At 44.0% G+C, this 144,179-nt stretch overlaps 3 protein-coding genes and 1 non-coding gene across 8 annotated transcripts; all 4 read right to left on the bottom strand.

Moving 5' to 3' along the window:
• Positions 1 to 32,816: 32,816 nt before the first annotated feature.
• On the bottom strand, positions 32,817 to 55,867 carry PPP1R8 (protein phosphatase 1 regulatory subunit 8). Of its 3 annotated transcripts, XM_056122591.1 has the most exons (7): positions 55,776 to 55,867; positions 54,113 to 54,173; positions 46,532 to 46,685; positions 44,990 to 45,210; positions 42,615 to 42,759; positions 36,994 to 37,058; positions 32,817 to 34,237 (listed from the first exon to the last, which is right to left on the bottom strand). In XM_056122591.1, exons 1-7 carry the CDS (start codon positions 55,829 to 55,831, stop codon positions 33,884 to 33,886), a joined length of 1,056 nt encoding a protein of 351 aa, XP_055978566.1. In that variant the 5' UTR covers positions 55,832 to 55,867; the 3' UTR covers positions 32,817 to 33,883. The 3 variants fall into 3 exon arrangements, with proteins under 3 accessions (XP_055978566.1, XP_055978568.1, XP_055978567.1); XM_056122593.1 differs by lacking the exon at positions 46,532 to 46,685 and having other exon boundaries at positions 55,776 to 55,845; XM_056122592.1 differs by lacking the exons at positions 44,990 to 45,210; positions 46,532 to 46,685.
• LOC130032245 (small Cajal body-specific RNA 1) lies at positions 52,206 to 52,370 on the bottom strand. The gene has a single exon (XR_008793794.1). It is a non-coding gene; the product is annotated as a small Cajal body-specific RNA 1 (non-coding RNA).
• A 4,970-nt stretch (positions 55,868 to 60,837) lies between the features above and the next one.
• Positions 60,838 to 103,086, bottom strand: STX12 (syntaxin 12). Its single transcript, XM_056122594.1, has 9 exons — positions 102,840 to 103,086; positions 87,581 to 87,650; positions 84,634 to 84,733; positions 77,529 to 77,666; positions 74,421 to 74,464; positions 72,067 to 72,172; positions 66,314 to 66,386; positions 63,741 to 63,823; positions 60,838 to 62,339 (listed from the first exon to the last, which is right to left on the bottom strand). The coding sequence occupies exons 1-9, from the start codon at positions 103,084 to 103,086 to the stop codon at positions 62,247 to 62,249; spliced, it is 954 nt and encodes a 317-aa protein (XP_055978569.1). The 3' UTR covers positions 60,838 to 62,246.
• A 5,485-nt stretch (positions 103,087 to 108,571) lies between these two features.
• On the bottom strand, positions 108,572 to 143,168 carry FAM76A (family with sequence similarity 76 member A). Of its 3 annotated transcripts, none has more exons than XM_056122587.1 (10): positions 142,911 to 143,168; positions 141,689 to 141,753; positions 137,132 to 137,186; positions 135,787 to 135,939; positions 130,592 to 130,749; positions 128,002 to 128,088; positions 127,309 to 127,440; positions 120,107 to 120,242; positions 111,439 to 111,540; positions 108,572 to 110,769 (listed from the first exon to the last, which is right to left on the bottom strand). In XM_056122587.1, the coding sequence occupies exons 1-10, from the start codon at positions 142,989 to 142,991 to the stop codon at positions 110,683 to 110,685; spliced, it is 1,056 nt and encodes a 351-aa protein (XP_055978562.1). In that variant the 5' UTR covers positions 142,992 to 143,168; the 3' UTR covers positions 108,572 to 110,682. The 3 variants fall into 3 exon arrangements, with proteins under 3 accessions (XP_055978562.1, XP_055978564.1, XP_055978565.1); XM_056122589.1 differs by lacking the exon at positions 127,309 to 127,440 and adding an exon at positions 121,018 to 121,113; XM_056122590.1 differs by lacking the exon at positions 127,309 to 127,440.
• Between the last annotated feature and the right edge of the window lie 1,011 nt (positions 143,169 to 144,179).

Here is a 144,179-nt window from a genome sequence, read left to right as displayed (position 1 = left end):
TGCTGGGACACTAGTTGGAACCCCAATACCACAGGGTCCCCCCAGGCACCACTGATCAAATGCCATACACTGTGACAAGGAATCATCTGGGAGTGGTCCTGGGCCCTGTGGGAACTCCTTGGAAGGACCCTGCCCCATCCTCACCACCCCAGAAAAGAGGGCATCTGGTGCAAAGGTGCAGCCTGGCAGGGGTGTGGGTGTGCACAAAAAGGAGGCTCCAGGCACCCCCGCATTCCCCATTCCCCTGAGAGGTTGGGGGGACTCAATAGCCTCTCTGTGGGGACACAGATAAGAAGGAGGCGGGGGGGGGCAGGAGGGATCAAGGGTAGAGAGAAGGAGGGACTAAGGTAGGCTGTGGCAGGAAGAGGATGGAAGAAGCATTTGGGGAGGCCTCAGGTTATCCCAGAAGCTCCCCCAGTCACAGGGTTCCTGGGAGGTTCCTGGGTGCTAGTTGGGGTTTGGGCGTTTTCTGAGTCTTCTGCAAAAGCAGGATGTATTTGGATGACAGTTGCAACCAACAGCCATTAAGTTTGCAAATAGGTCTGGGCTGGGGCTGGGATGGGAGGCCAAATAAACCCCAAAAGTGAAACTGCTGACCTGGACCCTGGGGAAGTGGGTTCAGGTCCAGAGGCTCCATCCAACCAGGGAGCGAGAGGAGCTGAATAGCCTCTGGGGCAGAGGCTTCTGTCTGAGGCTGCATGGTGGTAGTGACCACAGGGAAGGAAGTGGGAGCAGGGTCAGGCTGGAGCCACAAACTCTAGCAACAGTCACAAGCAGTGCTGTGGGCCAGGCCGATGGCGAGTAGGGGTCTTGCACATGGCCAATTCAGGTTCGGTCCCAGGCACCCCTCATAGTCCCTTGTACCCCTCCAGAGGTGATCCTTGAGCACAGAGCCAGGGGTAAGCCCTGAATGTTGCTGGATGTAGCCCCAGAATAAATTCCACAAATAAATGAACACACATATATAAAGTGGTAAGGGAGTGGACCATGGCAAATGACTCTTGGACTCTAACAGCAAAACTGAGGTTACCAAGGAAAGGGGTAATGGGGCCTGGGGAGGAATGGGCCAGTCCCGGAAGTGACACAAGGACAGTAGGGGAGGGATTTCAGCACATTGATGGTAGCACTGTAGCACTGTCTTCCCATTGTTCATCAATTTGCTCGAGTGAGCACAAGTAACGTCTCACAACAAATTGTGAAACTTGTTGTTACTCTTTTTGGCGTACTGAATAATTCACGGGGAGCTTGCCAGGGTTTGCCGTGACAATGATGGTAGAAGTGAGTAATTTTAAACAACAAGAGCATTAAACTTTAATATCATCGTAAAAAACATTAAAAGTAGCACTACCGCCAAGTCCCATCTCTGGGATGCACACACCCGTGCACAGTACCTAGAGGTAGGAACAGCCTCTGCCTGGGGGACAGATAGTTAGATACAGAACCCAGTCGGTACGGAAGACGACTATTATTCAGCCTTTACAAGGGAGGATAGCGAGGCCGGAGCCAAAGTACAGTGGGCAGGGTGCTCGCTTTGCACGCGGCTAACCCAGGATTAAACCCTGGTATGCCATATGTGCCTCTGAGCACTGCCAGAAGGAATTCCTGAGTGCAGAGCCAGGAGCAACCCTGAACATCACCAGGTGTGGCTCCCAAGACAAAAAAATAAGTAAATGTTTAAAAAAGGAGAAGGTCTGAGCACTTCTGGGTGAAACCAAAGGACATTATACTCCAGGAAATGATCCTGCCCATGAGATAGTACAGGGATGAACGTGCTTTCTTTGCATGCAGCCAAACGGAAACAGTTTGATCCCCAGCACGGTGTATGGTCCCTTGGAGTACCACCACCGAGAGTGATCCCTGAACACGGTCAGGAATAAGCCCTCAGCCACACATATTGTGGCCCCAAAACAAACAAGCAAAAATCCTGTCCCAAAAAGACAAATACTGTATACTCCACTTAGGGACAGTATCTAAATGGTCAAAATCACAGAGACAGAGTAAAATGGAGTGTTACGGGTGATGAAGGAGGAGGAGGAGGAAACAGAAGTTATCCTGTGGGGACTAAATTTAGTTTTACAAGATGAAAATTCGGGCAGCTGGTTGTCCAGCAGCATGGCTTACCAAGCCCTTCTAAACGGTACACTTCAACAGTGCTGAGGCTGGAGAGAGTACAGGCTGAATGCACTTGCCTGCAGATTGCTGACTGGGGTTTGATCCCCGGCATCACATACCCTGAGCATACCCAAGAGAACAATAACAACAGCAAAATACTATCCAACCATGGTGCTCATGGTGGTCGCAAGAGCTCACAGTGATGCTCACCTATACACAAGGGTTTTGTTTCTTGGATTTTGGGCCACACCCAGCAGCACTCAGGGCTAACTTCTGGCTCTGAATACAGGGATCACTCCTGGCAGGCTTAGGGGGACCGTATTTGGTGCTAGGAATCAAACCTGGGTCGACTGTGTGCAAGGTAAGAGCCTTAATCTACTGTTCCATCTCTCTGGTTCTAGCCATTCTTCATTTTTAATAAGTTCTGCTCCTTTTAGGGGGGCATGGGGTGAGGGCAGCTGTACCTGGAAATGCTCAGGGGTTACTCCTGGCTCTGTACTCGGGAATTACTCCTGGATGTACTTGGGGACCATATGAAAAGCCGAATTGAACCCAGATTGACTGCATGTAAGGGAAACATCCTACCCACTGTACTACCTCTCCGGACCCTAAAAAGCTCTGTTTTTATATTTTCAAAGTTTCTTTAAAACCCTACTTTTAGGGCTGGAGAGGTAGTACCACATGCTCTTGCCTTACATGTGGCCAGCCCCAGTTTAATGCCTTGCACTGCATGTTGTTCCCTGAACACCACAAGAATGATCTCTGAGCACAGAGACAGGAACAGGCCCTGAGTATCATGGGGTGTAGCTCCCAATCACCCTCCCCCCATAAAAGAATTAAAAAAGAAAACCAAAAGTCATCGAAGTTTTATTTGTGGAATTTGAAAGGGTTTCAATGCTGACGAACATCACAACTGAAAGTATGCATGAGTACCACAGCCAGGAAATGCAACTTCTTCTTTTCTGTATATAGGAAAGCAGTTTATTTCATTATAAGCAGTTGCACAGTTGTCATGGGGTGCAACTCACTTCTGGTAGAAGTTCTCACTCAGTATAGAGATGGTATCATTAGTGATCGAGAACTAACTTCTAAGAGAAAAGTAATTTTTATTTATCAAAGATTAAGTGGATTTTAAGAACAAATACAAGTTGCTTCTCCTCCTCCTCCTCCTCCTCCTCCTCCTCCTCCTCCTCATCATCATCATCATCCTATTTCTTTTTTGCTTTATTGTTTGTTTGTTTGTTTGTTTGGGGGCCATACCCTGCGATGCTCAGGGATCACTCCTGGCAGGCTTGCAGGACTATATGAGATGCCAGGGTTCAAACCTAGATTGGCTGCATGCAAAGCAATCACCCTACCCAATATACTATCTCTCCTCCTCCTCCTTCTTCTCCTCCTCTTCCTCCTCCTCCTCCTCCCCTCCTCCTCCTCCTCCTCCTCCTTCTTGTTTTTCTCCTTTTCCTTCTGTGCCCCCTGGTACTCAGGGACTATTCCTGGCCCTGTTCTCAGGGGATCATACCTGGTGCTGAGGATCAAATCCAGTTCAACAAACTCCTTTCCCCTCTGTACTATCTCAGACAAGGTTCACTTCTTAAGAAAGTTTACCTGCAAAAACTGTCATGTAAAAATATGTATCTCGGGGCTGGAGCAATAGCACAGAGGGTAGGGCGTTTGCCTTGCACGCGACCAACCCAGGTTCGATTCCCAGCATCCCATATGGTCCCCTGAGCAAGGCCAGGGGTGATTCCTGAGTGCAGAGCCAGGAGTAACCCCTGTGCATCGCCAAGTGTGACCCAAAAAGCAAAAAAAAAAAAATGTATCTGGACTGGAGTGATAGTATAGCAGTCAGGTACTGGATTTGCCTGCAGCCAATCCAGGTTTCGACCCCCAGCACCCCAGGTGGTTCCTTGAGCACCGCCAAGCAAGCCTTGAGCATTGCTGGGTATGGTTCCAAATAAAAACAATACATCTTTACAACTAGACAATCCCAAGGTTTTGTTGTTGTTGTTGTTTTTTAAAATAAAAAGCAAAGCTGAGACAATAGTACAGAGTATAAGATGCATTCCTTGCATGCAGTCAGCCTGGGCTCAGTCCCCAGTGCCCTCAGTCAACCCCAGGAGTGACCCCTGAGCACTTCCAGGTTTGGCTCAGAATGTTCCCATCCCCTAATCCCTCCCCACCCCCAAAAAAGGAAAAAAACAACCCAGGAGCTGGAGCGATAGTAAAGTGGGTAAGACATTTGCTGTGTTAGCACCCAGCTAATCTGGGTTCAATCCCTGGCATGTCATATGGTACCCTGAGCACTGTCAAGAGTGATCTCTGAACAGAGCCAGGAGTAAGCCCTGAGCATGCCAGGTATAGCCTAAAAATTAAAGAACCGGGGCTGGAGTGATAACACAGCGGGTAGGGCCAACCTGGGTTCGATTCTCAGCATCCCATATGGTCCCCCAAGCACTGCCAGGAGTAATATCTGAGTGCATGAACCAGGAGTAACCCCTGTGTATCGCTGGGTGTGACCCAAAGAGCAAAAAAATAAAATTAAAGGACCAACCCCCTCATTTATTTTTTTTTTTTTGCTTTTTGGGTCACACCCGGCGATGCTCAGGGGTTACTCCTGGCTTTGCACTCAGGAATCACTTCTGGTGGTGCTCGGGGGACCATATGGGATGCTGGGAATTGAACGCGGGTCAGCCGCGTGCAAGGCAAACGCCCTACCTGCTGTGTTATTGCTCCAGCCACCCCCCCCCCCCCAAATTTTTACACACAGTAAAGAAACAATATGAAAATAGCTCAAAACATATACTAGCAAGCAAAACTATTGGAGGGAAGACAGTGGTAGGGTTGGCATGACAGAAGAAACTAAGAGTGGCTCATACAGGTCAGCGTGTGTCTGCAGAAGTTGGTGTGAAGAATTGTGAAACAGGAATACATGAGCAGGAACCGTGGGGCCCTGCCTCTGCTCCTTTGGATTTTTTTTTCCTTTGGGGGATGTTTTCTCTCCAGTTTCACTTAAATCCCAGGCGTTCTACTGCAGTCAGACCACTAGAACTCAAAATAACCCCATTGCAAAGCAGCCTTGGACCTGGGCTACTGCTCCCTGATGTGGTTCACAGGGACACAGTTTTAGTTTCTGCTTTCCTTTCCCTTTTTTAAAAAAAATTATTATTCTTTAATTGAATCATTGTGAGATACAGTTACAAGCTTTCATATTTGAGTTTCAATCATAAATGATCAAACAGCCAACCCTCTAACCAGTGCACATTCTCCACCAACAATGTCTCCACTACCAATGTATCCCCCCCCTTACAAACCTCCCCCTGCCTCCATGGCAGACAATTTCCCTCATACTCTTTCTCTATTTTTGGGCATTATGGTTTGCAATACAGATTCTGAGAGGCTATCACATTTGGTCCTTTATCTATTTTCAGCACAGATCTCCCATCCCGAATGATTCTTCCAACCTTCATTATCTTAGTAATCTCTACTCTATTTCAGCTGCCTTCTCCCCTAGCTCATGAGGCAGGCTTCCAACTATGGAGAAATATTCCTGGCCCTTGTGTCTAAAGTCCTTGGGTGTCAGTCTCATATCATGTTATTTTATATTCCACAAATGAGTGCAGTCCTTCTATGTCTGTCCCTCTCTTTCTGACTCATTTCACTTAGCATGATACTCTCCAGGTCCATCCACTTATAAGCAAATTTCATGACTTAATTTCTCCTAACAGCTGCATAGTTTCTGCTTTTTCAGCTCCCAAAGGCAATTCTTGTCAGCTGATCCAGAGGCAAGAATGAATTCATCACCAGGATGGAAAGAGAGGCTGTTCATGTTTGCAGTGCAAGCATCAAGGGCATGTTGGAAGCATGTTTGATGAGTACCCCAGATCCAAGTTTCAGCAACAGCAGACCCAATAGAGACCCGTGGGGAGAAGCCAGGACACAGCCTTGCCTTTGGTGTGACCTGGAAAGGTGGTCTCTGCAGTCACATTTTCTGCTTTTGGAACAGCATTGCTATCCCATAAGCAGACGGTCTTCAAAGCAATAGCAGTGATAGCATAAAAGGAAGATTCTCACTTCACACACTTAGGAAAGAAACCAACCAATCTGCTCTTCCAAATTGTAAATTCCCTGCATGGTTTTTTGGAAGTGCCCCTTTGAGCCTTGGGCTCCTAAAAAAGGTCTGTGTCCTTCCTTCCGAGGCCTACAAAGATGCCAGTCCAGGTGGCTCTTCCCCAAGGGTCTAGTTTCAAAGGATCATCTTTGAAAGAGTCAAAATCAAAAACAGGGCTGGATGGCGTTTTTGTTGCAATGGCTCTGAGTGCTCTGAGGCATGGAACGGCCCTGCTGACTTCTTCGTGATTGCTCTTGATTTCTCTTCTAATTTTTCACACCCATGGGAAGTGGACTGGCACACAGACTGTCCTCTGACGCAGGTGTCTTCAGGACAAGGCAAGGAAAGCTGGAGTCTTTCCCTTCTGCCCTGGTTCTCTGGGAAGTCTCAATGTGGTCAGAGTGGCCTATCAGCAACCCGCAGAGATAACCTGTGTTCCTTCCCAGGGCTTCTTCTTCTTGTTCTTCTACTACATCACCGAAGGCTACTTCCCTTTGGGTCAGGCCACGGTCAAGCCAACAGACAAACAGTGGTGGAGCAAGGCGGGAGGAACGAGGAGACTGCAAGAAGTGAGACTTCTGGTGAACACACTGAGAGCCCTGCAGTGACCCCAGCGAGCATCACCCATGTGGGGTTTGCCTTCTGGCAGCAAATTCGTGTGCCTCAATTCAGAGTGTGACTCCAGGTGCATGCATGCAGACACAACTGTGGTGCAAACCTTAGTGTGTGTGACCCTGGTCATTGCAACAACAGCAGAACCAAGGGAAGGCATGAGGCAATTAAAAACAAACAAACCAGACTTGCAAGCACTAGGCTAGTAGAACAACTCTCAGCCCATGCATATATGGGCCCCAACTAAAACAGAAGATTTGACCAAGTTCATCTGTCCCCTGGATGGTGCTTGGGAAACCACAAGGTACAGGGGATCAAACCTGGGGCTTCCAAATGCAAAGCATCTGTCCAAGACCTTTGAGCATTCTCTGAGCCCCACACTTTTGGGGTTCTCATGGAGGATCCCTCAAATCTGCAGACCACTGTCTCAAGTCCTTCAGCTGGTTTCAGGGCAGGGCGGGGTGGACAACAAAACTTGTGTTCAGGGAGATCTACCCAGGAAGTTCCATTCTGAACCCAGGTCCAAGGAACACTTGGCCACCACTGAGCCTCAGTTTCCCTAAGCAATGAGAAGGGGGTGAAGCTAAAGTCAAAGGCTCCTCCCCCAGGCCTGTTAGAATTTCTCTATCTTGCTCAGACGGGCTCTGGCCAGTGTGCCTGCCCAGAGGCCGTGTCCACTGTGCCCTGAGCTCTGTACAGAGGCTCCCATGTGGGGAGGCCAGGGCAGGCCTGGGGGAGCGTGGTGCCCAGGCGCGGGGCTGTGCCAAGCACTTCGCATTCCTGTGACTTACCAGGCCCGAGACCAGTGGTTTCTTTCTAGTTCACAGTGGGGAACACTGGTCCCCAGGGAGACCCCAGGCCAGCTCCTTTCCTCAGGCCTCTTCTGGAGCCTCCTCAGGCCAATTCTGTTCCCGAGGCCTTTCCGAGGGCCTCTTCCTGCTGACCCTTCTAGAGGGGACCCCATTTCCTCCTCACATTGGGAATCTTGTGATGTTGCTTCAGGACTGTCACCTCCCAACTCACCTGGCGTAACTGACCGTTGGAGTGGCATCCCAGAATGACCTGGCCCCAGGCTACTCCCTGTGAACAGCATCTGAGGACCCCAGGTGGGAATGGACATGGTGGTGCTTTGAGTTCAGTGTGGACCAGATCTGATTTCCCTTTGTTCAGACTCTGGGAAGTGGATACATAGGACAGCCTGTCCGCCCCCCACTATGTCCTGCTGCCTGAACCAGGGAAGGCTGCCTGGAGGAAGTGAGGGGTGCCATGGGGAGCGATGGAGAGGAGGCAACATAGCGAGGAACTGAAAGAGGTATCCACTAGGAGTGGATCCGGGAGGCCCCAGCAAGGGAGGGTGCAGGAAGCAGGCCCTGAGGTCTGACCTTCAACCCAAAGGTCTGGGGGCTCAGTGGCTCAGGGATCTGGGGGTGGGAAGCCCTGGAGTGACCTGCAGGAGCAGACCTCTGGGGAACTGAAGGTGGGCAGGGAGGGGCTCTTGGGAGCACTGGTCTGGGGAGGAGCCATGTCCAGTGGGAGGGGAGGCCCAAGGGTCTGGGTTCAGGGCAGCCTCCGTGCTGGGGGGAGTCCAGGGTAGGGGGTGAAATCACTGGGATAAGGAGGAGCCAGCCTGGCGCGGGCTGCCCCCAGGCCTGCTGTCTCTGAGCTTCGTGCTGGTGACACGATGTCTGGGCAGGAAGGATGAGGCTTCTCTCCGAGGAAAATGTTCCCTGGTAGAGTCCCCTCCGAGCTGAACAAGGCAACAGCCTGTTCCTCCCATGAGTGAATGTCTCGGTTTCTCCTATAAGTAAATACAAGGAGCAGGACTTGGAGTCATTGTTTTTTGTTCTGCATTATTTTCTTGGGCTTGGCATCCCACCCGGTGGTGCACAGGGGCCACTTCCCGCACAATGTTTGGAAGATTGCTCCTGCTAGCGTTTTGGGGGGCGTGTAATCATCAAATGACTAGGGAATCCCGCAGCTCTCTCTCGCCACCTGCGTTTGGTGGTCTCGGGCCACTTCCCCACCCATGGGCAGATGATGGAGGAAACTGAGGACCAGGTTGGTTGGTGATCAGTTGCCGTTTATTCTGCTTTTCCCACGTGCCTGTTCAGTCTTCACTAAGCCCCTCATTCCCGTCTCCTCCTGTCTCCTTTGCTCATCTTTCCGCTCCCTCTCCCTCTTCCTCTTCCTGCCTTGGTCTCTCGTCTCTCCCCAACACCCAGCATTGGGGGTAGCACAATCGACATATCAAAGCCCTTCCTGATCACGGATCAGGCTCAAGGGCAAAATGCCATTTTGGGGTTTTTCTCCTTTTCTTAGTCCAATAACTTAATTAACATCTTAATCAACATCCTAATTCTACTTTTTTTAAAAAAATTTTTATTAGCAAAACACCATGAGGTACAGTTGTGGACTTATAAATTTTTGTGCTGGGGTTTCAGTTATACAATGATCCAGTACCCGTCCCTCCACCAGTGACCATTCTCCATCATTTACATTTTTTTAAAAATTTTTGTTAGTGAAACACCATGAGGTACAGTTGTAGATTTACAAATTTTTGTGCTTGGGCTAATTCTACGTCTTAATATTAGTTATTTTGTATGGACACAATAAGAGATACATTAAGCTTGTAGGGTGGCTCTCCTGGAGACATCTCACTATAGATCTCAGACTACAGTGCTCAGGCCAGATTAATCTTTCCTAACCCTAGCAGGGTCCTAATCTAGATGTTGCTTTTTGCATCATGACAGAATTTGTCCATAGCCATGCTGTTAACTTACAGTTAAAGTATTATGGTGCTTTGGCCTGGCCCATTTCGATGCCAGGGTAGTTCACAGCTTGCCCTGGATCCATCCAGTCCCTCATTGGGACGTTGCTTTTGGGGTGCTAGGAACTAAGGGCACCTGAGGCTTAGGTCTAGAGAAAAGATGTCTGGGAATGAATATCATTTGGATTCAATTAACTCCCAAGTTACAAAAGCATAGCATTGTCTTCCTGTGTCTATACAAGAGGACATTTCACTGAATTAACTATGCTAAGGACTTAAGGAGAATGGAAAAGCAGTATTTACAAGGTAACACAGTCTGATTAGGAGATAAAGGGAATTGACTGGGGAAGCAGAGCACAAAGAAAGAGGTTACAAATAAACACAGAAGAATGGGAGCACTGTGATGGGAGTAACCCAATAAACCTAAGCTTCCTGTTGCAAGGCAGAAAGGACAAACCAATGTTATCCTATGGGGGGACCATGCAGCGTTGTCGGGGCAGCTCTTTGAACTACCTCTCCCTCTCATCTTTTTTTGTTTGTTTGTTTTGAAGCCACACCTGATAGCACTCAGGGCTTATTCCTGACTCTGTGCTCAGAGATCACTCCTGGTGGGTTCGGGGAACATATGGGGTACCCTACCTGCTGTATTATCCCTCCGGCCCTCAGTTCCCCCTTTTTTTTTAATGTAGGAGTACTGCTATTTATTCAGCCACTGATTAGGCTGATTGAATTGGGCATGAACTCCACCTTATTTTTTTTTTCATTTTTTATAATTTTATTTATTGAATCACCATGAGAGCAGTTACAAAGCATTCAGGTTTAAGTCTCAGTTATACAATGAAACACCTGTACCTTCACCAGTGCCCATTCTCCACCACCAAAAATCCCAGTATACCCCCGTCCCACACCCTCCCCCTACCTGTGGGGCAGATGATTTCCACATTACTCTCTCTTACTTGGATTACATTCAATATTTTGACACCAGACTCACCATTATTATTTGGGATTTTACCCCAACACTCAGATTTGCCAAAAAGGCAAGGTAGACAATTTATTTTCTATTGCTGGTTATGAATAACAAATGATGTCACATGGCTGCAGTAGTGGCTGCATGATTTTGAAATTCCAAAATTTTAACAATTAAGTCTGGAGGGATTTCTGCCAAAACCTGCTGGGTTCCAAGATTTGTTTCTGAGTCTCTGGGATCATGGCCATTAAGCAGCTTGATCAGGAGCCAGAGAGGCCGTTCAAAGGCAGTGACTGGGGGTCTTGTTGGGACGGGGAAGAAAGGACCGGCTCCACCCCAATCCCATGAGGCCCCACGTGTCTTGTCACTGTGGGCCCAAACCTGACTGTCCAGTGGCCTCTGGAGGATGACAGCCACCGGGCTGCCAGGGGGAACAGGCCAAGGGACAAAACCTATTCCCACCTGGGGTGGCTTGGCTCTGGTAACCTACTGCAGGGACCGGACGCATTTCTGCCAAAAGTCATTCACTTATCACTTAATCACTTAACTTCCCGTTAGTCGTCGATTTGCTCGAGCGGGCGCCAGTAACGTCTCCATTTGTCCCTGTCGCGTGCTAGTGTAGCCCAATGGCATCTCTTCGCTCTGGGAACATGGAGGGCCTCAAACCGATCGTTCATGATCTTGACAAAGAAGTCTGACCATCTGGTAGGTGGGCGGCCACGCGGTCTCTTGACATCCCGTGGAATCCAATCAGTAACAGCTCTAGTCCAGCGGTCGTCTTTAAATCTCATTACGTGACCAGCCCATCTGATTTTCGACACCTTGGCAAATGAGACAGCGTCCCTGATCCAAAAGTCATTAAGTTTTGAGATTTGTTTCTGAGTCTCTGGGATCATGGCCGTTAAACAGTCTGACCAGGAACCAGAGAGGCCATGCCTCCAATTCTATAGCTGAGCCGGAGGTGGTTTGTGGGTGTGTTTCCCACATACCTAACTTTTGGCCGTTTACTTTCTTGGTAAACTTTGCCCCAAGTTGTTGGGGTCTGGCCAAAGTCACAGCAGCAATTTTGGGGTATCTGGGAGTCTGAAGGCGCCATCAAGCTGCTGATGCACTCATCTCACAGGTACAGATTGATCTGCTGGCGGTACCATACCCCCTCAGTTTCCATTTTTGGTCAGAATTCTCTTTTTTTTCCTTTTTGTTGTTTTTTTTTAGGGGGGAGGGCAGTGTTTAGGGACTATTCTTGGCTCTGTACCCAGGAGTGACCCCTAATGGTACTCAGGGAGGACTGTAAGTGTGGCAGGGGTTTGAACTGGGATAGGTTTGAACAGGGATAGGTTGTGTGCACGCAGCCAACCTGGGTTTTGATTCCTCTATTCCTCTCGAAGATCCCAGCAAACTACCAAGAGTATCCCACTCACACGCTGAGCCTGGAAAACTCCCCATGACATATTCGATATGCCAAAAACAGTAACAACAAATCTCACAATGGAGACGTTACTGGTGCCCACTCTAGCAAATTGTTGAACAGGAAGACAGTGCTACAGTGCAGGTTGTGTGCTAGGCAAGAGGGTTTTTTTTATTTGTTTGTTTTGTTCTTCTTATTTTTTTAATTAAAATTTTTTTATTGAGTCACCATGACAAAGCTATTCATGATCAGGTTTCAGTCATACAATGATCCAACATCCATCCCTCCACCAGTATCCATTTCCCACCACCAAAGTTTCGTTTCCCTCCCACACCCCCCTCTATGGCTCCATGTCAGGTACTTTCCTTCTCTCCCCCCCCCCCTTTGGGCATTATGGTTTGCAATACAGATACTGAGAAGTTATCACATTGTTTCTTTATCTACTTTCAGCATGCAGTTCTTATTTCCAACTATCTATGATCATTTCCAACTATCTTTGTCATATGATCCCTTCTCTATCCCAATTAAGGCAAGAGGTTTAACCCCTGTATTATCTCTCCTGCCCTGATCAGATTTTCCTTGCAAGTCTGGTATGTTTATGCCAATAAATTTAATGAGTTATTAATTCTGAGCACTGGAGGCTGGAGAAATAGCACAGCAGGTGTTTGCTTTACTTGTGGCCAACCTGGGTTCACTCTGACACCACATATGGTGCCCCAAGCCCTGCCAGGAATGATCCCAGGAGCAACCACTGGGTACAGCCCCACACCCAAAGCCAAAATAAACCCAAACAAATTCTGGGCACCAAATAGTGAAAAAGAAAAAAATTGAAGACCAGTTAGAACCAGATGAAAAGACCTAGTGATCGAAAGGGAGACCCAGTTCATTACCTGCTCACTGTGAGATGTTCACGTCATAAAGTCGCACTAGTGGCATCATCGTGGCAATCCCTGGAAGCAACCAAGTGTGGTAAAATCTGCGTGGTTCCTCGATCCCAAGGTATTGTCTCTCCACTTTCCTCCCTCCCCTAAGAAATCTCATACACATGCCACTTTTTATGATTTTACTCCATTCCCATACAATAAAACCTAGGAAATTGTGTAAAATGATGTTGCTCTCTACAGTACCTCACTCTGAGCCTGGAGAGTGCTCTGACTTTTAGTAAAGTTTCTGCCTGCCTTAGAAGCAATGCTACTCTCCAAAGACTAAGTACCTGCATGCTGTTTGGGTGGTGGTGGTGCTCAGGACTTACTCCCAGCTCTGTGTTCAGGGATCACTCATGGTGGGACTTGGGACTCTGATTCTTGAGTGTACACTTGTTTTCAGAAGCCATTTTCTGTCCTTTCTCTGACTTATTCTTGAATTCCTCCTTGCTTGTTGTAAAGTCAAGAATACAGACTCGTAAGCATAACTGAAAACTATGGTCCCCATTAAACTTTTCGTACAACCCCTCCTTAGCCTCAAGTCTGAGCTCCCCCAGAAAAACAGGGCTTGAGGTGTGTATGTGGGGGGGTGGAAGGGGCTGGCATCTCCACCCCCTGTGAGGGTTTAGTTCCAGGGTGACCACGACTGCAGCTGCGCTGTCTGAGCTGAGGAGAGCCAGGGCCTTCCCTGCTTTCTAAGAAGCAGAGAGAGAGACTGAAGACTATGAGCAACTGAAGCAGGGACACCTTGAGACCCCAGTGAGAGGAGGAGGAGGAGGAGGAAGAGGAAGAAGAGGGAGTGGGCCTCCTCCACCCTTCCTGAATCTTGCCTCCCCAGAACTTCTATTTTTATTTTTTTCAATTTTATATTTGGGGGACTGGAGAAATAACAGGGTGGGTGGGGCTCTTGCCTTGTACACAGAAGGCCTGGGCTTGATCTCCAGTATCTCATGTGGTCCCCAAGCACCACCAGGACTGATCCTCGAGAACAGAGCCAGGAGTAAGCCCTGTGCATCGTCAGGTTTAGCCCCCAAAGAAAAAAACAACCAAAAATTTATTTTTAGTCTACACCTGATGTGCTCAGGGCTTACTCATAGCTCTGTGCTCATGGAGAGACTGTTTGGGATGCTGGGGATTGAACCCTGGTTCAGCTGTGTGCAAACCAAATGCCCTACTTGTTGTTCTGTGCTATCACTCTGGCCCTGCTTTTTTCTTTTTCTTTCTTCTTCTTTGATCACACCGTGCTCAGGAATTACTCCTGGTGGTGTTTAGGGGACCATATGGGATGCTGGGGATTGAACCCTGGTCGGCCGCGTGCAAGGCAAATGCCCTCTCCCCTGTACTATCACTCCGGCCCCTCTTTTCCCTTCTTTGCTTTTTTTTTCTTCTCCTTTCTTTTCTCTTTCCTTTTCTTTCCTTTTCCTTTTTGTGAAGATCGTTTTTATTGAAACTTATGTGGGAAGATGAGAGGAGAGAGAAAGAGAGAACTGTATGTTCAGAAGAGAACACAGACTTCTCCAGAGTGGAAATAAGCAAGCGAGACAGGTGTCCAAGGGAGAACAGACCTCTAAAGAGCAAGCTTCTTTCTCACTTTAGAGTGCAGGAGCCCTGCTGACGCTGGACTAGGGGCGGGGGTTGGGGATGTGCCTCTAGGCTCAGAGACCCAGTCAGACCCAAGGACAGCTGAGTGGGGGAGGGCACGAGGGCAAGCCAGCCTTGCAGTGTGAAGACGGGCTTTTCCTCCAGAGGACATGAAGGGCTCTGGAGTGTTATGAAAACAGCAAGCATGACTAATTGGTCTTCGGTGAGCAAGGAGCTGAGGTGGGGAGATGGAATCAAGAGCCGAGTTTTCCCACCATCTCCCTGTGTTCCCGGTAGCCTGGCAGTCAGGGCTAGAAACTGCCTCTGGCGCCATATAAGTGCACCATATAAGATCATGAATGGCTATGATTCAGAGACTCAGAAGTAAATCTCTCGGAAGAGAGTAACACAGAACGATACGCCACAGAGATGCCTCTGGACCCCAAAGTCACCATCCAGTCTTAAAAAAATTAAATTAACCTTGAAGGGCTGGCGTGAGGAAGAACAAGAATCCATGACAGGTTGCACTTCAGCAAAATAAGCAGTAGGCCTAAGCTTTTGTTTCCCCAAATTTTAAGATTCTATTTCTCCCAAAGAACTGTGCTTTCCCGAAGCTTGTGGTTAGAGTACTGGAAAGACCCTTCTACTCCCACCCCCCCCACCCCCCCACCCCCGCCACCTGCTTACATAAATTAGTTAAGCCACCATCCTCTTTTGCAGCCTGGATCTGCTGGCACCTGCTAACAATGCTTACATGATTCACTTAATCACTTAACTTCCAGTTAGTCGTCGATTTGCTCGAGCGGGTGCCAGTAACGTCTCCATTTGTCCCTGTCGCGTGCTAGTGTAGCCCAATGGCATCTGTTCATTCTGGGAACATGAAGAGCCTCAAACCGATCGTTCTTGATCTTGATGAAGAAGTCTGACCATCTGGTAGGTGGGCGGCCACGTGGTCTTTTGACAACCCGTGGGATCCAGTCGGTAACAGCTCTAGTCCAGCGGTCGTCTTTAAATCTCATTACGTGACCAGCCCATCTGATTTTTGACACCTTGGCAAATGAGACAGCATCCCTGATTCTTGATCGTCGACGGATGTCAGAACTCCGGATTCTTTCTCTCATTTGAGTGAAACGTGATATTCCAAGCATAGCTCTTTCAGTTCCTCTTTGGGAGACCCGAATAACGTTCTCATCCTGTTTACGTAGGGCCCAGGTCTCTGAGGCATATGTTAATGCAGGAAGAACAGTGGAATCAAAGAGATGTGCCCGGAGCCGGAGGTTCTTCGTCCTCTTAGCTATTTCTTCGACGTTCTTGAAGGCGTTCCAAGCTGCTCTCTTCCTCCTGCGCAGCTCGGGTGCCAGGTCATTTGTCATGTTGACTTCTCGACCTAGGTACACATAGCTGTTGCATTCAGAGATGGTTGTTCCGTTGAGAGCGAATGGGGCATCAGGAACGAGGCTGTTTCTCATAAACATTGTCTTCGTAAGATTCAGCTGTAGTCCTACCTTTCCACACTCACGGTCAAAGTCGGCCAGCATTTGTGCCGCTTGGCTGATGTTTGGTGTTATTAAAACAATGTCATCAGCAAAGCGGAGGTGGTGTAGTTGCCGACCATCTATCTTCACTGCCATTCCTTCCCATTCCAGTCGTCGCATGATGTTCTCGAGGGTGGCACTGAAGAGTTTCAGTGAAATGGTATCACCCTGCCGCACCCCTCTCTTGACATCAACGATCACTTCTTTGTAGAATGGTGAGATCCTGGTAGTGAATCCACTTACATGATTAAGTATATAAAAATATGCTGTAATAGGTGTTGCATGAATATTCTTTCGGTCGGAGGCATGGAGATAGAACACGCGAGAGGAATGTACAGAGAATGGAGAGCCAAAGCTCGTTCTGGCTCAAGGCAAAGAGTAACTGCCAGAGGCTTCCTTTTATTCTATTTTTTTATCAGTTATATTCTAATGACTCCATCACAGAGAAAGACTCATTAACGAGAACACAAACAATTATAGGATGAGCATTTGTCAAAAGAACATCAGGGTGGGGCTGGAGCAGTAGCACAGTGGGTAGGGCGTTTGCCTTGCATGCGGCCAACCCGGGTTCGATTCCCAGCATCCCATATGTTCCCTGAGCACCGCCAGGGGTAATTTCTGAGTGCAGACCCAGAAGTAACCCCTGTGCATAGCCGGGTGTGACCCAAAAAGCAAAAAATAAAAAATAATAAATAAATAAATAAATAATAAAAAAAGAGCAGGGTATACATTGTCTTGTCAAAGCTATGTTGTCATGATTAAAAATGTTAGAGGAAGATATGGAGCTGGTCACATATGCTTTACAGATTACATGTCCCACATCCTTTTTTATTTTTTGGTCACACCCGGCGGTGCACAGAGGTTACTCCTGGCTCTTCACTTAGGAATTACTCCTGAAAGTGCTCGGGGGACCATATGGGATGCTGAGAATCGAACTTGGGTGGGCCGCATGCAAGGCAAACGCCTTACCCGCTATGCTATCGCTCCAGCCCCTACATCTCCCACTTTCTTGTGGTTGGTTACACATAGGGCAAAGAGAAGGCTCATACTGATACTTGAAGGTCAACCCAGATTAAGGATGTGTAAGAGAGGGGGAAACTGCTGCTGTGTACTGCCAAGATAATGTATGACTAAGCAGGTGTATGAGAGCATGCTGTACTTCTCCAGGCCATCAGATCACAAGTTTTTAGCTTGCCCACTTAGTGAGAAGTGGGGCCTCGGTTCTACTTCCTGCTTGTAGGGCAGTGTCCAGAGGCTCATCCTAATGTCCTGGCTTAGCAACAACAAATAGGAGCTCAGGGTCCTTGCCAAGACTCCACTGTGTTGGATGAAACTTGGAACCTAACTCAAGTTAGCAATAAAGATCCCTTGCTTTTGCATTCTCACGTGTGGAACTGGTCTCTCTGTGAATGGGAAACCCCAAACCCGGGTATAACAACCTCAGCTGTGTAACAATATTTAAAATTTTGGAATTCTTGGGTCTGCAGTGATATAGAACAGCAGGTAGGGTGTTAGCCTTGCACGCGGCTGACCCAGGTTCGATTCCCAGCATGCCATATGGTTCCCTGAGCACTGCCAGGTGTAATTCCTGAGTGCAGAGCCAGGAGTAACCCCTGTGCATGGACGGGTGTGACCAAAAAATGTCAAGCTCCCATTGAATACGTCATGGGGAGCTTGCCAGGCTTTGTCATGCGGGCGAGATACTCTCGGTAGCTTGCTGGGCTCTCCAAGAGGGGCGGAGGAATCGAACTCGGATCAGCCATATTGGCTGCGTGCAAGGCAAATGCCCTACCCGCTGTGCTATCACTCCAGCCCAATAACAAGCAATACAAAATAAATTATTTAGGTCCTGCTTTGGGGGCAGGATTTGGGGGTTGGGGTGGAAACATTTGAAAAATGGTGGTGGGTAGGTGTAATGGTGGTGGGATTGGTGTTGAAATATTAAATGTAAAAAATTATTTTGTATAACTATAAAAATAAAATTTAAAAAAGAAAAAAAAGAACCGAGTTTTGCTCTTTTTTCATGATGAGGGCAGTGTGGCAAGCTTGGATGCAGCTGGCAATGGTCCAGAGATGGTGGCCCTGAAGGTGTCAGGAGAGGGCATAACTGCAGGCAGGACATCCCAGAGCTCCCGTGCCCAGGGCTGACAGGGCTGACATGACTTGGTGAACAAAGACTATAGTAATGGAGCAGGGTGGGGGGTTCAAAACTTGGGGCCGGGCTTGAATTCACCACCTGTCAGTTAAGTGACCTTAGTCTTTGAACTTCAGTTCGTGGTCTGAGTTCCTCAGAGGCGAAATGGGACACTCCTAACCTCTCAGGACAGAGGCGGATCAGCACGTGCTGGGACCCGGGTCAGGATTCTTTTACTTCCTCTTGCGGTATGATGTTTGCCTTGCGCCCGGCTGGCCCAGCTGAGCTGGGTTCGATTCCTCCGACCCTCCCGGAAAGGCCAACAAGCTGCCAAGAGTACCTTGCCCGCACGGCAAAGCCTGGCAAGCTACCCGTGATATATTCGATATGCCAAACACAGTAACAACAAAGTCTCACAATGGAGACATTACTGGGCCCGCTGGAGCAAAGCGATGAACAATGGGAGGACAGTGCTACAGTGCCTCTTATTCTTATCCAAACCCGGCTCCTTATCCAGAGTAGGAGCCGGGTTTTATAGTCTCTGGGTCTTGGCTGTTGATGGGATTACACTGCGGAGGGGCGGGGCAGGTGGTGGGTATGACCCCTGCCCTACTGGAAGATGGAAGATCTGGGTGGAGGATGCTCAGCCCAGATCCGAGCAGGCTTGGAGATCTCAGCCCCGGGACCCGCATTCCACTGCCGGTACCTTCATGCGTGTGGAGAGTGGTCTCAGCATGGTTGTGGCTGGTTCTGGAGGTCTTTGGCTGCCAGGGCTCTGCTCGGGGCAGGGAGGGAAACTCAACCCACCCCCCTCCAAGGGCCCCATACAGCCAGGCGCAGGGGCAGGAGACTCTGCGCTGTTCTCTTCCGACATCTTATTATCTCATTCTTGCTTTGGACAACCTGGCAGGCTACCGAACGTAACCTGCCCACACAGCAGAGTCTGGCAAACTCCCTGTGGCGTACCCAATATGCAAAATACCAGTAACAATGATGGGTCTCATTCTCCTAACCCTGAAAGAGCCTTGAATATGGCACTTTTTAAAATCTCAGGGCTAGGACGAAGGAGACGTTACTGGTGCCTGCTGGAGGCAATCCACCAAGAACAGGATGATCCGGATCGTGTTAGTGACAGTAGGAGCAGGGCTCCACCTACTGGCCAATTCTGAAACTGCATTTCTGCCCCCAGAGGTGGACACCTGAGAAGCCCTTTGGATCCACGATTTTATTACATGGCAAGAAACCTTCGAAATTCACTAGGGAGCAGTCCAGAGACTTCCTGCCACCTCCACCACATGTCAGGGGCTGTCTTCTATCCCCATTTGCTCATCTGTCCCTGTGCTCACACCTCCTTTATTCAGAAATATCTAAGTCACCCTCAAGTTTTCCATCACCCACCCTCTGAGCCCCAGAGGCATACATAAGCTTTCTCTTTTCTGACACTCAACATTTGGACTAGATTTGAGAGGTAAACTGAGGCCCCTAAAGCACGTGTTTCCTCTGTTGTAAGGAGCGTCTCTTGAGTCATGCACCTTATTTATCTGCTTCCTAACATCTGAATCCGGCCATGGCCGACTGCTTGAAACTGTCCCAAGAAGTCTCCCCTGCTCTGTGGGAGGATAGTCAGATGTGTCACTTAATCACTTAATCACTTAACTTCCCGTTAGTCGTTGATTTGCTCGAGCGGGCGCCAGTAACGTCATTTGTCCCTGTCGCGTGCTAGTGTAGCCCAATGGCATCTGTTCGCTCTGGGAACATGAAGGGACTCAAACCGATCGTTCATGATCTTGACGAAGAAGTCTGACCATCTGGTAGGTGGGCGGCCACATAGTCTTTTGACATCCCGTGGAATCCAGTCAGTAACAGCTCTAGTCCAGCGGTCGTCTTTAAATCTCATTACGTGACCAGCCCATCTGATTTTTGACACCTTGGCAAACGAGACAGCATCCCTGATTCTTGATCGTCGATGGAGGTCGGAACTCCGGATTCTTTCTCTCATTTGAGTGAAACGTGATATTCCAAGCATAGCTCTTTCTATTCTTCTTTGGGAGACCTGAATAGCGTTCTCATCCTGTTTGCGTAGGGCCCAGGTCTCTGAGGCATATGTTAATGCAGGAAGAACAGTGGAATCAACGAGATTTGCCCGGAGCCGGAGGTTCTTCATCCTCTTAGCTATTTCTTCGACATTCTTGAAGGCGTTCCAAGTCGCTCTCTTTTTCCTGCGCAGCTTGGGTGCCAGGTCATTTGTCATGTTAACCTCTCGACCTAGGTACACATAGCTGTTGCATTTGGAGATGGTCGTTCCGTTGAGAGTGAATGGGGCGTCAGGAACGAGGCTGTTTCTCATAAACATTGTCTTCGTAAGATTCAGCTGTAGTCCTACCTTTCCACACTCACGGTCAAAGTCGGCCAGCATTTGTGCCACTTGGCTGATGTTTGGTGTTATTAAAACAATGTCATCAGCAAAGCGGAGGTGGTGTAGTTGCCGACCAACTATTTTCACTCCCATTCCTTCCCATTCCAGTTGTCGCATGATGCTCTCGAGGGTGGCACTGAAGCGTTTCAGTGAAATGGTATCACCCTGCCGAACCCCTCTCTTGACATTGACGATCACTTCCTTGTAGAATGGTGAGATCCTGGTAGTGAATCCGCAATATAGCTCACGGAGGATCTTGATGTATTGGGCTTGAATGCCCTGATTGGCTAGGGCTTCAATGACCGCTTCCGTCTCAACAGAATCAAAGGCCTTCTTTAAATCAATGAACGTTAAACAGAGCGGCATCTTGAACTCCCGAGAAACCTCAATGAGCTTGGTTATTGTGTGGATATGGTCGATGGTGCTGAATCCTTTGCGGAACCCGGCTTGCTCGCATGGCTGTCCTTCATCTAGTGTTCTGCCAATCCTATTTAGGATGACTCGAGTGAACAACTTGTAGATGACAGACAATAGGCAGATCGGGCGATAGTTGCCAATGTCATGGATGTCTCCCTTCTTGAACAGTAGTACGGTCCTGCTGGTTTTCCATTGGGACGGAATCTTGCATTCAGATGTGTAGACCTCGAAATTTCTACACGAGTATGTCTACTAATTTATAAACCATTTTTTTGTTTTGGCATATTGAATACTCTCAGTAGCTTGCTAGGCTCTGCGAGAGGGGCGGAGGAATCGAACCCGGCTCAGCTGGGCTGGCTACGCTCAAGGCAAACGCCCTACTGCTGGGCTATTACTCCAGTCAAACACAGTAACAAGAAGTCTCACAATGGAGACATTACTGGGCCCGCTCGAGCAAATCGATCAACAACGGGAGGAGAGTGTGACAGTGTTTTTTTGTTTTAGTTTTATTGGTGGACACACCCAACAGTGCTCAGAGGATCACCCACAGAGTTTGGAACATGGGGAAGGCTGCTGGTGGTGCTTAGGGGATCATGCAGTTCTGGGGAATGAGCCCAGATCTCCTGCATGCCAAGGCCCCTAAGCCTTTCAGAGAAAAATGTCAGTTGCTTTCTGGTACTTATTTTGGATTGGGGGCTACATCTGGCTGTGCTCAGGGCTTACTCCTGGCTGTGCTTAGGAGGTTGCTCCTGGTGGAGTTTAGGACCACCAGGGATAGAAACAGGGGCAGCTGCATGGAAGGCAGTGCCTTAACCCTTACATTATTCTCTGCCCCACCCCATCCCGTGGGCTGGAGCGATAGCACAGCAGTAGGGCATTTGCCTTGCACGCAGCCAACATGGCTGACCCGAGTTCGATTCCTCCGCCCCTCTCGGAGAGCCCGGCAAGCTCCCCGTGACATATTCGATATGCCAGACACAGTAACAACAAAGTCTCCAATGGAGACGTTACTGGGCCCGCTCGAGCAAATCGATGATCAACGGGAGGGCCTTTACTTTTACCCCATCCCGTACTTCTAAATTCCCCAGCAAAACTGGAGACATGTGTTCTGACTTGTCGCTATGACTCCTCCCTCCTTCACATCCCTCCCATGGTCATCCCCAAATCCTCCTCCCATCCTTCTTCACTGGTACCTCTGGCTGGGGAAGCTTACTTCACTCTTTTTTTTTTTGCATCAGATATTTTATTTCTTATTAGTGATACACCATGAGGTACAGTTGTAGACTTACAAATTTTTGTGCTTGGATTTCAATTATACAATGATCAAACACCCATCCCTCCGCCAGTGCCCATTTTCCACCACCATGGATCCCAGTATCCCTCCCACCCCCCATCCCCCTCGCCTCTGTGGCAGGGCATTCCCTTTTGTACTCTCTCTCCTTTTGGGTGCTGTGGTTTGCAAAAAAGACATTGAGTGGCAATCATGTTTGATCTATAGTCTACTTTCAGCATGCTTCTCCCATCCTGGGAGGATCCTCCCAACACCCTTTATTTGGTGCTCCCTTCTCTATCTGAGCTCCCTTTTCCCCTAGCATGTGTGGCTGGCTTCCAAGCCATGGAGCAAAACTCCTGGTACTAATCTCAGCCACTCTTGGGTGTTAGTCTCCTATTTTGCTACTTTATGTTCCCCAGATGAATGCAATCTTTCTATGTCTATCCCTCTCTTTCTGACTCATTTCACTTAACATGATACTTTCCATGTAGTACCACTGTCCTCCCATTGTTCTTTGATTTGCTCGAGCTGGCCCAATAACGTCTCCATTGTGAGACTTCTTGTTACTGTGTTTGGCATACTGAATACTCTCAGTAGCTTGCCAGGCTCTCCAAGAGGGGCGGAGGAATTGAACCCAGTTCAGCCGGGCTAGCTGCGCACAAGGCAAACCCCCTACCGCTGTGCTATCACTCCAGTAGTACATGTAGTACCACTTGTATGTAAATTTCATGACTTCATCTTTTCTAACAGCTACATAGTACTCCATTGTACCAAAGTTTCTTTAACAGGTCATCTGCTCTCGGGAACTCAGTTTTTTTCCAGATTCTGGCTATTGTAAAGAGTGCTGCAATGAACAAACAAGTGCAGATGTCACTTCGACTATACATTTTTGCCTCTCTGGGATATATTCCCAGGAGTGGTATTGCTGGGTCAAATGGGAGCTCGATTTCTAATTTTTTGAATCGTCCATACTGTATTCCAGAAGAGCTGAACCAGTCGGCATTCCCACCAGCAGCGAAGGAGGGTCCCTTTCTTGCCACATCCATGCCAGCACCGGTTGTGTTTGTTCTTGTGGATGTGGGCCAGTCTCTGTGGTGTGAGATGATATCTCATTGTTGTTTTGATCTGCATCTCCCTGATGATTAATAATGTAGAGCATTTTCTTGTGTGCCTTTTAGCCATTCGGATTTCTTCTTTGAGAAATTTTCTGTTCATTTTGTCGCCCCATTTTTTGATGGGGTTGGATGTTTTCTTCTTGTGGAGTTCAACCAGTACTTTGTATATCCTTGATATCAACCCCTTGTTGGATGTGTATTGGGCAAATATCCTTTCCCATTCTGTAGACTGTCTTTGTATTTTGGTCACTGTTTCTTTTGAGGTGCAGAAGCTTCTTAGTTTAAGATAGTCTCATGTATCTATTTCTGTTTTCACTTGCTTGGCCAGTGGCATGACATCTTTGAAGATACCATTAGCTTCAATATCATGGAAGGTTTTGCCAACTTTGTCTTCAATGTACCTTATGGATTCCGGTCTGATGTTGAGGTCTTTAATCCATTTTGATCTTACTTTTGTACATGGCTTGTACATGTACTTTTGTACAGAGATCTGAGTCCACTTTTTTGCATGTAGCCGTCCAGTTTTGCCAGCACAATTTGTTAAAGAGGCTTTCCTTGCTCCACTTCACTTTTCTTGCCCCCTTATCGAAGATTAGATGATCATATGCTTGGGGGGAGATGTCAGTATATTCAACCCTGTTCCATTGGTCTACAGCTCTGCCTTTGTTCCAGTACCATGCTGTTTTAATTATTACTGCTTTGTAGTAGAGTTTGAAGTTAGGGAGGTTGATTCCTCCCATTTCCTTTTTCCCAAGAATTGCTTTAGCTATTCGTGGGGTCCTTTTGTTCCATATAAATTTCAGGAGTGTTTGCTCCATTTCTTTGAAGAATGTCATGGGTATTGTAATAGGGATCGCATTGAATTTGTACAGCGCTTTGGGAAGTATTGTCATGTTGATAATGCTAATTCCCCCCCATCCATGAACAGGGGATATTTTTCCATTTCCTCATGTCCTCTTTTATTTCCCGAAGTAGCATTTTGTAGTTTTCTTTGTACAGGTCCTTTACTTCCTTAGTTAAGTTGATTCCTAGGTACTTGATTTTCTGGGGTACAATTGTGAACGGGATTGTTTTCTTTATGTCACTTTCTTCTCCTTCACTATTTGCGTGTAGGAAAGCCATGAACTTTTGGGTATTGATTTTATAGCCTGCAACTTTACTATACAAGTCTATTGTTTCTAGGAGTTTCTTGGTAGAGGTTTTAGGGTTCTCTAAGTATAGTATCATATCATCTGTGAATAGTGAGAGTTTGATTTCTTCCTTTCCTACCTGGATGCCCTTAATATCTTTTTCTTGTCTAATCACTATTGCAAGTACTTCCAATATTATATTGAACAGTAGTGGAGAGAGTGGGCATCCTTGTCTCGTCCCTGATCTTAGGGGGAAGGCTCTCAGTTTTTCCCCATTGAAGATGATGCTTGCTGTAGGCTTGTAGTAGATTGCTTTAACTATATTGAGGAAAGTCCCCTCTATCCCCATTTTGGCGAGGATTTTCATCATAAACAGTGCTGGATCTTGTCAAATGCTTTCTCTGCATATATTGATATGATCATATGATTTTTATCTTTTCTTTTGTTGATATGATGGATTATGTTGATTGATTTCAGAATGTTAAACCATCCTTGCATCCCCGGGATGAATCCCACTTGGTCATGATGTATGATCTTTTTGATGAGTTGTTGAATTCTATTTGCTAGTATTTTGTTGAGAATCTTTGCATCCGTGTTCATCAGGAATATCGGCCTGTAGTTTTCTTTTCTTGTGGTGTCTTTGTGTTCTTTTGGTATTAGGAAGATATGGGCTTCATAGAAACTGTTTGGGAGAGTTTCTGTTTTTTCAATTTCCTGGAAAAGCTTGAGAAGAACTGGCAATAGGTCCTCTTCAAATGTTTGAAAAAAATTCGCTAGTGAATCCATCTGGACCATTTTGTTTCTAGGAAGATTTTTGATTACAGTTTCAATTTCCTTGATGTTAATATGTCTACTCAGGTACTCTATATCTTTTTGATTCAGCTTTGGGAGATTATAGGAATTCAGGAATTTATCCATTTCTTCTAGGTTCTCTTGTTTCGTGGCATACAGACTTTCAAAGTAGTCTCTGATGATCCTTTGAATTTCTTTGGTTTCTGTTGTAATATCCCCATTCTTATTTCTGATTCGATTTATTAGGGTTCTCTCTCTCTCTCTCTCTGTTTCTTTGTGAGTGTTGCTAGTGGTTTATCTATCTTATTTATTTTCTCGAAGAACCAGCTCTTGGGTTCATTGATCTTTTGGATTGTTTCTTTAATTTCCATGTCGTTGATTTCTGCTCTAAGTCTTTTTTTAAATTTATTTTGAATACCCATCCCTCCAACAGTGCTCATTTGCCACCACCACGGATCCCAGTATCCTTCCCACCCCCCATCCCCCCATCCCCCCCTGCCTCTGTGGCAGTGCATTCCCCTCTGTTCTTTCTCTCCTTTTGGGTGTTGTGGTTTGCAAAAGAGTTAAGCCTGACTTTCAGGGAGAAACGTTGGATGATTTACTTTCCATTGATCACTTTGTATATAAGGAGATGTCCTGGTACCCGCATGCCAGAGCTATGCTTGTAGAGGCTCATGGTCACCGGGGTTCCATCTGGAGAAGGCGGGATGGCAGCACCTACCCCATCTGGGACCTCCCGGTGATATCAGCTCTGTTTGGGACCTGGAGCATTCTCTGGGAGCTGTGGGGCCCTCCAGCTGGTTTTCTTCTTTGCTGCTGTGTCTCTGCTCTAAGTTTTATGATCTCTTTCCTTCTGCCTGATTTGGGCTCCTTCTGTTGATCCTTTTCTAAGATCTTGAGCTGTGAAGTCAAGTTGTTTATGTGCATCCTTTCTTCCGTCCTGAGATATGCTTGCAGAGCTATAAATTATCCCCTTAATATGGCTTTAACTGCATCCCATAAGTTCTGGTAGCTTGTGTCTTCATTCTCATTTGTTTCCAAGTATCTTTTGATTTTGTCCTTGACTTCCTTCCTGATCCACTCATTGTTCAGCATTGAGTGTTTAATTTCCAGGTGTTTTTTGGTTCTCCGTGTCTGTGCGTGATTCAGTTCTATTCTCAGTGCATCATGGTCTGAAAAGATTGTTGATACTATTTCTATCTTCCTGATTCTGTTGAGGTATGTTTTGTGGCCTAGCACATAGTCTATTTTGGAAAATGTTCCGTGTACACTGGAGAAGAATGTGTATTCTCTCTTTTTGGCGTGTAAAGCCCTGTATAGGTCTTTCTCTTCTATTAATTCTTTCAAAGCCAATGTTTCCTTGCTGAGTTTTGTTCTTGTTTATCTATCCAGAGGTGATAAGACAATGTTGAAATCTCCAGCTACTATTGAGTTGCTAGCAATGTCCTCCTTAAAATCTGTTAGCAGTTGTTTTAAGTATTTAGCTGTTCCCTCATTAGGTATGTATACATTTGAGTGTTATTTCTTCCTGTTGTACGTATCCCTTGATGAAGAGAAAATAGCCTTCGCTGTCCCTTCTAATCTTTTTCAACGTGAAATTAATGTTGTCGGATACTAGTATGGCCACCCCAGCTTTTTTGAGGGAGCTGTTTGCTTGCAGGATTGTTTTCCAACCTTTAACTTTGAGTCTGTGTTTGCTTTGACTGTTGAGATGAGTTTCTTGTAGGCAGCAGAATGTTGGGTTCTGTCTCTGAATACATTTTGCCACTCTGTGTCTCTTAATAGGTGAATTTAGACCGTTGACGTTGAGATTATTGTTATGGGGTTTCGTGTCATCTTTCTATAAGAGTCTGTTGTGTTTGTAGGTTTTGTCTTGTCTTATAGTAGCCCCTTTAGCCCTTGTTTTAGGTTTGGTTTTGAGTCTATGAAGTTCCTGAGCTGCTGTTTATCTAGAAAAACTAGATAAAGACTAGGTGGTGGAGAAGACCAGCACAACTTGGGGGAGGAAGAGGCAGAGGCTCAGGGCTACTTTTCTCCCAGTGTCCGAGAGGATGTCTGGGGGGCTTGCAGGGAGAAATCCAAGTACCGGGTTTGAGTACTGGTGGATAAACTGACCTGGATGATGGAGATCAGCACAGCTTGGGAGACGAAGAGCTTTTTTTTTTTTTTTTTTTTTTTTTTTTAAATGTAGGAGTATTGCTATTTATTCAGCCACTGATTAGGCTGATTGAGTTTTAGTTTTTTGTTTTTGTTTGTTTGTTTTTTGAGTTACACCCAGCGATGCACAGGAGTTACTCCTGGTTCATGCACTCAGGAATTACTCCTGGCAGTGCTCGGGGGACCGTATGGGATGCTGGTAATCAAACCTAGGTCGGCTGCGTGCAAGGCAAATGCCCTACCCGCTGTGCTATTGCTCTAGCCCCTAGGCGGATTGAATTTTGCATGAACTCCACCTTACTCCCCCCCCCCATTTTTTTATAATTTTATTTATTGAATCACCGTGAGAACAGTTACAAAGCTTTCGGGTTTAAGTCTCTCACACAATGAAACTTACCTTCACCAGTGTCCATTCTCCAAAAACCCCAGTGTACTCCCATCCCACACCCTCCCCCTACCTGTGGGGCAGATGATTTCCAAATCACTCTCTCTATACTTTGATCACATTCAACATTTCGACACCACACCCACCGTTATTATTTGGGATTTTACCCCAACACTCAGATCTGCTGAAAAGGCAACAGTAGACAATTTGTTTTCTATTGCTGGTCATGAATAATATATGATGTCATGAGGTTGCAGTAGTGGCTGCGCAATTTTGAAATTCTGAAATTTTAACAATTAAATCTGGAGAGATTTCCTGCCAAAACCTGCTAGGTTCCGAGATCTGTTCCTGAGTCTCTGGAATCCTGGCCATTAAGCAGCTTGATCAGGAGCCAGAGAGGCCGTTCGTGGGCAGCCACTTGTGGTCTCATTGGGGTGGGGAGGAAAGGGTCGGCTCCACCCCCATCCCATGAGGCCCTATGTGTCTCGTCACTGCAGGCCCAAACCTGACTGTCGAATGGTCTCTGGCGGATGGCGGCCACCGAGCCGCCAAGGGGGAGCAAGCCAAGGCACAAAACCTATTTCCACCTAGGGTGGCCCAGAGCCGGTAACCTACTGCGTGGCCTACACGCATTTCTGCCAAAAGCCGTTGGGTTTCGAGATTTGTTTCTGAAACTCTGGGATCATGGCCGTTAAGCAATTCACTCAGGAACCAGAGGGGCCATGCCTCCAATTATATAGATGAGCCAGAGGTGGTCTGTGGGTGTGTCTCCCACATACCTAACTTTTGGCCATTTACTTTCTTGGTAAACTTTGCCTCAAGGTTTTGGGGTCTGGCCAAAGGCAAAGCAGCCATTTTGGGGTATCTGAAGTCTGAAGGTGCCATGAGGCTGCTGATGCACTCGCCTCACAGGTACAGATTGACCTGCTGGCAGCACCATACCCCCATGGTTCACTCTTGATGAGGCAAATTCCTGCTTGTTCTTCAATGCTCAGCTCAAAAAGCATCTTTCTAGAAGTCTGCCAGGTCTACAGAATCTTTCTTGTCTATTATTTCCTCATTTGGTCCATGCCCTACCTTTATTTTTGTTTTTGTTTTTCTGTTTGAGGGCCACACCTGGTGGTGCTCAGGGCTTTCTCCTGGCTCTGTACTCGAGGATCTCTCCTTCAGGGCTCAGGGGTCCATGTGTGGGGCTGGTATGGGACCTGGATGACCCCGCTCTCTGTACTGTCTCTCCGGCCCCAAGCTTCCCTCTTGAACACTTCTCTACCTTCCCTACCCACAGTCCCCAGTGCCATGGTTTGCAGACTGATCCAGAACAAGTCCTCCCAAGCCCTTACGACTCTAAAAATCTGTGATCTGCACCAAATGGCAAATTTTTAGGCAAGCGACTACTGAATAGTTGTTCAAACCAGGATCACCAGGGGAAAGGACAGCTCTCATCAATGAGTCTTACTCTCCCTTCCCCATCACTTCCCATCCAGTATGGGCCAGTGTCCTAGAATGGAGAGGCTGTGCCCCAGCAACACTGTCTTCATTCAAGGAGTAAAGATCAATTCTCAAGGAGGGGCTTACTACTCATGGCCATTTGCAATAGCTGACTCTGGGGGCCGGAGAAGAAAACTGAGACCCTGCCCCCCCCTTCCTTACTCCATACTTTGGGTTTTGGACCACATCCAGTGTTGCACAGGGCTTACTCCTGGCTCTGTGCTCAGGGATGGGACACACGGCAGTGCTTGGGGGACCATCGGTGGTACCATGGAGCAAGCACGGTTAGCCTAGTGCAGACTATCGCTCTGGCTCTAGTATTATTTGGAGTTACCCCAGCAGTGCTCAAGGGCTTCTCCTGGTTTGGGACTTGCTCCCTGTAGGTGCCTGAGATGGAATCCAGAGCTCCTGCACGCAAAGCAGATGCTCCAGCCCATTGCATCATCTCCTCAGCACTGCAGTGCTCATCCTTAAGGGGTTGGTTGAGTAAGTCAGGAGTATGGGCCTGGTGAGTCAGATTCACATTCTCACAAACACCCTCACATGAAACTACAACTGAACTCACTGAGTCCTGCTTCGGTTGAAGTCAGCTGGGTCTTTTTTTTTTTTAAGAAGCCAATTCATTTTTTTGGGGTCACACCCAGCGATGCCCAGGGGTTGCTCCTGGCTCTGCACTCAGCAATTACTCTTGGCTGTGCTTGGGGGAACCATATGGGATGCTGGGGATCGAACCCGGGTTGGCTGCGTGCAAGGCAAACACCCTACCCACTGTGCTATCACTCCAGCCCCCAAAGTCAGCTGGGTCTTAGATGGCTCCTTAGAGGTCTGGACATTGCTGGGTTTTCTGAGACCGTTCACTCTTGCCACTCAAATTCTGAAATCAGTAATGGCTGATAGAATCTCTCATCAGGATTTTATTATCTAGTGTAGACCTAAATCCTTTAAAATACCTACCAACGGGGCAGGGCAGTAGAGCATTTGTGAACAGCTGAATTCTATCCTTGGCATCAAGTGTGCATGTGGGGTGGGGGGAGGTGGGGAGCTGGGGAGATAGTTCAAAGGGCAGGAGTACAGGCTTGGCATGTGAAAGCCCAGGTTTAACCCCTGGTGCCACATAGTCCCCAGAACATAACTGAAAGCAACCCCTGAGCACTGACAGTGTGACCTCCAAACATGTATCTACATATCCCAATAAGTCATCCAGTTTGGGGGAAAAAGAGGCTTTTGCCCACCAAGCAGTGCTCGGGGGACCTCAGGGTTACTCCTGGTGATACTCAGCTAACCAGGGCAGGCAGATTAACTAGGGCTGGGCGATGAGGAGCTGCAGTGTTTGGGGCCCTTCTGGATCACACCTGATAGATACCATGTCATGTGGTACCAGAATTTAAACTCAGGACCCAGTGTATGCAAAACATGTACCCCTAGCCACCAAGCTGAGTCCTGGAAACATTTTGTTTTTGAGCTACACATGGCAGTGCTCAGGACCTACTCCTCATTTTGCACTCAAGAGTCACTTCTGGTGATGCTCAGGGACCATAACGGGAGTCCCAGGATTCAAACTGAAATGAACTGTGTGCCAAGTAAGCACCTTACCCACTGCCCTTTCTATCCCTTGGAAACGATTTTTAACAAAACATGTGGGTCAGTGATAATGCAGCAGGTAGGGCATCTGCCTTGCATAAAACTGACTCAGATTTGATATCCAGCCCCTCATATGGTCCCCCGATTCTACCTGGAGTGATCCCTGAGCACAGAGCCAAGAGTAATCCATGAGCACTGTTGGATGTGGCTCCCAGTGTTATGGGAGACACTCCTGGTGGTACCTGCTTGGGTCCAAAGCTGCTCAGGGAGCACCATGGCTACAAACTAGTCATGCTTAGTGGGTCTTGCAGTGCTGGGGACCGAGACAGGTCGGGACATGAAAGGCGTATACTCCACTTGAGCCACAAATCTAGTTTGGGAAATTTTCACTTCCAAATAAACACCTAGAAGGGAGGAAGGGCGTGTGCCTTGAACATGGCTGACCCAGGTTCAATCCCCAGCATTCCATATGGTCTCCCAAGCCTGGCAGGAATGATCCTTGAGCGCAGAGCAGGAATAAACCCTGAGCACCACTGGGTGTGGTCAAAAGCAAAAACAAAACAAAAAAACAAAACAACCCCAAACCCCACACCATCTAGGTTACCAATAAAACCAGCTACGGCCTGCTGGGCACAGTGGGATGCCACACAGTCAGAGCACATCCTTTACCCCAACTCATCCTAGAGATAATCAGAATTCAGGCCTTAGATTTATCCATTAACTTCGAAAGATTTTGGGGGGGGAGGGTATACCTGGTGATGATGCTTAGGGAAGCATATGGGATGCTAGGGATAGAACCTGGGTCGGCTGTATCCTAGGCAAGTGCCCTATCCTGCTGTACTCTCTCTACAATCTGTAACTTCAATTTTAATGTTGTTGTTTTTTTTTTTTTGAGCCACACTTACTGATGGCTGGGGGTTGCTCCTGGCAGTGCTTGAGAAACCCGACGCTTAAATCTTAAGCTCCTTCAAGGAATGTGCATGCTGTGAATTCAGTCATTTCAATCCTGAATTCAAGATAATAGGGAACTATCTAGAGACTTTATTCTTCTCTAAAACAAGGATAAAAAGTGACTCTCTTAGGGCTCTGGAAATGACATGCAGTAAAGGGTTGGTGTGAACTAACAGCTCAATGAGTTATCAACGCAGCAACGAGTAACCTTTGCTCAGACCACAGGATATGAGGACTCGAGCGATGGTAATGGGTGGAGCGCTCATCCTCCATGTCAGCCTGGGTTTGATTCCCGGCATCGCATACGGTCTCCCAAGAGCCCTGCCAGGAGTGATCCCAGAGTGCATTATAAGGATTAAGGCCTGAGCACCACTGGGTTTGGCTAAACAACAAGCAAACAAAGGACCAGAGGATGGTTTCCCATTCAGATAGCTGTGAGTTGCTATCTGTCCTTCAGTTGGCTCTTCCTACCCTACTTTGAACTCGAGGGATTTGGAACCCAGCTGGCATCACTGCTGTCAGAAAGCCACATCTTTACAAGTTTCGCACGAAGTGCGCCTACCTAGTGAAAGACATGGCCATTCTGTCCGAACGGGCTGCAATTCCTTCTGAATTTACTAGTTTGCTTCTAGGCCACCTGAGCTCTGAGTGCAAATGCAGGCGGCTGTAACTGGGGAACCAGACTTAACTCACATGCACCCCCAGACAAATGCTCTAAGCTAGGCTCCCTTTTTTAGGTCCACGGTTCTGTTCCTGATGAAGGGCAACTGACACCTCTTAACCCACTTCGCTTGTGAGGCGCTTTAGTCAGGGGACTGAAATCTCTAATTAGAATTTCCTCATTCATCAGGGGCATGATTATTTGTGGTAGTGAAATGGGGACAGAATTGCCTCCCAAGCCCAACAGCAGTACTGCAGTACTTGAGACAGAACACTTGGATGGAGACTGAATGAGACTCACCCAAATGACAAAAGTTACGTTTAATTTACAATGTAATAAAGGTTACAGGTAAAAAGCTACACATAAAGCTTGAAAAGGCCTATTACACAAATGTACAAATCTCTGTACAGATTTCACGATGTTTCCTACCTTGGTCTCCTGCGTTTGTTAGCCAGGTGTACTCCCAGAGCTCTGGATAGAGCTCCACGTTGAGGGGGAAAGAACCTCTACACCACATCTAAAAGCATCCTCTCAGAGACATCAGTCACTTGCAGAGTGAAAAATTTTCCCTTTTTAATTAAAATTGCTCTAACTGGTCCTATCCTTAAAATAAACTGCCTTCACAGCACACTTGAAAAGGAAAATAATGCCTTGGAGAATAGAGGACAGTACTCTGTACTCTGGAATCAAATAAGAACCTTGGCAAGTAGAGTACTTAGATTTGACAAGAAAAACAGGTAAAGTTCAAACAAGTTCAAAACCATCAACCTGTATCCAGGGCTCTGGTCACAGAAGAAGGAAAACCAAAGTGTTCTCACTCCAACAGAAAGGACAAAAGAGAACAGCCTAACTATTGGACCCCAAAACCACTGATCCAGGAAAACGCTTTTGAGTTTTAAATCTTAGCTTAACTGGAGAATTCTAAACCCACTTTTTGATCAAGTCACGGCAACCCTTCTGCTACCTGAACTTGCAGGGAGAGTAAGTATCAATTAGACCGATGATGCTCCTGTCACAGCGTGGACTTCAGCCTCAGGGCCTGGAGTCTCTCCTCAGGGTACATGACTTTAAATGATGCTAGGAAGGAGGGGAAAAAGGGGAGGTAACAGGAGGTCTGGGGAAGAGCCAGGGCAGTGGATTTCAAAGCTACAGGAAACATTTCTTGACACTGAAAGTGTTCTGAAGACAGGTCTTCACGGGATATCTCAACCCCACCCCCAGTTTTAATATTACATGGTTAGGACCCCAGGAGACATTCTGAAAGACAATACTGCACACATGGAAAGTTTTTCTCCCTAAGTTCATTAGCTCCCCCATCACCCTTCCACCCCGTTCCCACCCCACCCCACCCTTCTCCATGAACAAAAATATCAAATCAGTAAGGAAGGTGTCGGCTTCTTGCCCGGCCAAGCCTCTTTTGCATATTTCTTCTTCTTGGGTTCGTTGACAGCTTCCGGGTTGTAGACGGCGGGGTTGGGTGCAGGGTTCATGGTTACTGCTGATGGCACGACGGGAGTCAAGTCCACGTCAGGGGCAAGGTTGGGGTATGGCATGGGCAAGCCACCAATGAGCGCTGTCCCATGGATGCCGTGCGGCTGGGAGCCGGCTTCACTGTGTGTGGGAGGCAGGCCCCCGTAGAGTCCTCCACTGAATGCAAAGTTCTGCATGCGCCTGCTCCCCGTTTCTTCCAGGCCCAGGGAGCCAGGGCCGTCCACTCGCTTCTTCTGTGGTCAACAAGGAGGAGACAAGAGGTGAGGCACAAGAGTAAGCAGCACCAGCCTTTTCTATGCTAGACCTAGAAAATATCGGGGAACCTCTAGCTTGATTCACTTCCTAGACAATCTATTTTGCTGTCCTAAAATGTCAGTGGTGAAGTAACCCTCTAAGTAGCTGTCTACCATGAAGCGTGCCAAACACCGCTCCACATAACTGTTTCCCATTGCATCAAAAAAAATGAGGACAGTGCTGTGAGCTTCAGTTTTCACAAAGTAAAGCTTATTTAGTTTATTTTTATTAGGAGATAAAGATAACAACGCATGGTAGATAGTATTCACATCTCTTTTTTTTTTTTTTTGGTATTTGGGCCATATCCAGCCATGTTTGGAAATCGTTTCCAAGCACTCTAAGGGGACCTTATGAGTCTCGGGGATCTAACTGGGGTCAGTTGCATGCAAAGAAGCATTTTATCCCATTTTCTCTGTCCATCCCTGGCTCTCTTTTATTTTTGTTTTTGAGTCACACCCAGTGGAGATTAGGGCTTAACTACTGTCTTCGTGCTCAGCAGTAACACAGCCATGCTTGGGGAACCATAGAAAGTGCCAGATCAACCTGGATTGGTTACATGCAAGATAAGCACCCTAACTCCTGTGTTCGCTTTGTACGTCCCTGACCTTTGTTCGATCCCTGGCACTAAATATGGTCCCCCAAGTCCCACCAGAGTGGTCACTGAGTGTGGCACAAAAACAAAAATAAAGCCAACCACAAAAAATAAAATGAAATACTAACTAAACAAACAAAAACACTACTATTCAGAGCAAAATAAATCTACAGGAAGTAGGTGATAAGTAGTGTACTGGTGGCGCGGGGCTAGGCAAGAATATGAAGGAACCTTCTGGGGAGACAGAAACGTTGGAGCTACTCCTGGTGGTGCCTGTGGTGGTTTTGAGTCATCACTCCAGCACCCCCAGGAAAATGGCTATATTCAACCAATTAACTATAACCTTTTTATTACCACACCCAGATCTCATGGGGCTACCTGGTGCACAAAGGAAGCCTGGGTTTGCTCCTGGCAGTGCTCTGGAGGACATACCATGGCAGGAGCAAACTCAGGTTTCCTGTGTGCAAAGTAGGCACTCTAGTTGGTCCTTTTATTGGGGTTTGGTGTCAGAGACTGAACCTGAGGGCTCTCAAATATAAAGCAGATGCTCCAGCCCTTTGACCCATGTCTTTAGTGGTCACTGAACTGCACAAATCCAATAAAAGAAATTATGCATTTTGGGACAAAATAATAGTAAGTGGGTAAGATGCCTGCCTTGTTAAGCAGTTGACCTGAGATTGATCCCTAGCACTGCATATGGTCCCCCAAGCACACCAGGAGTGTGGACCCTGAGCATCACTGGGTGTGGCCCAAAAGACAAGGAGGGAGACAGGGAGGCAGGCAGCACTATCTCAAGGTTTTATTTTTTTTTGGGGGGGGGGGGGCGGCAGTTTGGGACTTACCTGGCTGTGCTCAGGGATCATTCCTGGTGATGGTCAGGGGACACATGAGGTGCTGGGGAAACCCAAACTGATCCCATGCAAGCAAGCACTTTATCTCTATACTACCTCTCTGGCCCCAGTGGTCTCTTGTATAGACCAAGCAATCAGGGAGTATGCAACATGGTGAACAATCAGAAAATACCTCTAAGATCCACTACTTGGTACTTCAACATCTGATTTCTAAACTTAATCCAAATCCAGACTGGCTTTTCTCCCTGTACCATGGCAGAAGGCAGAGGAGCTATGCCAAAATCTAACCAGCACTCCACCGCAGAGTAGCTTACTTGGAGTCACAAGGATAAGTAAGGTTATCCTGAGGTGTGAATATAGTGGTCAAGGTGTTTGCTTTGCATGTGTTCAATCCTTAGCACCACATATGTTCCCCTGAGCCCTGCCAGGAGTGCAGAGGGGAGAGAGATTAAAGAAAGGTGGGGCCTTTTTGCATTATGCTGGAAACTAACAGACATATCACGAAATAGCTTATACAAAGCATCGAATTGGGAGGTAATCTGTGGCCTTTCTATGATACCCTGAGATTCCCTAGAGGTGGGTAAAAGTATTTACAGAGGATACAAAATGAGAGAGAAGCCAATATTTTTCTTACACACTTATGACTTATACATAAAAGAGCAGGTCACTTTTTAATTAAAAACAAAACCAAAACCAATCTGTTTCGTTTTGGGGCTGCACTATTAGGGGCTACTACTGACTCTGCTCAGCAGATCCTGCAGTACTGGGGCACAAATGTGAATCTCCTTTATACAAAACCGTGTACTTCAGCCCAGTGAGTCACTGCTCCGGCCCAAGAGCAGCTTTGTTTGCTTCTTCTTTACTTTTTGGGTCACTCCTGGCAATACACAGGGGTTTACTCCTGGCTTTGCACTCAGGAATTACTCCTGGTGGTATACAGGGGACCATATGGGTATGCTGGGAATCAAACCTGGGTTGACTGCATGCCAGGCAAACGCCCTACCTGCTGTACTATCACTCCAGCCCCGCGGTTTCGTATTTTTTTTGGGGGGGGCCACACCCAGCGGCACTCAGGGCTTACTCCGGGTGGGGCTTAAAGGATCATATGGAGTGCTGGGGATCAAACCCATTACATGCAAGATGAGAGCCCTACCTTGCTGTACTATTGTTCACCTAAGAGCAATTAAAAACAACAACAAAACAACCCAGTCTTCAGTCTGTATATCAAATACGGTTACAATATCCTTCCTACCTTGACAGGGACCACTGCAGTCTGCACCATATTTCGGAAGCGACCAACTGAGGGATCCACATCCTCTGAAAAAAAAAAAAGATGATGGAAAGGTTAGGCTGGCACTCTACGGGAGAAATTACTGATCACGACTCACTGTGAACTGAGCAATTACAAGCTCACACAAAACAGTAAACTATAGGTAGCACTGTGGGGAACACTCCCAACAATCTGAAGGGGTTGGTATTACGAGAATAGACATTTAACTGTACAGGAAGCATGTCCAGAACAGTGAAGAGACTTGTCCTGTCACTTTGGAGAAGAAACAGACTTTGAGTCTGAGCACTGTGCTCTGGATTGCTGTACCACCTTCCCCAGGCTGCCCCCGCATTAGAGATTATCCATTCTACGTAGTGATAAAGCAGTGTGATATGTTGCATACCCACATACCCTACTAAATTAGCAAAGAGCAATATTAAGATTCAGACCCGGAGCTTCAAACTTAACATGATCTCTCGATCTGAACAACTGTATACAACCAAGCACACACACAGACAAAGCACTAAGACCAAGTAAGGGAAATGCTTGCAGTCATCTACAAGTGACTCATTTATCAGACATTAGACATAAATATTATAGAAATAAAGAGCAAGACACTGCCTTGTCTCTTGCCTCTAAGGAGTTGTAAAGCCAACCAGGTTATACAATGAAGGTTCTTCAGGAGAAACGAAAAGGGGCTGGAGTGACAGTACAACGGGTAGGGTGTTTGCCTTGCACGTGGCCGACCTCAGTTCGATCCAATATGGTCCCCAAGCACCTCCAGGAGTAATTCTTGAGTGCAGAGCCAGGAGTAACCCCTGGGCATTGCTGGGTGTGACCCAAAAAGAAAAACAACAACAAAAAACAAACAAAAAAAAGAAGGTGGGGGAAAAGAGAAGCACAAAAGCGTTCCTGGAGCACAACAGGCTTTAGACGGGCTGGGCATCTAAGATACGTTTTTGGTGGTGGTGTGTTGAGGGTGGGCTGGGGAATAGGCCAATCAGTGGTACTTAGGTGCTACTCATGGCTCTGTGCTTAGGGTTCACTTCATTCAATAATTTTGCTTTTGGGGGTCACACCCAGTGATGCACAGGGGTTACACCTGGCTCATGCACTCAGGAATTACTCCTGGAGGTACTCGTGGGGCCATATGGCATGCTGGGAATAGAACCCGGGTCGGCCGCATGCAAAGCAAACACCCTATCCACTGTGCTATTGCTCCAGCCTCGGGGTTCACTTCAGGTGGTGCTAGGGGAGTATGAGGGGCTGGGTATCAAACCATGGTTGGCTGAATGTAAGGCAACCTCTATACTATCTCTCTAGCCCACAAACAGTTTTCCTGAAGACTGAGTATATGAAAACAGAAAAGTCCAGATTCAGAAAAAATGACCCCTAGTATGTATCTCTTATCTTAATACAAGGATAAGTAACTGCTTCCCTAAGTGACATGATACATCTTATTTTTAATCCATAAAGGATTTAAAAAATTACTGTTATAGAGCTGGAGAGATAGTACAGCGAGTAGAGCGCTTGCCTCACAAGTGGTCAACCTGGGTGCAATCCCTATTACCACATATGGTCCTGAGAGGCTCCCAGGAGTGCCCTGAGCACAGAGCCAGGAGTAAGACCTGAGCACAGCTGGGTGTGGCCCCTAAACCAAAACAAATAAAATCATTGTTATGAACCAGGGAAGTAGCTTAAAGATCTAGTGCACAGCTCTGAATACAGAAGGCGGGGGTGGAGGGGTGAGTGTGTTTTTATCCTGAGCACTGCATGCTCCCCTGAACACCAGCAGGAGTGGCCCCCAAACCAAAACAAACATGAAAGAACCACTGCCATGAATTCTGCTGGGAAACAAAGAAATCTCTCTGTACAGTATTTGTACTTGCATTAAGTCTGGCATTCCATGGACTTAAGGATACCTCTAAGGAATATACTCTAGCATTACCAGTTCCAAATAATGTTTTTTTCAACGAATGTTCTTTCTGGATAAAAGAATGAATAAATTCTATATGAATGAAGTGAAAAAGAAATCTCTTTAGGAAGTAGAAAAGGGCTCTATAAAAGATCCCATCTTTTCTCTCATCCCCAAAGGAGCCCTATTTCAATCACACTTTCAGCAAGGAATGCTAAATAAAACACAAGAGTAATTAGAACCCAAGAGAAGTTGCACATGAGGACAAAGTACAACAGGCCTGTGGGTGGAGCGAGGCGCTGAGCCCCAGGGAATCTGTCTGATGCTGGCCAGAAGTAGACCAAACCACTCACTTCCCTCTTCATTTTCTCAAGCAATTCTCTCTCAGTGAGAGGAGATAGTCTTTCCAGGTATACTCTTTCCTGGCTTGTGTTTCAAGTTCCTTGCTAATACCACTTCTGGTGGAAGAAAGGTTGAATGGGGAAAGGGAAATTGGATGGTCAATATGATGGTGATTGAGACTGACATTTACAAGAAATTTATTGAATTTACTGTATTTCCTCACTAATCCTGAGAGGCCTGATTATCTGTTAATTACCTGGTAAAGTGATTGAACAGTCACTAAGAGAAGAGGTGGATTTCAAACCTAGGCCATCATGCTCAGCCACATGATATTCTAACTGGGGGCCAGAGGGACAGTGCAGCGGGGAGGGTGTTTGCCTTGCACACAGCTGACCTGTGTTCAATCCCCAGAATTCCATATTACTCCTCAGCATCGCCAGGAGTAACTCCTGAGTGCAGAACCAGGAGCATTGCCGGTGTGACCCAAAAATAAAAGAGAGAGAGAGAGAGAGAGAGAGAGAAAGAGAGAGAGAAAAGGAATTCTATCTAAATAGAATGCCTTAACAAAGCTCAGAACAGTAATTTTGAGGGGTGTGCATGCGTGTGTGACACCTGGCAACTCTTGGGTGCTTTTTCTGTGCTTGCTTCCAGCAGTGTTAGGGCACCAGGTGGTATTGGGGACAGCAAAGTGCAAGGGAAATGCCTTAATCCCTGGGTGATCTCTCTGGCTGCTGGGCAGTAATTTTCAATAACAGCAAATATCATAACTCCCTAATCTAGGGGTTCCCAATTTCTATTAACCAGTACAAACATGAGCTTTTTAAACACTACAAATTTCCGGACAGAGCTCCTTAAAAAAAGTGGGCCACACTCAGCTGTGCTCACTTCTGGCTTTGCGCTCAGGGATCTCTCCTGGTGGGCTTGGGAGAACCATATGGGATTCTGGGGAACGCAGGTTGGCTGTGTGTAAGGCAAGCACTCTACCTGCTGTGCCATCTCTCTGGTCCCCATTTTCTTTTTGGGGGGGGGGCACCCCACACGTGGCTGTGCTCAGGACTGACTCATGGGTCCAGGCTCAGGATCAATTCTGATGAGGCTCAGGAGATCCATTAGGGTACTGGGGATTGAATCCAGGTTGGCCATGTGCAAGGCAAGGGCCTTACCTGGCATACGCTTGTTTTGCCCCACCTCACAGAAATCCTTTAAATTCTTCTAAACAAAAGCCAGGTGTTTGTTGTTGCTTTGTAGTGTACAGGCACGGGATCAAACCCAGGGCCGCACACATGCAAGGCAAGTGCGCTGCTGCTAACCTACACCCCTGGCTTCACTGTTGCTTTTCTGCTGAACTCATACCTCCTACTCATTGGCTCTGGTTCTGCCACTCTTCTATAAGGTCAGCCTGTGGCCATACCACTTTCTCCCTTATGCACAGTTGTGAAATTCCCAGCATTCAGAGTCATTTCCCACAGCTGCAAGCCTCCTCTCTCAGGACAATGTAACACATTTGATGATTAACACTCTTGGGTGAGTTCTGCTCAGAGCACAGGCTGGTTGGGGTTACTGTCCCGCATTTTTCGGTGAATGCAATCTGAAACTGCACTTGATTAGTTTTCAAATCTCCCTGAGGACTCAGACTGCATTTCCAATTAACTAAATTCCCTCAATCTTTTTTCTCCCTTCCCCTTTCACATGAACTATTGCTAGAGCGGATCTCCATTAGAAAAACTGGTATTTTGAACCTAAAGACAGGACTGAAAACTATTCTCACTGCATTTCAATTTGGGAAATAAAAGCAACTTGTCAGTCAGGGATCTTTGTTTCTATCCATTAATTTTTTTTTTTCTTTTTGGGTCACACCCAGTCAATGCTCAGGGGTTAGTCCTGGCTCTGCATTCAGGAATCACTCCTGGCGGTGCTTGGGGGACCATATGGGATGCTGGGAATCAAACCCAGGTTGGCTGCATGCAAGGCAAACGCCCTACCCGCTGTGCTATTGCTCCAGCCCCTATCCATTTAAGTAAGATTTTTATTTATTTTTATTTTGGGGGTTGGGGGGCCCACACCAAGCAATGCTCAGGAGTTAATTCTGGCACTGTGCCCAGGCATTACTCCTGGTGGTGCTCAGGAAACCATATGGGATACTGGGGATCAAACTGGATTGACCATATGCAAGACAAGCACCCTACTTACTGTACCATCTCCCCAGACTCTCAAATAATATTTTTAAAATTCCAGTTCTACCTTGTATAAATTATACCTTCAGGCTCTATGTCAATCACCCACATATATTTTTTTTAACCTATGTATTTACCCTAAGGTAATCCCTAAAATATCAGCCCAACAGATGAAAGTCGAATGATGGAACTGGTTAACACAGTGGCCTACCCATACACTTGCTGACATTTCCATATAAACTCTAAGTTATCTTTCTACAGAGAGGCAAGTAGTCAAGGCAATTAGAAGTGGCAGAAGAGTCTCCAATCTTTTAACTGTTCTGTTTTTGTGCCACATCTGGCTATCATGAGCTTTGTGGTGGTGTTGAGGAGTGATGTGATGCTGGGGATTGAACCAAGCCCTCCTGTATGCAAATCATGCACTCCAGTCCACTGAACACTCTCTCCAGCCCCTTTCTGACCTTCAGACTTATTAATCACACTTAGACAGTAATATTCTGCTTTGAGGTAAAGAGAGAAAACACCATACTTTACTCAAATCATCCCTATGCAACAGACATGCTGGGTGAGCAGGGGAGAACTGCAGCCTTGGTCCACAGAATTAAATGGGCCCTTCCTTTATTTTTATTTTCCTTCTTCTCTGAGGACGCCATGGCATAGTGTGGTCCAAATCATCTTGCTGCATATGCAGCACTGAGGATCTGCTTGTCCTGGGTGCTTTCTAAGCTGGACCTTTTCTCCTCATGGGTCCCTGAGAGTAGGACTGTCAGGATTGCTACAGCATTTGCAGGTGCCACAAGACCGTGAACTCAGAACTCATGCTTGCCAAGCAGCATTTTAAGCCATTTACTGGGTACATTTTTTCACACTTCAACTCTACAGGCGGGTAGGGTGCATGCCCTGCACAACCCGGGTTGAAACCTTACCACCCCACATAGCCCCCCGAATCCTCCAGGAGTGATCCCTAAGTGCAGAGCCAGGAATAAGCCCTGAGCACAGCAGAGCTCCAAAACAAAAACAAGAGAGCATCTCCCCTCAATACAGTACCTATGCCATGTTAGGAAACATTACAACTGACCTACGGGCTTTATACACCACTCTGAGGCCACAGCTTTTTCATCGTAAGAAATGAAAAATGTTCTGCTTTTAGAGTCCTATGGAAACTATCTCACCTGGGTTGATGATCTCATCATCCTCACTGAAAGTCACCCTCGAGTTCTTCCTCTTCCTCTTTGGTCTCTGAATATCCAGATTCCCCTCCTCAATGGTGAGGGTGGAGATCCGCTTGTTGTGGGCAGTGTTGAACTCTGTCAGGTTCTAAGCCAGGGTTCATATAGGAAAGATGGCAATCAGTACACCAATAACTTGAAGGAGGATTTAGAATAACAAAATAATGAACGCCAAGGTATTAGGGACTAACTTTGACCTCCGAAGGCTGCATTCTCTTCTGCATTCAGAAAAGATTATTTCCCCCAGACTGCTAACACTAAGGTGTCTTATCTGAGTGACTGAGTGAACACACACAGTGACTGGTAGGGAAGTGATATTCATGAGAAGGTAAAGGGCCTTAAACTGAGGACATGTCATCACTGATGCGAATATCACTAATGTTTTCTTTCTGGGGGTGGGGGTGGGGTTTAGAAACAGTGCTTCAAACTGGTGCACCAGACCTACATCTTACAGTGCATGCGTGGACAAAATGGTTCCTAGTTTCCAACTCAGAGTCTGCTGCACACCAGGCATGTACTCTAACCCATGGAGCGATCTCCTCAGCTCCTTTGTATTTTTTGCTTTAAAAAACAAAAAACCACCATCATGTCTTCATGCTGATAACTACAGAAAATGTGACCTGGGAGGTATTATAAGAATTGTTTTTAAGTAACAAAACAGAGATGCTATGAGAAAAGTCAATGGACAGCTTCCTCCCCCCCACCTCCACCGCCAGTAGCTCTTTCCCTTAAAATTTGCTAAGACATTCCCAATACACTTAATATCTGGCATTAGTATCTTTATACTCTTTCATTCTGGTGTCTGGCCCCATTTCTATTCATAACCACCGACCCATCTCAACGATTAACTTGGACTCAGCTCTACTGCCAGCCTCTTCCAATCCTCTGAACTTATTTCAACCTGCACTGCAGCTTGAGACAGTCCAAAAGCCTAGAGAGAAGAACCTAGGGTCAGAACCTAAACAATAAGGAATCATGGAGGCTGCCTGGAAGAGAAATGAAGAAACTAGCAGTAAGGTACCTGGCTATGACAATACTGTTGTACAACAGAATAGCTTCAACTATGGGGAGGAGGTGTGGGTTTGCAGGGTGAATATGGGCCTACGGGACACACCTGGCAGTGCTCAGAGATCACTCCTGGAAGTAATCAGGGGTCAAACCAAGGTTGGCTAAATACAAGGCATGCAGCCTTGCATGCATAACCCCGTTACTATCTCTCCAGTTCCACAAAATAACTTCTAAATTTTTTTTCTTTAATTCCCCCACTGCAAGCCAATAAACCCTAAATTCTATTTTCCTAAGGGTGAAGAAACAACCTAGCTGTAAAGAATAGCAAATGTAGCCTAATAAATGTAGGCTCAGTGGCAAAGCACTTACCTTGCATATGAGGCCCTGGGTTCAGTTCTCAGCTTTCCCCCTCCCCAACCAAAAATACGGGCCAGAGAGATGCCTCAAAGGGTTGTAGCCCAAGGTTACAGTCCCCTGAGCAATGCCACGTGCAACATCCTCCTCACCCAAAGGAGATGCCTGTTGGTGATTACGGGCATGTTTGCATTTGACCCATCTAAATAAACCAGTCATACCAGTGCAGCGAGACATATGAAGGACTACAGTCAAATCACACACTACTGGGGGGTCAGCTTCTTGAAAAGTCAGATTTTAAAGGCACTTTAAAACTTTGGACAAAACTCTGGCCAGGCATATTGCTCAGTGGCAGAGCACTTGCCTCCCATGTGAGAGGCCCTGGGTTCAATTCTTAGCACTGCAAAAAAAACCCCAAAATGCCCAGTAACCTTGTGCAAATTATGGCTTTCAGAACATCTGGGCCATAAGACAAAAGCAGTCTAAGTCTATTCTGAAGATTCCTGGGCTGTTCAAATAGAACTGGAAACAGCTGTGAACCATAAACGAAAACTGCAGTCTCTCTAAGCCTGTGCACTCCACTTCAACTTTCTGGAATATGGAAGCATTCTTAGTTTGCACTATTGAACATGGTAGTTACTGGTCATGTGTGATCACCAAGAACCAGAACATGGTTAGCGGCCACTCTACTGAATAGTGCAAAGCGAGAAAAACCCAACCCCAAGACTTGGTTTCTAACACCAGTGAAGGCAGTGAAGGTGTACAAGACAATCATGAGAGCCGACTGGCAGGAGACCTGGTCACCTTGTTAGCCCGGTCATGTATAACCAAAGCACACAGTGTGACTCTCAGAGGTGCCTTATACAACTGGCCAAACCACTCTGTTCAATCAATGGCATTTCAAGCTACATACCACAAAACTAAGAGTCACAAAAGACAAAATGACATGGAATTACATCAAGCTCGGTTTCCTCCTCTGGGAGCCCCAGTAAGCCCTTGAGTTCATCATCCTCTCCACCCATCTTCTCATCTCCTTTCACAGCCGATGGCAATGTCTGAGGCTTCTCTCGCAGAGTGTATGCCCTTGTGGAGGCGCCAAACGAGACCGTGGAATCGATGGGGATTTGCTGAGGTTTGTGAGGTTCCAATCGAATGTGACCCAAGAAAGTGCCGTGTGCTGAGAATAACCAAATCAGAAATGTAAGGGAAAAAAAACCAAAACCAAAACAAAAACCACCAACCTGAGTCGTAGAAGGAAGAGCAGCTCCTCCTAGCACATCAGTTTTGCTTTTTAAAATGAAAATGGCACTGGGTCCACTTTGCATCCCTTGTCATGGGTCACAATAAAAAGGAAAACTCTTTCTCTGAGTCTTGAATCTCTTCAGTGGATTTCTTATACATCTTCAGACCTGCCGTTACCCCAAATAACAAATACCACTGCTTGTTCTCTGCTGCCAGACAGGCTTGGCTCCAATCTGGGTCCAGCAGGAATGGCTCCAATCCAGCAATAGCCACGCTCCCCAAGGCAGGAGCTAGGTATTGCTGAGGTCTGACCTCTCCAGCCCCAAGTCTAAGGAACATAGGCCTGGAGACAGTTATGCTGCACAGAAAGGAGGTTGGCCGAAACAGGTGCAATATCAATGTCAGGGCAAGCCAAAATCCTACTGGAGATTCTGAATATTTTTCCATGTCTGCATTCTGCATGTTATGAAATGGAGAAAAAAGATGAGATAAATTTGAAAGTAAGTATTTATGAGACAAAGCTCTCTGCAACCATTCTATAAGCAGATAAAGATGGTGGTGGTGGTGGTGTATATATATCTATACATACACACACATATACCTGTGTGTGTATGAGCGGCCAGAGGGGGAAGGAATATAAACATGACTAGCCCAGGTCCTTTAGATTTTTTATTTGTAAATGGGCAAAATCAACTTTAAGGACCCACGGCAGTCAAATCTTAATTGTATTTATATGGATTATCTTTGGCAAAGTTGAGCATCTTCATCAGAGTGTGTTCACAGAATTAAAATTGGTACTTAGCAGTCAAAGCAAAATGTTAGCTGGGATTATACAACCCATTCTAAGAAAACAAATTATGATCAAAACAAGTATTTAAAAGTATGTTCTGTACCACCACTCTACTATATTAATACAGCTAGTCACAGTTTTTGTTTAAATTGGGCCACAATTCATCACAGTCCTAGAAGCATTTCAATACCAGTAATTCTTAGTTACTAGATGCCGATTCTGTTATCTCTGTATACTGAGCTCTCTCTAGGAAAGTGCTCCCCCATACCTCTTCTTTCCCTAATCAATATCTTCAAATAAATAGAAGATAATTACATGAACGGAGAAAAGTTGACTTAAAAGCCGAAAGTAAGTTTCTTCCTTTGACAAGCAGTAAAACATGCTTTAAAAACTGAGGAACCCAAAAAGCATTTTCACATTGCCCGAAAGGGAATGTGTGAAACAGGATGGGATGTGAGTTACTTACTACTGTTGAGATCTATTAGGAAAACTCTCTTCAGATGCTTGTGGTAGACCAAGGCAGCGTGGACCCGAGAGCAAGACTGGTGGTCAATGGTAAAGTCACACAAATCAGGGTTTCTCCCAAATAAGTAATACTTCTTCTCATCAATAATCAGTTTCTAAATAAATATTAAATTAAATATTATTTAAGTCTTGTTTCAACAGGGTTTAGCAAAAATTCTACTAATCTAATGAGATGATCTCAAATATATAAAATTTCTTGCCAGAGTAAAAAAATAATTTTTCCATTATTCTTTTTAACATAAAGAGATCAGAATAATTTACTAAACGGGGGTGATGGTGGTAATTATCTCCCAAATATAGCAGCCAAAAGTCTAGTGATGGCACAAGACTTTTCCTAATTAGATGAAAGTAGTCTGCAAGTCTTTCTCTCCTCTGGAAATGTAAGATTTCACTGGATCTTAATATGGTTAGGAGGCAGGGGCTTGGGAAATATGCCCCACTCTGTGATTGGGGGGGGGGGGAATGTCGCTTCATATTAGGGAGAACATGTGGCACTGGGGATCAAGCTGGAGTCACCACATGTACCATGCATGGCAAAAACTTTAATCTCGGTACTATTTCTCTTGTCCCCAAATCTTAAATTTTAAGTCAAGCAGGAAATAAGATGCACAAAGCATGCTTATAAATAACACTGCTTTTGAAAAAATAAGTCAAACAAAGATTATTAATTGGCTAGGAAATGAAGGCTATATATACACACCTATCTAGCAATGCTGCCCTAGGCCCAAAGTATTTTTAGAAACATTTAGGACCTGGAATTACACTAGACACTGTATGACTCCCTTGTTGTTGTTGTTATTATTATTATTTTGGTTTGGGGATCATACCAATGCTTAACTCCTGGCTTTGTATTTGGGGCTCGCTCCCGGCAGGACTTGAGAGGAATAAAGGGTTGCTCAGAATAAACCATGGTCAGTCACGTGCAAGCCAAGCACCCTACCTGATAGAGTATCTCTTCAGCCCTGTATGAGCCTTTTTTTTTTTGCTTTTTGGGTCATACCCGGCAATGCACAGGGGTTACTCCTGGCTCTGCACTCAGGAATTACTCCTGGCCGTGCTCGGGGGACCATAAGGGATGCTGGGAATCGAACCCGGGTCAGCCGCGTGCAAGGCAAACACCCTACCCGCTGTGCTATCGCTCCAGCCCCCCTGTATGAACCTTTTAAATGTAACTTTATTGGTCCCATTTCACTTTCGTTAAAAAGCATTACTCAGTTAATTAAAAATGAGTATTTCCTGTATCCAAGGCATCTACTTCATAAGGCAAAGACAGGGCTTAACACCTATTGAAGAACCAATAATGTTAAGCATCTGAAGCATTATCTCATCTAATCTTCAAAATAACTCTATGAAACAAGTACCACCTTTATGTTAAAAGTAAGCAGATTTAAAAAGAGGAAGTCACTCATCCAAAATTGGTTAAGTGGTTAACAGATTTGAGACTTAAACTCCAGTGTGAATGACTTGTAGTGCTAATCCTAAATAATGTGCCAGCTGTGGGATAACAGAAAGTTTCTAAAATGTTTCAAGCCTCTTTTGTAGCACTTTAAAAAAAAAAATTACATAATTCCCCAGTAGCAAAAAAGAAGAGGATTTCACAGACCAGCAAATTGTTAATCAAAATTCTGTGGTGGGAGAAGGGACTGAGCATCACTAACTTTCTATTTTCCCAAAACTTTTTACTTTTTAGACAGTCACTAATTAGTATCACCATAATCATCTTCCTACGTATTTTCTGCTAAAAATAGGAAGGGGAAGGAGAATCATTCTTTGAGTCAAAGTTTACTTTATGATAACTCACTACTCACCCTGTCCCTTTTCTTATTTCTTTCTTTACTTTTGTGGTGCTGGGGTTGAACCCAAAGTCTCATACATGCAAGACATATACTCTAAATTCGAGATGCATTCCTGGTTCCTTTTTCCCCCTCCCTCCCTCTCTCATTTTGGAGTTTCACCTGGTGAGACTAAAGGCATACTCCTGGTTCTCCACTCAAAATCATTCCTTGTGGTGCTGGGGAGCAGTATGGGTGCCAAGGATCAAACCTGGGTTGGCTACCTTCAAGGCATGCACTCTACCCACTGTACTAGCATCACCCCAGTACCTTCTTTTTCTTCGATCCTAGATCATAAAGTCTTTGCTACAGACTAGTTGCAGATATGGTGGTTGTAGATGGAGGATTCCGGATGAATTTAAGTTCTAAAAGTCTATAATCTGATCACTTTCAATCACTTAAATTTTTTCTTTAAATATAAGGTTTATTAAGCCCCAAGCACATATTTTACATTATAATACTAATAATATTTCACAGATATGTGGAAAGGACAGTCAAGTTAGTATGTTAGCAAGATGGAACCAAGAGGCTTACATTGAATTTCTGGCTATACTATTGAACTAACAATGATTTACTTGTCTCCCTATGTTTTAGTATTCCTCTTACATAACCAAAAATAAGCCTCATGAACAGAAAATAATAACATACTTGAGTCACATACCAACTGTGAATTTATGCTATGCTATTTCACCCTCACAACTGCTCTGGAAGGATGTAGCTAGGCTGGTACTACCATTTCTATTTTTTATAGCTGAAAATATTGAGGTGGCATAAAGAAATTGAAGTATCCAAATTTATACAGGTAGATAAACTGAACTGGCAAGCCAGGTCTGTCTTATATCAGAGCCCTGATTGTTTAATCACTACATATCATATATTTCCTTATTCTACCTGCACCAGAAAGTATTTCATTTTTTGGGTGATATCCAGGATTAAACTGAGGGCCTCACACATGCAAGAGGAGTCTACCATTTAAGTACATCCCCAATGATTTTTATTTAAACAATCACTTCCCTTGTTATTTCATTTTTCTTTTTGGGTCACACCCAGTAATGTTCAGGGGTTACTCCTGGCTCATACACTCAGTAATTACTTCTGGTGATGCTTGGGGGACCATATGGGATGCTGAGAATCAAACCCGGGTCTGCCGCAAGCAAGGCAAAGGCCCTAGCTGCTGTACTATCACTCCAGCCCCTTCCCTTGTTCTTTTCAAGTTCCTTTCAGGCTTAGCCTTAAGGTTCAATTAAATCGATCCAGTCTATGAGATCTCGAGGTTGAAGGGAGTGGGTAATGAGCGACCTCCTCCCATCTCCCTGTGCTTCCAGAAGTCTGGTAGGCACGCCCAGGAACTGCCTCTGGCACCATATAAACTCATTAACGGCCATGATCCAGAGATTCAGAAAATCTCTCAAAAGAGAGCAATACAGAACAATATGCCACAGAGACGCCTCTGGATCCCAAAGTCATCATCCAGTTAAAAAAATAAAAATAAATTAACCTCAGCTATATAACCGTATAACCATATTTAAAATTTTAGAACCCTTGGGTTTGCAACATCTCATACTCCACACCACTGATGTACCAAGAGTAGCATAACAATCTGATGGGGTGTAAAGTAGAAGGCAACCAATCTCAGGGAGGAAAAGAAAAAAAAATTAGCAAGTACACAAGGCTCAACTTTTAACAACATGCTAGTAATCTTTTCTTATACAAGGGCTTACTGGCTCCAGGGTGAAATACAAAAATCCTCACACACTTTCCTCTAAAGAAACTTTTGTAGATCATTTTTAGTGGATTATTCATAACAAGTAATACAAAATAAATTATTTAGGTCCTGCTTCGGGGGCAGGGCTTGGGGGTTAGGATGAAAACATTTGAAACATGGTGGTGGGATTGGTGTTGGAATATTAAATATAACAAATTATTGTAAACAACTTTATAAAAATAAATTTAAAAAAAATCAATCCAGTCTAGGTATGTGGGTGGTCACCTCTGGAAAACCCTGACTATCAGTACCCACCTGTGTTGGCAGCCAAGTCCCATACTGCTATGACTCACAGTGAACCAAGTTTTCATAGCCTGATAGTTCAGTCAGACAATCTTCTCATGTCTGCTTAGACCCAAGTTTTAAATCTGGGTTAAAAGTAAGACATGCTTGGCCTGCCTGGGATATGTGTCTATGGTAGAGTATCTGCCTTGCATGTGTGACATCTTGGGTTCAACGCCCACAGACTGGGCTGTGAGAAAAAGGAGGAGACATATTTTGGAACTGAGAGAGCTCTGAAATACCAACATCTTGTCTCTCTAGGTAATAATCTATGCAAATGGACTCTCACTGTCATTTCTCATCATATTAATAGTCCACATATGATGTTCCCACCCATTGAAACTTGCTAGCCAAAGCATTCACAAATTGGTCTCAAGGAAGACAATAAGATCCTTAATGTGGAGGTTAGGGACAGTAATCTCCATAGTGCCAGCTGAAAATCTTTGTGTAACTCTGACTCCTCTCAAACTGAACAGCGTGGTTTGATGAGAAAGCTTATCAATAACATAGCTGATTAACACATATTTTTTAAAATTTTTATTAGTGAAACACCATGAGGTACAGTTGTAGACTTACAAATTTTTATAACACATAATTTTTATGCCATGTTTTTTTTTTTGCCACACCCAGCAATACTCAAGGGATACCTTTAGCTCTACACTCAGGGATCACTCCTGCAGTGGTCAGGGAACCATATGGGATGCCAGGAATCAAACTTCACTTGGTTGGGTTCAAAGCAAATGCCCTAAATGCCCTACCTGCTGTACTAACACTCCAGTCCTCTATGTGCTTTATATACTGTATTTTGTTGTTGTTGTTGTTTGTGTTATACAGGGGCCAGTCCCAATTCAGTGCTTGGGGAAATCATGTGCTACTGGGCATCAAACCCACATCTCCAACACTGTAAATCTCTGCCAGCTGAGCCTCTATATACTGTAATTTTACACTAAAGAAGAAAAAAGGGAAAATATTACTTAGAAAGCCATAAGCAAACTATTTACTGACACTAAGTCACCTTTTCAAAAGAAACCCCACATGGAGATTTGTGCATTTCAAATCCCTATTTGAAATAGGGAGCAATAGTATAATCGTACAATAGTATAGTGGGTAGGGTATTTATCTTGTACGCAGTGAACCTATTCAATCCTTGGCATCCGATATGGTTCCCTAAGCCATTCCCAGGAGTAATTCCTGAGTGCAGAGCAAGAAATAATGCCTGGACATTGCTGCTTGTGGTCCCAAAACAAACACAAAAATCAAATCCCATTGCTGTTCAAGGATCAACAGTATGTAAGTCTGCTAGGATACAACATTGGTCAAATTTCAGACTTCAAGGTGCCAAAGTCATAGATTTTTTTTTTTTTTGCTTTTTGGGTCACACCTGGCGATGCACCGGGGTTACTCCTGGCTCTGCACTCAGGAGTTACTCCTGGCGGTGCTCAGGGGACCATATGGGATGCTGGGAATCAAACCCGGGTCGGCCGTGCAAACGCCCTACCCGCTGTGCTATCTTCTCCAGCCCCCAGTCATACAGAGATTTAAATGTTTAGAAAAAAAAAATTAAGACTTCAAATTAAATATGTACATTAACTTGTAAAGGCATATTACAGAAAGATTAAGAAAAGTATATCTTATAATTGTTCAATAACGTACTTCTAAGCAATTAAATGAAATAATGAGCCTGTCTTTAGTTACTAAAAGCCACATTTGACTAGCTACAACTAGTACTACTAGCCAGTTGTACCTGTGAGTTATAACTCAGAGTGTATCTTTACACACTGGGCTTAAAAGACTCATGGCTGTTGTTTTAATATTGCACTTTTTAAACCCAGCTATCACATCATATCACAAGCCTTTCATCAAGGCTAGGACACAGATAGCTCGGCTAGTATCAAGTGCTACCCAAATCCTTAAAATAAAGCAAATCTTAGGTCTATTCATCTCAGAAATAAGACAGAGATATCTAAGGAACTTTGTAACTTTGACAACTATGGAAACTCAGGTGTCAACTTTTGACACTGTAGAACACTGAAAGACTGAAAATATTATCAGTTAGTGAAAGCCAGTAATCAGTGAGATGTCAGATGAGTTTTTTTAAATACAAATTATTCCACAATGGCATATATTATCATTAAGGCTGGATACATTTCTTCCATTGCAAGCTAAAGGTTTACCAAATTGTAGTAACAAAATTACTAATAGATGTATCATATGTATCTCAGTTTCAGACCATTTAGCAATAATGTTTTCTATCAATGAAATAGCCTACAGTAAGAAAGGTTTTACAAAGATTTTAGTTAAATCATTTCCATGAATAATCTTGTGAACTTTAAGAATGAAAAACTCATGACAAAGCTACAGTGACTAAGGAATAACTTATGCATTAATTTTTACACATTTTCAGAACATTTATTAAATCTCACAAATAGCTTTTCAACAGAGGAATGCAATGTTTTTAATTGTATCTAACAAAAAAATAAAAACTGTGCTTAATGATAATGAGGATGTTAATGCAAATTCTGAGTAAACAAGCATGAAGTTATTCTGAGACATAAAAAGATCATAGTGGTTTAATATCAATTTTGGGTAAATAAATGGTTTGTAAAAGTTAAGGAGGAAAAAACCCCCCAAGCCTAACAGCTAAATCAAAATCCACATTATATTAATTTTCTGTGACTGTTCATTCTCATATTGATTTCAATCATAACCATGTATGTTTTTGTGCCACACCCAGTAGTACTCAGGGTTTACTTCTGGCTCTGAACTCACGTATTACTCCAGGAGGTTATTGGGGGACCATACAGAATGCTGGGATTGAACCCGAGTGCAAAGCAAGCACCCTGTCCACTACACTATCCCTCAAGCCCTTAATCATGTCACTTTTTATGTGACTTTATTTCCCATCAGATGACTGCTCTCAGGACAAGAATTATGTTTGTAACAAAACCATGAACCAAGGATGCTAGTGCGGTATGGGATAGATCCTTTGAAATAATGGTGGGAGGATCTGAAAACTCTGGGTGGCAGGCATGATAGAACAGCACCGCAAATATTAGACAATACTATCCATACTCTTGCAATCTACGATACCTCAATAAAAACTGATTGGGGAAAAAAATGGATCATGTTGTTTGTTTACTATAGCAGTCCCTATGCCAAGTACAATGACTGGTAAGCATTCAGCATGTTCCAATCAAAAGCAATTTCATTATCTTTTTTGAAACAATTTCTTTGAAGGGCTTGGGCTTAAATCTCATAAATGAAACTTACAAGTTAAATTCAAACTACATTACCCACTTTCTTTTTTAAGTTATTTCGAATCTTGTATCTTTCACACACATCCGTGTCCCCTGGGAGAAGAAATTCACCAAGTTACAGGGATTTCAGCAAGATGGGAGCCAGAGGCCCACGGTCTACTAAAATCCTTCATTTGGAAGGTGAAAGAAATCACATAAAAATCTTGGATAGCAGGGAGATAAGCAGCTTGAATGTGTTATATCATCATGAGCTTTGAAAAGAAAAAAATAAAAATGAACGAAAATGGCATTGCTGGAAAACAAAGCAAGGGAGACAGGGTGGAAAAGATAGTCACTGGCAAAAACCTTTAGTGTGATGGGAAAAAGGAAGACATGAATTTCCATACCTCAATTAATTTGTCTCCTTTGACTACATCCAAATGTAAACCAGGTGGCGGTTTACCTGCCCTGAAAATTCAAAGGAAAAAAGGATTTTAAGAACAAGTTCATAAAGGCCATTTGCAATCCCTGTCCCATTCACAATTGCAAGCTCTCCTACTAGACTATAATTAGGTTCATGTTCAAGTAGAAATGTCATCTACTTTCACTGTTATTACAGCTCCTCTCTACGTTTGACACTAACTTCCCCAGTGATTCAATTGCTCTCAAACAGATCCGAGTGACTGAATTTAGAGCAGCACCAAGAAGCCTGTATTTTCGATTCTGGGGATCCATCTACCTGAGAGAGAAAGCAGCAGAGAGTGTGTGCAAGTACTACCACCTGGGGAGGCTGTCACTTGGAGACTGGACCAAGCACCTGTCACTACCACAGACACGACACAGGTAGAAGTGCACCTCTAGGTTTGTACTAGGACCCATCACCTAGTTTCATCACAGAAGCAGCAGTGCCCTGTCTTAGGTCCAATACAGATGCGCTGAACCAAGGAAGAATACAAAAAACCAGGCCCAGAACCCAGGTCCTGAATAAAACACGAGACACGAGTTCCCCTGAGCGAGTCCTTTTCACAAATGCCATGTTTCAGGGAACTTTCTCTCGGGGTCCTACCCCACTGACGCCGGACACAACAGTGACGTCGAGGCGCCTTGCACAGAAGCTGGACCACGGCAACGTGACGACAAGGCAGGGATCTCGGGCTCTTGCAACTCAAGTCCTGGGTCAACTCCTGCCCGCCACGCACGCAGCCGCGGTGCAGGGGGGTGGGGGGCACAGACTTGCAAGAACGCCCCCCAGTGCAGCCCAGAGTCCCGCGTTCCCGACGACGACTCGTGCTCGGGTCCGGTGCAGGAGCCCCAGTTCCGATGCGTGCACACCCCGAAGCCCCCCCCCCACCCCTCCACGGCCGGAAGGACGAAGTGTCGGACAAAAAGCCCCGTTTCGCCGGAGAGCAGGGCCGAGGGATGGTGCCCGCCGCCCCCAGGCCGGCGCTCGGGGCTCGCGGGGCGCGGAGGCTCATCAGCCCGCGTGCCCTTGAGGGCTCCGGGGAAGGAGAGCCAGGGGCCACATGCCGGGGCGCGCCTCCCCGCGAGGCGGACCCTGGGCTCCCCCTCGAGCCCAGGCCCCCAGGGGGGACGCGCCCGGGGTGCGGGGCGCGGCCTCACCCCTCCCGCCGGCTCGGCGACCACCCGACGCGGGGCGGCGGGCTGGGGCCGGGGGGCGCGGAAAGCGGGCTCGCGCGCTCGCGGGACGGGCATCGGGCGGGGGGGGGCAGGAGCGGGGGGCAGGGACGCTGCTGCACGCCAGCACCCCGCGCTCCGTCCAGAGTTGGGGTAAGTTCGGGGCCACCCCCCCGGACGCCCCGGACGCCGGCGGAGGGCCCGCGGGCTGCCCAGACGGGCGCCCCGGAGCCCCCCAACGCTGGCGTCCCCTCAGTTCCTGGGCCCGGGCTCCAGGCTCACGCTCCTCCGCACGCCGCCCGGCCCCACGGGCAATCCTCCCTCCATCAAACCGCGGGCTCCGCGCCCCTCGGCTCGTCGCGAGCAAACGGCCGCCCCTGCGGTCCAGGCCGGCGCAGGCCGGGCCGCTCCGGCCCCGCTTGCCCAGCCACTCACCAGGTCGGGCAGTCGAACAGCGGGAGGCTGGAGCCGGAGTTCGCGGCTGCCGCCATCTTGCGTCTCCCCCTCCCATTTGGCGGGCCCGGAGCACGCCGGGAAACTGGAAGACCGTGAGGGGAGCGGCGGCCTCCCGGCAGCCCGTGCGGCGCGCGCGCGCGCGCCTCCCCGCACACACACACGCGCGCACACGCGCGCACGCGCGCGCACCGGAGCGTCTAGCCGCCGCCGAGCCCGGCCGCCCGGCGTGTGAGTCCGGCGCGCTGGGCCGCGCTCACTTGAGAGCCGGCTTCCCCGCCACGCTCAGCCTCGGGAGGCTTACCCGGGCTCTGCGCGGCCGGAGGAAGAGGGCGTCCTCCAGCAAACACGCCCACGCCCCCCCACCCCACCCCCCGCCCCGCCGCATGGGCCCTCAGGGCTGGCGAACCGGGTCCGGGTCAGTGTGGTCCCCCGGATGGCCACAGGAGCTGGAAGGCTGGGCGCGGAGATGGGAGAGCGGCCCCCACCTGTTGCCCCTTCCTAACTCCGGACCGGGCCTCGAGGGGCTGCGGACGCTGTCTGGGAGGCGGCAGGAGGGAGCGCCGTCCGCTCGTTTTATGCGAACTTCGGGCGAGCTGGAGTTGGGGAGATGCCAATCAGCAGCGGGCAGCAGTCAGAGCGCCGTGCGCGAAGGAAACGGCTAATCGAGGTCGGGCTCCTTGGGATGTTTACATCCGGGCCACGCTGGTGTACGACCACCAGCTGGCCGAAGGAGACGGTGGGCCCACTTTCTCTCTCGTCCGCTACTTCTCGGAACCCCCCCAAAAAAACCCTCGGGGTTGGTCATTGATCCCCATGATCGGGGAAACAGAGTGGCCCGGGCCTCACCCCAGAGCGAGTGATGAGGGAGACAATTTGCTTTTTGGGTCACACCCGGCGATGCACAGGGGTTACTCCTGGCTTGGCGCTCAGGAATCACCCCTCTCTAGGACTCAAGGCTGAGCCACAGAATAGTACTTGGATTTTATTATTATTATTATTATGGCTTAATTCGGAAAATCAACTTCTAGTGAATAAACTCATCAAAAACACAGCAAATAGATCCAGCGAGGGTGTTAACTGATCAAGTAACTTATTAAATGGCTGTTAACATCCTCCTTTTCTGCCTATAATGCCAAAGAAAAATGAAACTGATGGGAAAAAAAAAAATAAGACAATTTGGCTTTAAGGAAACAGGTCAAAACAGACTATTCGCTCCCTCCTTTGAGCACAAGGACATGGTTCTTAAGAAGAAATGACACAAACGTGTTTAGGGGGCTGAGGAGGTAGTACCATGAATAGGGTGCTTGTCTTGCATGCTGCTGACCCAGTCTCAATCCCCAGAACCCCAGATAGTCCCCCCCCCAAGCTCTACCGTAATTCCTGAGTGCAGAACTGTGCTCAGGAGTAAGCCCTGAGCACAGTCATTTACAGCCCTAGAAACAAAAACTTTAGAGCCTACCAAACGAACAAGTTACTTTTATCACAGAGACTTGTGTGGACCTTTCATACCTCTTTCATGCCCGAGGTACTGAAGCCCTTTCTAGCATCCTGTGACCTGATAGCACATCAGCTTTGATTTTCAATTTCTCAGCTCTTATGTGTTCATTACTTACTCAGTTCTAGTGCTTACCAAAGAAATCTAGAACTATATTCTTACCCTGTTTCCACCACAGCTGATACTCACACTGCCTCAGATGTAGTAGCACCTATGCCTTATAAAGCAAAATGCTCTTTGTTGGGCGCCTATGATGTCAGTACAGCCCAGCAAACTGAAGGGCAGCGGTATAAGGTCTTTCATCTTTTGAAATGGGAAACTGATGGGTTAACTGCCTTTGGATTTTGATATCTTAGCAAATACTAATTTCTTAAAGACTGCCTTAGAATAGAATAGTGATGTCAGAGACTTGAAATACTTTTAACTGACTGGAGCTATAGTACACTGGGTAGGGTGTGATCCAAAAACAACCTCAAAAAACCTTTAACAAATGGAGACAACCAAAAAATTTTGTGTTTCTGTATTTATGATACAGGAGTAGTTTGAGCAGAAAATGACGTAGTTCACAAGATGCTGATAAAAAGTTGGGTAGACTCCAGAACTCAATTGCCAACATGCTCACAGCCACTCTCCACAGGCTTGGACGAGACTCAACCATGAGTGAATCTGCAGAAAATCCCAGGTGTGTGGGACCTGTGACTGAAATCTCCAAGCTCACTCGAGCTTGAGGGGAAATGGGCCTCCTCTTCCCATCTCCCTAGTTTACCAGGAGCTTGGCATTCACGCCCACAAACTGCCCCTGTTGCAATATAATCTCATCAATGGCCTCACCCACGAGTGAATCTGCTGTATTCTAAATTTTAGAATTCCTGCAGCACATGGCCACATTTGTGGCTGCATGACCTCTCATACTCTATACCACTGATGTACCAAGAGTAGCACACAACATTTGATGGGGTGGGGGTTGAATTATGGTGGGGGAAGGTGCAATGGTGGTGGGATTGTTGTCTGAAGATTAAATGTTATTGTGAACTATAAAATTAAAATTTTTTAAAAAGCTGGGGAAAAAGTTGGGTAGAAATTGCTAATATTACATATATTTAGAGAAAGCTTCATTAAAGAGGTGGGCTATATTATAGTTGAAATCTGAGTGATTAAGTCTTGGTTCCATTCATTCCTAAATTATGTGCCTATGGGCAGGTTACTATGACTCAGTTTCCTAATCCATAAAAAGGGGACAAGAAAATTCATCTGAGGATGTGTTATGCATGAAATACTACCATTAACAGTATTGTAAACCCTGGTGCCTAAAGTAAATTTTTTAAAAAAGAAAAAAGATCTCTTGGTCAGGAACATGGCTCAAGTAGTGAAACAAAAGCCTAGTATGTTCAAGGCCCTGAGTTCATGGTCTCCCTAGTACTATGAATGTAACTCCTATAAAAAATAAAATGAGGGGCTGGAGCAACAGCACAGTTGCAGGGTGCTAGCCTTGTACATGGCCAACCCCACTTTGATGTCCAGCACCCCAAATAGTCACCTGAGCCCACCAGGAGTGATCACTGAGCACAGAGCCAGGAGCAAGCCCTGAGCACAGCTGTCTATGGTCCCCCAAACCAAAAATATGCATCTAGTGTTTTGGTTATAATAAATACAAATAAAAAACATCTAGCATAGGAGCTGGAGAGATAATAAAGTGGGTAATGTGCTTGTCTTACCTGGGTTTTATTCCCTGGCATTGCATGGTCTCCCGAGCCCTGACAGGAGTGAGCTGTGAGCACAGTCAGGTGTGGTTCCCCAAATCCAGACAAAACCATAACAGCATAGTGAGGCTGGAGAGAGAGTGTAGGGCTTAAGGCACTTGCTTTGCATGTGGCAGACCCTGGGTTGATCCTGAGCACTGCATTATTCTCTAAAGTATTGCCAGTAGAGATCCCAGAACAGAGTTGGGAATAGTCCCCCAACCCTGCCAGCAAACAAAAAACTTCTAGCATAGTAAGTTGCAGAACACACAATTCCTCTGAAGACTACTAGCTCTTAAAATCTTCAGTTATTAATATTGTGTATGTGAATCTTGAAATGTACTTTTACAGAAGTTGGAAAATTGGGGCTGGAGAGATCGTACAGGAGGTAAGGTACTTGCCTTACATACAAATGACCTGGGTTTAATCTCCAGCATCCCATATGGTCCGAGCACTGCCAGGAATGATTTCTGAGTGCAGAGCCAGAAGTAACCTCTGAGCATCACCAGATGTCAACCAAAAACAAAACCCCAAAAGTTGGAAAACATCAGACCCAAAGATGGTTCTTTAAAAAAAAGGCCTCTCCATCATTTTCTCATTTCTCCATGCTTCATGCTTCAGTAAAATCTCGGGTACTGAGATACCATAGTGTGCCATTAAAACTTCTATTATTTCAACTTTTTCTTTTAAAAATTAAGTGTTACACTGTCAATCTAACTTCATTTTCGTAAAGTATTAAACTGAGCTACTCATTTGGTCTTAAAAAAAAAAACCTCAGAAATAAAAACTTTCCAGTGCACGCATATGCTGCCAGAGCCTATGTGCCGCCTGTGCCCATGTTGCCCTCGTGTCCCCTCTTGAGATGTGCACTTTTATACTTTCATTTCTAATGCTGGGATGTATACTGGGGCTCTCTCTCCACTCTGGAGAAGCTCACGTTCTCTCTTGAGCATGTTATTCGCCTCCCCACCTATTCCTCAAAACTTCCAAATAAAATGTGTTATACTAAAAAAAAATAATAGAAAAAAAAGCCAGAAAACCCCCACAATTCCACCACAGTTCTCCCAAGGACGAACCAAGCACAGATCAGGAAGATTCTGTGAACAGATTCATTAGGTCCATCTAGCAGAACCTCTTGCTAACTACCACAATTCCCAGGCCATTCGAATTCTAGTTCACATTTGCTACCCATGGCCACTATTACCACTGGATCACAAAGTATTGTAGAATAGAGTTATTATAAATTATTATTGGGTAAATTAATTAAATTAATTAAAATAATGTGAACATTATCCAAACTGGAGTCAATTCTCTCAAAGCATTTTTGTTTCAAGAGTAACACAATGATATACCCAAGTGTAGCTGTAATTTGGAGCAAAAGGGGCAGTGATCTTAGAACCAAATAATCAGCTCTGAAATGACTGTTTAGGCAAGAGTAACACCCAAAAGGATCAGAGAGAGTACAGGAGGGTGCTCGCCTTACATGTGAGCCAACCCAAACTCAATCCCTGGCACCCCATATGGCCCCTTGACCCTACCAGGAATGATACCTGAGCAAAAGACAGGAGTAGCCTTTGAGGACTTCTGGGTGTGCCCCCAAACCAAAAAATAAAAGTGACACTGGAATCACTCCAACCTGTTTTTCAAGAAAAGGTGTGCAGCAGTACCTATTCTACCCCAAACTAAACTAATCCCACCCCCACCCCCCAATCTCCAGTCCTCTTGTTGCCAATTTTTCTCAGGACATTTATTATAGTACCTAATAACTACTGCGTTTGGATGTTAACTGATGCAAACTTACTACAAATGCTTTTAAAATGTTTATTTATATTAAGTAGGTAGAATGGTGCCAGAAATTTAAGTACTGGAACCCTTCTGCCCTCTTGTTCACATTTGTTTAGTACAAGAAGATTAACATTAAAGGAAGAAGAAGTAGAAAAAAATATATCCAGGGTAGTTAAATCCTCTAATTTACTACAACTAAACTGAAAATTTTGGCCCGATTTACATTTAAGTGAGCGTCTAACAAATTTACATTCCATTTAGTTGTTCTAGACCTGCGAAAAGGGAAGTGGACAACATTTATACTGCAAGACAGCAATCTTTTATTGAAACATTTTTTTGTCTAAAACTATGCATGAAGAGTCTTGTTCATAAATTAGGAAAGGTCTAACATCACTATTCCAAACCAGTATTTACAAAAAAAGTGAACCTGCTCTCTGCTTGATCACCAGGTTCAGAAAATTAAATTTTACACCAACTTAGTGTGGTTTTTGAAATTCTTCTGCCATCAACTTCCCAGCAATCCTTACAGAGTGGGGCGCAGTTTCTGACAGCAACATTCTTCATTCACCAGGAATGTTGAACCACAAGTGAAAAACAACAAAAAAAGCAAGTCATTCCAAGCAATTTCTATTTGCTTTCCAAAAGCATGCTTCATCTAATTCTCCCTTTCTATATAGATAGGTGGGAGACGGACACCCACAGAGTATAGTAGTGTTAAGTAAATTAACTCTTCAAAAAGTGAAAAGGTGGATTAGTGTATATGGATGAACTGCTGTGGATGGCACTAGCAAAGATAAAGTAAACTTTAAACCCAGATTAACAGGTACCCCCAACAACTGGCCATTTCAAATAGATACTTCTGGAATTAATCTGGATCACATGTGCATTATTTTACTTTCCAGTCAAATACACTGCAAAATGTTTTAAAGCAGTTACAGAATAGGTTTCTTAGAAATTCAAATCCAAATGTTAAATATTAAAAACTACTGAGTTATTAAACACGTTTCTGACAGTCTCCAATACGGTTGATGCCAGTAGGTAATTCTTATTTCCGTTGCCAGTAAGAAGGTTAATCTGTGTACACATAAAGACAGTAATACAAAGACTGGAGTGTCACCTGTCAAAACAATATCTAGGATGGAATTTTTAGCAAACAGTTGGGATGACAGGCAATTAGGATACCAGAGAAGGCAAAATTCACATAAATTAATTCCTAATTTGTGAAATCAATAAAATGTATACATAAATTGATAAATACTGTCTCCATAGATCACTAATTCCAAGGACTAGTTAGTAGTTAGTTTCTAACTAAATTATTACAGGACGTTCTGGAGTATGCTCTCTTCTTGTGATCAGTTTGTTCTGGCAAGGCTCCAACCTGCACTTGCCCATAAAAACAGCTCAGCAGGAGAAGGCTCTGAGGAAATCACTTCATTTATAAACTAGCCACAAAATAAGTGCCAGGATTGCAACCGCCAATGACAGGACAAGCACCAGGATACAGATCTTCTTACGGGACTTTTTCTGAGAAGAAAAATATGTAAACAGGACACATATGAAACCAGTAAAATTTTATACCTATGACTTCAAGAGGGCTTCATATATATTCCTTCCTGCAATTCAAAATTAACTATCTATGAAGGACTTTGCAGATTCCCATCCCAAAATCTCAACAGAATCTCAACACTAGGTAGTAGTACAAACTCCAATTCCAGGTTTCTAATATTTGTACATGTATATTTAAATAAAGCTTTTATGCATATAATAAACTTATGCTTTCTGTAGAAAATACAAACAGAAAGAAAACATAGATAAAAAGGCTGACTTTTTAAATGTTATTTGATATAACTGAGTGTTCTCTTTAATTTTTTTCTCAATATTTTTTGTTTTTTGGGCCACACCTGGCAGCGCTCAGGCATTATTCCTGGCTCTGCACTCAGGAATTACTCCTGGCGGGCTCAGTGAACCATATGGGATGCTGGAATCAAACCCTGGTCAGCCAGCCACATGCAAATCACACACCTACCCTACTATAGTATGAATCTGACCCCTGTTACAAATACTTTTTTTTATAATAGTTTTCTCATAAAGCTCTTTCAATTCCTTCTAGGTGCGCATGCACACACACACACACACACACACACACACACACACACACACATACACACACCCCACTTACTCATTTACTCTTTATTGAATGACACTAAATTTATCACTCTTTTTAAAAGTAAACAGTGGTATCATGTACAAATTTTTTAAAGAACATTTCCAGTCCTTAAGAAATGACAGAAACTGGAAGATGTTTAGCATGCTATATATTCCTAAAAAGTATGAATATCACCAAGAGGTGGTAAGAATCAGCTCTTTCATAATATGTGTATGCTGAGATAAAGACCCAGATCAGAATAACAAAACTGAAGGTTCAACTAGCACTCAGAATAACAAAACTGAAGATTCAAATAACACAGAAGAGTGTCACTTTAAAGAAGTAGAACAATGAACCTCTAGTCATATATATGTAACACCAAATGATAAACCCCTATTTATTCAAAAATAGCAATTGGAATTGATTATATATCCCACTGTGTGGTAACAGTCAACATAAAGTCCTACTTTGTATGTATTATCATCCTAATTGAAACAAATTTCAACTGTTTAGGATACAGAATTAGACTTAACCAAACAAGGTATCACTACCAAACAAGGTATCAGCTTTGTAGCTAATCTTTGATGTAAACTGATTAAGATACCTTTTTGTAGATCTTGCTACAAAGGAAAATAAACATAGAACTGGGACAGCAATTATGATGATGTGCCTCCAGCTTAAACTTAAGCAAAAGTCTATAGATGTGTTCAGTGTACCAGTGTGGTCTGATGGCCCATAAAGTGCAGCACAGACTGACTTTATGTGGTAATAGCTTTTACCTGGTAGTATGCAGCTCGCTGTAACTGGTCAGTGGCTCTTTCTACATGCACTTCTGAGCTTTCAACGTTGGCTTCTATGCTATCTGCAAAAACAGGACAGTGGATGTTTTGCCACACTTAGTTCAGCACTGTTGATGGAGCTCATTTGGGAAGTTATGGGTTCTGGTTTCACCACCAGCAAGTATGAAATCCAGGTATGAAATCCAAAGTTACTAATTATTAAAGTTAGCCCTATTCTCTGGAAATAAACACTGACACTAAAATTTAAGAGTAAAAGGTTACCAAGAGTTTATGAAAGGTTATCCGGGGCTACTCCTAGATCTCTCAGTGAAGTGGAAGTGCGGGTCACTCCCGGGCCAAGCTCAGGAACTGTGTGGGGTCAAGGAAGATAGTTCAAAGGGCTGGAACACCAACTAGCTTTGCATATAGGAGACCTGGGTTTGAATACAGAATTTGCCAAGCACTGCTGGGAGTGCCTTCTCACAGTCAAAAGATTATGAAGTATGCAAAACACACAGAGCAGGAAAAAAATGGACATATATATTATATACATATATAAATTATATATTTACATATATAAAGTGAGAGCAAAAATAAGGCAAATGGAGCCAAAGAGTTAGCTCAATGGACTGAGCACATACTTTGCAAACAGGAAGCCCAGATTTGATCTTCCAAGGCTAGGAGTAACTGACACCTCCTCCACCACAGATCTGGGAGTAGCCACTGAGAACCACTTAGGTGTGGCCTCCATATATATATTTTTATATATATATATATATGTGTGTGTGTGTGTGTGTGTGCGTGTGTACACACATACACACACACACAATGAAATACTATGCAGCTCTGAGAAAGAACAAAATCAGGCAACTCTGCCACAACTTGGATAGAAATCGAGGATCTCATGCTGGGTGAAGTCATTCAGAAGGAAAGGGAAACAGAATTATCTCTCATATTAGGCCTCAAAGATACACTGTGAGGAAGCAACAAAGGGTGAAAGGCAACACAATGGGATCAACACAACTGAATTTGTGTGTGGGGGGACTGTGGCCCATAAACAAGCAAGCAACAACAAGAAAACCTGGAAAGCTGTCAGCTGGCTCTAAGTAGCCAAAAACTTACCAAGAAGCTATTTTTAATATTTTGTTTTTTTCTTTTGGGGGGTGGGGCACACCTGGCATTGGTCAGAGCTTACTTCTGGTTTGCACTCAGGAATTCCTCCTGGATTGTGGGGTGCTGAGGATTGAACCAGTTGGCTGCGTGCTATATTATACCCACTATATTATTTCTCAGGCCCATGTGTAGGGGGGCTTACAGGGAAGAGTACTGGGGTCCTGAAGGGGGGGAGGTATGTACTGGTGATGGGTATGGTGTTGGAATTATGTACACAAGAAACTATCATTAACAATATCGTAAATCACAGAACCTCAGTCAATAAAAAAAGTTTAAAATATGAACCAATGGGGCCAGAGTGATAGTAAAGTGGCTAGGGCGTTTGCCTTGTATGTGGCCATCGCATATGGGTCCCCAAGAACCACCAGTAGTAATTCCTGAGTGCAGAGCCAGGAGTAACCCCTGAGCATTGCCAGGTGTGACCCAAAAAGTCAAAAAAAAAAAGAAAACTAAAAATTATTTCCAAATAAAGTGCTTTAAGAGCCACTAATGCCATAACTGTATAAATTTCTGGAGATAAGCTGGGCCAGAGAGATAGCACAGCAGGTAGGGTACTTGCCATGCACATAGCTAACCAGGGTTTTTTTTTTTTTGGCTTTTTGGGTCACACCTGGCGATGCACAGGGGTTACTCCTGGCTCTGCACTCAGGAATTACTCCTGGCGGTAGCTCAGGGGACCATATGGGATGCTGGGAATTGAACCCAGGTCAGCCGTGTGCAAGCCAAACGCCCTACCCGCTGTACTATCACTCCACCCCCGCTAACCAGGGTTTAATCCCTGACATCTCATATCGTCAGTCCCCAGAGCACAGTCAGGAGTGAGCCCCTAAGTAAGTGCAGAACCAGGAGTAATACCTGACCACTGCCCGGTGTGGCCCCCAAATAAAACAAACAAGCAATGACAACAACAAAAAATCTGGGAAGCAGTCAGCTTGCTCTAAGTAGCCCAAAATTTACCAAGAAGTTATTGAAAAAATCTATCAGCTGAGTAGTCAGAGAGGCCTCACTTTTACTTATGCCCTTCATTTAAAAAATTAATTGTTGGGGCTGGAAAGAGAATACGGTGGATAGGGTGCTTACCCTTAGAGGCCCACTTTCCCCAGCATCATGGACCTCTGACCTCTGCCAGGAATAATCCCTGAGTGCAGGCCCAGGAATAAACCCTGAGCAATGCCAGGTGTGACCCCACAATAAAAAATAAAACAAAAAACACACGAAAGATTTTAACAAATGTAGTTTCTGACCAATTACATTGGTCATTGTAAGACAGTTGCTCAGAAAATACAACTAGTATTTTTTAAATATCATTCATTCCTAAATCCCTAAAATATATTTTACTAACATTCTGGCCTAAAAATACTATCAATTCACCTGAGGTTAAAGATATCAATAATACATACCAATCAGATCACCCTGATCATGGATCATCATGGCCAAATCTTTAAATATCTGATTGACATCCAAAATGTCAGCCTAAGGAACACAAGAAACAAGTGACATTTAGTAATAGTTCAAAGGACATTTACTTTGCTTAACAAAATTTTAGCTTATTAATGCAACCCATTTTTAAAAAAAATTTTTTATTAGTGAAACGCCATGAGGTACAGTTATAGACTTATAAATTTTTGTGCTTGGGTTTCAGTTATACAATGATCAAGTACCCATCCCTCCACCAGTGCCCATCCTCCACCACCACGGGTCCCAGCAACCCCCCCAACCCCCCTTCCCCCCCCCCCCCCCGCCCCGTCCCACCCTGCCTCTGTGGCAGGGCATTCCCCCTTGTTCTCTCTCTCTTTTGGGTACTGTGTTTTGCAAGAGAGGCATCGAGTGGCAATCATGTTTGGTCTATAGACTACTTTTAGCATGATAGCACAGCGGGTAGGGCGTTCGCCTTACAAGCGGCAAACATGGCCGACCCGAGTTTGATTCCTCCACTCCTCTCGGAGAGCCCGGCAAGCTACCGAGAGTATTTGATATGCCAAACACAGTAACAACAAAGTCTCCAATGGAGACGTTACTGGGCCCGCTCGAGCAAATCGACGATCAACGGGAGGGCCTTTACCTTTACCTTTACCTCCTACCCTAGGAGGATCCTCACAACACCCCTTATTTGGTGCTCTCTTCTCTATCTGAGCTTCCTTTTCACCTAGCACATGTGGCTGGCCTTCAAGTCATGGAGCAAAATTCCTGGTACTAATCTCAGCCATTCCTGGGTGTTAGTCTCCCTTTTTGTTGCTTTATGTTACCCAGATGAACGCAATCTTTCTGTGTCTATCCCGCTCTTTCTGACTCATTTCGCTTAACATGATACGTTCCATGTAGTACCACTTGTATGTAAATTTCATAACTTCATCTTTTCTAACAGCTACATAGTACTCCATTGTGTAAATGTACCGAAGTTTCTTTAACCAGTCATCTGTTCTTGGGCATTCAGGTTTCTTCCAGTTTCTGGCTATTGTAAAGAGTGCTGCAATGAACAAACAATTGCAGACGTCACTTCGACTATACCTTTTTGCCTCTCTGGGATATATTCCCAGGAGTGCTATAGCTGGGTCAAATGGGAGATCAAATTCTAATTTTTTGAGAATCGTCCATACTGTTTTCCAAAAGGGTTGGACCAGCCGGCATTCCCACCAGCAGTGAAGGAGGGTCCCTTTCTCGCCACATCCGCACCAGCACCGGTTGCTTTTGTTCTTGTAGATGTGGGCCAGTCTCTGTGGTGTGAAATGATATCTCATTGTTGTTTTGATCTGCATCTCTTTGATGATTAGTGATGTAGAGCATTTTCTCATGTGCCTTTTTGCCATTCGGATTTCTTCTTTGCGAAAGTTTCTGTTCATTTCCTTGCCCCATTTTTTGATGGGGTTGGGTGATTTCTTCTTGGGGAGTTCAACCAGTACCTTGTATATCCTTGATATCAACCCCTTGTCGGATGTGTATTTGGTGAATATCCTTTCCCATTCTGTAGGCTGTCTTTGTATTTTGGTCACTGTTTCTTTTGAGGTGCAGAAGCTTCTTAGTTTAAGACAGTCCCATTTGTCTATCTCTGTTTTCACTTGCTCGGCCAGTGGTGTGACATCTTTGAAGATACCATTAGCTTCAATATCATGGAGAATTTTGCCAACTTTGTCTTCAATAAAACCTCTTTAATAAACTGTGCTGGCAAAACTGGACGGCTAAATGCAAAAAAGTGGGCTCAGATCTCTGCCTAATGCCATGCACAAAAGTAAGATCGAAATGGATTTATGACCTCAATATCAGACCGGAATCCATAATGCAACCCATTTTTAAGTCTTATAAATCATGCTTTCTACAAAACAAATGATAATCAAATTTTACTGAATTCTAACCACATGCAGGATGACTCCTGGAGTTTGTCAACTACACAGGACTCTCAGTCTTGATGAGAACTTGATCCTCTTTCCCAACTCGTATCTTAAAGACTGTTTCACTAAAGTACTCTGGAGCTCATTTGCCAACGTGGCTTGGCGCAAGCCTCAGGCAACCACAAGAAAACGTCGGAGCTTGCAAAGCAGTGCAGAGAAGCAATAAAGGAAAACCTCAAAGAGCAGCAGTGCTGGCCGATGCGGCAGAAGCTGGGAAAAGCATTCGCAATGTCCGCCTGTCCTTCGCCAACTACAAGACCAAGATGACTGCCCTCCGATGTCCTGATGGATCTATCGCATCTTCTAGAACGGCAATGGAGAAGATTATTCATGACTTCTACTCAGATCTCTTCAATAGCCATGTCCACCTGCCCACATACCAAATTCCACAGGATGAATATGTCGTTCCCAACGTTCTCTCTTCTGAAATCCTACATACCATTTCGTCGGTAAAGAAGCAAACAGCACCTGGCCCAGACAAGGTCAGAACCAAAAACCTGAAGAATCTGCCATCAGTACTCATCAATACACTGTCTCGGCTCTTCACACGCTACCTGTCTGAATGGAAGGTTCCGTCCCAATGGAAAACCAGCAGGACTGTACTACTGTACAAGAAGGGAGACATCCACGACATTGGCAACTATCGCGAGATCTGCTTGTTGTCTGTCGTCTACAAGCTGTTCACTCGAGTCATCCTAAATAGGATTGGCAGAACACTAGATGAAGGACAACCATGTGAGCAAGCCGGGTTCCGCAAAGGATTCAGTACAATCAACCATATCCACACAATAACCAAGCTCATTGAGATTTCTCGGGAGTTCAAGATGCCGCTCTGTCTAACGCTCATTGATTTAAAGAAGGCCTTTGATTCTGTTGAGATGGAAGCAGTCATCAAAGCCCTACCCACACAGGGCATTCAAACTCAATACATCAGGATCCTCCATGAGCTGTATTACGAATTCACTACCGGGATCTACCATTCTACAAATAAGTGATCCTCCATGTTAAGAGAGGGGTTCAACAGGGTGATACCATTTCACTGAAACTCTTCAGGGCCACCCTCGAGACCGTCATGCGATAACTGGAATGGGAAGGAATGGGAGTGAAGATAGACGGTCGGCAACTACACCACCTCCACTTCGCTGATGACATTGTTCTAATAACACCAAACATTAGCCAAGCAGCACAAATACTGGCCGACTTCGACCGTGAATCTCACGAAGACAATGTTTATGAGAAACTGTCTCGTTCCTGACACTCGATTCACTCTCAATGGAACGACCATCTCCGAATGCAACAGTTATGTGTACCTAGGTCAAGAAGTCAACATGATGAATGACCTGGCACCTGAGTTGTGCAGGAGGAAGAGAGCGACTTGGAATGCCTTCAAGAGCGTCAAAGAAATAGCTAAGAGGACGAAGAACCTCTGGCTCCGTGCATATCTCTTTGATTCCACTGTTCTTCCTGCATTAACATATGCCTCAGAGACCTGGGCCCTACGAAAAACAGGATGAGAATGCTATTCGGGTCTCCCAAAGAGGAATCGAAAGAGCTATCCTTGGAGTATGACACTTCACTCAATGAAAGAAAGAATCCGGAGTTCCGACCTCCATCAACGATCAAGAATCAAGGACACTGTCTTGTTTGCCAAGGCGTTGAAAATCAGATGGGCTGGACATGTAATGAGATTTGGAGACAACCGCTGGACTAGAGCCATTACCGACTGGGTTCCACAGGATGTCAAAAGATCGCGTGGCTGCCTACCTATGAGATGGTCAGACTTCTTCAAGATCCTGAACAATTGGTTTAAGGCTGTTTGTGTTCCTAGAATGAGCAGATGCCATTGGGCTACACTAGCATGCAACAGGGACGGTTGGAGACGTTACTGGCGCCTGCTCAAGCAAATCGATGAGTAACGGGATGTCAAGTGATCAAATCACTAAAGTACTAGCTACAATTTGGGATTAAACTTTGGGGTACACAAAAATAAGAGAAAAGTCCTCCAGCCTGCCTTTATGCTGGGCTACTTAAGTTCATCTAACCTCAAAGTTGGCATTGAGGTTTAAAGATAAAGTTTTACATTTTTTAAAACGATGACAAAATACACATTAAAAAATCTGTCACTTTATGGAGCCAGAATGATAGGACAGCGGTTATAGCGTTTGCCTTGCAATAAGGCTGATCTGGCTGGGTTCGGTAGCTGGCACCCCATATGGCCCCAGAGCCCAGGTGGCAATGTTCTGATACTGGTGTGATGGGGTTGAGATCTGAGGTCAGGAGAACTGTACACACGGAATTTGATCATGGCTGACTATAAAGCTGGGTGCTGTGAATAACACTGTAAATTACAGTACTGCAATAAAGAAATTTTTTTGTTTTAAATCTGTCACTTTAACAGATTTTTTAAAAGATGGAATGGTGGGCCAGAGAAATCAGGGGCAGGGTGATGCTTTACATAGAGAAGGCCCAGTGTTTGTGATCCCCACACCACATGCTTTCATTTGATTCTAAGCACAGCACAGACTCCTGAGCTCTGCCAGTTGTGGCCCCACAACAAAAGAGAAAAAGAAGACAACAGGATGGCTTAATAAATTTGCATGTTTTCCTTGCAGAGTCCATTCTCCTCTGTGCCATTTCAATTTTGGTATATATGCTCTGGAGTGAAACAGTCTTGCATAATTTCACCATTCCCTGAAGCTGCCACGTATTCTATTGTGTATATATAACACAACTTGACAAACCACTCGTTTGTCATTGAATATCTAAGTTGATTCCATAGATTAGCTATTGTACTGACTGCAGCAATGAATAATAATGTGCTTATGTTCTTTGAGAGAGTTTTTTTTCTTTTTGTCTTTGCATTTTTGGACCACACCTGGTGATGTTCAAGGGTTACTCCTGGTTCTGCACTCAGGAATTACTCCTGGCAGTGCTTGGGGAACCATGTGGGATGCCAGGGACCGAACCTGGGTCAGTTGCATGCAAGGCAAATGCCCTACCCACTGTACTATTACTCCAGCCCTGAGACAGTGTTTTTATGTCTTGGGGGTAGATATCCAAAAGTGGAAATGTTGGGTCATAAAGCAGTTCAATTCTAAGTTTACTAAGCACTCTTCATACTGTTTTCCACAGGAGTTGTACCAGACAACAGTTCCACCAGCAGCAGAAGAGAGTTCCTTTTTCACCACATCTCTGCCAACAAATTGTTCCTAATATATTTCAAATGTGCCATTCTCACTGGTGTGAGATGGTATCTCACTGTCGTCTTGATTTGGATTTCTCTAATAAGTGATGCTTATTTCTCTAATAAGTGATTTTTTTCATGTGCCTACTGGCTATCCTCTGAGACAGTCTGGTTTCATAGTTTCCGTTTTTAGTCTTAAGGCAATGTCTGGTTTGATTCTCAGGGGACCATGTGGTGCGAGGGATCAAATCCAGGCCTCGCTCATGAAAGTACGTACTTCTGCCCTTCAAGTCATCTTGTAGAGTTACCTTACCTGAAGCGGTAAGACAGTCTAGTGAGTAATCTGTGTTCCCTGAATTCTCCATGAAGGCCATATAAAATATGGCAATGCAGGAAAAGATTTGGACATTATTTAACACCACAATCAATATTCTAACAGGTCAAATTCACCATGATTACACTGCGACATAATTGGCAAATTACAGGAAAGAATTATTTCATGCTTTCCCAGAATCAGTCAGAGAAAATGCAGATGAATTAGAGTGCAAATACACTGAGTCAAAAAATGTGATGTAGCTCTCACCTCCAGCTGCCGAATTGCCGTTTCCCTCTCTTTAATAAGTTCCAGATCCTGCTCAGTGATGGCCACCTCATCCTCCTGGCTCTGCATCTGGTTCCAGTCCTCATGGCTGCAGGGAGAGGAAGCACAACAGTTGATTCCTCCTCCTCTATAAGGTGTGCACAAGGCACAGCTCTACCCCTTCAGTCAGCACCCAAAGCCCCTCTCAACTCCTCTGATAACAATACAAAGTCCCTCAGGGCCACATTCTTCATACCAAGAGGCAATATTAATAAAAGCACTATCAATTAATTTCATTCTCAACAAAAGAATGTCTGCTTCCCTGGGAAAAAGGAGAGGAAGCAAGACTGTGAGGGATGAGACTCCTTGACCTTTCCTTGTAGGGGACACTCTCAGCAATCTTGCTAGCACCAGCCAGAAAAGGAAAGAGCACAGAAATCTGAAGAGGGTGAAGTACTCTGGAACTTTCTTTCAAGGTACTTGGAAGCATATGCTGTGTGGCATCTTGGGAGTTAAGTGGGTGGAAGACCAGCAGGAGAATCGGTGCTTGATCCATCAGTCCCAACAAAATTGCATGACCCGGTTTTCAAGATTAGCCCTGAGGTTATGCTTTGAGTTAAATGTCTCTTAGCAGAAAACCAAAGCAAAAGCTAATAAAGTGTTGCAACTCTTCGTTAAAGGTGCCACCTTTGGAAGAAAGGCACACCACACGTTGTACATTAATGCTTTAAAATCACAGTATTAAGCATTTGTCCAACATAAATCATACATCATCTCCACAACATTTAAAAATTTTCCTCCATGTGATAAACATACCAAATTAAATAAGCTCTGGTAGTGGGTGTGCTGTAGCAGCACTGTATTCTTAAAACATAACTAATGGAGCAATTAGACTACAGTGGCTTGCATGAGGCCAACCTGGGTTTAATTCATGCACCCCATATGAATCCCTATACCTGCGAAGAGTGATTCCTGAGCAAAGAGCCAGGAGCACTGCTGGATTTGGCCTCAAAACTAAAAAAAAAAACCCCAAAAACCCAAAACATTAACACCACTGTAAATCACTGTACCTAAATGGAAATAAATAACTGTATGGTAGAGTCTCTCAGGCCTTTGGGGTGCTCACTGTACAGTGGGGGTGTCAGGGAGTGGGGGAAATAAATACGCATCTATAATAAAACATTTGAAATTCTGAAATAATACTGTGCACACATCTTTTTCCTTTTTTTGTGGGGAGGAGTTGGGCATTCCTGGCTCTGTGCTCAGGAGGATCATGTGTGGTGCAGGGATTTGAACCAGTGGAGGTGGAAGGTAAGGCAAGAGCCCTAATTCCTGAAGTGTCTCTCAGACTTGCTTCTTTCCTTTTTCAAAATGCTCTTGAGCCACACCCAGCAGTACTGGGGGCTGCTCCCAGCTCAGTGGTCCCCAAAAGAGGTTGTTCCTGGCATGTTCAAGGAACCGTGCAGTGCTGGGTAGTATGGAACCAAAGCCTCTTGTATGCAAAACATGCACTCAGCCCTTTAGACTCCCTCTGACCTCATTACTTGACTTCCATGGGATAAGTTACTTCAGTTTGGAGAAGTTAAGAAAGGATATGTCTCTAGACATAAATTGTTTGCTTTTTTGTTTAATGTACCTAGTAAGGGCTGGAGCAATAGCACAGCGGTAGGGCGTTTGCCTTGCAAGCGGCCAACATGGCCAACCCGAGTTCGATTCCTCCGCCCCTCTCGGAGAGCCCGGCAAGCTACCGAGAGTATCTCGCCCGCACAGCAGAGCCTGGCAAGCTCCCCATGGCGTATTCGATATGCCAAACAGTAACAACAAGTCTCACGATGGAGACGTTACTGGGCCCACTCGAGCAAATCAATGAACAACGGGAGGACCGTGACCATGACCATACCTAGTAAGAATGAGCTTCATTTTAGAGATGTTTGAGCAAACTGAGATCTGAGAACTCTTAACTGATATAGAGTTTCTATTCTGTGATTTCTGGGTTTGTACTTATTCTTTCTGAGTTAATGCAACCTCAGATATCTGAGGTTTCTTGGAGCTTTTTCTCTCTCAACATTTTCCTGGGGATTGAAACCAGGGCCTCACACATGCAAGGCACATGTTCTATTGCTGAACTACATCCCTGATGTGTCTGGAATATTGATTCACCTTAAAATTATTCCTCTCATAATTCACAGATCTCAGAAGTTTTGGTTTTTAAACTTTATTTGGTGGGTTTTATTTCTGAACCTAGGCATCCCTATATTTTTCCTTTACACTTTTCAATTTTTAAAACAGAAACTTGAGTACAAAGTACAGAAATCCATTCTCAACTCTCCAGCAGATTTTCTGAGTAATTTCTTTACCTGTCAAATGAGACGAGCTGCTCCTCTCTTTGCCTCTCCTCTGCCTAGAAAACAGCCAGTATTAATGTTGCTGTTATCCAGAAATAGAACACACACAAATGCGCGCGTGCACAGAACAATAGTTTTTCTTGGCTCCCATAGGATCTGGTACAGGTATCTTGTTTTTACATTTTATTCAGTTTTTGTACTGTTGAAAAACAAACCCATGGTCTCATATATGTAAGGCATGTATTCTACCATTGAACCACACCACTGGCCTCCAACAGTAACTGGAACAAGATACAACTAGGAAATGTCTAGGAAGTACTTGAAAGCACATCTGTACTCCAGTGTGAGACTAGAGCCCAGCAGATGGAACAGAATGGAGGGCCCAGGTAGGAGAGAAGGATAAAATAACGATGATAACCTATTATTACAACACTTGAAAGGAAGGGTCAGAGAGAGAATACAGTATGGATAATACTACACTCTATACTGTATGATAGCTCTGGCCCTACTTTTTATTTTAAAAACAAACTAAGAGGGGTCAGGAAAATGGGTCAATGGTACAACTCCTGACTTGCAGGCACGAGACTGAGCGTTTGATATCCAACATTGTCCTACATTACTGAATGTAATTCCAGAGGCACTGTCATCGCAATCCCCAGACACACAACTGTGCAAATCCCTGGACATAGTAACTAAAAGAAGGGAAGAAAATAAAAACTCGAAGAAACAAAAAGAGGCCAAGGAGATAGCGCGAATGGTAGAGTACATGCCTAGCACATGTGAGGTCCTGAGTTCAATCTCTATCACATTCTTCTCCCCCACTCCTGACACCACTGGGTGTTCCCTTGGTCCACAGCACTGCTGGGGTAGAGAAGTGCTGGGAGTCACTCCTGGATAACACTCCTCAAACTGCTCTGCTGAAAGCGAGTCTTAGTTTTAAAAGTAGGGAAAGGAGAATTTTTTTAAAAAAAATCCTGTTAAAAAGAATAATCTACTGGGGCAAGAGAGATAGTACAGTGGTAAGGCATTTGCTTGCATTGTGGCTGACCTGGGTTTAATTCTCTGTGTCCCATATGGTCCCCTGAGCATGCCAGGAGTGGATCCTGAGTGCAGAGGCAGGAGTACCCCCTGACCCCAAAACAAGTAAAAAAAAAATCAAAAATCGATTTCCACTTAATTTTGATTCTTCTGAATCTGGTCCACAATCTTGGTGCTGGGGTAGGGTAATAAAGTGAGGTGACCATCTTGGGAGATAATATGCTACTGGGAGTTAAATCTGGGGCTCCCACATGGAAGGCATGTGATCCAGCCCTTTGAAACATCTCCCCAGCCCTACACCCTTTTCATGAAAATAGTAATTTGAAGGAGCAACAGAGGGCCCAAGAGAACACATAGAGAAAGCACGATCAACAGGAAAGCTCGATCCCCAGGGTACTACAGAGTTGTCCTGAGTACTGCCAGAGGTGAACCCCAAGCATACTGGAGAGGTAGATTCTAAATACCATTGTGTGTAGCATAAACCCCCACCCCCACCCCAGAAAAAAAGGAACAAAATGAAGACAAGTTCAAAATTTCATCCACTCAGAACAAGTTTTGTTTTTGTTTTTTGGCTATACTTAGCAGAGTATGGCCAAAAAGGCTACGCCTGGCTCAGTGCTCAGATGCTAGGGATTCAATCTGGGCCTCTAGCCTGCAAAACATGTGCATTGTGTCTTTTTTAACTTTTTATCCCAATAAAGAAACAAAACACTGCCAGTGTTCTAAAGCATTGCTATGTGTTTTGGTCTATACAAGCCCTTCTCCTTTACAGTAGACATTATCCTGACATTGTGAGAATTCATTTTTTGGGTTTTTTTTAATGGTTTATTTTTGTTTGGGGGCCAAACCTGGCAATTCTCAGAGGCTACTCCTAGCTCAGTGCTTGGGGGAACTCCTAGGTCATTCTTATAGTTTTATTGAGTTAATTTATTTTCGAGGTGCTGGGAATTGAACCCAGAATCCCACACCTACAATGTAAGTGCTCTTCTCAGTTACATCCCCAGCCCTTTTTTGGTACTTTTAAAATAGTATGTATAGGAGCCAGACAAATGGTTTAGTGGGTAGGGTGTTTGCTTTGCATGTGGCTAAACCTGGGTTTAATCCTTGGGATCACTTATGGTCCCCCAAGCACTGCCAGGAGTGACCCTTGGGTGCAGAGCCCGGAGTAAGACCTGAGTACCACTGAGCATGGCCCTGAACAAAACAAAATGATATATATCCTTCTAAATAAATTTTAAACTTTATTTGAATGGAATTATACTGTTATTCCTTTCGTGTTTTGATGAGACCACTTTGGATTATAAACGGTCCATGTCTGATGGCTAAATGAAATAGGTTTGTTCATTTCCTTTGCAGAATGATATTATAGTATGTAATACTTCAGTATATAAACATATTTTCTCTCTTGTTTCATTGGCAATGCTGAGGATAGAACGAAAGTCTCATGCATGTAAAAGCATGACTTTAAATTACTGAGTCATAGTATCAACGCTATCTTTTCTATCTGATGGACATTTGAACATTTCTGATTTTTGTCTACTATAAACACTTCAATAAACATTCTTGTATATGTATGTTGAGACACACATGTACAGTCTTATGTAGCATAGAAATGCTAGGTCAATGCACGTGTTCTGAAAACACAATTAAATGACCTCCCAGAGATTTTCCTAATTTTCACACTATTGTGTCAAGTAGGAAAGTTCCTGTGGCCAACCCCAGCAGCCTTTGTGAAGCCACGTAGAGCTGTGGAATAATTTGGGCCTCCAGCATGCAATGTCCTGTCATAGTCCTTTAAGACATCACCTCCTGCTCCATCCCCACACCCCCCCGCCCCAGCCTTGACCAAATCCAGAACCTCAAACCTGCAAGGCATGAGCTCTATCGCTAAGCCACATTCCAAATTCATATTTTACTTTTTTTTTACATAGTTTATACCATCCTGGCTTTTCTACAGCAGTTAATATCTATGTTTATTATTGGGGGGACAGTAAACAATGATTAATGCTCAAAGTGGGGGGGAGGGAACCTGGCAAAAAACATCCTGAAATTGCAAAGGTTTTCTTTTGGGAATAAACTTACAGAAAGGCGAGATCCAGCTCTTGCTCTGGCAATACTCTCCTTTTCCTTTTCAGATACCCTTCTCTGCACAGCCTGGAAATTGTTTAAGGCTGCAGAGAAGTCATTCATGAGACGTTCTTTCTGAAGTTTCTGCTGGCGCTAAAAAAAAAGAAATAAACAAGAACTTGACATTTCATAATAACTCAGATTTATATGGTTTTAATTACCATTAAACAAAAACTATGTCCTAAAGATTTCCAAATAGGAAAAGTACTACAAAATAAAATTATCCTCAAACTAATAAAGTTTGTTCTTTGTTAGCCCTAATCCCTGGGTTAGTACTATAGGCCAAGCCAAGAAAATTTTTTCTCATTACATTCTGACAAATCTGGGAAGTGGGTATAGTGCCGTTTACTTTGCACAATATCTCTGAATTGCAGGGACCTTCAATTCAGGGTTTTGATTCCCTTGGATGCAGATTAAATACATAGATTGTTGGCTGGGGTTGGGGGATTGGTTGTGGGTATTTCTTTTGTTTTCTTTTTTTTTTTTTGCTTTTTTGGGGTCACACCTGATGATGCACAGGGGTTACTCCTGGCTCTGCACTCAGGAGCTACTCCTGGTGGTGCTCAGGGGACCATATGGGATGCTGGGAATTGAACCCGGGTCGGTCGGCCGCGTGCAAGGCAAACGCCCTACCTGCTGTGCTATCTCTCCAGCCCCTTGTTTTTGTTTTTTAATGTTAAAACTTGATTCATCTCGGTTCAGAGCTCTCCTGAAAACCACGAGTTATTTACCTGGAAAGGTTTAAAATTTTTGAATATTTGAAAAGGGTATTTTGTATCTATCTTCACTTAGCTTACTGATTCTGCATCTCAAAAACACTTTGAGATGTGCTGTAAAAACTCCAGACTTCAAGCAAGTTAACCACGTATTTATAAAGGATATAATCATTAACCGCGGCACCATCATTATAAGCAATTGTTATAGCCAATCGGTATAGTAGGAATACAGAAGCAAGAATAAACAGACCTTAAGTGGTCATGAGAGCTCTCAAGAGGAAGTGGTGGGCACTGAAGGAACAGTAGATGGCATACTCTAGGGACTAATCAGAAAAAAGAAAAGGGAAAAAAGAAAATCCCGGCAAGAAAACAGCGTGAGTCAAGGCAGAAGGGCAGAAATTTGAAGAACATCTATTAGAAAGTTTGGTTGGACCAAAAAGAATAGAATTTTCAATTCTATCTTTTAGCTATTATCCTAAAGTTTTTGGCCCAACCAAAAGCTGGCAAGGAGCTGACAGACCATTGAAGGTTTTCAATGCCAAGCTAATGAATTTAGGATTCAACCTCTGAGGAACAAAAGACAACCATTTCTAGCAGGGAACATGATGAGTACAAAATGACAACTTGGAGAGATTAGTCTGTGATGGCACACCACATAGAATGAAATAAACAAGAAAAGCTATTGCAACAGTTTCAGGTTTAAGGTTAAGAGAACAGAGTGTGGTAATGGAAACAAATGAACTTAAAAAACATTATGACTTAGAACTGTGTATAAGAAAGGATAAAATAAATCAATAATGGGCCGGAGAAAGAAATGATATTGCAAATGAGGCACTTGCCTTGCAAATCTCAGACCAGATTCAAAACTCAGGCCCCCAAATGGTCCCCTGAGCCCCTAAATCCTGAGCAGAGGAATAGGTCCTGAGCACAGCCCAGCTATGACCCAAAATAACACCTCCCCCACACACGCAACCCAAATCGATTTTAAACCTGAGAAAATGATGGTGAGACTGAAAGCAAATTTACTTTAGATGAGAAACGTTTTTAATTCCTGGGATTTTTATATCTGTATAAGCAACATTATAGCTATTAGGAGTGAAACATTATTCCCCAAATATCATGCAAAACATCTCTTAAGGCTGTTACTATCAGGGCCAGAGAGAGAGAGAGCACAGTTGGTAGGGCAGTTTCCTTGAACACAACCAAGCCAGATTAAATCTCCAGAACCCTATATGGTCCCCTATAGTATCAAGAGTGATCCTGAGCATAAAAATGAAAGTCCTGAGCACTGCCAGATGTGGTATTCCCCCTCCCCCTAAAAAAAAATCAGTGCACCTAAAAAAGTCACCACCAAGGTGCCCAAGACTCTCCACCACTGTTGTGTTACTTCTAGTCCATCTCATCCTCCCTTCTTGACCCCCAAGCCCCCTGCTCAGTAAGCTGTTTTGTAATCCAAGATCAAGGGTTTGTCATCATTCAATACTAATTATTCCAAAAGGCAAACATTTTGTTGTTGTTTGGGGGAGACACATCTGGAGGTACTCAGGGCTTATTCCTGGCTCTTTGTTTTGGGATCACTCCAGGCAGGGTTCAAGGACCATATGGGATGCCAGAGATTGAACCTGGATTAGCTATGCGCAAGGCAAGCACTTTACCCATGGTACTATCTCCCCAGCCCCCCAAAGGCAAACTTTTTAATGAAACTTTTGCCTTTTTTGGGGTGGGGGGGCGGGGGGGTTGTTTCACATCCGACGATGCACTCAGGAATTACTCCTGGCAGTGCTTGGGGGACCAAATGGGATGCTGGGAATCGAACCTGGGTCAGCCGTGTGCAAGGCAAATGCCCTACCTGCTGTGCTATTGCTTCAGTCCCGAAACTAACATTTTGTCAATCAACTTGGTTGTGTGAAACATGAAGATTTCAGTATAGATAATAGGTTAAGTTTTAGATAAAGTAAGCATATTCAAGAGGAGATGTCAAAACAGAAACAGACAATATTATTCATGCACTTGAAAGCTTAGCAGCAGAACAGGTAAGGCATTTGTTTTGCATGTAGCTGACTTGGGTTCAAACCCTTGTCGCAGCATATTGTTCCCCAAAGCATGCCAGGAATAATATCTGAGCACAGTCTGTCAAAACAAAAAAAAAAAAACTTCCAAAAATCAAATAAAAGGTTTAAAGGCAATGGTTAGCAGCAAAAGATATAAAGAAGACAGGAGACTCATGGAAATAAGTAAGACTCCTGAGAGAAAAAGCATTAAGAATAAGGAAATGAGAGGCTCAAGGGCAGAGCTATCAGCATCATCAACTTCTATACTATCTCTTCAATGGGCTCGAAGGTAACAGCTGGTAAGGTGCTCACCTTGCATGCACCTTACTCAGGATTGATTCCCAGAATGATCTCTGAGTACAGAGCCAGGAGTAAGTCCTGAGCACAGCCTGGTATGGCCCAAAATAAAAAGAATAAAATAAAGACGATATAGGGTGGAAGAAGAGAGCTAAACCTCATCCTGGAAAAACAAACAGTAAGTCAATAGAAGATTGCCAGATCTAGTTTTAAGATTAAAAGGGGATGATGGAAAGAGGAAAGTTTCCAAGGAGACAATATGAGTTAAAAGTATCAAATGAAACAGAGGAGAAAGATGAATATAAACTTTTTTTGTTTTGTTTTGAGTCACACTTCAATGCTCAGGAGTTAGTCCTGGCTCTGCACTCAGGAATTATTCCTGGTGGTGCTCAGGGGATCATATGGGATGCCGGGGATCAAACCTAGGTCTGCCTCAAGCAAAGCAAGCTCACTACCCACTCTACTCTCTCTCCAGCCCCAGAATAAAAACTTTAAAAAGGGGGTGGGGAGATGCCTCAAAGGGCTGGGGTCCAAGTATGTGAGATCCCTATACCACACAGTCTCCTGAAAAATTTTCCAGCACCATTTATTAAATAAACTATTCTTTCTCATTACATTTTTACATATTCTTGGATCCTATGTTGCAAATTAATAGACCATACATGAAACAGTTTAAACCTGCAATCTGTGTTCATTTTAACAAAAAATATTCTTAAAGCTTAAAGTTCGTCACTGATAATAGTATATGAGGATGGAAAACTGAAAATAGGATGGTGAATATAAAAGAGAAAAATTAAATAAGAGCTAAAGAGTGAAAAGTATTCAGCACAAGAGGAAGAGAATCAAGGAATTATATTTCATACCATGTCTGTAGATCTACTCATGTTACTAATGACCCAAGATAATGGATGTTGGAATAGCATAAGCAATCTAAAACTTACTTCTATTTGATTTTGGAATACATTAGATGCATTTTTTGGTAGCTGATTTGACTTTCTATTTATATGTTACTTAGGTTACTATTTAACTCTTAAGTACCTTCAATAATGTCCAATTCACTCAAGACTCCTTTTTAATATTACTACCAGCAGTGTGCTCCTTAAAAGCACTTCTGGAAAGAGGAAAGGGTAAACCAGGAATGAGCTGCACTCCTTCTATTGTAAAGGGAGACTGGAATATAACTGAAATATCAGCATGAGAATAAATGAAACAGCACACCAATGGCAATAAATGATGATTACACTAAGATAATTTTATATCACAAGTCCTTCATAGCAGGATGACAACGCACCTCGTCTCCTGTTCTTATCCTTTGTACAAAGGGGCACCAAAACTCCAAAACACTGGGGCTGGAGCTATAGCACAGAGGGTAAGGCGTTTGCATGCTGCCTGCATGCGGCCAACCCGGGTTCGATTCCTAGCATCCCATGTCGTCCCCCAAGCACTGCCAGGAGTACTTCCTGAGTGCAGAACCAGGAGTAAACCCTGTGCATCACTGGGTGTGACCCCCCCCAAAAAAAACAACACACCTCCAAACACTGAATATACACTTCACCAAACAGCACACCAGAAATGAGTTAAAAATAGCGATTTTCACCCAGTAAGCTATCTCTCTAGCCCTTTCAGAGTTTTTGCGGGGAGGACAGAGTCTTATAATAATAAGATATATTAGCATATTTATACAGTAACATTTGCCCTTATATAGTACACAAGCTGATATTTGTAGCCTATTTCACTTTATTTTAAATGATCATGATGGGGATCACAGTGATAGTACATCAGGTGTGGCTCTTGCCTTGCACTCAGCTGACCCTGGTTCAATCTCTGTCATCCCATAATGGTCCCCCAAGCTCCACCAGGATTAATTCCTGAGCATAGAGCCAGGAGTAACCCCTGAGCACTGCCAGGTATAGTTCCAAAACAAAACAAAATGATGATCATGAAACACTGAAATTAGTTCATGTTCCAAATAATCACAACTCTCACACCTCAAAACAACACAAATAGGGTAGCTGTATATTTTACTTTAAAATTATTACAGACTGTCACTGTCACTGTCCTCCCGTTGTTCATCAATTTGCTCAAGCGGGCCCAGTAACGTCTCCATTGTGACAATTGTTACTGTGTCTGGCATATCAAATACATCACGGGTAGCTTGCCAGGCTTTGCCGTGTGGACAAGATACTCTCAGTAGCTTGCCGGGCTCTCCGAGAGGGGCGGAGGAATCGAACCTGGGTTGGCCATGTTGGCCGCTTGTAAGGCAAACGCACTACCCGCTGTGCTATTGCTCTAGCCCCATTACAGACTAAGACATTATTATTTTTAAAATTCATAATGAAAAGCAGCATGTTCAGTGCCTTCATGAACGGTATATAAACTAAAGGCAAAAGGGAATCACTATAGCTAAGGTAGATTGAGAAGATTTTTTTCTTTGAAAAGATTTAAGGGGCTAGAGCGAGAGCACAGCGGGTAGGGCATTTGCCTTGCACACAGCCGACCTGGGTTCGATTCCCAGCATCCCATATGGTCCCCCAAGCACCACCAGGAGTGATTCCTGAGTGCAGAGCCAGGAGTAACACCTGAGCATTGCTGGGTGTGACCCAAAAAACAGAAAAAAAAAAAGATTTGAGGTAGACTATAAATGACAAAGAAGTCTCAAACCACAACGAGGGGCAATCTGACTTAGGGAACTGTGTAAGAAATGATATGGCATGCCCCTTTAGCCTCCTTATGTAAGTAGGAGAAGGGTAGAGAAGGAAAGAAATCAAGGGGGGAAGAAGAGAAAGACAAGAAGCAGGGATTAAGAGGTTGAATACATCGGTGGCTTATAAAGGAGGGGTACAGCCAAATATCCAAACCACAGAGTCAACACCGAAAGTAAGAGGTTCAAGCTTCAATAACCAAAACTAAAAATGTGCTCACCATGGTGGTAAGCTGAGAACTGAGGGGATGGGGGTGGGGGGCGACACCTGGGAACTTTGTGGATGAAAGAAGACTCTAGTGGTGGAACTGGTGCTTGAACATAGTATGCCTAAAACCCAACAATGAATAACTTTGTAAATCGTAGTGTTTTAATAAAATTTTAAAAGAAATAAATTTAAAAAAATTTTTGTTGTTGTTGTTTTGGTTTTTGGATAACATCCAGGTGCCCAGGGGTTACTCCTGATTCTATACTCAGAAATTATTCCTGGTGGTGCTCAGGGAACCATATGGGATGCTGGGGTTCGAATCCTGGTTGGCTAAGTGCAAAGCAAATGACCTACCTACTGTACTATTGCTCTGGCCCCTCCCCCTAATTTTTTAAAAAAAGACATGGCATTTCAAGGAGCACTGCATAGCAGAAAAAAAATTGTTTCTTAAAGGATTTAAAGGGCCACTACATAAAATAACTTAACAAGAGAAATCCTATTTGTTTTATTTTGGAACCACATCAAGTGAAGCCCAGGGACTACTCCTGATTATTATGCTCTCAAGAATTACTCCTGGTGGGGCTTAGGGGACCATATGGCATTCCCTACCTGCTGTACTACAAGATAAATCTTTTTTTCCTGAGCATTTCTCCAAACTGATTTGTAGTAAGACATAAAAGTGATTACAAAATGTAAAAGAAAAATAATGTGAACTATACAGGTAATAAATATAAAACAAATGAGGAACAAGCATGCAAACATAAAGCTGCTAGACAAACTCTAGATATGCAAACATTGAGATTCTTCTTCAGGGAAAGCCAGCTTAGTAACATATTAATAACATTATTATAACAGCTGCAACAACCACAAACTGATTAACTACCAAATACAAGGCGCTTTTCTCGATGTGGCACATACATTTTCTTCTGTCATAACCATCACTTACCTCCACTTTCGATAAGGAAATTGAGGGGTTCAGCGAAGGTCTATCTAGCACCAAAGGCCAAAGTTATTTTGTTTCAGACACTGTCTTTCCATTAAAGGCATGTCCTTTTTCTATTTAGAAACAAACCAGAAAAATACAAACCTGTTCTGAAGTAGATAAGGGAAGGGGCAAGGAGCCTAATTCTTTAAGTAGTTCATTTGTATCCTTGGCAAGCTGATTTGTAGAATGCTGTAGCTGTTGCCTAGAAGAGAAAAGATATATTTTCAGGATAGTCTCTTTCTAAAAAAATTTTTATTAGGGAAACACCATGAGGTACATACAGTTGTAGACTTACAAATTTTTGTGCTTGGGTTTCAGTTATACAATGATCGAGTACCCGTCCCTCCACCAGTGCCCATTTTCCACCACCACTGATCCCAATATCCCTCCCACCCTCCATCCCCCTCATCCCATCCTGCCTCTGTGGCAGGGCATTCCCTTTTGTTCTCTTTCTCCTTTTAGGTGCTGTGGTTTGTAAAACAGGGATTGAGTGGCAATCATGTTCGGTTTATAGTCTACTTTCAGCATCCTTCTCCCATCCTGGGAGGATCCTCCCATCACCCGATAGTCCCTTTTTTTGAGAGTTGTTAAGAGTTACTATCATTTTGAAGACCAGGGAGATAGTACAGTGGGTAAGGCAATTTCCTTGCACTCACCCAATCTGCATTCAATCCCTGGTACTGTATGGTTGCCAGAGCCCCGCCAGATGCCCTGGGCACTGCTGGATGTAGCCCGAAAAGAAAAAGAAGTTACTATCATTTTTATGATTTTGTCTTCAATGCAAAGAATAAAAGAGCATCTCAAGTAATGTGTTCCTGGTTCCTAGGTGCCTGGTTTCACACGAAATTCTAGAAATACTTTCCTGTCAAACTGTCAAACCCACATCAATGCATATTCTTATCAGTGAGTAGAAAAAAATTGGCCCCAAGAAGCCTACTGAAGGAAGACAGATCAGGAACTAAAACTTTAGGGAGGGGAAAAAATAGTATCATCTGTTTCCTTAGAAATGTAAAAGCAATTGTCACCCATACCTAAATCTAACAGTTTGAACACAATATCCTCTTTCACGAAGCTCCAATACTGAGTTGACCCATTAAGTTCTGCGTGGATCTGCAGTTACCATCACAGCAGACTAAGTAGAGACACAATCCAAATACTAATGCTAGGTGTGTATCAAACACACTACCTCTGCCCTAGGAAACAATCTCTGAATTGTATTTCCATGTTCTTATTTAGAGCTCCTACTTTGAGGCTGAGAAGTACCTCAAAGTGCTAGAGTACCTGCTCTGCATGCAGGAAGCCTGGGTTCAATCCCTGGCACTGCATGGTCACCTGAGTACAACCCCCTAGCTCTGCTGGTCTGATCCAAGAACAGAAAAAGAAAGGAAAATGCTACATTTTCTTTCTGCATGTTTCATAATTTGCTTTCGACACTTTCCTCCAACACAAAGAAGTCCTATGCTGGGCCAAAGAGATAGTACAGGGGGAGTGAGGGCCTTGCCTTGCATGTGACTGACTCATTTGATCCCCAATACCAGCATGGCCCTGTGAGCATTTCTCACAGCACTTCTCCAACAACTACCAGGTGTGGCCCATCTCCCTCCGGTGCCCACCCCTGTGGGAAAAGAAGCCCTACGCTATGTAAAGATATATAAGAGGTAGAGAAGGAAGGAAATTAAAGAAAGAAGAGGCATCGCATAGTAAGAAAGCAGAAATACTCCTTCCAGATCCAGAAACATGGGTCAGCAGTAGAGTACAGGGCTGGTAAATGTGAGGCCCTGGGTTCACTCCCCAATGCACATATACAAACTCCTCAGTCATGGTTTCTTCTATCCTTTGTCCATTTGCACAGTGGTTTTAATGGAAAACAGAGAAACTACATTACTAATTTAACACTTGTCACTTTGAAAGAACTTCCAAGAAAGGAAAGTCAGAAAAGAGTCAAGACCAGGAATGCAGCTGAGTGCAAGCGTGCTTGCCTTGCATATGTGAGGCCCTGGGTTTGACCCCCGGCTTCACAGTAAATGAGTCCATCAGGAGCCTGAATACCCCAGATAGTAAGTACATATTTAGAACTTTTCCCCATCTCCCTAAAAAATATTCAAAGTAGTAAGCCTCACTGTACAATGTCTAGGACAGAAAACAAAAAATATTATGGAAGGTAAAGAATTAAAAAATTTGAACCAATAGTTTTATTTCACATTTATATCCAATTATCCATTGTCAGAACAAACTAAAATCTGGGGTGGGGGGGCTAAAAATTTAGTAAGGCTGTAATTAGAAATTAGTCTTTTGAAGACACAGGAATGTGAACAGAGAGATAATACAATAAAGTTTCCTAAAGGAAAAATAAAAATTTGAACAACAGGGCCAGAGTATAGTAGGTAGGGCACTTGCCTTACATTTAAGGCACTTGTCTTGCAAACAAACCTGGGTTTGAACCCTGGCATCCCATATGGTCCCCAAGACTGCCAGGAGTGAGTGCTAAGTGCAGAGCCAGGAATAATAAGCTCTTGAGCATCTCCAAAAACAAACAAACAAAAAAATCGAAATATAGAACTTCTAAAAACAGAGATGGATTCAAGAAGGATGTGATAAAAACAAGTATTAAGCTTCTCCTGCCAGCCCATTTTCTCTCCCTAACCTCCAGTGGAACATTCGCACAAATTTTTCTAATATCATATACAGTTATAAATCCAATTGGAGTAGTTGAGTACTGCAGGTTATTGGGGTCCTCTGCAAAATGGAGGTCCACTTGGGTAGAATACAGTTTTAAAACGGTGGTTTCCTCTCCCCACTTCTGTAAATTGTTCTGCTAAACTGTTCAAGGTAAGAAAGAACCAGATCTCAAGGGCTTGGTGAAGCAGCCAAGTTCACAACCTCGTCATCTGTTTTGTGGCCCTTCCTCTGCATCCACATCCAGCTATTTCCTCATAGCCTCTCATTCTGACTTTACAGACCTGAAACCTAAGGCTGCCATACAGCAAGGATGTGACATGTGTCCTCAAAGAACCCTCACAACACCGTGCTTCATTCAGAAGATACTCACAGATTCTCCTGTAGCTTGCTTGAGTCCTGTTTAGTTCCCAGTTGGCTCATCAAATTCTTTATCTGAGCAGCTGGAGAAAGAGTAGAAAAAGACAAATAAGTCTTCAAGATTAGACAAAAACAATATATTAATTATAAGCACTCCACTCTTCAAATCACTGGTCTCTGGCAAATCCTGAATAAAAATGTGCAACTAATGGAAAGTGTGCTATCATCCAAACTTTGGCATATGCATTCCCTTCTGAAACTAATTACAAAGACACCTTTCTCCAGTGGAGTATTTCACTAAACAGAGACAAGTGAACCCAAATTCAACCCCAAATTCATCAACCCCAAATATTTCCAGATTTCCCATGGTAGTGATTAAACTGTACCTTTGGAAGGGTCTTAGTACCAAATTCACAATACGACATATATACATTTCTCTATAGCAAAGATTTGTAGAAAGATAATAAGTATGCACACTACTAATAACAAGTTATAATTGATTAAACAGCTCTAAGTGTCAGGTACACTACTTGGAGTTTGTATACAGTATCTTATTACTTTTCTTAACAACAGTCTTCAGTAGGCAAAACTTCATTTTTCAAGTGAGGAAATACATTTAGAGAAGTACTTATATAATGGGCTGGAGCAATAGCACAGTGGGTAGGACATTTGCCTTGCACGCGACCAACCCGAGTTCGATTCCTCCACCCCTCTCGGAGAGCCTGGCAAGCTACTGAGTGTATCTCGCCCGCTCAGCAAAGCCTGGCAAGCTACCCATGATGTATTTGATATGCCAAACATAGTAACAAGTCTCACAATGTTACTGGGCCCATTTGAGCAAATCTATGAACAACAAGAGGAGAGTGACAGTGACTTATATAATGCTACACAATTAATAAGGGAAATAGTTTTCAATCCCAGGAACATCAGACTCAATGCCAGTGCTCTTTTCAACTATGTAGTTCAGATAGCTTGCTCTACTTTTACCTATATATATTTCTCAGATGTTTGAATCCTGGTTGCTTTAGCCGCTAGGCACAAGCTAAGAAAGTCAGAAGTCCAGAGGAACTGATTTTCTATCATTAAGGAGGAACAGCCCCACGAACCCTGCCTGCCTGGGCATCTTTAGCTACCAGTCCCTCACTAAATTCTTCAACAGAAGAGTCCTTGATTTTCTTTGTATTTTTTTTCCCAGTTGGCAGTAGGCTAAGAGGGACATCATTGATCATGTATCATTCATCTGTAGAGAATGGAATTTTTAAGTTCTATGACTTTTTAAAATTTGCTTGTTTTTTTTTAAGAGCATTTACTGTCTTCAAGTAGTTGGAATAGAGGGGCTGGAGCGATAGTACAGCAGGTAGGGCACACGCGTGACCCAGATTTAATCCCGGCACCTCGTATCTCTTGAGCACCTCTAGGAGTAATCCCTGAGTGCGGAGCCAGGAAGTTCTGAGTGCTGCTAGGTGTGGCTCCGAAACAAAAAGTAGCTGAAGTAGAGAAAATAGTAATAGATTACTATTTGTCCAGAGGACAGATTTCACTAGAACTTCAAGAGATTGTAACACAATAGTTATATGAGTCCTCCAATCAAAAGACAATTTTCTGGAGTCAGAGCACAACAGGTAAAGCACTTGCCTTGCATGCAGCCAACCTGGGTTTGATTCCTGATACTACATATAGTTCTCTGAGCACTTCTGGGAGTGACCCCTGAGCACAGAATTGGAAGTAAGCCCTGAGCACTATTAGGTGGGACTCCCAACCCCTCCAAAGAAAGGGGATAATTTTCTTTGAGTGAGGGTCTTTCCTGTCCTCTCAAGATTAATGACAGAATTTCACTTATGAAACATCACACTGCTATGTAATGTTTCATTCAAGAAGATGAGAAAAACTGCATATGTCATTTCTGTATACTAAATATGCACAGAATGCTTCCAGAGCTGATGAGAAAGAACATCACTTAATACAATTTTGAATTTTAAAAGTGGACTGTCCCTTATGATAGGGTGATTCTTTTTATTTTTTCCTAACACTCGGTATTATTTATCTTCATTTACACAGCATGATTTACAAAGCTTTTTACAATAGGGTTTCATCTACACAATGTTCTCACTTCTAATCCCACCACTTTGTGATCCCTATCTCTCCACCTATGACCCCAGCTTCCCTCCAATCCCCACTGTGACTTCTTGACAGACACATTTTAAAACTTTTTTTAATTGACTGAAGTTCTGTGATTTATAATACTGTTAATGATAGTTTTCTATGCACGTAATCCCAACCTGTATCCATCACCAGTGTAGCAACCTTCCTTCCCCAAGGACCTTAACACTCACCCTTTCAAAACCCTCCCTCACAAACTTAGTTGTGTGGATCAGTTCTCCTGTCGTGCTGCCTTTGGCCCCTTGGTGCTACCTTGCTGTGTATCTTTAAGTGATAGGGTGCTTCTTAAAATTAAAGTTGGAGGTCAGTCATAATCTTGATCATAATCCCAATTTGATCAAGTAAAAAAGGCAGACGAGAGGGCAAGAGAGATAGCTTAACAGGCTGAAGTGCATGTTTTGCATGTAGGAGAATCAGCTTCGATCCCTGGCACAGTAAAATTCCCTAAGCGCTGTCAAGAGCAACTCCTGAGCACTGAGCCAGGAGAAGCCCTAAGCACCTTGGGATGTGGTTAAACAAAAAAAAAAAGGGGGGGAAAGCCGGAATTATTAAATACCAGTTATCTTAAATAGACTCTAAATCTAGTAAGAAACAATAATCACCCCTAATTGCAAGTGAGTACTCAGAAAAAGCTGAAAGCCCTCTACAATATTGTGGTTTAGAAGGAAAGTGTATGTGATCATTCAGAGAAGTAAAACGTATTTCTCACATATTTCTGGTCTTCACTCATGGTTCCTGATCCCAACTCCCAGAAATTACCTAAGAGTAGAGAGCAACCAGAGTCCCGGGTAAGCCTGGAGGTCAGCTGTCAGGAGGCTCAACCTACATGATGGCAAAGCTGGAACTTCCGGTCACAACCCATAACCACCCCTGAACTCCCAGGGAGGATAAGTAGGCCAAGGACTCAATCAACTCCATAAACACTAAAAGTACAAGGTTCAGAGAGCTTCCAGGCTGAGCGTGACCAGGCCTTGTCCTATGCAGGCCTTTCCTCTGGCTGTTTCTAAGTACATCCTTTCGTAAGTGAAAAACAACAACAATAACAACAACGACAACCCAGCAATGTACTAATGAGAAAATGGATTTCTTGCTCTTAAAACAAATCAACAGAACCTAAAGAGAGGATCAGGGAACCTCTGATATGTAGTCACCTGGTCGGAAAACAACAGGGCTTTCCAAGTAGGGATGGGAGGAGTTTTGAAGGACCAAGCCCTTACCCTGTGGAACCTGCTGCTCTCTGGGTAAATGGGACAGAATCGGGTTGAGCTGGAGATATAGTACCGCAGGTACTTGCCTTGCACGTAGCCAAGCTAGGTTCGATCTCTGGCACCCCACAGGAGTCCTGCCAGGAGTGATACCTGAGCCTTCGAAGAGATAGGAGTAAGCCCTGGACACAGCCAGATGTGGTCTAAATAAACAAATTTGGGGCTGGAGGGATAGTATAGTGGGTAGAGATTTGCCTTCCATGGAGCCAACTCAGGTGCGATCCCATGGCATCCCATATAATCCCCCAAGCACCATCAGGAATGATTTCTTGACTGCAGAGCCAGAAGTAACTCCTGAGCATCGCCCAGTGTGAACCAAAAAGACAAAAAAAAAAAAGTGGTAGAGTATGTGACTAGCTTGTGCAAGGTCCTGAGTTCAATCCTTGGCACTGCACACACCCTACCTCTAACATCATGGATTATTCCTGAGCACCATCTGGGCCTCTGAGCACCTCTGTGTATGGCTCCTATTAAAAAAGACAAAAAAAAAAAAAAAAACAACAAACCAAGCCCACTGGGTGTGGCCCCCAAACAAACAAACAAACAAAACAAGCCAGAGAGATAGTACAAGGGTTAAGGTGTTTGCCTTGCATGGGTCCAATTCAGGTTCCACCCCAGGTACAATATGGATCCTTCAAACCTGCCAGGAAGTGATCCCTGAGCAGAACCAGAAGCAAGCCCTGAGCACACTGGGTGTGGCCCCAAAAAACAAAACAAAAATTTGGCTTTTGACAAAATTTCCTTATTCTCTATTCTGTTGAGGGTTTTCTAATGTAATGGATCCACAGAAAAATGTAAGCACCAAAATACAGTTGCTAAGACAGATTATATATGTAAAATTTTTTTCCTCACTAACTTGTAGAATTTTCTTTTTATCTAAGTCAAATGGGATTCAGGATATCACAAAACCTGTTAACTGGCTAGTGACACATATAACTTATGAATACAGGTAGACATTAGCAACTGCTCTGTTCCAGACACTGTAAGGTACCTAATGTGATATAATAATAATAATATATATGTATATATATATATGTATATATATATATATATATACGGGGGGGAACTGGAGTGATAGCTCAAAGGGCTGGAAAGTCTGGTTTGCTTGTAGGAGCTCAGGTTCCATTCTCAGTACATGATTCCTTGAGCACTGGGTGTGGTACTCCACCACCCCTCTACCCACCCCCACCAAAAAAAAGAAAAGCCGAAAAACAAAACAGTATATATTTGTTCTTTGACTGTTGCTGGCACACTGCTCCTAAAAACCCTTGGAATTTCCTGAGTGATAGGCGTGTCTTTTGTTATTCATAAACCGCCCTTTTTTGGGGGGGGAGGGGGGCAGTGGTGCCAGAAGCCTGAGCTTGGCATTTGCTCTAAAGCTAAGTCACATCTCTGCCCCAAAGGCCCCTCTTGTTTCTTTCGGGGGGTCCATACCCAGCAGTGTTCTGATGTTCCTGGGTATGCAGCATTGGAGATGTAGTTACAGGGCTAAAACCCAGGCCTCCCATATGCAGGGTGCACGTTCAAGCCCCTGAGCTATTCCCCAAGCCCTATTTTGGACACACTGAGACGAAGCTACTAAGATGCTGACTTCGAGAATATATTCTAGAGAGATTCCAGTTAAATGGGACTGGCCCCAAACGAGACCAAGTGATCAGGGAGTTGGAACTAATTTTTGGGAGATGGAGACTATGGGGCACACCTGGTAGTGGTCAGGGATCACTCATCACGTGTAAGGCAAGAGTCTCAACTCCTATACTACCTTTTTCTAGTCATATACAATTGGAACTTTAGGGTAGGAAACTGGGGGCCCACAAGGCAGTGTCCAGGAGCTACCCATGGCTCAGTGCTTGGGAGTCACCCCTGGTGGTATTTAGGGAAACATGCAGTACTGGGGACTGAACTGGGCCTCCGGCGCTTAGAACATGTACTCTAACCTTTTGAACTATTTCTCCAGCCCCTAAGATTAGAATTTTCAGCCCTAGCTACGATCTCTGTGGAGGAAAATAGGGGAGGAGGAACTGGATTTGAAGTACTTCTGGATTGGTGAACATAAATCCTAGGAGGATGCTATGCCCAGAGAACACAGAACCCTGGAGCCTCTCCATACCCTGCCCTAATCATCTCCCACTGACTGTTCTTGAATCTTATATCCTCTGTAACAACCAACTACATAGTAACAAATGGTTCTCTGAGTTCTGTGAGCGGCTCCAGCAAACTAAGCTAACCCAAAGAGAGTCATAGAAATGTCCAAATTGCATTCCATTGGTAAGAAGCACATGTGACAATCTGATTGCAACTGGCATCTGGAGGAGAGGAAAAGAAGGGCAGTTTTAGGGTCAGATTCGACCCTTCAGTTGTGGGATCGTGTACAAGTTTGAGTAGTGTCAGACTGAGTTAAATTGCAGGAAACCAGCTACTGTCTATAGAGTAAAATATTTTGCTATATGGAAAACTCAGATATCTGACATGAGAACTGTACTGTTAAGTTTTGACACTAATATCAACCAATATAAGTATTGATACTAGAGAAAACACTGGAGTGTTTTTTTTTTCTTTATATTTAATAAGCATTATTTTACTTGACCCCAACACCCCTTTCTTATTTGGGGAGGATGGTGGTTGTTGAGGGCAACATTCTGCAGTGCTTGGGACTATTCCTAGCTCTGTGTTTAAAAGTGACTCCTGGCACACTTGGGGACCATATGTGCTGCTGCACACTTGGGGACCATCTGTGGTGCCAGGGATCAAACCAGGGCCTGACATAGCACAGCAAGAACCTTACCCCTATACTATTTCTCTAAACCTTTAAGCGTTCCTATTCCAACTGTACAGATGGGCACACTGAGTCTCATCAGAATTATGCAACTTATTCATTCATATAGAGTATGCTATATCTATGTCATAGGAAACTGCTATATCTATGTCATAGGAAACAACTGTTCTCAAAAAGCATACATTTTGGGACTGGACAGAGTACAGTGAGTAGGACAATCTGCCTTGCACACAGCTGATTCGTGTTTGATACCTGGCACCTCATACGGTCCCCTGAGCCCCACCAGCAGTGATCCCTAAGTACAGAGGCAGGAGTAAGCATTGAGCACCACTGGATGTGGTCTAAAAACAAAGCAAAAATGTTATTTTTTTAATAGAATGGGAAACTACTGATTAATTTTGATCAGTACCACTGCTAAATCCAGCAGTTATATTCTTTGTGCCACATTAAGTTCTCTCAAAAGGCAGACACGGGGAAATAGAATGTAGTAACAAAGGCAGGCCTCTAGTTCCCAGTTTTTCTCCACTTTGCCCCACCCAGCTTATCTGGTACCTCCCTAACTTAATCACTGCCTGTTCCAGATAGACCAAAGTCCTTGATCCTACTTGCTCTCTATTCCACAACTCCCTTTCACTTCCAGAACAGTCTCTGTTACACTGGACTGTAACAAAATACAGGCACTCAATTGTTGCTAACTGCTTTAGTCTCCCTTTTACATCATGACATTTTCTTTAAGGCAGAAGATTTGCCAAGAATAATGAGACCTACACTGTAAGCCAGATTTGGCCACTAATTAGATAAATGGTACGCAGCAAGTTATTTCATTTGCTGTTTTATTCTTCAACTGTTTATAATAAACAATTTTTAACATCCATGTACTGCTTACTGTCATTATACTATTTGTGGGTGGCTTTTATTTTTATCATTAAGTCTAATTATGTGAAGATTAAGTGGTCTCAAAGTACTCCCATGACTACACAATTCTAAAATTCACTAATAGTGAAGATATTCTAGTCCAAGAATGATGCTGTGTAACCAAGGAGTGTATCTACAAACCAGAGTTGGGCTTAGAAAGTCTCCCCAGGTAGGGCTGGAGCAATAGTATAGTAGGTAAGATGCTTGCCTTGCATGTGGTCAACCTAGATTGAATCCCCAACACCAAGGTTCCCCAAGTCCTCCAGGAGTTATCCCTGACAGCAGAGCTGAGAGTACGCCCTGAGCACTACTGGGTGTGGCCCAAAAAAAAACAAAACCAAAAAGTATGTTTTCTGTGGTATATAAATGGGTCTAAACTGACCATATCTGAAGGGCAGAGACAGCATTGTTTTTGTATCTAAACAACCAACACACAAACACCTCTCCAGAAAATAGCTGGTTAATTATATGACAAATAAACTTCGATCTCACGAAAAGGTCAAGGAAAAAGATTCCATCTTATTGACTGTCTTTATAAGCAGAACACTTTTCTTAGGAACTCTAGAGATGTCAAACTCTAAGTTATTAATACATCACAACATAGTCAATACTTTAGAGTAAAATAAGAATTTTATAGAAAATATGAAGCAAATCAAGATCAACTGTTTTGCTGAGATTACCTGAATCTGAGTGGGATGTTGACGTGGAAGAAAGAGGATCTTCCTAAGGTAATTTTCTAGCTCGGAAATAGAATCTATCCAAGCATACATCAACTTTTTCTAAATTTGTTTTTCACACCTGGCAGTGCTCAGGGTTTACGCCTGGCTCTGTGCTCAGGTATTACTCCTGGAGGTTCTGGTGGACCATACGTGGCACTAAGGGTCTAACATGGGTGGTCTATGTGCAAGGCAAGTGTACCATCTCTACCTGCTGTGCCATCTCCAACATCTAAATTATGAATAACAATATATTTTCCTAGGCCTGAGATGCTGCTCAGTGGCAGAGTGCATGTCTCAATTAACCCTCTTTATTTAATACCTAAGAATTGTTTTTGTGGTGGCCAGAAGGATAGTACAGCAGATAGGGCGCTTGCCTTGCATGCGGCTGACCCAGTTTCGACGCCTGTCATCCCATATGCTCCCCCAAGCACTGCCAGGATGCAGTGAATGCAGAGCTGGGAGTAACACCTGAGAGTCGGTGGGCATGACCCCAAACTAAATAAGTAAAAAAAAAATTTTTTAATGTTTCTATTAAAAAAAAAAGCACTGACTGAATTAAACTGCCTATCCATCTGAAGATGCACATTCTAGATTCACAATCTAGAACCAAGGGCTCCACTCTTCTATGCTTCCATTTCCTCACGTAAAAAAATGAAATAAGAAACCCTCATAGGGGTTGCAAAGATGAAATATATAAAGCTAAATTTAGAAGACTGCCTGGCACATAAAAGCACTTACTTATGGATAGCTGTTACCAAACTGCCAGACCAAGAAAAATATACTCAGCAATGATAAAATCAATTAAGTACATACTGAATGCCAAGTGCACATCCACTGCTGTGTCAGGCACTGGAATAACGTAAAATGCATGGTATCTCTATCCTCACAAAGCTAATAGGAAGAGCTGGAGAGCAAGGTCAAGAGGTATAAATTAAATAATATGAAGTAAGTTACCAGTAAGTGTTAAGACTTTAAGAGGAAGCTGCAAATTAAAAAGGAAAAAAAATCACACAAGTATTTGCACACACACACACACACACACACACACACACACACACGTACAGCGTGTAAAGGTGCTTGCCTTGCATTTGGCCAACCTGCTTTCGATCCCTAGGATCCTGTATGGTCCCCTGAGCCTCACCAAATGTGATACCTAAGTGCAGAGCCAGGAGTAGACCTGGGTACTGCCAGATGTGACCCAAACACACACATACAAAAACAAAAACTAGACACACAACAGCTTTTGTGGGGGGAGGGATGTGGGAGGTTGAGCCACATCAGGAATATTCAGGGATTACTCCTGGCTCTAATCCTTTAAACTTCTTTTGGTGGGGGGGTTGGGGGGGGAATGGTGATGGTACTCAAGGACTATTCCTGACTTTGCAAAGAAGTGACTCCTCAAAGTGTTTAGGGGACCATATATGATAGCAGAGATTTGAACCATGGTTGGCAGGATGCAAGTCAAGCTCCATAACCACTGTAATATCTCTCTGGTCCAGCTAACATTTCTTTCTTGAGCGGCCATACCCAGCGATGCTCAGGGGTTATTCCTGGCTCTGTACTCAAGAATTACTCCAGGTGGTGTTGGGGGTACCATAAGGTATGCTAAGGATCAGACCCGGTCAGCCATGTGCAAACACCCTACCTACTAAACTATCACTCCTGCACTACACTAGAAACTTTTTATCAGTTTTTATTTATTTTTGGTTTGGAGGCCACATCAGGTGATGCTCAGGGTTGCTTCCTACAGGGCTTGGGAGTCTATACAGTGGCAAAGATCTGGGCCTCCCACATGCAAAGCATGCTTTGCATGCACTCAGCCCACTGAGCTATCTCTCTGGCCTTCAATCATCACAATTTAGTAATACCATTCTGTTTCCTAGTAAGGTAACAAGAGGGACTAACCTGTTCAAGATTATATACACATACAGAAGCAAGGACTCAGTCACAGAACTGCTGACCCCGAAGCCCATGCTCTTCTTCTGACTTCATTTTCTTTGGGCTTTTGGATAATTACTTAAGTGAGACAGAAAAGACAAAGGAGGAAATAAACAAAACCAAATCTAGGGATATAAAAAAAAAATAACCAGCCTGTCTGGGGCTGGAGCGATAATACCACAGGCAAGGCACCTGCATCCCATGAGGTCGTCCCAAGCACCACCAGGAGTAATTTCTGAGTGCAGACTCAGGTGTAACCCCTGAGCATTGCTGGGTGTGGTTCAAAACAAAGGAAAACAAAACAAAATAGCCTGCCTGTAGCTAAGGGTGAAGAAAAGTAAAAAAAATATGGCAAATTTGGGTCAAGATTACAGAGAAAATAAAAGCAAGAGAATGTTACTAAGGTATAACAAAGGCCAGAGTACAGCACAGCAGGTAGAGTGCTTGCACAGGGACAACCTGAGTTCCATCCCTGGCACCCCATATGGTCTCCCAAGCCTGCCAACAGTGATCCCTGAGATCTGAGCTGGGAATGAGCCCCGAGACTGTCAGGTGTGGTCCCAAAACAAAATCTGATAGAGCAGAAAATACAGTCATCATAGGCTCTTAAGAAGAAAGTGCTTGAAACCAGCACTTTATATTGCTGATAGTACCATCAGTATGAACAAGTATGGGGGTAACAAAAGGCATACGGAGAGTATGTTGCTAGAATACTGATACTGAGATAGTGAAGACTTACTAGGGTGGTAATAAAATTAAAAGATGTAAATCCGAAAATAACAGCACAGCCCACAGAAAGTCAGGATAATCCATTTTAAAGGTTCAATTTTTTTTTTTAGTCAACAAGGTTTTATTAATAAATTAGGGGCTCTGGAGAGAGAGTACAGAGGTTTACATGCTTGTTTGCCTTACAAGAGGGAGACCCTAGTTCAATCCCTGGTTCTGCATGGCCCCCCTGATCACCACAAGAGTGACTCCTGAGCACTACTGGGTGTGGCTCAGAAACCCAAAAATTAGTAAAAATTAAAAATAATGAACATCAAAGAACAGAAATGGTGTTAATATCTTTAAAATTAACTGGAAGCCTACTAGGTCTTCCACTATATCTGCCTCAGCAATACTTGCCCAGATCCTTTGTTCCATAATAAACAGAACCAAGTGTTTGTTCTGTACCCCACACAAACCGATAACAATCTTTTGTACTGGGCATTCAACCTTAGCTTTCTTGTAACAACCCACACAGCCTGCTGGATTTCAGTCGAATATGCCCATCAACTCTACATCTAAAGCTGAAAACTGACCCAAAAAAAAGAAGAGTTATTCTGGGCTGAGGAGACAGCCCAAAGGGCTGGAGCGCATGCTTTGCATCCCTGAGTCCCTGGTTCTGGAACTGCAAGATTCCTCCCAGCACCTCCTGAAGTAACACCCAAGCACTGAGTTAGAATAAGCCTCTGACCACTGCTGGAGGTGGTCAACAAAATAAAAAGAATATGTACTCTCTCAATCTTGCACTGGGTACAGGATCATACAAGGCTGTGTGGATATGAGTCATCCTAAGGGTATATGCTCGCCATGTCTTGAAAAGGCTTGAGAGATAAGAACTGCCTAATAACTAGTAGAAACAATGCTATCCTACCAATTTCACACTCCCAGTTCCTCACTAAACAATTACAATGGAAAAATTCTAATTCACAATGATGAGATGAGAGTCAAAGAATTTGGTAGGTACCACACAGAACAAGAACAAGGACAAAGAATAATCAAACAGAATAAGGACAGAGAGTTCCAAGATGGAAGCAAGCCTTCATTCAAATCTAAGCACTTTATTAAGCATAAGGACATGATTCTGAGCTATCTCCCTAACCTCATCTCCTTCCTACGATGCTCCTCTTTCACTGCAGTCCTGCCCCACCAGGCCTCCCTGCTATTCAGTGAACTCACCAATGTCTTTGTTCTCGCTAGACCCTCTGCCTAGGCCTTCCCCAAACTAATTCACACAGTTATCCCCTCTTCTTCCATTTGGGTACCTGCTCAAATATTACCTTCTCAGGGATTTCCATGATCAACTATAGTACAGCCACACGTTTTCTCCTTACTCTCTTTTCCATTATCCTACTTTATTTTTCTTCAGTACTTATTATTCAGTAATTTTATACATGTGCATGTATGCACCATTGCACATCTGCACATATATAACACACACAAAGGGGGCAGGTATTTTTTTTCTGTCTTGTTCACTGCTTGATTCATAGCAGATGCTCAAAGATTTTTTGAACAGTCAATAAATCCATCATGCAATTGGAACTGAGAAGTACTAGAAATATAAAGATGAAAAGTCATGCTCCATTGTTTCAAAAGAGCCAATAATCTAGAAAAGAACAGTCAATTTCAGTTTCAGAGAGTCCTAAGGGGAGTAACAGGAACAAAGAAAAGTTACTTTTAATTTAAAGTGCTGATACAAAAAAATATAATAAATGAAACTCTTTTAAAAGTTTGGGAAGGGACCTTCCGATATTGATGGAGGGACAAGGAAGCTGTGGTGTTGAAACACCGTATACATGAAACTATCAGTAACAGTACTGTAAATCATGGCGACAAAAATTGGGGGGAAGAAAGTTAAAGGTGAAACATAATAGACAATGAGTTTGGTCTTTTTGTTTGTTTGTTTTGCTTTTTGGGTCACATCCAACAATGCACAGGGGTTACTCTCCTGGTTCATGCACTCAGGTATCACTCCTGGCGGTGCTCAGGGGACCATATGGGATGCTGAGAATCGAACCCGGGTTGGCCGCGTGCAAGGCAAACACCCTACCCACTATCACTCCAGTACTATCACTCCAGCCCTAACAATGAGTTTGTTTTTTAAAAAAAATCAAAACAGCTAGGGCCTAGAGTTTTCTGCAATACAATAGGTAGGGCACTTAATTTGCATAAAACAGACCTAATTTAATCCCCGGCACCCCAAATGGTTCCCCAATCCCTGCCACGAGTGATCCATGAATGCTGAGCAGGAGTAAGCCCCGAGCACCCCCAAAAAACAAAATAAATAATAAAAATAAACAATAAAAAGGCAGTTGCTGGTCATAAGAGACAACACTGGTTTCAAATTCAGGAACTACCATTTACTAACTGGGTATTTAGGCTTTTCAGCTTTTTCCTTAATCCACAGACTGAAAACAGTATTTCTAATTATTTCACAAGGTTGTAAAATGTGTGAAATTCTTTTCGCAATGTCTGGCACACAGTACCCAAATGTTAGTAACATTATTAATAGTTGACTCTAATAATCCTTTGATCCCAATGCCTACTCAATAGCTAAATCTTAATTCTATCACCAAAGAAACTTATATCAATTCCTTCATCTTTATTTTAGTCCCTATCTAGTACTTCTATTCTATTCTCTCTTTGCCTGCCAATTCAATTTATATAGTACCAAAGAACTGGGGCTGGAGAAATGGGAAAGCAGATAGGACACTTGCCTTGCACACAGCAGACCTGGTTCACTCCCAGGCACCCCATATGGTGCCCAGAGCCCCACTAGGAGTGATCCCTGAGTGCAAAGCCAGGATTAAGTCCTGAGCACTACCAGGTGGCAACCCATAAACTGAAAACAAAAGGAAAAAAAGAATTAAATCCAAGTTCGCTTAGTTTAGTACTTAAAGCCCATTACCTCTGAGTCCCAATTTAGCTCATCTTTATTTTTCCTTTGCTCAAGAGGCCTAGGGGCCCTTCCTGTGATTCTTGGCCAAACAGGCCAATAGTTCAGTAGTGCAAGGGCCTGGGAATATAGTACTATATGCCATAGGCCAGATCAACAGTGCTTGAGGGCCGCCAAGGCTAGGCCAAGTGATATGTTAGGAACCATGTGGTACCAGGAATTGAACAGGGGTCTACCGCATGCAACACATGCACCTTAACTCCTGTATTATTTCTCTGCCCCCTCCCCAACTTAGTTTCCCAGCATTTTCCATTACTTTCCTGAGCCCACCATGCCTACCAAATTAATTTTCCTTTCCTATTTTTGTTTTTGTAACACACCCAGCTGTGCTCATGGACTGCTTTCAATGGTGTTCAGGCAACCATGCAGCGCAGAGAATGGACCCAAGCTGCACTTGAACCCTGAGTTATCTCCCTAGACCTTTTTTTTTTGAAGGGGGCACACCTGGTAGTACTCAGGGTTTTCACCTGGCTCTGCGGTCAGGGATCATTCCTAGCAATGCTCTGGGGACCATACTGGGTGCCAGGGATCAAACCTGCTGAGCCACATGCAAGGCAGGCACCCTACCCATTGTACTATCTCCCCAGCACCCCAACCACATCCACACTTTCCCATCATGAGGACTTACTTCATTCTCTCTTCCCCTCTTTACTACCAAGAAGTTCACACCTGAGCCCGACAAACAGTTCAATGTTCTAAAGACATACTTCCATGCAGGGGATTGAACCCAGGTCAGCCGTGTGCAAGGCAAGCTCCCTTCCAACTGTACCATCTCTCTGGCCCTAGCTCTGCTATTTCTGTACAACCAAGCCCACAAATAGCCCAGTAATTTAACAAGACTGACCGGTCACCATTCTTCCCACATAAAGGTGCTGCTGACCTGCTTATAAGGCTCTCAGCTGATTTTCAGGCACAAAAGAAAATGAATGTTCTTGAGTCGTTCTGCTATAGTCTCACTCAGAACCTAATGCTAGGGAGAGAGTTTTTTAAGATTAGCAATGACATTTGGAATCCCTCCACCGGCTCTTGGGAGTTTCATCTGCTCTATGATTGAGGCCAGTGAGCTTCACCAAATACGAGATTTCTTCAGCAGAGTCGCTCATATGGAGGAGAACAAAGCCTCATCAGCCTAAAATTTTTACAAATACATGTCACAAGAAAGGGGAAAAAAATGAAAACTAAAATGCGTCTGTGTCTTCTCTTCTGGTTAAACCTGTGATCTCACCCCTCAAATACCAATCATGGCATGTGGATGAAATTCATTACAGGAAGAGCTGTGTCTGGAGTCACCCAAACACCACTTCCCGTAATTGAAAGTTGCTGACTTCCAAGGGGCCAGGGACAGAGCTGAACGTTGCAAACCTCAAGTCCAAGTAAACAGGTCTCGGCACAAACTGGCCAGAGAGTAAGTGAAGCGACGTGGGTGGGAAGAAGGCGGATGACAGGAAAAACCTGGCTGACCACTGCGCCAGGTCCACTTGCTCCCGGCCCTCCACGCCCCCTTCTCCCACCTGGGGGCAGCAGGTGGGCTGGCGTGACCCCCAACACTTCCGAGAAGAAACTCTCGAGCTTCCGCGGGGGTTGCCGGAGCCTCGGGGAGCCTGGGCCTGCCGGCTTCGGGGATGACAGCCCGCCGGCCCGGGAGTGGGAAGCCCGAGTCAGCCTGCGGGGGGTGTGGGCCGCTGTCCCGCGGGGACCTCGCGCCCCGGTGGGCGCCCCGCAGGCCTGTCCCCGGGAGGGCGCCCGGCCCCCGCCCCCCCGAGCCCGCCGTCCCGACTCACTGGCTTGGCTGATCCGCTGGATGTTGCCGCTGCATGTCTGGATGATGCTGTTGAAGTCCCGGAGCGGCGGCCCCGAGGGACCCGGGTTACGATACAAGTCCAGGGGGCCGTAGGACATGGTGAAGAGCCGAGACGGACTCGCCCTGCGCTGCGACTCTGCCGGAAACAGCCACCAGACGGGAGCCGCAGGAGGACCGGGAAGCCGGGGAGAGAAAGGGCGGGGCGGAGGCTGAGGGTGCGTGCGCATTGGCCCCGCCCCCGCGCCGCGCGCACGCGCCGGCCCCACCCCGCGCCGCAGTGCGCAGGCGCCGCGGAGCTCCGCGGGAGACGGTAGCTTAGAGACTGGCCGCCCCGGGGCGCGGGCGCGGGGAAGGGGCGATGACGTCATGCCGTTGGGGCTCAGATTGGATGAGTAAGGGTGCTAGGGCGGCGGTGTTGCTGCTCGCCAGGGCGCGGCGACTGTGGGCAAGAATTTTCTATTAGCATAAAATTGTACAGGATGATCTCAGATCTGACATCCTTTTCAGTTCTGTTCTGAGAATTCAGGCCCAAATATGGGAGAATTCGACAGCCTTGAGACTTCAGATTCGTAACTGAACTCCTAAAATTCCTCTCTACTTCTATCTTCTAGGGTTTTTGGTCGTGTTTGCAGAGAACGTTTATGGTATACAGAAGCCTCCAATTTCTCCCTCCACTTCTAAACAAAATGATAATAGTGATATTTATTAAGAACTATAAACCATTAAGCGCTATAATAATTTATTAAGCATATAAATATAATAGTAATATTTGTCTCTGCAATTTGCTTGGTTTCAGGGCAAGAAATGATATTCTGCAGAACAGATAATGAAAAATCGATGTTCTTAATGTTGAAGTAAAGTACCTCGGTAAAGTAAGCATAAGTTTAAAAAGCAAACTTTAAATCTTTTACAGATGATAGGTTATAGAGGTTAATTTGTTTTTCTGATATTGGACTACAAAACCCATGCACTAAACTAATTCCATCATTTTCATATTTCCCTAAAACACAATCTTATCTTCCTTAAAGTCTCTACTTAAACCCCTTTCAAATAACCTCTTCATTTATATTCCAAATAAGAATTTCTTAGAGAACTAGAATCTCAAAATGTGAAAAATTATTTCCTTAAGTGTAAGATCTCAATGAGTTCCTGTAACAGACTTCTGTGAGTTTACGGTTAAAGCAGAGAGAGGGACAAGACTGATTTGGGAGAAGACCATTCAGTGTCTGCGATTTTCCACTCCCCCCGCAACCTACCCCCCAAGCCACCCCACCCCCACTCCACCCCCCATGGCAGCCTGTTTGAGATATCTGGGGCATAGCAAAGAGAGGAAGTTGTTGCCTGTGAGGAGAGCAGAAGACAAATATGGAGATAAGCTTTCAGCCCTAGAATTATTTCTGTCCTAGAATATTTGGGGGGGGGCGTTGTTTTGTTTGGGGGCCACATCCAACGGTTCTCAAGGCTTGTTTGTACTCCTCGCTCTGCTATTAGTTATGACTCCTGGTGGGGCTCAAGGGACCATATGGTGTGCTGGGTTTTAATCTCAGTTTATCACGTGAAAAACAAGCTCCCTATCTGCTATTCTCTCTCCAGTCCCAGTTTTGTCAATATTATAGCAAATCACGTAAATTTAACTTTGAGGGTACCAGCACAGTTGATCAAGGGTTCTGTCCAGGGGTTCTGAAGATAAAGCCTGGGCATCCCGCATGCAGAACATTCACCACAGCCCTCTAAGTTTGGTCCTATACTTCCCCCCCACTTGGTTTTTGGGCCACTGGCAATGCTCTGGAATTACTTCTGGAGGTGCTAGCGAGACCATATGGGATACCAGGTATAGAACCCAGGTTAGCCCAAATGCCCTACCCACTGCACTTTTATCTCTGACCCTGGTCCTGTATTTTCTTGTCTAATAGAGTTGAGGATGTTTTCATTTATATTTGATTCTAAAGTTCTATAAAGGTATTTTTCTTCTAGGGATTGAAGACACAAACGTTGTGCTATTTTACTTATGTATCTTATTGCTGTGCATATACTAGATGTGAAATGAACAAGTCATTATATTGATGCGTGAACAATAAAAAATAGCTACCATTTTAAAAATGCCTACCCAGGCAATATGAACACATTTTCTAGCTGTTATTGCTAATCTCCAAGGTAAAGCCTATCTGATAAAGCCCACCAGTGCCTGACAAAACAGTTGGATTCATGCCATTAGGGAGACTGGCTGCAAGCCAAAGGAATTATGGGGCATCCCACTAACCACAAAAAGAGATAGAGTTATTCTAAAATTAGGGGGAAAGAAGTGTCGGGAAATTTAAAAGAAGCTGTGTTCTGATATTTCAAAGCACACACGACTGTGTGCAAAGGGATTATTACCAGGCCTGAGTAAGAGGACTCCAGATCCTGTTTCCTTGGAAACTACAACATGAAGATAAATGTGGAATGTTGTAGAATGTTGTATCTGGAAGCCCCTTATCTGAGTTTTTGCACCTGGTTTGGAAATTGAGGCTGCTTTTCTCTGTCAGATTAATTCAGATACTCAAGGCAAGAGTGGAATGTTACGGTCCTACTAATCTTTCAAAAAGCAAATTTTCTGAAAATCTGTCATTTTAAACAATAGTTTCTCAGCATTGTATTTCTTTATTAATGACAGAACAATTGTTGTGGTTTTTACCTTGAAGGTGATTTGTTCCTTGGTAACATAAGAAAACTGGTAGTTTCAAGATGTCCAATGTCATTCAGCTACTAAGTTGCAGATTCATAAATATCCTATAATCCAGCAATTCTCCTTACTGCATACCCAACTATATGCTGAAAAGATATAAATGCATATATTACAAATACCAAGCATAGGAATGTTCATATCAGCATTTTTTAAGACTAAGCAGCATTTTTCTGTATTAATTTTACTTAATTTTGGTTTTGGGCCACTCCCAGCACTAGATGTTCAGAGTCACTCTGAGCCAGAGGTGCTCAGAGATCAAGCCGTGCAACAGATCAAACCTAGATTTTCTACATGTATTTAACCTGTTGAATTACCTCTATGACTTCTGTGTCAATCTGGGGAATGGGGGGAGGGATTGGTTTGGGGCCATATCTGGCAGTGCTCAGAGCTTACTTCTGGGTCTGCACTCAGGGATCACTCCTGGAGAGCTTGGAGGACCATAAAATAAGGGGTGCCTAGGATTGAACCTGGGTCATCCATACAAGACAAATGCCCTAACCACTGTACTATCATTCTAGCCCCTTAATTTTTATCAAATGAAACTGACATATAATAGAATATGAAGGATATTTAATTCAATTAATTTTACATGTACATTCCTATGTCACCACCAACTAAACCAAGATAAAGGAAAGCATCCTCATAGAAAATTTCCTAAAACTGTGCTCCCAGGGCCAGAGAGAGCACCGTGGTTAAAGTGTTTGTCTTGGGGCTGACTGGAGAGTTGGTACAACAGGTAAATGGGGTATCCAGCCTCCAAGATGAATACTTGACAAAACTGAATCTCCTGGTATAAAGCCATCTAGATAATACAAATTCTACATCAAGTAATGTTGTAATTTGACTCAGTAATCAGTAGGGCTGGAGTAATAGCACAGCAGGTAGGGTGTTTGCCTTGCATGTAGCTGATCCGGGTTCAATTCCTCCGCCCCTCTTGGAGAGCCCAGCAAGCTACCAAGAATATCCCACCCGCACCGCAAAGCCTGGCAAGCTACCCATGGCATATTTGATATGCCAAAAACAGTAACAAGTCTCACAATGGAGACATTACTGGTGCCTTTACTAAGCTAGGGAAACAGCAGTGTTTGTTCAAATCGTGTTTGTTCAGTGTTTGAGCAAATCGATGAACAATGGGAGGACAGTGCTACAGTGCTAATTAATAGGGTATTATAGCAATGATAATAGTGTGATGCCTAAAGGGAGGTTGTGAAAGATATTGCAGCTTCTGTCTGTTCTCTTGGATTCAGTTTGGTTCTAAAACCCATTTCCTATATGGAACATTATATATATAATTTTTGAAGATAACCACAATAGCTTTCATCCCACATGCTCTTCTACCTAGTCAAGAGAAAGGGTAGGGGCCGGAGAGATAGTACAGTGGGTAGGGCAATTGCCTTGCATGCAGCTAAATCGGGTCCAGTCCTTGGCATTCCATGTGGTTCCCCGAGTACCACCATAAGTGATTCCTGAATGCAGAGCCAGGAGCAAGTCTTGAGCATTACCAGGTGTGCCCCCACCCTGCAAAAAAAAGGAGAAAGGGTCTATGGCCTATCCCTTTACATCTGGATGGGCTTCTAATGCTTTGACTAAAGAAATGAGGTAAAAGAAGTGAGGTAAAGGGATGGTTAAGAAGATACAGAGCAGCTTTAGCTTTGTTTACTAGAAAACTCACATTTGTAGTCTTTAGCCATCACGAATTCAACCTTGAGGCCTTCATGCTGAATATGGAGGGGTTTTAGGTAGGCTCTCCAGTCAAGCGTTACTAGACTTGCCTGCCTCCTTGCCCCACTACCAGATATACAAGTGTATAGTGCCTTCAGAGAGATAATTCCAGCCCTGAAGGTGACCCTGCTCCAATTCTCATATGGTCCGCCCTGAGTACTGCCAAGGGTCACTCCTAAGCAAAGAGCCAAGAAGGGCCCCTGAACAGCACTGGGTATAGTCACAAAATAAAACAAAATGACTGTCATTCAGCTTGAGTCTTTGTAGCTGAAGGCTCAGAAGTTGTGAAATAAAGATCATTTTCTTTTTGTTTTGTTTTGGGATCACACCTAATGATGCTCAGGGCTCGCTCCTGGCTCTGAATCTAGGAACTACTCCTGTTACTCCTGTAGGTGCCCAGGAGACCATATGGAATGCTGGGGATTGAATCTGGTTTGACCACATGCAAGGCAAGAAGTGCCCTACCTGCAGTACTCTCTAGCCCCACAAAGATCATTCTTACCAAAATTTGTTATCAATAGTATTTGCAGGTATATTAAATTGTTTACTCCTCACTCTGTATTTAGGGGTCACTCTTGGCAGAGTTCAGCAGACTCTATGCTCTTTGCGGTATTGGGGATGATGTGCAAGACAAGAACCTTAACCGCTGTACTATCTTTCCAACCCCTTACAATATTTTTAATGTTTCTGGTGATAGGAGGGGGGTGTCACACACACTTGACTGTGATGGTTGCATACTTCAGGAGTGGTGCTCCCACATACTTGGTGACTGAGCACCACAGATCACCTTGTTGTGAATCCAGGCAACCAAAACGCAGAGCTGCTGCAATCACACTGCGGGGATGTGGGTGGTGCTTGCATAGCAAGCACTCAAGAGCTGAGGTATTCCCAGGCCTAAGTTATAACTAATTTTTTTTCTGGGGAGCACACTTGTATCAGTGCTCGGAAGCAACTCCTTTCTCTGTGATTGGGGGTCACTCCTATAGGTGCTCAGGAAACTGTTTGATGCCAGGAATCAACTACTGGGCTCCTACATGCACTATTGTCTGTTGTGCTATCTCCCTATGCCCTACTGTTGTAATTTTTTTATGTATGCAAGATACTTTTTCAGATAGAAGAATGGGAACATATCATTTATGAATCAGCAAGGAAGAAATAATAATTCCATCTGAGATATGGCTTAGTTGTAAAGCTTATGCCTTACATGCATGAGGCTCTGGGTTCAATCCCTAGTAACACAAAAGAAAGAAAAGCAAACCCAACAGTTATTCTTGAGTCAATATGAATTTTTATTAACACACATTTGTCAAAGTCTGTACAAACCAAAACATTCCTTGTTTTAAAATATTCATTATTACAAACATACAAATAAACAAAAGGTGTTACCAAAAGTTAGCTACTCAATTTCATGGTAAAACAGTGTCATGATTTTTAAAAACCAAAATTTCAAGACAGGCTTTATACTTCCCTTTTTGGAATTTGTGGAAAGTTAGAAAATGTGTGGATTTTCTTTATATTAAATGCCAAGACATTAAAAAAACATACAGTATAAAACTAAATGCTTTTATAGCATCACTTCATTGTAACAGATTTCTCGTCTTCAAAATTAAAAAAACATGACTGTCAATTTTTTCAGTCTTTTCCCCCCATAGTCAATGTAAATGCATCCAAAAAATAGTCTGACATTTTATCTTTACCTAAAAGTTATTCGTTCAAAAAATTACAAAACTATTTAGCACTGCTGTTTCCCTAGCTTAGAAGGGAAAATTATATACCATACTAGAGTGCTATATAAGCAATGTGGTCCACTGTTTCTCTTATCAGAAGCCACCCATTTCCATGATTTTATTCACTAATGTTCCTGGCTCCATTTGTGACAATGTTAATCACAAATTATCAGCATTTGCTCCTAATAAATATAAAGCAAGTTAAAAACCATTGCTTCAATTCATTTTGGTAATTGAAGTACAAAAGTCATCTGTCCTCATGATTAACTCTAACTCTATACCACTCTACATGATTCTAAGGTAGTTGGTTACACTGTTTTGTGGCACACTACACACAGCTATGGATTTCACAAACATCACGTTGGGGACACCTGAGAGTATGGCTAATAATGCCAATCCATCCCCTTTCCTGGAAAAGTAAATCCACATGCCTACTGAATCAAAAACGGAAAACAGGGCACGAGCACTTTCACCTGAGCACACCCTACCTCTGGCACCTGTTTTCAATACATGTCCATTAAAATCTAGGAGTGTACAGGCTGGAGTGCGTGAGGAGGGGGAGACGATTCAGGGACGTCATTTCTCCCGGTCAAACTCAGAGTCCATACCTGAGAAGCTCATACTGACCCCTTATCCTATTAATGTCAGTATTCTCCCATTTCAAATCTTCCTGCAAAATAAAACTCTGACAATGGTTCAGTATGACAACTGATAAAAACAAGGGTACTTTAAAAAAAGAAGTGGCAGTGTAAGTATTTAAAATCAATTACATAATCAGGAAAGGGGTGGCGGGAGGGAAGTGTCCAGTACAACCTGGACAACCTTCTATCTGCCCTTACTTAAAAGAGACAGACTGTCCAAATTTTTGCTGCCTCCCTTAAGTAACTTCTTAAATGCTCTTCCAAGAAATCCTCCAAAAGGCACTTAACTCCGTACTTATGCATTGAATTTTTTCACCTTAGCAATCAGTTTTAAGACTCCAAGGTAACAAGAAAGAGATCTGGTTCTGTTACTAAAAACTACAGAGCAGGACTTTTTTTTTTTTTTAAGAGGCATCATTTTTACAAGAACAACAAGCTAGGCTACTATTATTCCTTTATCAAGAAAAAAAAGTTTCTCTTTTAAAAAATAAATAAAACTCTGGCTATACATAGTACAAAGTTCATACATAATATACCTGGAAAAAAACCCAAGAATATACCCTGAAGCAAAAGGTTTATTGGAGAGAGAAAGCCTCTACCACTGTACCAAACTTAAGGTGGCAGTTTTCAAAGTTCAAAGGGTGGCAGTGACATGTAATTAATGCCAAACCCTTTGCTCATGGGTGTGGCAAGACACAATGATCGATACACACAAAAAAATCTTGTTGCACGTAGCACTGAGCAGTGATCAGCATTTAAAAAAGTAGTACCAAAAGAGGGACAAAGAGAATAATGAGGAAGAGAGAAGAGTGAGATTAAAACCCCAGACATTCAAGCATGCAGCCATAATACAGCACAAACCATTCAGTCCATTGCAATCGCACAAAGAAGGAAAACTATAATCAAATAGAGATTTCTTAAGAAAGCTTGCAATTCCCAGGGAACAGCCAGGTCACCAAACCTAACCCAGGAATTCCCCGCTTTTGCTCGGAGGCTCCTTGGAATCTCTCATGGAGAGGTTATAGTTCCTGACTTTTCAGATTTCTTGCTCTTGGACAATGCAGCTGCCTGCTTCAGGAGCTCTCGGTTTTTGGCCTAAAAGGAAGGGAAAAAATCAGGTAAGAAGGGTGTTTTAACAGGACAGGATATGTTTCTTAAATTGGTGCTAAGGCCAAAGGTCAGGCAGAAGTGAATAAATTCTTAAGAGGGAGAAAACAAGAGAAAGCTCTATCTAGGGCTGGTTCAGGAAGAAGAAAGTATTTGCTGGTTACTCAGTGTACTTCAATCTCCTGGGAGTCCTGTTATAAAAGGCTGCTTTATGCAACAAAATAAACCACAGAGTGGTTTACTTACTGTGCTGGAACATAGAATTGATAATTTAGATCTGGAATCACATCTAGCTTGTTTAAAAATCATTTATTAATTCCATTGTTTTGGGGGGGAAAGATCAGAATGTATCCAAGGGTAGAAGAAGTGGGTAGGCAGATGGCTTAAAGGGGCTGGATTCCGTGTTTTGCATATGGGAGGCCAGATTAAATCCCAGGCTCCACAGGGTGCCCTGAGCACCACTTGGAGTGACTGTCACACCCAGCTTTTGAATATGGCCCTAAAACAAAACAAGAAAGCGAAATAGTTAAAGACAACTACAAGGTGGATTAACACAATAAAATTTAAAGGTGATCTGCAATAATTTAAGAAATCTATGAGAGGATCACTTAAAATACAATTAAGTACATTATGGTTACCACATAATGTAACAGTCACCTGCAACTGTTCTGTAACTTCTTTGTGGGTTTTCTCCATCTGATTCATTTTCGCTCTCATTTGAGATTCTTGGTATTGGAAATCAGCCTTCAACTCTGTAATCTGAGGGGGAAAAAGGCAAGGTGAGGAGGCCAAGGAGAGAGCTTTCAAAGTGTTTGAGCATATGCTTTGCATGTCAGAGGCCCAAGTTTCATTCCTAACACCATACAGTTCCCTGGGCATTACTATGCTCAGGAGTAGCTCCCGAATAAAGCTGAGTGTAGCCCAATACCTCTCCCTGCTGCCTGGCTGCGGCCCCCCAAACAAAAGGTGGGGGGGGGGGGAAGGGGCAGAATGACCAGAAGAAATTTCTGTGCAATAAGACATATTTCAGCACCAGAAAGCTTATAATTTGTGCCCCACCCCCAATTAATGAACTGTAGGGATCTCACAAGTATCCATACCCAAATCAAAACGAGGGAAATTCTGTTAGTTTGTTTTGGCTTTTTGGGTCACACTAGGCAATGCTCAGGGGTTACTCCTGGCTCTGCACCCAGGAATTACTCCTGGTGGTGCTCAGGAGACCATATGGGATGCTGGGAATCGAACCTAGGCTGGCCACGTGCAAGGCAAAGACCCTACCCACTGTACTATCACTCCAGGCCCCAAAACCAGGGAAATTCTGTATCCTGGGTTTTTAAAATAAATAAATAAGTAAAAAATAAAAGATATTCCAAAATTTACAGGAAAACTTGAAGTAGTTCTGATTAGGAAGTAATTTTCAGGCACCATCTTCTCAGCAGGCACCTCCACATCTCAACCACTTGCGCTTCCAACCCCATGGTGAGTTTAACCTCTAGAGTTAACATCCAAGATTCCTAGTGCCTTTTTCTATCTGGAAGCAGATCCCCTCCCTCCCTGCTGGGGTCCTAGCAGACCTCCACACCCGCATCTTCTCAGAAGGTCACCTTCATATCTCCTAAACCTACAGCTTCTCTTATCACACCTCGTGCAGCTCACATTTACATTTCCTGTCACTAGTTGAAGTCAGTAGAGAAGAAAAGGAGCAACACACAGCCTAATCCCACAGAGACTGGGGGCGAGGTGGGGGTTGAGCGGAGGGGCTAATTACAAAGATTCACCAAACACAATGGAGAAGACAGGTAGAACCCCACCAGATTCAATGAGTTAAAAATAAAAACATGGAAGGTTCTGGCAATACCGACTATTCAGTAAACTCGGAGACAGTGACCTCAGTGACACCACTCTGAGGAAATTTAATGGGCTCAAAGAAACAATGGCATAAGTAGTTAGCAAAGAACTAGAAAGTATGAGAAGGAAAATAAGAATACTATATTTAGAAGTATCAAATGAAGGATACGGTTGGTCATATAAAACAAAAAATGCAATAGAGGGGACTGACTGGCAGAATAACAGCAGCTGAGGAAAATATCAAGAAAACCTAAGATGATGGGGCTAGGCGGGTAGGGTATTTGCATCCCATATGGTCCCCCCAAGCACCACCAGAAATAATTCCTGAGTGCACAGCAAAGAGTTACCAGTGAGCATTACCAGGTGTGGCCCAAAAAAGCAAAAAGGAAAAAAGAAGAAAAGAATCATCAGAGTCCCTGAAGAACACAAAGTCAAATTCAATGAAGAGCCATCAGTTAAAGAAATCATAGCTAAAAGAATTTCCCAGAGTTGAGGATTGCAGATACTGAGATCTAAGAGGCCAGAAGGGTATCAGTAAAAACAGACCCCCTCTCCACAAAAAAAAAAACTTCAAGGCACATGATAATCAGAGTTGACAAACACCAAAGATACAGACAGAATATTAAAAACATGAACTGGAGAGAGTACAACTTTGCATGTGCCCAACCCGGGTTCAATCCCTGGCATCCCACAAGGGCCCCTGAGCACTGTCAGGAGTTAATTCCTAACTGCAGACCCCAGAGTGACCCCTGAGTATTGCTGGGTGTGACCCAAACTTTTAAAAAAGCAAACTAAAAAAAAAAATTTGAAAGCAGCAGATCAAAAAAGGAATTTACAAAGGAAAGCCCATAATCTAGATTCACAGCAGACCTGGGTTCAATCCCCGGCATCCCATATGGTCTCCCGAGCATGCCAGGAGTGATTCCTGAAGGTAGAGCCAGAAGTAACCCCTGAGTAACGCCGATATGACCCAAAAGAAAGCCAAAAAATAATAAATAAAGTAAACAAACAGATTCATAGCAGATCTAGCAAATAAGTCTGTACAAACCAGAAGAGAATGGGGATACAGTAGCACTGTCGCACTGTAGTTGTTCATGGATTGGCACCAGCAATGTCTCCATTGTGAGACTTGTTGTTACTGTTTTTGGCATATCGAATATGTCATGGAGGTATAAAAAAAAATTCAATGAAATGAATGTCTCACCAAGAATATTCTATTCTATCCAGCCCGATTATCATTCACATTTGGAGGAATGATAAAAAGCTTCATGGCAACTGATTAGGGAATTCATAGCATTGAAACCTGAAAAGAGCTTCTTGTTTTGTTTTTGTTTGGGGGACACACCCAGGGGTGCTCAGGGTTTACTCCTGGCTCTGTACTCAGGGATCACTCCAGGTAGGGTTCGGGGGACCGTATGAGGTGCTGGGGACTGAACCTAGGTCACCCACATGCAAGGCAAGCGCCTTCACCGCTGCACTGTTACAAAGGAACTTCTTTAGAAGACAAGACAAACTACTCAGCACTCTGTCACTGAATGTGGAATTCACTCACAGTGCTTATGGTTGCCCTCTACTAGATAAAGAAAGGTCTGTTTATGCCAATCTTGCTATACTTTTTCAATAATTTATTAATACTTCATTCATGTTGAATGTTCTATATCTATTAGGTAATTTTGTTGCACCTATAGATATTATTATTATATTTTATTTACTAATGCAGAAATTTATGGGGTTATTGTGATATTTTCTAACATAAAGCCTACAGTCCCTTTTAAAAGTTTATATTTTCATAGGCTTATTCAGATTTCCCCTTAATTTCAATTTTCCTCTCTTCATTTCTATTAAATTGTATATCTGAAGGATTTATCTATTTCATACTAATTTAAACATCACGTCACAGTCCTCCTGTTATTCATCGATTTGCTCAAGCGGGCCAGTAACGTCTCCATTGTGAGACTTGTTGTTACTGTATTTGGCATATCGAATATGTCACGGGTAGCTTGCCAGGCTTTGTCGTGCGGGCAAGATACTCTCGGTAGCTTGCCGGGCTCTCCGAGAGGGGCAGAGGAATCGAACCTGGCTCAGCCGGCCAGCTGCGCACAAGGCAAACGCCCTACCGCTGGGCTATCACTCCAACCCAATTTAAACATGCATTAGTAAAAAATTAGCCACACTATTGTTTTAATTTATATATCTATAAAAGGAGAAAGATACGGTTTTTGTTTGGTTTGGTTTTTGGTTTGGGAGCCACACCCAGTAGTGGTCCGGGCTCTGTGCTCAAAGCTCACTCCTCACAGGGCTCAAGGAACCATATGGGATGCCAGGGATCAAACACAGGTCGCTGCATGCAAGGCAAGTGCCCTGCCCGCTGTGCTATCTCTCCCGCCCTAGAAAAAGATACAGTTTTTGGAAAAAAATTATTTTTAAACTTATCACTGTTTTACAATTTTATGGATTTTCAGAAGTTTAGATTTAATTATCTTTGTACATGTAGTTGTCACCTCTTCCACAGTGAAAAAAACAAACTTTCTCATATGTGAGATATAGAGAAACACAGTAAGGAATTAACAAATGGTCAAAGTCAACAGAACTGGACCTTTATTTTTTTTGGTTTTTTTGGTCATACCCAGAGATAGTCAGGGGTTATGTCCGGCTCTTCACTCGGGTATTACTCCTGGTAGTGCTCCAGGGACCATATGGAATGACAGGAATCAAACCTGGGTCAGCCGTGTGCAAGGCAAATGCCCTACCCACTGTACTATCGCTCCAGCCCTGTAGAACTGAAGACTTTTATCTATAGAACTAAACTTCCATGACGGGGGCAGGGCGGGGGCTGCCTGGGAGAGACTCTTCGGACACTGGTAGAGGAAACAGGCATTCTCATGATTGGTGTTGTGCTGGAATCATGTATTCATGAAAAGAATAATTTAACAGTATTTTAAATCCTGACACTTCAATAAAAATGGGAAAAAAAATTTCTTAAAAGTGGGTGCTGTCAGAGAGATTGGACAGTGCGTAGGGTGCTTGCTTTGCATGTAGCCAACCTGAATTCCATCTCTGACACTCCATATAATACCCCAAACCATGCCAGGAGTGATCCCTGAGTTCAGAACCAGGAGTAAGCCCTGAGCACTGCCAGGTGCGGCCTCCAAAAATATTGTAAGAAGTAACTTTTAAGGGCCAAGGAGATAGCTCAAAGACCAGAGTTCATGCTTTGCATGGAAGAACCCTAGGTTTGATTCCCTAGAACCACCAAGTATGGTCCCCAAAATTGAAAAAAACAAACTAAAAAATCAAAATAAAATTGAATAAAATAAGAAAAATAAAAACCAAAAGAGATAAGATCAGAGACAGACAGACATGACATAAAGAGCTTGTGTGACGTTGCAAAAAACAATCTGTTTCTGTTCCTTTTTAAACCCCAACTTCGCAATAGCACTAGAATTAAGCATTCATTTTGCCTGATTTGCAAAAGTGTTTTTTCTTTTTCTCTTTATGGCTTTGGGCCACACCCCAGTGGTGCTAAGGGCTTACTCCTGGCTCTGCATTCAGGGATCACTCATGGCAGGCTTGGGGGACCATGTGGGATGTCAGGGATCAAAAACCACTAAGCAAGTGTAAGCAAGGCAATTCACTGTACTATTGCTCTGACCCATGATTTGCAAAAATTCTTTCTGTCCATTCCTTTATGATCCATGAAGAAAATGTACTTGGGTCTATTTGCATGAATCATGTAGTAAAGTGGAAAGAGTATTAGTCTCTTCTCAAGAAGGTGTAACTTATAAAAATAAACATAACCAAGGGGGTACGGTGCCACCAGCAGGTCAACCTGTACCTGCAAGGTGAGTGCATCAGCAGCCTTATGGTGCCTTCAGGCTTTCTGATACCCCAAAATTGTCGCTGTGCCTCTGGCCAGACCCCAACAACTTGGGACTAAGTTTCATGAGAAATTAAATGGCCAAAACTTACGTATGTGGGAGTCATGCTCACAAACCACCTCCAGCTCAGCTATAAAAGCTCATTTTTCAGCATTGCTTCAGAGACCCATAAATAAATCTCGAAAGAGATCAAAAGCTGCAGTTAATCTCAGACCCACACAAGGCTGAGCAGACCAGATTAAATTGGAGGGGTGCAGGTTAGCCTGGTGCCGCCCAAGCAGAGCCCCCGGCAGCTGCTTGCTCCCACAATCCAAAATCGCCACCATGTCCCCGGCCAGACTCCACCATCTCAGGACAGATATCACCAAGATATTAACCTGCTGAAAATTTGGATATGTGGGTTTTGTGATTGGAAATCTCCAGGTTTTCTCAGAATTAGGATGGGCTACCTCCCCCCACTTCCTTACACTACTAAAAGCACTGGCAGTCACTCCCACGAATCAACTCCAGTGCCACCATGTAAGCTCTTCTACTGGCCTTGCTTCAAGTCCCATAAATAAATCTTGAAAGAGACCAAAAGCCACAGTTAATCTCAGACCCATGTAAGACTAAACAGACCAAAGTAAATTCGAGGGGGACAGGTTAGACGGGTGCCCACCCAAGCAGAGCGCCCTGAAGCCATTTGCTTCTACAATCCTAATCACCACCATGCCCCTGGTCTGGTCCACCATCTCAGGATAGAGCTCACCTAGATATAATCTGCTAAAAATTCAGGTATGCGGGTTTTGTGACTGAAATCTCCAGGTTTTCTCAGGGTCAGGATGGGCTACCGCTCCCCACTTCCCTGTACTTCCATAAGCCTTAGCAGTCACATCCACACCCCAAAGCTGCTACTCCAGCCTTACCATCCCAATAAAAATACTGAATGCCCTGAACAAACATGATGACCTCTTAGTACCTGTATTGCAAATAATAAGGCACAAAAATAGAGGCTGGGGATTGATTGTGGGTTGTTGGGGGGTGGCGGGAGGGAAATGGGGGATATTGGTGGTGGGAAATGTACACCAATGGAGGGATGGGTGTTGAACCACTGTATGACTGAAACCCAATCATGAATAGTTTTGTAATGGTCTATTTCACAGATATTCAATAAAATTTTTTTAAAAAAGTAATGTAGAGTTCATGCCTGTTTTAGGCAGCTTATTCAGTGGCTGAATAAATAGCAATACTCTTACATTAAAAAATACCTTAGATTCCTTTGTTCTGACATTTTTTCAGTTGTGTAATTGAAATACATAATTTTTGTGTGTGTTGGGGGGGGGTTGGGCCACACCCGGCAATTTGCAGGAGTTACTCCTGGGTCTGCACTCAGGAAGTACTTGTGGTGGTGCTTGGGGGACCACCCATATGGGATGCTGGGAATTGAATCCGGGTCAGCCATGTGTAAGGCAAGTGAGGCCACCTACTATACTAGGGATTTATAATTTAATCTCTTGGAGTCCATTTCCTCATCTATACAACAAAGATTAGATGGCAGAATTCATGTAAAGGTTGGAGATATTGCTCAGTTGCCATGTATGTGATACCCTGGGTTTGATCCCTGATATCCTCCCCACCCCCAACTAACACAAAGAATGCTGGGTCAGAGAGACAGTACAGAAGGTGAGGTGTTTCCCTTGCATGTGGCTGATTCCAGTTCCATCCCACTTATGGTCCCTTGAGTACTGCTAGGGACCACTCCTGAGCACACTCTGGCAACTCCCACCCCCCCCCACCCTCCAAAAAAAATGAGGAAAAAAACTTTTTTACGAGAGGTGCTGGAGCAATAGTACAGCAGGGAGGGCATTTGCTTTGCATGAGGCCAACCTGAGTTCGATCCCCAGCATCCCTATGGTCCCCTGAGCACTGCTAGGAGTGATTCCTGAGTGCAGATCCAGGAGTAACCCCTGAGCATAGCCAGTGTGACCCAAAAGGCAAAAAAAAAAAAAAAATACCTTTTAAAAATGAGAGAGATAGAGACAGAGAGATAGAGAGAGACAGAGAGTGTGTTCAATGTGGCGCCAGGAAGCGAAGGCAGTGGATTAGGTGCTTGCCTCAGTATGCAGCTGACCTGAGTTTGATTCCCCTGAACACCTCCAGTAGTGATCCCTGAGCACAGAGGCAGAATTAAGTCCTGAACATAGCTGGGTGTGATCCAAAACCAAACAAAACCCCTTCAATATTATGTCTTAACGGCTGATCAGAGTGAATTACTACATTCTGAATATAGTACAAAATAACAAGTAGCTTTCAGGGGGAATAAAAAATCTAGGTAAAGGGATCAAAATCCTAAGGCAGAGGCCGCAGAGATAGTACGTACAGCAAGTAGGGCGATTGCCTTGCACACATCTGACCTGAGTTTGATCCCCGGCATCCAATATGGTCCCAAGCACCACCAGGAGTAATTCCAGAGTAGAGCCAGGAGTAAGCCCTGAGCACTACTTGGGTGTGGCCCCAAAACAACAACAAAATTCCTAAGAGGAAAAATACCAGAGGTACTCTTCATCTATGAAATAATGATAGGATAATAAACTTAGAATAGTCAGGTGTACAGCAAGCATCCAATAAAAACTAGTTGTGACTGTTACTAATACATTAAAGCAAAAATGATAATCTTTCTAAGAACCTGAGAATAAGAAATAGATATGAATCAGAACAAGGATGTAAAAAGTAACCATAGAGAAGGAGGAGGATGACTCTTATACCAGAATAGGAATATCACAGCATATCACTGAAGAGATGAACAAGTTCAGAGAATAGTCACTCAGAGCCGTAGCTGTCAGCAACGGAAGCAAGGTGCCCTAAGAGCCTTGGAGGACTGGCCTAAACATTATCCAGGGAGCTGGCCTACCTATTTTGAACCTTACTGACCATGGCATGGCCAATCCAATAATAGAGATAGGGACACCAAGTTCTCTTAGCCTGAGATCATTAAGCATTACAATTACAATACTACCTTTTGTATCAACTCCATGCTCACTTAGGAGAACCTTCTGAGAAGAGAACAGTCTCTAAGGTAGGAAGGAAGGGTAGGAAGGATAGTACTACTCTACTATATGACCCCAAATTAAGAGGTGGATAGTGCAAAGCTGGGGAGATAGATAGGAGCTGGGTAAGATGCTGCTTACTTTGCTTGTGGCTAACCCAGGTTCAATCCCTGATACCACAAATGGCTCCCCAATCCCACCAGGAATGATCCCTGAGCACAGGGTCATGAGTAAGCCCTGACCACTACCAGATGTGGTTCCAAAACAATACCAAATGCGGTATGTTTTGCGGTAGACAGTGAAATTTTAAACATCATCTCTGTTGTCTTGGTTAATGGGAATCCTCCCCTGAAAAATGGAAATTCCATTTCCAGGGGCTCAGAAAAATCAACTTTCTAAACCCATTTGACTGAGGTTGATTCATCATGATAATACTATACCCAAAGTGATCCTAGCAAGCCTCTCTGCAGGCTATCCAAACTTTGCCTGCAAACTTGGGTTTCTCTTTCAAAGCATCAATGGATAAGGATCCCAAAACAGAGCTAACATTATGCCCTATACCACATCTCTTACCTTCTTCTCTTTCTCCAAAATCATTTGATCCTTTTGATGTAGCATCTTCTTCAGAGTAGCTACTTCTTCCTTCAGCTGTGCAATGATGACAAAGTGGTCAGTGCCTGGTGAATCCAGAGCTAGATCTGGAGAAAAGCTGTGTTGGGGGAAATTATCAAGAAAAAAAATCTTAATTTGGATAAAAAAACTTTTTCACCTGAGAACACCTTAGAGGCTACTTGATTGCAAAGTCTTGGGCAATGGCAATTATAGAATTCACAGCATCTAGCACAAATACCCTCTACACTCCAAACTCAATGTATTTGCTAAAATGCACTTGGAGCCATGGATATATCTATATCAGGTTCACTGAAGATTTCTAATTTTTTTTGTTTTCTTGTTTTGGGACCACATCTGGCTGAGCTCAGGGCTTACTCCTGGCTCTGCACTTAGGGATCACTCCTAGAAGACTTGGGGGACCATATGGGATGCTGGGGATCAAATCTGGGTTAGCTGCATACAAAGCAAGCACCTTACACCCCTTCCCCAGATTTCCAACTATTAATGAGTAAAACTGTCATAATTTTTGCTGGTAATCTATAAGTAACCTGGACAAATGATCAATTCTAAGCTCATTCATTTTTCTTTTGGCTATGCCAGGGATCAAACACCCAGGGTCCCATACATGCAAGGCAAGTGTTTTATCATCAAGCTACATCCCCCAGTCCTCATATATTTTCCTTTGAATTCCCCACCCTCACCAGACCTCCCCCACCCCAAGTTGATCTTGTGGCTCTTTATTTTCTGCTCCAAAGCACTAGAGTGCAGTGCAACTGCTAAGAAGCTGCTGCATTCCATCCCAAGAGCAGTCAGTGCTTTCAAAAAGGGTAAGAAGAGGGGCCAAAGAGAGAACACAGCAGTAGGACACTTGCCTTGCACGCGGCTGGCCCAGGTTCGATCCCCGGCACCCCATATGGTCCCCCGAGCCTGGCAGGAGTGATCCCTGAGCGCAGAGCCAGGAGTAAGTCCTGAGCACCGCCGGGTGTGAACAACAACCAAAAAAAAAGGTAGAAAGAAGATGAAATTAATAGAAAGGAAGTCAACTTTCCTTATAGTACAACTGGTCTATAGCCTGTCACTTCCAATACTAAGAATTCTGTGCATGACATTTTGGCTGAGAGAAATAGATGGCAAATTGCAGTCACATCATAACCTGATTTTTGCTTTTGTTTTTGTATTTTGGGCCACATCTGGCAGTGCTCAGGGGTTATTCCTGGCTATACTCAGGAATCACTCCCGGTAGTGCTCTGGGGACCATATGGGATTCCAGAACCTCCAGCTCCACAACCTGGATTTTTAATAGGCTTCAACAGGCCATCCCAGGAACAGTACCTGAGCGCTTCATGTTGTCAAGGTGCTAAGTGGACTCTGTACTTTTAGTAGATAATCTACTGTGACCAGTTTCAGGGATTCTACAAATTCCTGAAATCAAATTTTCAATTCTGTGCATATGTACAAAGGACTGTTTGAAGGGTAAGGATCCAGTGTCATTGGCTGGTGAGAAATGTCTTAGACCCAAAAGAAGGTAAGGAATCGGTGATAAGAGTGTTAAATCCCACCTTTCTCTACAGATTTCTCAAAGGAGCACTTTACATTTTCCCAGGACAATCTTTAAAGAAAAACTCAGAGCCAAAGGGACAGTAGTGAAACTAAGGCACTTGCTGTGCATTCTGACAACCCTGATTCTACCCTTGGCACCACATGTGGTTCTTTGAGCACTGCCAAGGGTCATTCTGAGCATAGAGCCCCAGAGTATTGCCAGGTGTGGCTCAAACCCTCCCCCCGAAATTAAAAAAAAATAAAGTAAACACAAACTGCTGTTTCTAAGCAGACACTGAAATACCTATTCTTTTATTGTGTTCCCCCTTACTTCCCTACATATTAAACCACATATAATCATCACCATTTCTCTATACAGTAGAAACTCCAAATAGCAAGTCAAACTATGAAATGTTCTTCTTAATTACCAAACATTTCTACAGCTAGACTGGGATGACGACACAGTCCACTGACAACATTCCACCTCAGCCTAATGAAGCATATGTGGAGAAGATTGGAGAAGGAATGAACCAATGATTTCATAACTGATGAATATGCAGAATTACTAAGCAACAAAAATAAATGCAAAAAAAATTTTTTTAGGCATGCAGGAAGTAGAAATAGACCCTCAGTCTCTATTGGTTTCAATGCCTGTTAAGGTATTGTCTTCATTTAACCCTACACAGTTATTTAAACTCACAGAGTGATGAATGAAATATAGAAATAGGCTAATATAAATAACATTTTCCTGTCCCCCAAGCTCCTAATGCTCTGCTCTACCTGCTGAAGAGGGCATTATTTTCATATTAGTAATTTTTCACAAAGCCAAGGGTGTTTGTTCCATGTTAGAGTCTGACCTAACTTCTGATTAATAAAAGCTGCTTCTGAAAATGTATTCTTATTTATTTTGGGGTTACAGCCAGCAATTGTCACGGCTTATCTCTGACTCTGCATTCAGAGATCACAAGTAGCAGTGCTCAGGGACCACCATATGGGGTGTCGGGGATCAAACCTGGGTTGGCTGCCTGCAAGGCAACTGCCCTACCCACTATACTATCGCTCTGTCCCAAGAACTGCTGAAAATTTAGAGGAAAAATGGAGTCAAAGTTACCAAGTCAGAAAATTAGATCCAGTCTTTTTTTTTCCCAGATATCTTCAATGACAGGAACTCACTATTTTTTCAAGAAGCTTCTTGTCTTTTTTTTCCCCAAGAAGTTTTAATATAAGAGCCATCTTGCTTGGGGACCAGAAAGACAGTATGAGGATTAAGTCTCTTGCCTTTTCTGTAGCTAGCCCAGATGTGAACCCTAGCACTACCTGGTTCCCTGAGCCCCCCAGCAGTGACATCTGAGCATCTCTGAGCCTCATCCCCACCCGAAAAGAACAACCTTGCTTGGGGCAAACTAAACCTGCCTGCCATTTTGAACATCACTCCTGGTTTGTCCTCCAAAGCCACACAAAATTAAGCAAACACTTCATACATAGTTCAGAGGGAGACTAAAACAAGCAAGGAAAAATAATGTCCTTTAGAAACAACCACAGTTGTACCCCAATATCATCCATCGTTGAGACTGCCTCAATAAAGAAATATGGTCAAAAAGTAACTCGAGTATTTTCTCAGGTAAAAGAAGCTAAAAACAGATTCTAATTTCTCTCAAATTGAAAAGTTTGCTGCAATTTCAACAAACTAAAAAATATTGGAAAGGAGGCTATGAAGTTTTAGGCACTAAATTATTTTTTTTAAAAAAAAACTAAGGCATTATAAGTATAAAACCAATAGAGATGTAATTACATTTTTTAAAAGTCATGTATTCATTCTTATAATACAGAAATATAGTGGATAAGGAACAGGAAAAAAAAGCAGTATTTCTAAAAAAGTAAAATAGAAGAATGTGGAAGTATAGAAAAGACCATGCAAAACCACTAGAGAGCAATGTGCAGAAGAATGAAAGGATAAAAATGAAAGGACAGGGGCCAAAGTAATAGTATAGTGGGTAGGGCATTTGCCTTGCATGTGTCCAATCCAGGTTGATCCCTGGCATCCCATATGGTCCCGAGTACAGCAAGGAGTAACTCCTGAGTGCCAAGCCAGGAGTAACACCTCAGCATGGCTGGGTGTGACCCAAAAAGTCAAAAAAAAAAAGGAGAAGGCAACAGGAAGGGAGGAAGAGGAAGTGAGGGAGGAAAGGGAAGGGAGGGAGGAAGGGAAGGAAGAAGGGAGGGAGGAAGGACAAGAGTACAGGAATATGGTCCAATAGTAAAACACATCCTTCGCAAGTATAAAATCTGGGTTTGATGCCCAACACCAAAAAATAAAAACAAAAGACAAAACAAAAAAAATAGCACAGGGGCCAGAAGATAGTACAGTGGTTAGGACACAGGCCTGGCTTGTGTCCAGGCTGTGTTTCACCCCTGGTGCAGCTCAAGAGGCCCCCAAGCAGCACTGGAGTAGCCTGGGTAATCTCAGCCCTGCAGGGCCCGGCAGCACAGCATCATCAGACCCTGGCATTGAACAGGTGACTGAGACTCCTTGCATGGCTCCTGCTGGCTGTCCTGAATACTACTTGGTTTTCTAGGGGGTGAGGGGTGGGGAACGGGGGTTTGGTGGTTGAAGGAGAATGCAGTTATTTGGACCACTCCTGGTTGTACTCTGAGATTCCTGGTTCCACTCTGGGATAACTCATGGAAGGGCTCAAGGGACCAGATAGTGTGCTAAGGATTAAACTTGGCTCAGCTACATGAAAGACAAGAGCCCTACCCACTGTACTATGTCTCCAGTCCCTCCTGAGTACCACTTGGCTGTCCCCCCTCCCAAAAAAGAGCATAAACTTAAAAACACATTTCAGAAGTAGGGCCATATGGGCAGTTACCACAGCAGGGAGAGCACTTGCCTTGCATGTGGCTGACCTGGGTTCAATCCCCAGTATCTGACATGGTTCCCTGATCACTGCCAGAAATTAATACTGAGCACAGAGCCAGGAATAAGCCGTGAGCACAACGGGGTGTGCCTACACCCCCACCCCTACCCCAAATAATATAATAAAGTAGACCACGGATAGTACAGCAGTTAGGGCACTTGCCTTGTATGTGGCCAATTTGGGTTCAATCCTCAGGATCCCACCAGGGATTGATTCCTAAGTGTGGAGCCAGGAGTAAGCCCCTGCGCCCCGCCCCCCTCCCCCCCCCCCACCCCCCCCGAGCCCACAGGATCGATTCCTAAGTGTAGAGCTAGGAGTAAGCCCTGAGCACTGCCCAGTATGGCCCAAAAAAACAAATTAAACAAACAAAAAAAGCTGGGCCAGGAAAGCAGAATGGTGGACTGATCTGAGTCAATCTAAACTTGGAGGCAACTACAATAAGCAATTCAGAAAACAAGACTAGTAACAGAGCACAGAATCAAATTCACAATAGATGTTCAATAAAAGATAGTATAGGGCAGTTAAAGCACTAGCCTTGTATCCCACCAACCCCAGCAGCTGGAATCCCAGAACCATGTATGTTTTCCCCAAACACTGCAAGGGGTCATTTTTGAGCAGTGAGCCCAGAAAAGCTTCCAAGCACCACCTGATGTAGCCCCAAACCTTATTTCCAAAACTAGAGTTTGCAAGGCATTAAAAAAAAAAAAGACTCAAAAATAATGATTTCTTGAGGCCAGAGCAATGGTATAGTGGGCAGGAAGTTTGCCTTCCAGGTGGATGACCCGGGTTTGACACCTGACACTTCATATGGTCCTCTAAGCCCTGCCAGAAGTTATTTCTGAATACAGAGCCAGGAGCAAGTCCTGAGCACCGCTGGGTGTGCCCTACTCCCCTCTCCCCCCCCAAAAAAAAAATACTAATGACTTCTGGGGCTGGAGCAGTGGGTTGGGTACTTGCCTTGCACGCAGCCAACTGGGTCTGATCTTAAGCACCACATACTGTTCCCTGAGCCCTGCACTTCCAGGTGTGGTCCAAAAACCAAAATATGTAGATACATAGTAACTTCTGGGGTCAGAGAAACAGTACAGAATTTAAGGCGCTTGACTTACATACAGCTGACCTGGTTTAATTCCTAGCACCCCCCCCATACGATCTCCTGTATACCACCAAGAGTGATTCCAGAGTACAGAGCCTTATTAAGCCTTAAGCACTGCTGGGTATAGCCAGACACAAAACAAAAACAAACAAACAAAAAAGAATTTCTACTATGTTTTCAAAGTGACAGGTAAGCAAAGAAAAAAACAGAAGAGTTAAAAGGGAAATGTATTTTGTCTTGTGCTATAAAAACTTTTAAAAGAGAGAAATACAAACAAATGAAATAGATTAAATGCAGAAGTAATGAAACCTGTGTATGTATGAAAATCTTTGTGGCAGCAGAAAAATTCTCCAGATTATCAAGTTACTAATAGTAAATTATTGTAAAAAATTACCACATACATGGGGAAGAGGCATGTTTGGGCCCCACCTGACTCTGCACAGGGCCTACTCCTTGCTGTCCTCAGGAATCTCTACTATTGGTGCTTGGGAAACCACTTGTGGTGCTGGAATGGAACTGGGGTCACCAACGTGCAAGGCTAGTATCCTAACTCCTCTACTACCTCCCTGCCCCCAAAACTACTACATATATTTTAAGAAAAATTTTTGTTTTTGTTTTGAGTCACACTTGGAGGATACTCCTAGCTCAGTGCTTGTATGTGTGTGTGTGGGGGGGTGGGGGGGGAGGGTCACTTTCAGCAATGCTGAGGGTCCATGTGGTACCAGGGATTGAACCTGGGCCTCCTGCATGCAAGCATGCACTAAGACCGTTGAGCTGTCTCTACGGCCCAAGAAAAAAGGATTTATGAGGATTCATACAGAAGACATTACAAAAGACGGTGTACCTAAGTTAAGAATCGGCAACCTATTTGAGGAAAACAATCATCACTCATGATTGAATAAAATAAAGTACTTTGAATGAAAAGCTTAGCTTTTGTTTTGGTGTATTTCTAGTAATGGAGAGCAAAAACAGTGGGAGTATGTTAGCACAAAATGAGCCAACAGAAGATAAATTTTGAGGACTTTTAAACTAAAGGAAATGAATGAGGACTTTCGAACACAGCTTGGATCATAAACAGTAAAAGTAGTAAAGATGTCTCTAAATGCTGTGGCTCTTGGCTTGGGCCTTCATATTCAGAAAAGTTCTATTGGAAGAAGTTTTTGAAGGATTATGAACACTAGCACAGCTGATGGGACAACCTACATCATTTCTACTACCTTCAGAATGGCAAGACTAATTGCTCAGAAAACAGTAAAGCTGACTGGAAAGATGGACTTCCTGAGAGCTCCTTCCCTAATATAATCTCTAAATGAAGCATTTTCAGAAGCTTCAACTCAAGAAATTTAAAATCAATGATATATAGTTGCTAAAAAGATACCTTGCAGAGTCTGAAATAGAGTTGATAAAAAGGTGAAAGGAAAGAGTAAACTTCACAGATGCTTTGAACATCCCCCCACCCCACAAATAAACAGAATTCAGCCCTAGTGAGCCTATATACAAGTCTGCTCCCATATCAACCGCCGGCTGATAGGGAGAACTGAGATTGGGAGGAGTTTTCGGAATGGAGATGATTCCAATGATTTTGGGGAGAGTATGTCAGGTGGTCTCACTTCAGGATGCCCAGGCCTGGAGGAACAGGAAAATGGTTGGCCCCAAGACTCTGTTGGGAAGCAGCCCACTGCACCAACACGGATGGGGCATTCTGGATATTAGGACAAAGCAGCTCGTAAGAGGAAGCGTCGCTGAGAAGGAGAGAGGAAAGCGAGGAATAAAAATATGCATTTAGACAGGCTTAAAATGAAACAAAAATATTTAAATGCATCTCATTCTCTCCTGATCCAGTGTCTGCATGGGGTCATCTTTCTGAATACTAAGGAAGCATGGCTTCACCCTCACAGACTGAGTACGAAACAGCCTTAATTCCAACTTCTGTCTGCTCAGCCTCTGAAGAATGACTGCAGTCCTGCCTAGAGGCTACAAAGATCACAATGAAAAGTATCTAGATCTTTATTTAGAATTAGTCTGAGGGAGTTATCTGTGGCCTGCAGAAATTCTGCAGAAATTCAATTGCTCTTTAATCCAGTTATATGTTCAAGTCTTTTAATGACAATATTAGAATTATAAACTAATTATCAGTACTGCTTGTTTATATCAAGTGGCTAGTGTAATGATCTTAAGAGGTTTATCGACAATCACAGACTAACCCCAAGGCACACCCTAAAACATATTCCTATTTCAGGAACTGTATGCACTTCACACAGAACACTCCCCCCAACAACACACACATTATCCAGTTGACTTACCTGTCTCCATTGGTCGTGATTGACTCAAACTTGGATTTTTTCTTTGGGATTTCATTTTGAATTGAAGATGTAGAAAGAGTTTTCTGGCTTTTAAATGGCAAAAAGAGATGTATTAGAAATCAAATATTAATAAAACAAAAGCTTTAAAGCCTATCAAAGATGACCAACACAATTTTCAAGTTTATTAAAACTAATAATTTTGGGGGGCTGGAGAGATAGCACAGAGGGTAGGGCATTTGCCTTGCACGTGGCTGACCGGGATTCGATTCCCAGCATCCCATATGGTCCCCTGAGCACCACCAGGAGTAACTCCTGAGTGTAGAGCCAGGAGTCACCCCTGTGCGTCATTGGGTGTTACCCAAAAAAAAAAGAAAAAAAAAAAGAAAAAAAAATGAAGAAAAACAAAACTAATAACTTTTGAAACCAGAGAGAAAATAGAGGAGTTAAAGCACTTGATTTGCATCCTGTGACCCTTATTTGCATATGGACTCCTAAACTCAAAGCCAGGACTAGCCAGGACTAGCACAATTGTGGGTGTGGTGGCCCTAATCTCACCTGACAAAATAAAAGATTTTTTTGTGCATTGTTTGGAATGGAAGGCAGCTATGCTAGCCACTATATCACCAATGCCGTGACATACTCGATATGCCAAACACAGTAACAACGAGTCTCATGATGGAGACGTTACTGGGCCCGCTCGAGCAAATCAATGAATAACGGGAGGACCGTGACTGTGACCGTGATTGCTTGGAATGGAACCCAGGGTTCCCACATACACAAGGCAAAAACTCTACTACTAATTTACATTCCTAGCTCTCTAACAATTTGGATTAAAATTCACCAAAAAGAACCAAGTAGAAAAACGGAATAATATAACACAGAGGTTAAGGATCTTGCCTGATACATGATGGACCCAGTTCAGTCCCTGATAGAACATATGACATGCACTGACATGCATGAGGTCCTAAATTCAGTCCCTGGCACCACCTTCAAAAAAAAAGTCCTCAATAAAGTCCACCAAAACACTGACTTCATAGTTTTTGTATGAATAGGTAACTTATTTCCACCTTCTCCCCAAATAAAATCTGTCTTAATTATTATTAATTGATTAATAACTTTCAATTACTTAGAGAAGAGTCAGTAAAACTTCAATAAGCAAATGGGCTGGAATGACAGCACAGCGGGTAGGGCATTTGCCTTGCATGCGGCTGACCCAGGTTTGATTCCCAGCATCCCATATGGTCCCCTGAGCACCGCCAGGGGTAATTCCTGAGTGCAGAGCCAGGAGAACCCCTGTGCATCGCTGGGTGTGACCCAAAAAGCAAAAAAAAAAAAAAAAGCAATTAATTACAGATGCTTCTTATGCTTCTATCTTGACAAGTTTCTATTCGGCCACTCATCAAATTATCCTAAAATGATTTGATTACAGATCTATCTGCCCTACCAGGCTGCATACTTGGGAGAGCAATATGGTGTTTTTATTTATCTCTTAATTCCCAGCAGAGTCCCTGGCCAGTAACAATGTTTGCTGAAAACAAACAAAATCACAATGGCCATAACAGATATAATGTTACTCTGTATTAAATGCTTTCTATATTCCAGCTAAAAAACTAGTTAGCATGCATGTATGAAGTAATTTATTTTCACAGCTCCTTCATGAGATAATCATTTCCCTCATTCAACAGATAAAGAAACTTGCCCAAGATCCCCCTCAGCAAAGTTGGCAATGCTAGAATTCAATTCAGAATCAGAATTCGTCACACTAAAGACACTCTAAAAGGACTTTTCTTTGGTGGGGAGTGGCAAGGTTTGGGCCACACCTGGCAGTACTCAGGGATCACTCCGGGCAGGGCTCAGGGAATCAGGTAGTGCACTAGGTATTAACCTGAGTCAGTGTGCCAAGCAAGCGCTTAAGCCAATGTACTATTGTTTCAGTCCCTGAAAGGACATATTTTTTACTAGATCCCACATGGAATATCTAACAACCTGCTGGCCAAATGTGCATAGAAAGCTATATTCTGGGACCTGAAAAACAATACAGGGGGTAAGACACTGCTTAATCCCAAGCAACTCCAGGAGCGATCCCTGAGCACAGAGCCAGAACATCACCCATTCTAATGGTGAGGGGCATAGTGTGAAAGTGGACAAAGTTCCACAAGTTATTATTATTTTTTTTTATTTTTGGGTCACATCCAGCGATGCCCAGGTGTTACTCTTGTCTCTGCACTCAGGAATTACTCCTGGCAGTGCTGGGGGACCATATGAGATGCCAGGGATCAAACCCAGTTGGCCACATGCAAGGCAAATTACCCTACACTCTGTACTATTGTTCCGGCCCCAGTTCCACAGATTTTTAGGAAATAATGAAAAATAAGTCAGAAAAATCGTATACCTCCCAGAAGTCTCTCTAGCTTCTTGAATCTTATAATTTAAGATACGTGAATTATAAAACACGACAAATGGGGATTCTTCCTATAGACTAGTAACTAGAGAAAAAAAAATTAGATCAAATCACATCTCCCATGGCAAGTTGTGTGAGTTTATACCTGACTTCAGGCCTCTAGTTCTATCTCACGCATCTTGAAGTTACCTGTTGTAATGGCCTCCACCACTCAGTCGGCTGTATTGCTCCTTCTCCTGATGGCTGGCACGGGAAGAGCTGCTCAAATGTTTTCTTTGCTCTTTGGTCTTCTGAAGGACCCGTTTGTATGAAAGAGTGCACAGCCAGCACAGCAATTTTCCATCTACCTGAAGAGTGAAGAGACAGATAAAGAAAAGGGAACATAGTGCAATAGGAGATCTACATACAAAACGATTTATAGACATAACACATGGTACTAGGCACAAAAAAAAAAAAACTGTTTAATAAAGGTGAGCTTCGTGGGGAAGATGGTGCAGAGAGATAGTATTAAGGGTAATGCACTTGTCCTGCACTCAGGGGAAATGGGCTGAATCCCCAGCACCACATACAGTTCCCCCAAGGACCACCAGGAGTGACTCCTGAGCAGAGAGACAAGAATAAGCCCCCTAGGGGCCAGAGAGACAGCACAGTGAATAGTACATGGCCAACTTGGGTACCATCCTCGGCATCCCATATGGTCCCCTGGGCCCCTCCAGGAGTAATCCCCGAGTGCAGATCAGGAGAAAATCCTGAGCACTGCTGGGTGGGGCCTCCTACCACCCCAAAAAAACATAAATCCAAAACTAATAACCCTTGAGTACCAATCGGTATGACCCCCAAACAAAGCACCAACAAATAATATATGAACCATTTGGAACTGTAAGTATGGTTCAATAGATGGACTTAAGTGTTGTATGAAGTAGGCCTGATGGGTTCAATCCTGGAACTGCACCAAAGTGCAACGCCTGAGCAAAGTCTGTTGTTTTCTTAACACTACTGTGTGTGACACCCCCCCCCAGTAAAATATTAATATGAGCTAATTTGAGAGGGGTTGGGTCAAACTAGGTCTCACACCAGCAAAACATGCACCCAAAGTTGATTCCTTGCCTTTACTGCTAATTTTCTATATTACTCTGTTTTGTCTTCTTCAATTTAACATACCAGAGCAAACTTAACACACCAGAGCAAAGTTCCCATAAGAATTTCAAGACCCGACCATCTCTGTGGTGCTCATTAAGAAAAATTCATCAGGGAGAAAACAAAATGAAATATAATTTTAATTTTTTTATTACAGTATAAATGCTTACAAAATAATCCGCTGGATATCTTTTCTTAGATGAAAAAAGTGTGCCCAGAAAAAATCTAATGGGCAATTGGCTTCAAGGGCACCAGTCCTCGCTGGTGGCCTGATGGTAATCAGCAATGGCACTCTATTTGAATTAGAAAAAGTTGATCCCTTTGGGCAAAAGCAACTGGCACCAGGGAGTAGGGCACAGAGCTAGGAAGAGCAATAGGGTTTCCATAATCCTCAGAAGTTGGGGCATCTCTGTGCAGCACTTAGATTACAAAACCATTTGTATGAATCTAGTATAGGTGGCAGAACTGGTAGAAATTACTTGGGTTGGGGATAAAGTATGCTGGTATTTCATAAGAATCTTACTTTTCATCTTATGGATGGATGGATGGATGGATGGATGGATGGATAGATGGATATATTGGACCACACCCAGTGATGCTCAGAGGCTACCCCACTCAGTGCTGAGTAAAGCTTCTGGAAGTACTCTAGGGACCATACAGTGCTGAGGATCAATCCTGGGGTGCCCACATACAAAGCAGGTCTCCAGTTCTTTAAGATAACTTCCTGGTCACCTAGCTCTCATCTTTTATTCCTGAAATAACTTCCACTGTCCTTTGCTGTTCTCGTTGTTGTGAGCCTCATCTGGCACCTGGGAACTCAGGTTATTTCATCTGGTACTTGGAGGCCACCAGAGTGACATCAGGGTTCTTACGGATGGGGGTGGAGTGGGGGTGGTGGGAATGGGGATCAAATTCAAGGCCATATAAGGCCATATAAGGTATGTGTTCTACCACACGGAATCACATCCTTGGTCCTTATTCTTGAATTCTTGCTCCATCTCTAACATGAGTAGGACTTAATATCATTTGCCTTTTTGTGGGGGAGGAAACCACAGTTAGCAATGCTCAGGGTTATTCCTGGCATGGTGCTTGGGAATCACTCCCAGCGGTGCTTGGGGGAGAACAAAGTACCAGGGATTGAATCTGGGGCTCTGGCATTCAAAGCATGTACTCCAACTTGTGGAGCCTACCTCCCTTGCCCCACCAATCTTTTTTTTTTTAACTGTTTTTTAAATTCTGGTAAGAATTCACACCTGGCAATGCTTGCGGGACACCACATGGTGCTGGGGATTGAAACCAAATCTCCCACAGGCAAAGCGTGTTGTTTCAGTCCTTTGTGTTATCACCCTGGACCCTGAATTATTTCTTATTAGCAAAAAACTCTTTGTGACCTTTCCAAATCTATTTGGCCCCACCAACACATTAGCTAGTCCATCATTCTGAACCTAAGCACTTATTTCCTTCCTACATACAGGTTATTGCTATACTTCTCACAACTGCAAAAACCAGCAAATGATCTCCCTACTTCCGCTTGTGGATCTTTATAAACCATCTCCACCACACAACTGCGAAAAGGCATTTCTGTAAATGTAAATCTAATTTTATCTCCCCTCTTCTTAAAACCCAATTATTTTTCTCTTTAATATAAAATCTACAACTTTTGCCAGGGCCTATATTGACTTAACATCTGTAAATTTTCCTTGTCCACTCTGCCATCTTTCTATTCTTTCCAAGTACCAAACTCATGCTTGCCTTAAAATCTTTTCAAAGCTGATCTGTCTTTTGTTTGTTTAGGGCTACAATTCTGATGCCCAAGGATTACTCCTGGCTCTGCACTCAGGAATCACTCCTGTGGTGCTCAGGGGACCACATGGGACCATGATCAAACCCAAGTCGGCCACGTGCAAGGCAAGTGCCCTACTTGTGTGCACCCTGGCGCCAACGCTGATCTGTCTTCCTGGAATTTTTGCACTCCATAGCTTTCTTCCTTTGGTGACTCCTTTTCACTAATCTAGTTTCAACTCAAGCATTATCTTCCTGGAAGACTTCCTGATTAGAACCCCCAACCTAAATAGGATTTCCGAGTTACTCTCTATCATGTACTTGTTTCTGTTCAGCACTTACATCTAAAATTTGTGCCATTGGGCTGGTGAGTAGTACAGTAGACTGGCTACTTGCTTTGGGTACTATCACCCTAGATTTGATCCCTGGCATTCCATATAGTTCCCCCAGAACCTCCAGGAGTAATTACTGAGTGCAGAACCAGGAATAACACCCTGAGAACTGCCAGGTGTGGCCCCAAAACCAAATAAAATAAAATAAAAGTTATGTCATTTATTTCTTTGTTCTTACCCACTTACTTCCCAGAGAATATAAGGCCAGAAGAGAACTCAAAGGGCAGGAGCACATGCTTTGCACGTAGGAGACCAAGTCCAATACCTGTCGTGGCATTGATCACCACTGGGAATAGCCCCCAAGCAACAAAACAGGGATAGCTCCTAGGAATGCTGGGTGTAGCCCCGCACCCCAAAATAATTCTAAGCAGCTGAGGAGATAGTATAAGGGCTGCGGCGCTTGCTTATTGTGGCTGACTCTGGTTTGATCCCTGGCACCATATGGTCTCCTGAACATTGCAGGATAGAGCCCTGGCAGCCCCTGAGCACAATTAAGTTGGTCTGTACAATCCTCAGCACCACAGGGCCCAAGCAGTATTGCATCCTCAGGCCTGTGCATTTCCCTGAAACTCCTGTCCAGTTGGCCAAGAATTACCAGTAGCATTCCTATTACCACTCTCCAAAAAACAATTCTAAGAAAGAAGAAACTTAATAAATTCTAAGGTAATTAAATTAATAATTATACAAGTGCCATTTACTGAGCCACATTGTTGGCTAGGCTCGAAATTAAATGTTTCCTACACCTATTCTCAATCTCTCTATGTCATTGGGAAGTAGCTACAGCTGTTATCATTGGAAAGATGATGAAACTGATGCATACTAAAGGTTTATAATTTATCCAGGATAATTCAGCTAGCATAAAGTGAGATGGAACCCAGATCTGTGGGACTGCAAAGTTTGTGTCCATTTGCAATTTCTTGAATACTAATTTAGCTTCTCCTATATATTGAATTCAGGAAAGAAGTGCCCTGACTGGCAGGCAGGAGCATTTTGGTCCTTAGAAATGTATACTTTTTCATTGCAAATTAATGGATTTGGTTAGAAGTGTCGGCTTTTTAGACCCTACGCATCTCTGGAAAAAAAAAACTCTGAAAACTTAAAAGTTCTGTACTACACTTTTTCATTTAAAAAAAAAAACTTACTGAGCACCTATTCTGTGCCAAACTTCTGGAACTATGGTTGAGAATAAGATGGAAAGAGTCTAATTCTCGTGGACGAGGACCAATATTTAAACAAATAAAATAACATCATAATGCAGTATACATGGAAGACAATAAATAGGGAAATATACAGACAATAAACAGGAAGGCAATAACACAGGGGGAAAGTGACTTGAGAAATCAGTAAAAGGTCTGCGAGGGGAGGTGAGAATGGACTGAGGAAGCAGATAATACTCTGAAAAAGGGTCTATCAGGCAAAAGGATAGCTAGCACACGAGTGGGAAAGAAACTGGCCTTCTGAAGGACTGAGAGGTGGCTAGTTTTGCTAAAACAATGTGAGAGGTAGGGACATGACTGAGGATGAGACCAAGAGTGAAGAGTTGGGTATGGGCTTTGAGAACCATGGAGTTTAGGTCTTACTCTAAGAGTAGTTAAGTCACCATTTTAAACAGACCAAATCTAAACCATTTTGATTCCACCAAGGTATCATCACTTCACACGATTTCCATCTACATCATTGTCTTTTGATGTTAAACTTTATTTTTTTTAGACTTTGGACCACACCCAGTGATACTTATGGGTTACTGCTGCTGTGATTGGGGACCAGTGAGGCTGGGAATTAAACCCAGGTCTCTACATGCAAAGCACTGGTGATGAATGTGGTGTTGGAATTATGTACATAAGAAATCATCATTAATGGTATTGTAAATCATAGTACCTTAATTAAAAAAAATTTTAGAGGCTATTCAAAAGCTGAAGCTATTGGTAGACTACATGTTAAAGTGATAAAGTAAGACAACGCACGGTAAAGATTGCTTTATTGGTGTCAGTAAAGTATAAGTCAATAAATACTGATCCCCAAAGTACTCAGATTAGGGGAAAAAAGAAAAAAATTAAAAACACAGAGATTTACCTTCTTTCTGTCATCCTTCCTGTCAAAAGCACACTGCTGCTTGCATTGTTCACAAGAATATGGTGGTCCATACTTCTTCTCTGAGTTTGTACAGCGCTGGCATTTGTTGCCAATAAATGCTGCAATTATGTTGCAATACTGACAAGGTTTGGGCTTGAAGAGGAAAAAAGGGATAAATAACTATAATGTATCTTTTATAATAAAAGTACATTTAAACCATTTATTTTGCAGAGCCAAGCATTGAATCTAGGGTTTCACACGTGCAAACACTCTACCACTGGGGTACATCCCAACTCCGAAAGTGCACTTTTCAAAGCAATGTGTTCTAGGTCTAGGAGGCTGGAGTGATAGCACAGCAGGGCGGGCATTTGCCTTGTACACAGCCAACCCAGGCTCAATTCCCAGCATTCCATATGGTCCCCTGAGCAATGCCAGGAGTGATTCCTGAGTGCAGAGCCAGGAGTAACCCCTGAGCTTCGTCAGGTGTAACCCAAAAAGGCCCCCCCCCAAAGATTCAAAGCAATGTGTTCTAGTGTATAGTCCATTAAAGAAGGTAAATAAATATGGTAAATTAACCCATTCCATAAGTTACCTCTTACGTTGACCAAATGAAACCCAATTCATAACACTATGTAAAATGCTTTTTCTGCATAGGACTATTATGTGTAAACAAAGAAAATAATAAAAACCAATAAGCATTTATATATAAGTATTTATATACTAATGTGAGAAATTCAATAGTGCTTGTATTGCATGTGGCTGACCCTGGTTGGATCCCAGCACAACATATCCCCTAAGCACTGCTAGGGATCACTCCTCAGAACAGAATAACCAAGAACAGCCTCTGAGCACTGCCAGGTATGGTCCAGAGTGCACCCTCCTCAAATCTCAAAAACAGAAATATCAAATAAAATAAACAATGCAAACTTTACATTCAGGAACACTGGATTCAGTCTCCAGCACTGCATGGTCCCCTGAGCATCCCCAGAAACGCCTCCCCAAGCACTACCAGTGTAGGCAATAAACAAAACAAAAAAATGAAGAGTCAACTGACATAAAACAAAGAGCTCAGATTATTGGATTAATTTTTCCCCTCCTCTATACATACAAAATGGTTACTAAATTCTCTCAAGAAAATTATAACTAAAATCCTTCCATGTGACTATAAATACAGAATTCCAAATACTACGTACCAGCTAAATTTAAAAGGTGATATACTAGGTAATTTTTCTAAGAAATTTTCTACACATAACTATTAACTATTGTAATTATATTAATAATTCACAAAATGTTCAGGTTCTAAAAGAGCTGAACTCACTGTTTTCCTGAGAGAAACCCTACTTACCGTTCCATATAACTGCACATTTTGAGCACATTTCTTGCATATTGTATTGGTTTTACTGTTAAGGAAAAGAGAAAGAAAAACCTTGTTTTACTTAAAATATCCGAAAACTTATTTTCTCATTGCTAAGTGCCAATATGAAATATTGTCTGAATATTTCATTAACTAAAGGTTGAATATATGGCAAATAATCTTAATTACTTTGTGGTAACTCATTTTGTCAGCACAGATAAAATGAGGCTTCAGCTAAATTGTGAGTTATTTCTGATTAAGACATCGCTAAAACTCATTAAGTAAAATTATCAGATAAACAGAGAAGGCTCACAAAAGAATGTTATGTTAGAAAAAAATTGACTAGCAGAAATCACTTTTCAATTCAGATGAAGTGCTGAGAAATTTGAAGCGTAGCATGAAGTAAATGCATTAGAAATATAAACTTAATATTCTACTCATTTTCAACTTACTCTGTCTATGCTCCCCTCCTAGGTGTGGGAAAATAGATGTCCCATATAGATGGGGTCAGCAGTGGAGTGAACAGAAAAAAATCTAACCATACCATCGATTTTTTTGTCAACATATTTCCAGTTTCTAAGGGCTGAGCATGTGCACACACACACACACACACACACACACACACATACACACACTCCTTTGCCCACTGACACCACTGACAAACACACACTCTGCCCAGTGAAGATTCAGAATTCCTATTATTACTTAAATGCCTGAACTGATAGATTTGATTGGGGGGGGAGAGGGAATCATCTTTAAATAAGTAACCTTCACCAAGTTACAAACAGTACAAACAGTATTCTATGGGGGTCAAGGAGATGGTGCAAAGCACTGGAGTATATGCTTTGCCTGCTGGAGCCCCAGGTTCAATCCCTTGCACTGCAGAGAGTAATCACAGAGCACTAAGTCAGGGGCATCTCAAAGTACTGCTAGGTGTGGTCCCAGACAAAAAAACTAAACAGGGACAAGAGAGACACTGCAGGGATTAAGGATGCTTTTCATGAGGCTGAGCCTGGTTCAATCCCTGTACTATTTAGGGTCCCCAGAGCAGAGCCAGAAGTAACCCCTGAGTATAGCCAGGTGTGACTCAAAAAGAAAAAAAAAGTAGAAAACATTTCCATTAAAATATTCAAACAAAATAATTCCCAGGAAACTTCCAAAATTTATAAAAAAGCAGTATGAGACAACTGGAAAGAGGATTAGCACTAGTGATTCTGTGATGTTTGATTTATGCTTAGATTACTGAAGTGATATAAAGATACACGTAGCTTCTAATATCTTAGAAAACATCTGAAGGTGGGTCAGAGTGATAACACAGCAGGTAGAGCACTTAACCACCAATGTGTTATAAAGGAAAAATACAGAATCTGTGTATGATATAATTGATTACAGACCTGCATTTTACTTGAGTTTATACTGAAATACAAACAAAGATTCCAAGTGGGGGGAAGATGCTAAGGAGTTGGAGGGAGTACAATAGGGAGGTACTTGTCTTGCACATGAGCCAACCTGGGTTCCATGCCCAGCACCCTATGAATGATCCCCCAAGGTCCACCAAGAGTAAGCCTTGAGCACCTCTGTGTGTGGCCCCAAAACAATAACAGACAGAAAACACAGAGGGGAAGTGATTGGTGTTGAAACATGTATACCTGAAACTCAGTCAAGAAAAAAATTTGGTAACTTTCTAACTTAAGGTGATTCAATTAAAAAAATAAAAACAAAACAAAACAAAAAAACAGGGGCCTGGGGCTGGAGAGATAGCACAGTGGGTAGGCCGTTTGCCTTGCATGCGGCCGACCTGGGTTCGATTCCCAGCACCCATATGGTCCCCTGAGCACCGCCAGGAGTAACTCCTGAGTGCAGAGCCAGGAGTAACCCCTGTGCATCGCCAGGTGTGACCCAAAAAGAAAAAAAAAAAAAAACAGGGGCCTGAGTAGGGCTGTTGTTGTGGATCCCTCCCATCTCATATAGTCCCCTGAACACTACCAGATATAGTTCCTGAGTGCAAAGCCAAGAGTATCCCCTGAGCATCACCAGATATACCAGATATGGCCCAAAAACAAAACAAACAAAAACCCTATCCCCAAGAGAAAAAAAAAAAAAACATATGAAAAGGGTCAAAAAAAGAGAGTACAGTGGGTAAAGTGCTTGCCTTGCATGCAGTCAACCCAGGTGTGACCCCCTGCACCTTTTATGGTCCTCCAAGCCCCACCAGAAGTGATGTCTGAGCACAGAGCCAGAATCACCAAGCAGAGCCCAGCATGGCCCAAATGCCCCCTTTGAAAAAAATAGAAAACATATTCAGAAAAACTGTTTCTATGATCCAACTTGAGTTTTGTTGTGTGATGTAAAATGGTACTCAAATATTAAAGATATCACACAAAAATATTAAAGATGGATCACAGGTCTAAACGTAAAACTAAATAAAAAGCTCAAAAGCTATACTGTTTGTTTCTGTCCAGATGAAGTTCTGAAACAGTATACTAATCAATGGTGGAAAGAAAAATCCCAACAGTGACTCTGGGTGAAGTCAGGGGCTAGAAATTGACTGGGCGCTAACAGTACAACTACTGTAAAAGGACTTGGAGTTACACAGGTGTACAATGTTTGTAAAACTCATCCTGAGTACTTCACTGTGAAAACTTTACTCCTCTTTTTGTCTTGTTTTTCCAGCCACGTCCTGTTACACAGGGGCTATTCTGAGTGCAGTACTCCAGACTACTCCCAAAGATGCTCAGGAACCATAAAGTGCCTAGGATTGAACCAGGGCTCCTGCATGCAAAGCATGTGTCCTAGTCCTTTGAGTCATTTCCCCTGCTGAGACACTTTACTCTTCTTAGGGTCAAGTACACTGACAGTCACAACTTAAAATGCACCAAAAGAACCTAGAGAAACAGTGTTGCGGCTTAGAGCACCTGTTGACAAGCAAATGGTTATTATGAGTTCAAGTGCCCAGTGTTCCAGCAGAATCTTCACAGTTGTGCTGTCTACCATCCCTGGCATCACAGCAACTGCTGACTGCACCATAGGCAGGTGTGTGCGTGCACCACAAAAAGTGGTATGACTCCCAGGGCCAGAGAGATATTACAGCAGGGAAGGCACTTGCCTTGCGTGTGGCTGCCTGGGTTTGATCGCTAGCACTACAAATGGTCAGGCCCCCGAGCAATGCCCAGAGTGATCCCTGAGCACAGGCAGGAATGGCCCAAACTTCCAACAGGGACCAGATAATGCAGCAGGTAGGGCATTTGCCTTGCACAGAGTTGACTCAGATTTATCTCCGAAATCCTTTATGGTCCTCTGAGACAACTAGGGAGTGATCCCTGAGCACGGAGCCAGGAGTAAATTCTGAGCACTGCTGGATGAATATAGGCCCAAAACAAAACAAAAAGAAATAAGCTGGCTTTTCCAGCCCACGTTCTCCCTTGACCACATATCTCGTTGCTTGTCTCAATGTTTCTTTGCTTTCCTATTTCCACTCTGGAGAAGCCTATGTTCTTTTTGTTTTGTTTTGTTTTGTGGCCACACCTGGTAATGCTCCTGACTCTGCACTCAGGGATCACTCCTGAACTCAGGGGACCATATGGAGTTCTGGGGATCAAATTTGGGCCAGCTGCTGCAAGGTAAGTTCCTTACCAACTGTACTATCCTCTGGCCCTGCCTCCTGTATTTCTTTCTTTCTTCTTCTTTTTTTTTTTTTTTTACTTTTTTGGGTCACACCTGGCAATGCTCAGGGGTTATTCCTGGCTCTGCACTCAAGAATTACTCCTGGTGGTATGCAGGGGGCCATTATGGGATGCTGGGGATCAAACCGGGGTCAGCCACACACAAAGCGCTGCCCACTGCACTATCTCTCTGGCCCCTACTAAGTTCTCTCCTGAACACACATGTCTCCCTCCCTTTTCCCTCATCTTTCTAAATAAGTTTAAAAAAATACCTTTCTTGCTTCAGAAAAAAAAATTCAAACAAAAACAAATGTGACGAGGATAAACCAATACTTTTCGGATTGTCACATATCCAAAGATGTCTTCTGGCTTACAAATTCTTCCAGTTCTGTATATACACATACTAGAAAGTAAGGCTTATGTTAAATTATTTGGAGAATGTTTTTATTGTCAAAATGATCAAAACCACAATGTGAAGCTATCAAGGATATAAAAAAATAAGTAAGCTAAATTGAAACACTCAGTGGATAATTAAGGAACAATGTGTGTATTTTATACCCATCAATGGGTTATAAAAGGAAAAATACACAACTTTGTATGCTATAATGGATTACAGACCTGTATTCTACTCGTGTTTATACTGAAACACAACCAATTCAAGATTCTAAGGGACTGGAGAGATATGTACGGTGGGAAAGGCACTTGCCTTGCACATGGCCCACTTGGGTTTAAAACCCCTTATGGTCCTCCAAGCAACACCAGGAGTGATCCCTAAGCTCAGAAGCAAAAGTGAACCCTGAGCACTGCTGGGAGTGGCCCAAAATCAAACAAACATTTGAAGAGGAAAAACCCTAATTGTATCTTTCATGGTCCACAAAAACTGTACCTCTCCTGCTGGTACTCAGTCCTGCAGTAGGTGCATTTCACAACAGGGTGTGCGATCCGACATTCCTGAAATGAAACAAAATCACTTTAAAAGGTGGTCAGAAATGAAAACAGCTTTCAGGAGGCCACAGAAGACCTGAAAGACCTAAAAAAAAAAAATCCGTGCCTAATTTCTTTCCCTCTGTAAGTGCCACCTCTATCCTGCGTTGATAGAGCTCTGTAAGAATTTACATGCAACTATTGATTGAACAGAAAATTTGTATGAATAAGCCTTTGACTGGGAATCAGAACCCCTGAATTCTAGCCCTGGCTTGGCTCCTGTCACTGTGTAATTTTTAACCAGGTTCACTTGGGAAATGAAAGTGCTGGATTAAAACTGCTTACATATCTAGAATTTCCTTAAAATCCAGCAACAGATGAGTATGTGTGTAAATATGGATGCACAATTTTTTAAAGCCAAAAAAAAAAAGGCTTTCAAATAGTTCTCAGGCCTGTTGAAGAATGACACGGCCATGGCCATTTGAGGAAACAGGGGCACGCTATAAAACACTCTGGATTGATTATCTGCAGCTATCTCAACGTCACTTTGCAAAGGCGTGGTGACTAATTCACTTAATTAGGCAAAGCAGGATGAAGCGACTTAAAACGAAAAAGAGAACTTGGACCTTCAGAGGTATTAGAAAAAAAAATGATCGACAACTGACTAGAGCGAGGAGAGAAAATACCCAAATGGACGCTGAAAATTCATCCTTCTGATACAACTGAGTATACACTTGATTTAGGGGCCTTTCTTTCAGGTCTCCCCGCCTCGGACTAGCTGGAAATGGCCCGCGAGGTGCCCGAGTTCGAGACCTCCCGCCGGCGAGCACCCGACTCCGGAGCTCAGCTCCGGGCGGGCTCCCGGTGCTCGGTCGGAAAAGGCGGGCGCGGCCCATCGGGTGCAAGCAGGGGGACTCGTGGCACCTCCCCCGACCTCCCCGGGTCCGAGAACAATCCCCCGCGGTTGCTAAGCACCCGGACACGCCAGCCGCGGGGGCCTAGACGGCGTCCCGGGCTCCCCCACGCTCCCCGCCGGCCCTCCGCAGGGGCGGGGTGCGGCTCCATAGCTGGGCGGACCTGCCAAGCCCAGCCCCGAGGACCCCACGGGGCGTCCCCGGACAACCCGGAGCTCTGGGCCGCAGCTCCAGGGTCCCGATCCCCGGCCGCCGCCCCAGCCCGCGCACCTTGCACAGCTGCTGCCCCTGAGACAGCGCCTCGAAGGGGAAGCGCTGGTGGCACTTGGTGCAGGCGTAGAGCGCCGCCATGTCCGGCCAGGGCCGTGCTGACCGCCCCGCCGGTCCGGCCCGCGGCTCTATCTGACAGTCGGAGGGACAACCTGGCGACGGCGGCGGCAGCAGGCTGCGGGATGCGGCAGGCGGGCGGCCGGTAGGTCCGGGCGTACCAGGGCGGACACAGGGGCTCGAGGGGCCCGTTCACCGGTCTGCCCCTACGTCAGTCAAGCACGAGCGGGCGGGACCCAGAGCTTCCGACGACAGTGATTCGTTCCCGAGTGGAGTACGCCACTTGTGACGCGCGAGGCCCCGGTTATGTAAAGCTCGGTCACGCGGGGGCGCCCTAGGAGACACAGTCTCCCGCCCGGTAACTACGCAACCGGCAGGCTCCGCCCCCTCGGGCCTTTGTTCCCACCCTTGCCCCGCCTCCCCCGGCCTCGGCGCAGCCGCGCCTCTCGCGATACCTCCGCGCAGTTGTGAGGTCTCGGTTGCCATGGAGCCGCCCTCCGGGAGCCGCTGCGGCGCTGGGCGGCCGAGGGCCGCGCTCGTGAACTTGATCCTGGCCGCCACCCTAACCCTGAAGAAGCGGGATTGGGGGTGGGTGCGTGTGAAAGACCCCTCCATCAGCGGGGCAGGAAGAGTCTGCACCGTCCTCTTGGTCGGAACGGCGAGAGGAAACCAATGGAGCAACTGAAGTGGCTCAGCAGTGATCAGAGAGCTCTGAAAAGCGGGGAAGCACTCTTAAGTCATTAGGCAGAGAAAGGGGACCCCTCCCACCCCAGAGCCCCGGCCGGTGGTGAAAGAGGTGTGCAAGAGTAAAGACAGCCTCTTCAGGAGAAGGAAGACGGAGGGCGGGATGTAATGGGCCTCCAGCGCCTAGCTGGAGCAACCAACCTCGTTTCTTGGCGACGGCAGGCTCGAGGGGGCAGTCCACGCCCTCCTGGCTCCGCCGCTCCCTGCAGCTTCCAAGATGATGCCTATAGCCGGTCCAAGGAATTACGGGCTTCTCGAGGTTTTGGCACAGCCTCCATAGAGCTGATCTGCCCAAGTCTGTGCCCTATAGTAGGTTGCTCTGAGCTTAGATTACAATGGTCTCTGCCAGCCACGTGTGCAGCACGAATTGCAGTTTTACTTCAACCTGCATTAAAAAAAAAAAAAAAAAAAAAAAAAAAAAAACCTTCTAGATCCCTGCCCCAACAAAGTTTGTCCGGTCTGAAACCC

This window comes from Sorex fumeus, unplaced genomic scaffold (assembly GCF_029834395.1).
Source record: "Sorex fumeus unplaced genomic scaffold, SorFum_2.1 ptg000047l, whole genome shotgun sequence".
In the NCBI taxonomy this organism is placed as follows: Eukaryota; Metazoa; Chordata; class Mammalia; order Eulipotyphla; family Soricidae; genus Sorex; species Sorex fumeus.
This window is presented reverse-complemented; position numbering and strand designations above follow the sequence as displayed.

Excerpts from the sequence above, each read along its gene's own strand:
- PPP1R8 (XM_056122591.1), bottom strand. The coding sequence starts at position 55,831 with ATGGCGGCAGCCGCGAACTCCGGCTCCAGCCTCCCGCTGTTCGACTGC. Across the intron at positions 37,059-42,614 it reads TGATGAGATCATCAACCCAG|AGGATGTGGATCCCTCAGTT; the intron begins GTGAGATAGTTT and ends TTTTTTTTTCAG. Across the intron at positions 34,238-36,993 it reads CTGCAGTGGTCCCTGTCAAG|AAGAAGCGAGTGGACGGCCC; the intron begins GTAGGAAGGATA and ends TGTTGACCACAG.
- STX12 (XM_056122594.1), bottom strand. The coding sequence starts at position 103,086 with ATGCGCACGCACCCTCAGCCTCCGCCCCGCCCTTTCTCTCCCCGGCTT. Across the intron at positions 72,173-74,420 it reads CAGCTCGTCTCATTTGACAG|CCATGAGGACTGGAACCAGA; the intron begins GTAAAGAAATTA and ends CTCTCCCTGCAG. Across the intron at positions 66,387-72,066 it reads CGGCAATTCGGCAGCTGGAG|GCTGACATTTTGGATGTCAA; the intron begins GTGAGAGCTACA and ends TGTGTTCCTTAG.
- FAM76A (XM_056122587.1), bottom strand. The coding sequence starts at position 142,991 with ATGGCGGCGCTCTACGCCTGCACCAAGTGCCACCAGCGCTTCCCCTTC. Across the intron at positions 135,940-137,131 it reads ATGTGCAGTTATATGGAACG|CCCAAACCTTGTCAGTATTG; the intron begins GTAAGTAGGGTT and ends TTCCTCTTCAAG. Across the intron at positions 111,541-120,106 it reads TTTTGGAGAAAGAGAAGAAG|ATTACAGAGTTGAAGGCTGA; the intron begins GTAAGAGATGTG and ends TTTCCCCCTCAG.